Source organism: Bactrocera oleae, chromosome 2, assembly GCF_042242935.1.
Source record: "Bactrocera oleae isolate idBacOlea1 chromosome 2, idBacOlea1, whole genome shotgun sequence".
NCBI lineage: Eukaryota > Metazoa > Arthropoda > Insecta > Diptera > Tephritidae > Bactrocera > Bactrocera oleae.
Window position 1 is genome coordinate 22,543,832 of NC_091536.1, and position 144,179 is coordinate 22,688,010.

The 144,179-nt window shown below is 34.5% G+C and overlaps 11 protein-coding genes and 3 long non-coding RNA genes across 31 annotated transcripts; 5 read left to right on the forward strand and 9 right to left on the reverse strand.

The window, feature by feature from the left end:
* Nucleotides 1–287: 287 nt before the first annotated feature.
* Nucleotides 288–7,072, forward strand: fid (fire dancer). 2 transcript variants are annotated; one of them, XM_014239507.3, is made up of 5 exons: nt 288–326; nt 1,576–1,835; nt 1,901–2,508; nt 2,568–2,978; nt 3,037–7,072. In XM_014239507.3, the coding sequence occupies exons 2-5, from the start codon at nt 1,742–1,744 to the stop codon at nt 6,424–6,426; spliced, it is 4,503 nt and encodes a 1,500-aa protein (XP_014094982.3). In that variant the 5' UTR covers nt 288–326; nt 1,576–1,741; the 3' UTR covers nt 6,427–7,072. The 2 variants fall into 2 exon arrangements, with proteins under 2 accessions (XP_014094982.3, XP_069968017.1); XM_070111916.1 differs by lacking the exon at nt 288–326 and having other exon boundaries at nt 452–1,835.
* A 1,751-nt stretch (nt 7,073–8,823) lies between these two features.
* On the reverse strand, nt 8,824–16,423 carry dpr17 (defective proboscis extension response 17). 2 transcript variants are annotated; one of them, XM_036377616.2, is made up of 7 exons: nt 16,194–16,423; nt 15,037–15,395; nt 13,577–14,091; nt 12,879–13,116; nt 11,389–11,600; nt 11,219–11,324; nt 8,824–11,071 (listed from the first exon to the last, which is right to left on the reverse strand). In XM_036377616.2, exons 2-7 carry the CDS (start codon nt 15,287–15,289, stop codon nt 10,956–10,958), a joined length of 1,440 nt encoding a protein of 479 aa, XP_036233509.2. In that variant the 5' UTR covers nt 15,290–15,395; nt 16,194–16,423; the 3' UTR covers nt 8,824–10,955. The 2 variants fall into 2 exon arrangements, with proteins under 2 accessions (XP_036233509.2, XP_036233510.2); XM_036377617.2 differs by having other exon boundaries at nt 15,749–16,423.
* Nucleotides 16,424–18,819: 2,396 nt separating this feature from the next.
* On the reverse strand, nt 18,820–27,197 carry LOC106620866 (uncharacterized). Of its 2 annotated transcripts, XM_014239508.3 has the most exons (6): nt 26,795–27,197; nt 22,205–22,608; nt 22,053–22,138; nt 19,887–19,970; nt 19,192–19,442; nt 18,820–19,131 (listed from the first exon to the last, which is right to left on the reverse strand). In XM_014239508.3, the coding sequence occupies exons 2-6, from the start codon at nt 22,605–22,607 to the stop codon at nt 19,005–19,007; spliced, it is 951 nt and encodes a 316-aa protein (XP_014094983.3). In that variant the 5' UTR covers nt 22,608; nt 26,795–27,197; the 3' UTR covers nt 18,820–19,004. The 2 variants fall into 2 exon arrangements, with proteins under 2 accessions (XP_014094983.3, XP_014094984.3); XM_014239509.3 differs by lacking the exon at nt 19,887–19,970 and having other exon boundaries at nt 26,795–27,196.
* Nucleotides 27,198–29,675: 2,478 nt separating this feature from the next.
* On the reverse strand, nt 29,676–39,673 carry dpr15 (defective proboscis extension response 15). Of its 3 annotated transcripts, none has more exons than XM_036377523.2 (7): nt 39,585–39,673; nt 38,128–38,491; nt 36,041–37,479; nt 35,152–35,386; nt 33,582–34,234; nt 32,104–32,209; nt 29,676–30,735 (listed from the first exon to the last, which is right to left on the reverse strand). In XM_036377523.2, exons 2-7 carry the CDS (start codon nt 38,297–38,299, stop codon nt 30,623–30,625), a joined length of 2,718 nt encoding a protein of 905 aa, XP_036233416.2. In that variant the 5' UTR covers nt 38,300–38,491; nt 39,585–39,673; the 3' UTR covers nt 29,676–30,622. The 3 variants fall into 3 exon arrangements, with proteins under 3 accessions (XP_036233416.2, XP_069968039.1, XP_036233417.2); XM_070111938.1 differs by having other exon boundaries at nt 38,128–38,487; nt 39,585–39,665; XM_036377524.2 differs by lacking the exon at nt 39,585–39,673 and having other exon boundaries at nt 38,128–38,940.
* Nucleotides 39,674–61,340: 21,667 nt separating this feature from the next.
* On the forward strand, nt 61,341–63,296 carry LOC118683711 (uncharacterized). 2 transcript variants are annotated; one of them, XR_011397111.1, is made up of 3 exons: nt 61,341–61,416; nt 61,477–61,668; nt 62,709–63,296. XR_011397111.1 is itself a non-coding variant. In XM_070111950.1 (2 exons), the coding sequence occupies exons 1-2, from the start codon at nt 61,582–61,584 to the stop codon at nt 62,844–62,846; spliced, it is 225 nt and encodes a 74-aa protein (XP_069968051.1). In that variant the 5' UTR covers nt 61,435–61,581; the 3' UTR covers nt 62,847–63,296. The 2 variants fall into 2 exon arrangements, 1 of the variants encoding a protein (XP_069968051.1); XM_070111950.1 differs by lacking the exon at nt 61,341–61,416 and having other exon boundaries at nt 61,435–61,668.
* Nucleotides 63,297–63,320: 24 nt separating this feature from the next.
* On the reverse strand, nt 63,321–68,979 carry Cog1 (conserved oligomeric Golgi complex subunit 1). Of its 3 annotated transcripts, none has more exons than XM_014239916.3 (6): nt 68,770–68,978; nt 68,022–68,704; nt 66,890–67,956; nt 66,177–66,821; nt 64,186–65,654; nt 63,321–64,103 (listed from the first exon to the last, which is right to left on the reverse strand). In XM_014239916.3, the coding sequence occupies exons 1-5, from the start codon at nt 68,904–68,906 to the stop codon at nt 65,514–65,516; spliced, it is 2,673 nt and encodes an 890-aa protein (XP_014095391.3). In that variant the 5' UTR covers nt 68,907–68,978; the 3' UTR covers nt 63,321–64,103; nt 64,186–65,513. The 3 variants fall into 3 exon arrangements, with proteins under 3 accessions (XP_014095391.3, XP_069968041.1, XP_069968043.1); XM_070111940.1 differs by having other exon boundaries at nt 63,321–64,118; XM_070111942.1 differs by lacking the exons at nt 63,321–64,103; nt 64,186–65,654 and adding an exon at nt 66,027–66,099 and having other exon boundaries at nt 68,770–68,979.
* Nucleotides 68,980–69,538: 559 nt separating this feature from the next.
* On the forward strand, nt 69,539–71,635 carry Rsbp15 (Radial spoke binding protein 15). Of its 2 annotated transcripts, none has more exons than XM_036377668.2 (9): nt 69,539–69,830; nt 69,936–70,158; nt 70,231–70,541; nt 70,599–70,697; nt 70,759–70,830; nt 70,899–71,003; nt 71,061–71,099; nt 71,159–71,212; nt 71,274–71,635. In XM_036377668.2, the coding sequence occupies exons 2-9, from the start codon at nt 69,975–69,977 to the stop codon at nt 71,553–71,555; spliced, it is 1,146 nt and encodes a 381-aa protein (XP_036233561.1). In that variant the 5' UTR covers nt 69,539–69,830; nt 69,936–69,974; the 3' UTR covers nt 71,556–71,635. The 2 variants fall into 2 exon arrangements, with proteins under 2 accessions (XP_036233561.1, XP_014095392.1); XM_014239917.3 differs by having other exon boundaries at nt 69,540–69,863.
* Nucleotides 71,636–71,668: 33 nt separating this feature from the next.
* On the reverse strand, nt 71,669–73,341 carry LOC106621171 (chymotrypsin-2). 2 transcript variants are annotated; one of them, XR_011397112.1, is made up of 3 exons: nt 72,426–73,341; nt 72,060–72,366; nt 71,669–71,991 (listed from the first exon to the last, which is right to left on the reverse strand). XR_011397112.1 is itself a non-coding variant. In XM_014239911.3 (2 exons), exons 1-2 carry the CDS (start codon nt 73,092–73,094, stop codon nt 72,205–72,207), a joined length of 831 nt encoding a protein of 276 aa, XP_014095386.2. In that variant the 5' UTR covers nt 73,095–73,341; the 3' UTR covers nt 72,023–72,204. The 2 variants fall into 2 exon arrangements, 1 of the variants encoding a protein (XP_014095386.2); XM_014239911.3 differs by lacking the exon at nt 71,669–71,991 and having other exon boundaries at nt 72,023–72,366.
* Nucleotides 73,342–73,638: 297 nt separating this feature from the next.
* Nucleotides 73,639–74,987, reverse strand: LOC106621177 (chymotrypsin-2). Its single transcript, XM_014239918.3, has 3 exons — nt 74,719–74,987; nt 74,017–74,618; nt 73,639–73,941 (listed from the first exon to the last, which is right to left on the reverse strand). The coding sequence occupies exons 1-3, from the start codon at nt 74,810–74,812 to the stop codon at nt 73,786–73,788; spliced, it is 852 nt and encodes a 283-aa protein (XP_014095393.2). The 5' UTR covers nt 74,813–74,987; the 3' UTR covers nt 73,639–73,785.
* A 6,146-nt stretch (nt 74,988–81,133) lies between these two features.
* On the forward strand, nt 81,134–83,044 carry LOC118682011 (serine protease 55-like). Of its 2 annotated transcripts, XM_070111969.1 has the most exons (4): nt 81,134–81,258; nt 81,346–81,893; nt 81,947–82,142; nt 82,922–83,044. In XM_070111969.1, the coding sequence occupies exons 1-3, from the start codon at nt 81,174–81,176 to the stop codon at nt 82,124–82,126; spliced, it is 813 nt and encodes a 270-aa protein (XP_069968070.1). In that variant the 5' UTR covers nt 81,134–81,173; the 3' UTR covers nt 82,127–82,142; nt 82,922–83,044. The 2 variants fall into 2 exon arrangements, with proteins under 2 accessions (XP_069968070.1, XP_036224577.1); XM_036368684.2 differs by having other exon boundaries at nt 81,947–83,044.
* Nucleotides 83,045–83,176: 132 nt separating this feature from the next.
* On the forward strand, nt 83,177–86,602 carry LOC118682012 (chymotrypsin-1). Its single transcript, XM_036368685.2, has 2 exons — nt 83,177–83,901; nt 84,340–86,602. The coding sequence occupies exons 1-2, from the start codon at nt 83,200–83,202 to the stop codon at nt 84,502–84,504; spliced, it is 867 nt and encodes a 288-aa protein (XP_036224578.2). The 5' UTR covers nt 83,177–83,199; the 3' UTR covers nt 84,505–86,602.
* A 24,852-nt stretch (nt 86,603–111,454) lies between these two features.
* Nucleotides 111,455–113,133, reverse strand: LOC118683715 (uncharacterized). Of its 3 annotated transcripts, none has more exons than XR_011397114.1 (5): nt 112,960–113,133; nt 112,563–112,883; nt 112,412–112,503; nt 111,983–112,210; nt 111,455–111,920 (listed from the first exon to the last, which is right to left on the reverse strand). It is a non-coding gene; the product is annotated as an uncharacterized lncRNA (long non-coding RNA). The 3 variants fall into 3 exon arrangements; XR_004979580.2 differs by having other exon boundaries at nt 112,041–112,349; XR_004979581.2 differs by having other exon boundaries at nt 111,983–112,349.
* Nucleotides 113,134–113,159: 26 nt separating this feature from the next.
* On the reverse strand, nt 113,160–122,241 carry LOC106621178 (uncharacterized). Of its 4 annotated transcripts, XR_011397115.1 has the most exons (6): nt 122,147–122,241; nt 120,940–122,020; nt 120,771–120,858; nt 118,723–118,886; nt 113,564–113,644; nt 113,160–113,496 (listed from the first exon to the last, which is right to left on the reverse strand). It is a non-coding gene; the product is annotated as an uncharacterized lncRNA (long non-coding RNA). The 4 variants fall into 4 exon arrangements; XR_004979569.2 differs by having other exon boundaries at nt 120,940–122,241; XR_004979570.2 differs by lacking the exon at nt 113,564–113,644 and having other exon boundaries at nt 120,940–122,241.
* Nucleotides 122,242–122,932: 691 nt separating this feature from the next.
* LOC118683712 (uncharacterized) lies at nt 122,933–124,924 on the reverse strand. Of its 2 annotated transcripts, none has more exons than XR_004979574.2 (3): nt 123,689–124,924; nt 123,318–123,607; nt 122,933–123,257 (listed from the first exon to the last, which is right to left on the reverse strand). It is a non-coding gene; the product is annotated as an uncharacterized lncRNA (long non-coding RNA). The 2 variants fall into 2 exon arrangements; XR_004979573.2 differs by having other exon boundaries at nt 123,322–123,607; nt 123,689–124,922.
* Nucleotides 124,925–144,179: the final 19,255 nt, after the last annotated feature.

Genomic DNA, 144,179 nt, shown 5'->3' on the forward strand with positions numbered 1-144,179 from the left:
TTAATTGTTTAAATACGTTAATAAATTCAATAACTGGTCATAAGACAGTTCTTGTTAGCCAGTCACTGAACTATCCGTCAGCATATTGAGAAAGCTTCTTACCGGAAGGTTTTATCGCTTTCGTTGAGTTGTTTATGCGCGAAAAAGCTGAATTCATAATTAAAAAGCGAAAGTTTTCCTTCATATGCTTTAGAAAGATTATATTTCAATTTATCTGGCAACTCCTGTTCATATCAGCTCTTCTGTGCTTACTGTTGTTTGACTAACTTCGTCGAGTTCAGTTTTGAACGCTATTCCGAACAATTCAGATTCAATTACAAATTCGTGTAGGTACCATTATCTGTCGACGATTTTCGATGCATATAGTATATATCAAAAATACATTTAGAACTTAATAATAAAAAACCAAATTTGTTTAAATAATGTGAATTGAATATTTTGAAAGTAATAATTGGCGAAATAATAAATAAATAGTTTGCAAATATGTAGAGAGCTCAGTTGCTTAAAGCAACCTAATGACAATTGCATGCGTTTAGTTTAATTGTTTCATAATAAATATAAAATAACTGTAAAGTAGTGAACATTTAATTTACCGTCATGTTTTAATTAGTAACATGATCTGTCTTAATAACTGCATAAGACATATTAATTTAGTTTTAGAAAATTGTGAAAAATCATTGAAATTCAATTCGCGTTTTCAGAAGCTTTATTCCATTCTGCTCGTGAAATATTTTCGCTCCCTCTCCCGCAGCGAGTGCTGTGCGTGTCCTTATATGTATTAGTCACTCTCTGACATTGTATGTTTTTCGCGGTTCGTTAAGTTGTCATGCATACGTAAATAAAAACCCACAGTGAAGCATCAAACTAGACACAATTTGCTAGTGCACAACTAAAAATACATGTCTGAAATCTAACTAGAACAGCAAAATTATACTAATCAGTGAACGTGTTTCTAATGCGCTATATATAATACATACTAATTGTACATATGTAACATATGTATATGCAAACGAGTTGCAAGAACTGCAATATGCAAAATTGTAATGAATTAAAAATAGAAATAAAACAACAAACTTGGCTGGGGTGAAAGTTATGGAATTGGGTTATATACAATATGTATGGATTTATTACAAACACGCACAGCCATTAACTAACTATTAGGAAGACAGGAGAAGTAATAATGTAATAATGTACCAATATCTATAGACTAACAAACCTCTTTTGGCACACTTAATTCTTATAATATCAATGCAAATCCAAGATAATTGTTACCATGTGTTAATCTAAATATGCACGCCAAAATATCGACCAACTGTAGGTCAAAGAAATTAGCACAACGACCCCAATTATGTTGCATTTACCATTTATACAAGTGTTTATGAACAAAGCTTTCATTCATAAAAATTCAAAAAAGTACCTTTGGAAAGAGGCTTCCAACTGTTGTCAACTAATTGAGTGAGCGCCAACTGTTAAAAGCGCATGTCTGCTGTTGTTGTTTATATGAACTTAACGAAACTAACTTTTTATATGGTCACTAGTACGAAATTTGTTCCTTCTTTTTGATAAATATTATAGTAAAGTTGCACAGAAACAAGGCGGATTTGCCAGTCGCTAATTGCTTATGAAATAATAAAAGTTTGTATAGATACGTATATGAACATACAAATCGGTGTTTACGGCCAAACAATTAGGCGTCTTGCTACACAAAATGAGCTAAATAAAAGTACATAAAATTATCTAAATGTTAACCAGCTGTTTAGCCATTGCTTCAAGCACGAACACCTCGAAGTTAGCTGCAAATGATGTTTTCAACGGAATTAGCGCTAATCTAAATGGTAAGCATTATATTTTATGCTCTTGAAAAAATAGTATTATTAATGATATAATCATAAATTGGCAGATGAAAATTTGCACACTGAATTTGCAAATTCTTTGGAGGCAAACACAAATACATTTCAAAGAGAATCGATGACGAAGCAACTAGCTACCAGTTCCCCTACGACAAATGGTGAACGAAACGCCAGCAACATTGTTTTAGCCCCTTTAGCCCCACTAGCTAATAATGATGCATTACCACGGTGTAAAACCGATACGACTGGCATTGAGGCGGATATTTGTAATACAGCGAAAGTGTTGCAAACAAGTAATAGTAATTTTATAACTTTATTGCCAAAGTCAGAGGCTGCAAGCAGTTTGGTCTCAATCAATTCAACAATTGAAGCTTGCAATGAAGCTACTTCAAGGAAGACAGTGGATGATACCAATGGACGTTCAGCGGCGCTGGAACGTGCCTACGTTCATGACGTTTATGAGAATTGCGATGAACCATCCGGTCCTATTCGACCACGAATAGCACAATTTCTAAATAATTTAGATCCTGGTGCCGTGGTGTGTGATGTTGGCTGCGGTAATGGTCGTTACCTTGCTCATGGAAATCGCTCCATTTGTACAGTTGGAGTAGATCGTTGTTATCGATTGAGCAAGGTGGCACGTGAAAAAGGAGGAGAGGTTGGTATTGTTTTTGTGTAGTCAAGCAGTTTTGATATAAAATTAATAATTTTTTTAAGGTTATAATGTGCGATAATTTGGAGTTACCATTTAGAGATAATTCATTTGATGCAGTTCTTTCGTTGGCTGTTGTTCATCATTTTGCTACCACTGAGCGTCGCGTAAACGCTCTACGAGAGCTGGCACGTGTATTGCGTATTGGTGGTCGCGTCATTATAACGGTATGGGCACTTGAACAGAGACACCGTCGTTTTGAGTCGCAAGATGTTCTCATTCCATGGCAGCTGCCGAAAATACGTAATATGAGCTGTTCGGATGAAGAGGATGATGAAAGCTTCCTACCACCTTATCATGCTTACACAGAGGACTCAACAAACTCAAGTCGCTCAGCTGGTGATGGTGATAGCTCAAGTTTATCCTCATCCTCGCCTGGTGAATCCTGCTACAGTTTTGTGCGACGTGCTATTCAAGTAAGATTCATAGCATAGTCGGAGTACTTAAATGGAAACATATTTTGTTACTTTTCAGAAACTTGCTGCTGGTCGCAAGCATCCTTGGTTTTTGGACTCGTGGGCATCGAAAGAAACCAAAAATGACAGTAGTCTTGACTTCGAAGATGTAAAAGATTTGCCAATCGAACTACGACGACTTGAAGACTTTGAAGATTTTCACGATCCACCACTTTCTGCAGGATTGAAATCACGTAGCCTGGGTAGCATTCTTAATCCTCCTCCTCGCCAAATTGTGCGTTCGCGTTCCAGTGTCCCTAGTTTGGGCCGTACTCTCGTTCATTTGGACATGAGTTGCAAATCTGGAATACCTGTATCAACCTATTCAATGCAAAATAGTCAACATTTCCATACCAAGGATATCAATGTAGCACCAGTTATTGTCACCAAAACCAATGAATCTCCCACAAAATCTATGAATGCAGCAATTTTAAAAAATATAAATAGCAGTACTCCACTAGGTCGTCGCCCAAAGCTGATAAAACAAAAACAATCTTTTTGTGATGAAGAATATCAACTGCCAGAAAATTCTTTTCATATAAAAAGTACATATAATAATCATAGTGCCAGTAATAGTTTGTATTTACGTAGTCGCTGCTACTTCAACGGCAATAATATTAACGTTAACTCTCAAACTCTGGGAAAAATGCCTATTATTGATAATTTGCACCAACAATCTCCCCTTACCGCCCGCCAAATAATGCAAGCAAGTATCTTTTTACGCAAACAAAGTTCATTGAATGAAGAACTTATGGCCGTTAACCGATTGCGTGAAAAAGAGGGTGTACGGAAACGCATACAAAAACAGACGTCATTAAATGAAGCATTTCTCTGTCAATCAAGTACGCTTTCAAAAAAATTTCATATAATAAGAGAGAACTTCACAAAGAAAGTGAAGACTTCAACAGGTAGTTTTGAGCGGGTTACAAAAACTGGCTTAAACAAATTAGTGCAGAACTTTTCGTCTTATATAACACCAGGTACGATTAATTCCGATCTGTCGGATAAAGTGATCAATGAGAGTCAAGAAAACAGTACCGAACCGTTACAGTCAAACATTCCAAAATGCAATAAATATCATCATCATCATCATTATCAGTATGTTCAACACCAGCAGTCATTAAACCTGCAAAATTGCCAACGCCAATCACGTGCCTTCATAAACACGCACGAAACAGGTTCACAGGCATCACATTATCAAAAACAAGTGTCGGTCGGTAGTGGAATCAACAAATATGCTGGTCCAGTCACATACTGCAACAATGCTGAGTGTTCTAAATCGGGCTGTTATTGCAGCACATACCACTATGTGGGTTGTAATACCTTTTCCACTACTAACGATGGTAATGAAAATAGGGATGGGGAGTCACGTCGACATTCTAAAGAGTCCGGTTCAGATTCCTCTAAGGACAGCAGCCTACAATCGGATACAAGTATTGAGTCTGAAGATAGTTTTGCCTCAGTTATTTTCATACCGAAGCCAGAACAGCAACAGCAGCAACTTAACTATCATCAAAGCTCAAATTCGAGTTCAAGTAATTCATCGTCCAGCAACAGTGGAGGAGCATGTCGCATTTACGGTAGTTGTTGCCAACACAAAAATGACACGTGTAAAATGCAAAACAATGACAATACTTCGAACTGTTTAACATGTCTAAAGCATGTGCAACAGCCGCACCATCAAAGATTGTCCTCCGTACCCACATCACCTATGGTTTTGGCATGTCCCCCAACACCGGCGCACTCCCCTGCTACTATACAAGCTGTAATAACATCTCCGCCAAGAACAGTTGCAACTGTGACGGCAGCTATGGCAATGCTTACTTCACCTTTAGACAATAAAAATAATAGCTTAGATGAAAATTCAAAAGCGTTATCCAATATTAATGTGGAAAAAATTAAGGATCAATTCGATTTTGATGAGAATCTTATCAAACAGCACGAAAAGGATAATGCTCAACATCAGCAGGAAAATGAAGAAATCAAATGTAAAATAACGCGGCATATCGTAAAGAACTTACCTCCTATACCTAAGTTTCGTAAGCAATCCTTACAATCAATACGTCAAAGTTTTCCAATCGTACGACGGTCATCGGCAACATCTAGTTCATCTATTCCAAATATGCCAAAACTAATGTCTTTAGAACTTTTCAATCCGGCTACTGACGATTTAGACAGCGATTCAAGCGAGGCATCCACTCCAAACTCAATTGATAGTGTTATTAGTACCGGGAAAATTAATTCTACGACAATGAGCATAGAGCAAAGTGAAAATATAAGATTATCTCCCACTTTTGAACAAGATGGCAGCGATGGTTTACTTTTTGAGCGAACTGTTAAGACAAAAAAACAACAACAACATGATGAGCAACTGAAGATTAATAATGATATTCCACACAACATATTTTTAAATGAAGAAGACAGTTGTCTTATGCCTCTGAACAAAGGCAACATTAACCTAAGTACGAATTCACTACATAGGAAAGAACCAGACTTTGTTGGGTTTGCTGAACAGCTAAATATACAGTTGATGCGAAAACTTGAGGACAAAAACGATATTGATGAATGCGGAAGTTTAGAAATCACGAGCGAATCTGCTGATCCTTCAGATGCACCTACTCATGTATCTGCAGAATATTTAAATCGGAAGCGCAGCAATGAGCTGCGAGATTTGTCAGCAATCCGTGAGGAACTTCGAGAACGACGTTTAATGCTTGCAAACCTTTCTACGCAGCCAAGCTTACAACAATCGCCAACTTCTTCTACATCATCTTTATCGTCACAGACACGTAGCTTTACCATTCATGAGGAAAACGAAGAAGAAAGTGATGAACGAAGCTACTCTCTCCAACTCTATGAAAACTGTAAAATATCCAAAATTAATTATAAACGCAATCGCCCATATAATTTGAATCCAGAAACCGCTTATCTGTTGCAAGACGAAGGTGATGTCTTTGATGAAGAAGCAGAAAATGAACTTGGCCTCTTGTCAAAACAACATCATCCGATTGGTCAAGAAATGCTGTATCAACCCAAAGATGAGGTTCAAATATACCCTAAAGTCATAGAAAGAGCACCCGGGTGTGATACTTTAGGATTGGAAATGGCAGCTGAGAAGGAAGGCTACTTCGAAATTAAAGTCGAACATGAAAACAAAGAAACTGAAAAATCTCTCCAAAATCGACAATCAACGGAATCATGGGGCAATTCTAACAGTTCGGCCGGTTCGCTTGAGAGTCCATCTCAAGGTGGTTCGACAACACACCACCGTTATTATCATGTTTTTCGTGAGGGAGAGCTTGATGCATTAATTAATCACCATGTAGCTAGTCTGCATATAGTTTCCTCATATTATGAACGGTCTAGTTGGTGTGTAGTTGCTGAAAAAGTTCAAGTCTGGACAATATAAATAAAATCAAACAATTTCAAATAATATGAAAATAGAAAAGTATAGTAAACAACCCCGTACATGTGTAAAAGGAAATGCACACATTGTAGTTCTAATTGAGCATAAATTCTAATGTTTAATAGGCATATGTATCTCGAACATGCATACACATAAACTTCTGAGCTTACATCGAACGATATAGTCGCAACGAAAATATATATATTAAATAAGTAGGTACTCATAGCTCATCGCTTAACATATACCAATCATAACTATAGATGGTATATGTGCAAATACTGGTGCTTAAGTTAATATTGGTGTTAACGAACTCATAGATATTTTACGTTTAACTCAAATGCAGCTTTTGATTAATGCAACGATTAATAATTAAACTAGAGCAAATTCTTAACGAATATGAAATTGTAAATAAATGTTTCGTAACATCATTAGCTACTACTAGATAAAGAATATAGAATATGGAAAGACGCAGAAGTTACAACTTTTATGAAATCGTGTATATTTGTATATAAATTTGCCTGTTATACGATTCTTTTTAATTGAGATAGGTGTGATAATATTTCACAATAATTTGCAATACGCAGTTGATGTTTAATTTTGTTTACTTCGCTCTAGTTTTTTATTCTACGCATGGGAGACATTGAGAAGAGTGTTGCCAACTTTAAATTTAAAACGCACGATAGTTTATAAAATACCGTTTTTCTAACAGTTTAAATTTGTCTTTATCCAAAGTAAAATAAAAAAAAAAGATTATAATGTATTTAAATTAACTCAAACAAGACTTCGTTTCTCATAACGATTGAATAAGCTTTGTACACTTACAACTAAAGTACTTAAAAATAATATTTTGTTAAATATTTCTAATCTCTGATTTTACTCTGCATAATGTATAAATTGGCTCATCATTTTCAAAAAGCGTTTACCGTCGTTAAGAAAAAAATTGGTGTACCATCCGTTTTATGTTGCTACTAAGTATAAAAGTTTTGTTTACCTAACGATTGTTTGTAAGACCTAAAACTAATCGAGACACATATAGAGTTATATACATATGTACAAGTACATATATATAAATGATTAGAATGACGTAGCGATTTGAAATCCGGGTGAATATCTGTGCGTACGTCTGCCTGTATGTGCAAGCTATAACTTGAGTAAAAATTGAGATATCTTGATGAAGCTTGGTACGCGTATTCCTTGGCACGCAAGGGAGGTTGGTATTGCAGACGTATCACATCGGTCCACTGCCACGCTGTCACTCACAAAGTACAGTTAATAGACAACTTATAAAGTGCTATAATCAGTCGCAAACTAATTCCAAATTCCGCCGACCTTTGGTCGAATTCTTATATTTCAGTAGCTACTTGATCAATTTCGTGTTCATATTGTGCGATCTCACGTCTAAAACTAATAGCAATCGGACAATAACTTTTCAAGTCGCCTGATACCGAATATGTGCACAACAGTGCTTAAGGCACACTATTCACCGGAAATATCGGTCAAACTCTAAGATATGTTATTGACATACGGAGGGAACATATTCCCGAAATTAATGTGCCCTAGTCCCCATATACCCAATATAAAGATTTTCGAACTTACGGTTGACTTTATACCGTCTATATCGGTCAATATGTGAGTTATGGAATATATTATTGTGTATTTCCGAAAATTTGTGTAATTGTTCAACGAATTACCCCAGCTTCCACCTACTTCATATAACGATATTTCGTTATTCTAACAGAATTTTTGCCGCATAAATCGGTCGGTGTTTGAGTTAAATTCATAAACTTGCGTCGAAATATGTTCTCGAGTATACTTGAGTAATTTCAACAATTAATGCAATCATTTCCGATTTTCTAGCTAACTTTAAAGCTGATATATTGGTTTCCCATTCCATCTTACCTTAAACAATTTGGTGGTTCAAAATTTATGATATTTTAGTGAAATTAAGTGGTCATGTTTCCTTCAACTAAATTGGATTTAAGGCTGAGTACGCATAAATTTGGTCTAGATGGCAGTCTAAACGTCATATTGGCATACGTATACGAATGATGAATGTTTAACTTTCACGGAACATTTTTATTATTTACTTTAAGGTGTTGCCAATTCGGTTATAACCGAAATTAGCTCTTTCTTATTGTTTCTGTAAAGGAATGAAGGAAATTGGATATTAACAATTAAGATGGCGGTTTCGAAAAGTATTATATGTGATGCTCAAATCACTTATTTGGCAACTTTTATTTGTGACTCAATATGTTTGGTGTACTCATTAGAGCGACATACTTACATGGTTAAATTGTGTACGCTGATCTTAGAGATTAATATTTGAAACTCGTGATTTAGTTATTACTTGAAAATGTAAATCAGAATATTGTTGCGTACAGTGATATTTATTTAGAACCAATAACATATATCTTAATATTGTTTAGGATTATAATAATTAGTTTTTTAATATTTATATATTATATTAAGATATACGTATGACAATGGTTCAGATCATAAATACATTTATCGTATTGATTTAATAGAGAATAGTGTAAAAAATTAAGTAATAGTACAATGATAACTAAATTACAATACCACATTTTGATTAAAACCATGTACTCAAAAACTGAATATATATAATATTATCTAAAACTTTTCCGAATAAAATTCTTCTTAAATCAAGTGTTTGTTTTTTGTTTTTAAATATTTTACTTACTTAACTTATGTGATCTAGCGATTATTTCACCCTTAATTGAAAAACACTCGTATGGAGGCTGATATCATCCGTATTATACAGGTCGGTTGAAAAGAACACATGCAAAGTTACTAGTCATTCTGTCAAATAATTCCTTGTTTACAAGACATTTGAAGTTGACGTGTCAGGTTATTTTTTTAACGTGGAAACAATTTAATTTCGCGCAGTGATTAGACTCTTTGTTTTGAAAGATTAAAAAACAAAGGAGATTTTTGAACAATTGTTAGAAGTATATAAAAAGTCCTCAACTTCAAATCGCACCGTTGAATTTAGAGCTGGTGAATTAAAACGTGGTCGTACTAGCCTTGATTGAGTAAGTTCATAATAGTGCTAGTGAAGATCCAAGTTTGACTAAGCGTGAAACTGCTACTGTCATAGGCATCTCAGATGAACGAATACTTCATATTTTACATGAAGAATTACATATGAGAAAGCTGTTTGGTTTGTTAGTGTCGCATACGTTAACAATTTAACAAAAACTGAATTGAAAACAACTTTCTCAGCATCATTTGGAGCTTTTTAAGCAGAATAAGACCGATTCCTTGCATCGTTTTATAGTTATGCATGAGACTTGGATCTACCACCATGACCCTAAATTGAAATAAAGAACGTTTACAGTGAACTGAAGCTGGTTGTTCAGCTCCAAAGCAGGTGAAGTCACAACGATCAGCAAAGAAGGCTATGGTATCAGTATTTTGGGATGCAAAAAGAATTTTGTTGATTGATTATCTACAGAAAGGTAAAACAATCAACTCTGAATATTATTACAGCCATTTATTGTTGTAGCAATGACAAAATTTAACGTTTTAAAGTACGAATTGCTTGAGCATCCACCGTATGTCCAGATTTGGCTCCTAGCGTTTACTACCTCTTCAGAAACCTGAAGCAATTTCCTCGTGGAAAGCGTTTTTCGTCGAATGAAGAAGCTATTAGGGTCGTATAGGGATTGCATAAAATTATTGGAGGATCATTGGAATAAGTGTATTGAAGTTAAGGGAGATTATATTGAAAAAGATATATATTTCTTACCAAAAATAGTATGTTTTCATTTCGAGCGCAGAAAGTTTTCAACCAACCTGTACATAGCTTGGAGATGACCTACGATTGTTGCTAAAAGTTGTTTTTTCCCTTTTACTTGTGACAAACGTGCATGACAGGATACGTATGATAAAATGATAACTGTTTAAGTATTTGGCATGGCTTTTGTAAGTTAAAATTTTAGATTATTTCGTATAAAAGTTTAATATCTGAGCATAGATTATTAGAAATAAGAAAGAGTAAAACATAATTATATATTTATAATAATGTACATGTTTTAATTTATTTAATATATTTTAAATTATAGTTATTATAGTTTTAATTTTCAACGAATTTGCGGCTTTTATTAGCAGTTAATACAACCATATTTTTTTTTATAATATATTTCAATTTCTGTTTTCGACTTCGACTGTAGATGTAGTTTTTAGCTGTTGACTGCATGTAAAATACTACAAGTTATTCAACGCTTACTTAGTGCTTAAATATCTTAAATTTAATTAGTTGAGCTAATAACCTACTTATTGAAGTTTCACAACTTTGTTTCCCCGTCTTGCTTTTCACGAATTGAAATTTTACTTTAATACTGTCAACAATGTTTATAATACTTAGGTATTAATGATTGCTGTTGTAAATACATTTATTTACTTAACTTAATTATCATATTTTATTCTTTAAAAAATAAAGCTTCACATGGTAATGGGAATAAACGATGGGTAAGGAAATGCTCTTTCGTAACGTGTGGCGAATTACAATGCAGTCACGTTTTTCCCATGGCCTGCAGTAGCAGCAGAAAAGAGAAATGGCACGTGAAAATGGATTTACTAAGCCGATAGGAGCCTGCCGCTGACATTATTGCCGATGCAGAATACTCTCCTGCAAGGGATAAATTAATTAGAGAAACTTCGATGATATTAATAAAAAGTTGATGAACATACGTATGTATTTGTGAATTAAATGAACGCTAAATATTGCTATGTACAATGCTTTCAATACATAAGTTATGTAGTTCTCAACTCTTACCACTAAGCACGTGAAGGTCAACGGTTACGGCAGCACTATTCGATGGCTCACAAGTGTAGGTGTCCGAATCCTGCTTCCGAACGCATGGTATTATTAACGAGCCGATCTGTGATGTATAAGTCAATAAAAACATTGTAGGTATATTCGGAGCGAAAACATCATCTACTTACCGTATTACTACTGCTGTCAGCATTACCGAATATCGTACGATCGATTTCTGTGTACCAACCCTGTTCGTTGTCATTTGTGATTTGTGTTTTGCCGCGAAACCAGATAATGTATGTTGGTGGTTCAAGCGTATCACGAACAATGCAATGCAATGCCACTCTGCTGCCCGTCTTCACGAAACGATTCCGATCGCCGATAAGTTCAGTGTGCGGTACTAGTGGTATGAAACCAATAATTCAATTTATATATATGTACATATTAATTAATACAATACAATAAATATATTATAAAAATTTTGTTCATATAATTTGTGAGTAATGTCATTAATGTACATATTAATTAATACAATACAATAAATATATTATAAAAATTTTGTTCATATAATTTGTGAGTAATGTCATTAATCAATCGAGATAATCGTTTGTTACATCTAATCATGTCACGAAAGTGTTGTACCGACTCCGACAGTGTTTGTTATGCGTTATTCACGTCACTAACTGAACAGTGCTATTTCCTGTGAGAAATCAAGATAAATCCTGGGTTCCACATACAAGTAAATGTTGTCTAACGTGGGCTAGACTGCTATAAAACTGGTTTAAACAAAAACCCAGAAATATACCATTTGCTGTAGCAATGATTTGTACCAAACTAAAGGATAAAGTAAGCGATTGTGATTTTTGTTCGACTCAAACAAAAGGCATTATAACTAAGTCCAAACACACTATCCGGTATCCAAACTTGTCTTTGGTCAACAGACCCATCCTACATAGTGCCGAACTGCCAGTGTCAAAGCCTTCAAATCGATCAGTATCCAAATTATGAACCGTCAACTTCAAAAGTACAGCACTTATTGACACAAAGTGATTTAAACGATTTAGTACGTGATTTGAATCTGCCTGAAGTTTGGCGGTATAACGTATCATAGATTAAATGACTGGAATTAGCTTTCTTGGAAAATTACAAAGACTTAAAAAATGAACTTACAATGTCATATAAAGATTTGGGGTGTAATATGTCCTTAAAAATACATATGTTGCACTCTCATCTGGATTTCTTTCCGGCAAATTTGAGTGCTGTGAGTGACGAACAAGGCAAAAGGTTCCATCAGTACATTTCTTAAATGGTGAAGCGCTATCAAGGGAACTAGAGCGCAGGAATGCTAACAGATTATTGAGGGATACTTAAGAAGACCTTCCAGCAGCCAAACTTTCAAGGAAATCATAAGTATTATTTTCTATATTAAGAAATAATTTTCTCATCTTCATGTGACAAAAAAAGTTAAAATTTTATTAAGTAGTGTTATACTTTTGAATTAACTAAATAAATGGAACTTAGCCGCTTATATGTTGGCTGGATGAAAAACCGATAAAAGTGAATAACACACAAATATATTGTATCTGATACTTAGTTTAATTCTGATACTCCACCATCAAATACCATGAAGAAGGTTTACTTGGCTAGCGTAATTACAAACTCATCTATTTTGACTTACCCACCACTCCTAAATAGATTTTAGCGCTCATTTTCGGTTCGGTGGGCACTTGGCATTCATACCAGCCTTCATCGCTTTCCTGTACGTATTTGATTTGCAGCGACCAAGTGCTATCGCTCTGGCCTTGAAAAATAGATTGAAAGCGCTGGTCAGAAATGAAAGTTGCTTGGTCGACGGAGAGAATATGTCCATCGCGAAGGCGTAACCATGAAATTGGTTTATTCAAAATGCGCGGAATCTGTTGATGAATGAAAATTAATGTAACTTTTCAACATATTTTTAAAGAGAACTTATTAAAATTATCACTCTAAGTACCCCATGTTATTATGCAAAAACATAGGTTAAGGCCATTTTGCGACGTGAGGGTATTTAATACCATGACGAATATATATTTTGTTTTTTCGCAACTCCTTTCAAAATCCTTCAAGTGATTCTTTGGGGTTTTGCGCAAAGCGTGCATGGGGTGTCATTTTGTTTGCGGTATATTAGCTACTAATATTTACTATCTATTGTATATATACTTATCTATTTGTTCATATTGAAATGACTATTTAAAAAAAATTTTTTTTAGGCTTAGCCTATGTCGCACTTACAGATTACCCCCATTGTCCTGGAGTTTTGTTGATTCATTATTGTTCAAAACACCAAAAATTGTGAAAAAATAGGCAGCAAGTGTTTCATAACTGTTAACCACTTACGTTGCATGGCAAATAGGCGTGATTTCCCAATTGAACGGTAATGTTTTTTGTTGTCACAGAAAAGTTTGGGCGGCGTCTGTTTTGTTGGTAGGCGGCGATATAAAGTTGGTCGTCTGGGGTTTCCGAAGTCATGCTTGATGTTAGTGCTTTTAAAGAAGGTGTTGCCGATGAATACGCTGTGAATTCGTCTATAGCAAATGGCGATAGTGGTGGTATAAATGTAGGTAACGAAAAACCTTTCAAAAGGACGTCAGATGCTGATAAAGGCTGTTTTGTTGCTACAGTTGATGGCAATGAAATTGGAGTTGATTGCTTGGCTACAGATGGTGTTGAAGATGGTAGTTCATAAACAGATTTTGCTAAATCTTTAGTTATTGCCGCAGTTAATATTGACTGAGTTGTTGTTGTATTTTGTGGAAAAGCAGTTTTCGCAGTTGTGGACAATGAATCTAACACTGATATTTTAGTTTCTGTTAAAGGTTTCGCTGCATCCTGTGATTTAGCCATCGTTGAATCTGAGAAACCAATGAATACACGAAAGATTTAAATATTGTAATTAAATTCAGAATATTTTCAAAAAATAATGATTTTCAGTTGCTTTCGAATAGCGCTACTCAGAAAGTGTATCATTTAATATATGTACTACTACTATTTAATAATATGTAATAGCTTCACACCATTATCTGTTGCCAGACTTATAATAAAATTGTTCAGGTCTTATGTTATAGATATTAAGTAAAAATCAATGAAAAAACATCAGAAGCCAAATTAACGATTTTATGACTCTTTTTCTCTTTTTATGCACATAACCAAGTTCTGCTTTGAAGCTTTCATTGCTTGCGGAATATTAGGTAAAGTAAAAACTGCTTACGGGAATTAAAATTTGGCTCTATGGAAAGTGAGCTTCAATGTAATTTAGTTTTAAAAATATAAAAGTTTATTAAAAATTCGGTGAAGTAGTTTATTAGACGTGTAATTACTCGTAAGGTTGAGGCGTGGGCGTTTTTCAAACATTTTAAAATCCAAGCTTTGGCGGCCCACAGTGTTAAGTCTAGCTTAATACGCGATTAAGTTATAGTTTTTTTCATCGAATAAAATCTGCTCAGAGAACCAAAGAGCACATGTACAATACATCTCCGTTAGACGTTTTAGCCAGTTTCTTATCTCAGTTGTGTTGAGCACCTTGTTGGTATCCGATAAATGGTGGGACCTACACCTTTTACAAGGTCAGAGCAACTAATTTATTACACTCTTATCAACATGCTGTCTAGGTATGTAAAAGTGTTAATATATATATTGAATTCAACTTGTGGACCAATAAAAATAGAATAAAAGCAAACGTTTTTATATGAAACTATAAATAAACTGTATGCATGTATCAAGCAATAAAAAACCTTTAATAGTTGCTGGCAAACAATTAGCTAAAAATATGTAAACATTTTATGAATCTATTTACTTACTCGATTCCAATAGTGCGGAAAACAAAATGAATGCTAATAAATATTTCCATGTTACAAAAACTATTTTGCATGAATTCATATTCTTGTTAATCTGATGATGGTTAGTGAAATTGCAGTTACTATTAAAGTCATTGACCGCTTGTATATTGTCCGTGTTTTCGATGGCAGTGGACCCAATGTAGTAACTGAAATTCTTGCTGGTGCAAGGTAAGTTGTTGTCCTTCATATTTCTTGGTCTCTGCATTTTTTCCATGGTTAGAGTTGAGATTTTTGTAAACTTGTAGACCACAATTGCCAGTCCCCCTTTGTGTTCCCCTTGACATATATTCGCGCTGTGAATTTGTGATGTTTATTAACGGCTATGGTAAATAAAAATAAATAAATATATGTATAAAGTTAAATCCTGACTGTTCCTAATATTTGCTGTATTTTTTATTATACCAGTCGTTATTTTGTATTCAGTATTGTTGGTATTTACTATATTGTAATTTAAAATATCGAGCTGTCTACGAATATTGCGGTATTATTTCGAACATGAGACAGTTAGTTTAGACTACAATATTTTAAACTTGATAAAGAAATTAGCGTAGCAAAATAACAAAGCTTTTACGAAATCGTATTTTCGGCTCGATATAAGAATTATTAATTCCGACGTTTACAAATCTATCTATTCGTATAGTGAAAATATCTGGTTTTCTAAAATTTTACTTACGCGAAATGTGTCACTGAGTGTGCAAAAAACTACATGTTGCTGGTCGTATTCATAATTTATCATACCTCAAAAATTTAAAGAGAGCTTTCACAGTTCACAGGCGTACCTCTAATATTTTTTATAAAGAATGTTTTGCAAAGTTTGTCAAGTTAACAACTTTTTTTTTTATTTTTGTTTCAAATTAGCAGTTACTTTAATGTGCTCTTATAGGACTCCAAAAATGCTAACAAGCAAATTGTCACCATTTCTTTATATTTGAATGCTTGTATTTCCAATATACACATTAGCACCACTGGTGGGCTGCTGTGCACGTTATAAGAGGGTAATAAAGGTAATAAATAGCTTTTTGTTGGCAACATATGTTTGGGCGATTTGTATGTACGCTAATAGCAAGAAAACACATTTAAAGAGTACTAAGAGAATAAAAATCACAATTTTTGAACACCTTTTGCAGTTTTTCTGCCTCATCTTGCTTTAATCTCATCTCAACAACTGTCAATATTGGTATAGAGTTGTCATTTTTAAAACTTAATTCACAATTTTATTGTTTGTTATGCTAGGTTAAAGAGTCACTATTAAAACCGCATCAGATGTCTTCAACGCAGTGTAAGAGCATTTTCGCTAATACCGATTAAATGCAGTTGCTATTAGCGATGTAGAGATGCTGTGACGCCATTTTGCTCCATTTGACAGATATCTTAATTTCTTATATTTCACTGCGTTTCGTTTCTCATTCATGGTATTTCATCTTGACAAACACTTCTTTAGTGCGCATGTCCGTTTCAAATAGTTCTAATATTCGTCAACGTTTATTAATCCTTATTATTCCCTAAATTATAGATTTAAATATTCAGCACACTGCATGGGGCCTACCAGACAGCATTATGAGAATGCCCTTTGATCGGTATTTCAAGAAGCTAGAAATCGCAGTCGATCGACCTTATATCGTGTGAGATGGCGACATCTTGTTGAGATCTTAAGCTTCAGTGTGGAGAAATCAAGTTAAATTTAGGTGTTAAATATTAGCATTCATTTTTTTTTACACACAGTGAAAAAGAAATTGATTAGTCAAAACAAAACTATTCTGTTCAGAGTAGATATTCCTTTATGAATATGATCCGTTTCGTTAGAGCAAACAGCTGGTAAATGCGCCTGGCGAATTAACCCTGCTAAATATAATAAATACGACGACTGTGGCGTCGTTACGGTATTACAGTCAATACAAGTTTAAAATCTTTTTTAAAATTAGTTGTTTTGTAATTTTTTTTGATATGTGGTACATATTTTATATTAGCTGTACATCCTTGCGTTAACAATATATTAAAACAATTAAAATGATGTGGACGATGTTCATCTCTCTGTCCATAAACGGAGACACACCACAATCTTATGACTAGTCCAGGTACATCGCTTTGCAAATCAGCAGTTGGTCTAAATATTATATAATGTTTTCTTCATCATATATTACTAAAGAACATGTTTTTTTTAAATTACTTTATGTATTGAATCTGCTATTGTTTATAGCGTAACAATATGTAAAAAAATCTTAAACCTTTTTAAAACTAAACAAGCTGAAGGTTGTGGTTGGGCCTTTTTACTAATACGTTGCTCATTTTAAGGCTGTTGCCTTAAGCTGCTGGGAGTTTAAGCTCGTATTACTCTCTGCTGTCCTCTACTTACTTCTTTACCATAGGAATAGCAAGATCTTTGTGTATGTTTTTATTTCGAATGTACCATGATGAACCCGTTATCGCTCTAAGAATTTTAGACTGGAATGTGTGTATTATGTCAATGTTAGTTGCACAGGTTGTTGTTGTTGTAACGACAGAATTCTGCCGAGTTAACAGTCCTTGACGGGATAATTGATCCGCGTCCATTCCGGTTATATAGAACAGACTGTAGTGGGGACGGTTAGTAGTTAGTTGCACAGATCGTACTACACAGTTGTATACCATACATCCACATCTTTGGAACCATCATTCCTTATTGGAAATTTGGCTAGACCTCTACGAAAATAGCCTACTTTATTAGAATTCGGCACAACATCCTAATTTGCCCTGAAGTTATTTTATAACCAGCTATCAGCAATATTAGTTAATTTTAGTAAATTGTCATGTGTTCCCAAATTGTTTCAACAACATTATACCTACAACAGAACAGCCAGTAGGCAACGTCGGAGGTCGCATAAAGTATATATTTAGCCAGTATTCCATCTGTCTGTCTGTCCTTTTGTCTTAGTTTTTGAGATATCTTTTTATCAATTTTTGAACACGTCTTTTTTTCGAAATAGCCGATATCGGATCACTATAGCATATACATTGCTGTCATACAAACTGACCGATTAAAACCAAGCTCTTGTATAGACAACTTTTCTATTTGAAAAAATATCTTTACGAAATTCGGCGTAGATTATTTTCCAAGGTAACGCTCTTCGAAAAATTTATTCAGATTGAACCACTATAGCCCATATCTTTTTTTTTTTTTTTAACTAAGCTTCGGTTCTTTAAATCAAACAACGTAGCTAGATAGAACTAGCAAAACGTTTTCCGTCTGCAAAATATTGGTCGGTAAAAGTTTCAGATTTGATTCTATATGTAGTTGCTATAAAAAAGGCACTTGTGAAGGTTGTCATATCTTGCAGTATTTTCAAATCCCTACCCCTCAGTTCTTGAAACGTAATATATTGTAAAAAATGTATTTAGCTCAATATAATCCGCACTTCCGAAATTATAGCAAAATTATTGTTAGTTAAATAAATGGTCTCTCAATTGTTTGATCTCTTTTGTGGGAAGCATTTACTTACTAGGGTTGTATCTGAAACAATTTATACCTGACAATATTATATACCCACCGCACTCTCAAAACATACAAGTATACTCGAAATACCTGTATATACTTGTAGAACAGAAGAGAAGACCAGAAGAAGTTTGTAAGGCGCCATTGCTATAGAGAAAACTGTATAGAAAAATCTTTAGGCCATGTTATTAATACAAAGCTTAGACTGTAACGTTCAGTAATTCCAACGGTTTATATTTTAGTTTTGTGTAAGATTTTCTAGCCTAAATTAGAACATGCTTTGTTACTTTTCGCACATAAATAAATAAATAAATTACATGTATTTTAACCTAAACTTAATTAATAATCGATCGTGATGCTTGTATGCGACAAGTAAAATAGCTTGCATGGTTTATATAAGAATATATGTATTTTCTTTCACAATCACGGCGTTTTGCAGCACATTCACATATTCCAGGTTCTAAACTTCATTACACTCAAGAAACAGTTGATGACAATCATAGCCGGAGCGTCCTCTGCGTCCCGCATCGTATAAATGTTCGAATTTACCATCGCTGGTGCGATCCAGGAAGTAGCTAGTAGCATAACTGAAAATTAAATTACTTCGTTGATTACTTCCAACGTTTGCCAATCGCAGCAATACTTACGATCCCAGTTGGCAGAAGATGCTGGCGCCTCCAATTTCGCGAACACATTCTGAGTTTGCTTCACACATATAGCGTTGCATACATTTGTCGTCCGCATTGCGGTAAGTACGCACATAACTTTTCAAAAGTGAGAGACCGGCGACTGTGGCATCACTTACCGAGTCCCGTTTGCCCATCGAGCGAGCGGACAACGACCGATGAGAGAATGATGTCTTCAGTGCATCTAGCAGATTCATCACGATTTGAATGAACTGCGTGAGCCGTAGTGCAAAGGTAGACAGAGAAGCAATTATATAAACAGAGAATAAAGAAAAGACAAAGTTTTTTTGTTTTTATTATTAAACTACTCAAGAACATAGGTATAAATGAAGTTTTATAAATATTTATAAATGTGTGCGTGTGCTATATAGATGTGTAAGCTCGCCAAAGTGTGCATAGGTAACTAAGGTACTTAGGTAGATTATAATGGAGAAGTTATGTATTTTTAGTTGGTTTTTTGCATGTGAGTACTAACATGTGTTCGGTGTAATGTTTATATTGTTATTGTTGTAAAGTGTATATTGTAAACATTTCACTATCTTCTGTAGGTAAAAGCATTACGTTTGTCTACATACTATTTTTCCATTAATTATATTTTTAATAGTTTGTTTATTTTTTAATTTATAAATTACGAATTCATCAAAATGTTCTTTTACCTCTCCAGCTTGTTTCGCCATCGAATTCACTTGATCGGGATCTTTGGTACCAAGCACTGATGACAGCACAGCAGCTAAGATGTTCTGTTGCAAGCGAGAAACCACACAAAACCAATAATTCCATACACCATTCAGTTTGACATATTTTTCAATATTTTATGTATCGATTTGTATTATACAAGAACAACAAAAATAATGGTAAAACAAAAAGAATAGGATTTTGGATTAGAAATATTTATGAAAACAGATTCTAGTCAGTGGAAATAGAGAATTTATTGAAAACAGAGTAAAGTACGTACATGTACATATGCAATTATTTCGATTTTGTAGTTTTTCTGTAGCGAAATGGCACTAGTTATAATACTCTCGCAACATGTTGCTACAAAATATCTAAACTCAACACAGTTATAGTTATTTATATATCAATGATCAGGATAACGAACGAGTTGAATTCTGGCACTGTTTGTCAGTGCGTGCAAGCGATAACTTGGATAAAACTTAAGATATCTAGTTGAAACTTGGTACAAATGTTCCTTGGTATCTTGAATTCATTTGCAACATGTTTTTTATACACTTGCAGCATGTTGCTAAAAAGTATAATAGTTTTGTTCACCTTACGGTTAATTTAAGCGAAACCCTATATCTCAACCAAATTTGATACGTACTCGTATTATTGTTCTGAAATTTCTACATTACAGTAAAAAAAATTGTAAACTCCATCTGATTCTGTCACTTCCTAGTATACAAATAAAGAGCCAATCAATATGTCCGGATAAAATATTGCACGAATAGTGCCCCTGAGGTTTGCCAGCTTATGACCAAAAATGGTCCAAAAGTATTGAAGCCTCGAAATACTCAGATAGCATACTTTTCTGTTAATTATATGCAATAATGCCAAAAATAGTTAAAATCAGATCAATACAACCCCATCTCCCATATACCTAATATAAGATTTTCAAACTTTGGCTTTATATCGGTCAATATGTAAGATATCTTAGCAAAATTAACTCAAACTATAATATTGTATATACTATAGTTTAATGCCGAAAATATGTGATATGGTCCATGAATTATTCCAACAAATTTTATGACGAATATGTCGGTCAGTGTATGTGTTATGCATATTTATAAAATTGATTGAAAGTATGTTCTCGAGTGTACTTTAGTAATGTCAAAAGTTTGTGCAATCAGCAAACTGTACCCTATATAGTGATTTTTGACTTCCCAACTGACTTTAAACAGTTCAGGTTTGTCAAAATGTGTGATATTTTAGTGAAATTAAAGGGACAAGCTTTCTTAAAAATTATGTGGTTTAGCGCTGAACATAAATTGAATTGGTTTAGATCGTGTTTTAAACCTCACATCCCTAATGTAACAAATTCTGTTCCTTTGGTTGACGTTTGGCGCATCACGTCATTATAACATATTAAATTTAGCCTTATCGTTTGTGTTTATGCCTGATATGTCTTATTTGAGAATATTTTTAATATAATTTTCGCTGCCGGGAAGTAAAATATATTTACGTATATAAAACAAATTTAGTCTATGACCCATAATCTAAGTTAATAAGGATCAAATTTCATTGGTATACATTCACTATTTTCGCGTACACTGCATGTTGAATAGTTTCGAAGACACTCGGTGGTATTTCAAGGCTTTGAACCTAGCAAGTTGCGAGAGTATAAAAGGTTCGGTTATAACCGAAATTAGCACTTTCTTACTTGGTTTTGTTTATGTTTGCGTCTATTTCAAATATAGAACTATTGGTGTGTTTGTATGTACAGTTATATAGTACATATGTATTTTAAAATTTCTGTTAAAATCTTGAAGTTTCATACTGCACTAAATATCCACAAAAGATATTCTATATACATAGTAAATAAATCGTTTGGTAAAATTAAACATACACCTCAAAATATTTGCAGAAATAAAAAAAAGTGTATGCACAATTTCCACTTAAAAACATAAACTAACCATTGCCCCTGTTAAACTATATTCTTATATTATATATTACATTGTTGAGTGGTAAGCATGTAAAAGCAGTACTTTTTAGTTTTATCTAAGAAATTATTTACACTAAATAATAATATGCTAGGGGATTGTATAAAGTGCACTTCAAGTTTCTACTATGCAAAATGTGATATGATTTCAAAAATTGCTTCTTACCTGCATTGGTGAGCCGCCGTTATCAACCTTATCAATGCCGTCGCTTGGAGCACCACCACCCAACAGTGTGTTAATGATTTTTAGACCTTAAGGTTAAGAATTGAATGTAAGTATTAAATAAGCAATTTTTGCCTCTTTTTTTTTGCACTCACCCATCGATATTACATTGGCCCATGGTGAGCCTCCAAAACCGACAGAATTATCGATATCGTCAGATTTGGAGGGCACGTTCGCTGCTCCATTGAAGAACATCGTTAAAACAGTCGACAACATATTGGACCACGAAAATCCGGTAGGAGTCTCGCTTAATTGGTTCATCACATCGCCGTCATCTTCTACATCATCTAAAGCCACTTTTTTCGAAGCATTAGGTTTCACCGCATATTTGCGGCCCGTTGATTCCGCTGTTGGTTGATAAACAGGTGACTGGTGCACTTTCTGCAGACGTTGACGTTGGTAAACTTCATTTTGTGGATAAGCATAAGAGAGGAGCAGGCAGTTGGTAGAAACTATCAAAAGTAGCAAGTAAGAGTAAAGCTTGCGTTGGTTAAGCATGCTGTAGGGAGAAAAATAAAATGGATTACAATAAAAAAACACAGCAAATGCAGTTGAAAAGAAAACGGTCTATATTAACGCCCATTTTGTGTAAAGAAAGAAAAATACGGAAAGTATGTCACAAAAGTCTATTGTTTAATCTCAAAATGTCAACAAGTAGCTACAATGTGCATGATGAGGAGAATATTCTATGTCTACATGATATTCTTATATGCATTTTCGAATGCTGGGCAATACATATGTATGTATACTTGTATTTATGCGTTAACAATATTTTTACAGTTTTTGATATGCTTATTACGCGCCCATTGATATGCAACAGGTGTGCTGTAACTGTCATGCAATGCGACTTTTTCAACTTACATTTACTGAAATCGTTGGCGCAAAGCAAAAAGGAATTGAACATAAAAGAAAAGGCAAATTTGCAATCTTCAGACGAGCTCACTTCAATTTGACTACAAGTATTATCTTTAATGAAGCAATCATTCTCTCCAACGAGAAAACAACGCTACTTAATAGAAGAGCATACTATACTCATGAAATGCGAGATAATTAACTATAAGAAAGATCAAATAACGGCACAAACCAATCTCTTCGAATACATATGTACGCTGAAGTGCTGATTCTTGTTTGAGGCACGCTGATATCTCACGTTCGTTCATTAACAATTAACTGTGTTTACCGCTTTTCTCAACAGATGTTTTCAATTTATGCGGACCACTGAATATACCCAGCATACTCTCCCTGCCTGCCTGTTTATTTCACATAACTAGCTCAGTAAATATGTATACTCAGGTATGCATTTTCACTAAAGTTCATTTGTATGTGCATAACATACACTTGTAGCGAAGCTTCGGCTGCCAAGTAAGTCTTGCAGGTTGAAAAGAGAAATGCAACTAGCATTACTATTGTCTTCGCATAGCGGTACTTGTACACCTTGTTGTTGTTATTGCTGCTTCCGCTTGATTTTCTGGTTCTATTCTCCTGTTAGCACTACGATAATTGAAACGAGCCGTTTCTAGTGACACAAATCGCATGTTTTAGACTACCGCGGCTGTTCGCCATGCAAGCATAAGTTGACATGAGAAACGCGTCAGCACGTTCGTCGTACACCATAAGCAAATTAAGAAGAATTTGTGAATTATGAAAGTTGAATTTTTTATTGCCAGTGTCAATCAATAAATAACGAAGTTGATTAATCTATACTTTCTACGATGTACGTACATATACATATGTATTCTATATTACCATTGTGTCAGTAATGTGTAAATAATCAACCTCAAAACCGTGAAAAACATAATGGACACATAAGTATATATGTATGTATCATGTACCAACAAGTAACGGAAAATTTTTTCTTATATGCACATGAAATATGTCTGTATGTGTTCTTTTGGTTTGCAATTTTGAATCATTTGTATCCGATATAATTAATAATTAATGCTAATAAGTGGAGCCCCGGCAGAGAAAGTGAAATTGTCGCGATAAATAAATTTTTTTGATTTCCAAGATTTTCAAGTTAATTGTTAATTTAGTTAAGTTGTAGTACACACTTACATTTGTAGCATTAATTTTTTTGTGAAGATCAGGCGAAGATGAAAATAGAAGACACGTTTGCTTTTTCACTTTCATCAAGTCGATATATAAAATCAGAGAAAAAATATTGGAAGCCGCAATATGAACAGATAAAGGGAGAAAAGTGTAAGTAGAAAAGGCGGAGAAAAAAGTAAAAGTTTATTGACCGCAAATGTTGTGCATCACTTTCGTCGCTTTTTCAATTACTCGCCGGGCTAACATATAAAAAAGAGAAATCATTGGCTTATATGCAGTGGTTGTTGGTGGATTCAGGCAATAGTAAGTTGTTGGTTATTTCATTTGCATATACTCATAAGTAGGAGTAAGAAAGACTAGACTCCTCCCCCCCCCGAAGGATCACAAACATATTAATATTGATCCGAATCAAAAATGGAACTGTGTTAACTTTTTAAGACTTGCGTTGAATTTTTATTAGATTTGGGTTCAATTATTTTGATATTTTTAAAACGGCATTATGATGTATAAATAATTTTAATTTGATATAACGTTAAATATATTTCCTTAAAAGAAAATGTAAAACAATTTTGTTTTGTTTTGTTTTTGTCACCAACAATACACAAAGCGGTGTTATGTTATATGCGTTAAGCGTTCATAACGTACCATCTATTTTATATAATAATTAATGTGTGGACTGCATTTCATTTGCGTCTCACGTTTTAGTCAAATTGTGTACAACTATGCACTTTGATAGGTTTTAAAAATAAATGCGACGTAATTACGAAAACTAAATAATTTATTTTGGCTTTGAGTGATGCAATGCGGTTTATGCAGGTAACAACCATAGACAACTAGCCTTAAACTAAGCAATATTTTAATTTTTGTTTAATACATTAGAATATTTTTTTCACAAACCGTAACGGCACAGTGTAATAACTATATATGTATGTATGTGTAAGATAATGGCGCCAAAGTAACTGTATAAAATAGTTGCTAATTTTCTTCAGTAATTATTTTCACATATGAATATGTATCTACATACATAAGCACTTAGAAACTGTGCTACATTTTCTATAACCATTTGAGTATACGTTTATGGTTGATCTGTTTTTCTATATGTTGTAGAGGTAAAATAAAACAAAACAAAAATTCGATATAAATGCAAGGCTGGAATGTATGTACAATATCTACAGTATGTATACCTACTGGTACTGCGCTTTTAAGCATAACAAAAAAGCAGAGTGTGTCAAGTCAACAGTAAAACTTTCTCCACTCAAGCAAAAGCCGAATGCCAGCCAATCAACAAATGGAAACACAAAAACTACAACAATATAAAAACGGTATGTGCATATACATATTTACATATACATATACATATGTATGTATGTATGCAAGACTACACATGTAAACGTTTGTGCACCTGAATTCGCCTGGGTCAACTGCTTCGATATATAAAATATGTAATAATTATTACAATAAAGTCTTAGCATTTCATAAGCAAAACAAAACTATATTGGTTTATCTTTGAACTTGACTGCGATAATTGCACGTTATTGCACACAAATATAAACACATATGCCGTTGTATCTATTCAGATAAAATCATTTAAATGCTTTTTATTTTGTAAATTTATAATAAAAATTATAAGAAACTGAGGTGCTGCAGTGCATAATAGTCTATATAGCACAGCCGTACATATAAATTTAATTATATTACGGTTGTTATATTTTAGACAACTTCTTCGTTGCGGTTTCCCATAACAAACAGCTAACTTGTTCGTATCTATATTTTTTTTACAATTGTTGTTAGCAACAGCAAACATTATCTTTTATCTTTATCTTTTTGTATATTAACGATTTTATTCTTCAGGTTCTGTTATGACTGGCGTTTTGACCTACTTCACAAAGTACATATATTCGAGTGTGTGAACTCGAACATGCACGAAAACGTGAGCATACAATGTTTTGGTGTAAATTAGTCCTAATTCGCTAGAAAGTATTGTACATTCACATGTATGAAGTTAAGGCCGCCGTTCGCCATCCTATTTCGAACGAATAAGAAATTTGCATATCTTCTTTCACTCATACAGTTTCATTCATTGGTTAATGTACCTTATGGTTTGCTCAACTGAAATTTGTTAGCTTTATTATGTTTAGCAAGTAAAAAAACTTTCTAATTTTTACTTAAAATATTATATTGCAGTGCTTTTTTCGCTTACTAGTTTTTTTTAAAATTATTTCAACCCAATTAATTTAGCACATTTTTGCATGTTAATATGCATCGAAACATCTTAGAAAATTAAAAACTCCTATACTAAGAAAATAAAGGCGTTATCGATTAAAATCTCTTTTATTGTTTCCGTTAATAATAATTATTTAGCGCGAATTCATAATGCTGTGTTCTTTGTAAAAATATTATATCTGATTAAAATAATATGTACCACAGCTCTTTAAAAATGATAATGAACTAATAGCTGAAATGTACTAAGCGCTTAAAATGTATTCACGTTCGATATTCACTGGTTTTATGTTATATATTTATAATACATATATTTTAATTTTATATATTTAATTATATGTCCTCAAAAGGCAAGCCTACGCGCTAACATACAAATTTACTCAAGCCTTTCGCAGATCGCTATCATAAAAACTCACCTGATACCAGTTGCTGATTTTCTGCTTCGCAATTCGCTTGTATTCTACAGAACTGTGTAGTTAACTATTCCTCGTAACCGCGGACTCAATTCCTGCTGCCTCAATCACAACAATATTTGCTATTTAGATTTTTTTTTATTCAACTGCAACACTCTACGTTAACTTTTGTAATTTATATTTTCACCGCACTATTGTTAATTTTGTGATTTGTTAGGAAATTGCCGACACCTGCATACACAGTACGATTTTCTTTAACTATAAGAAAAGTATTCTTGTTCCAGTTTGCTAACTTTTCACAAACCACAGTTTGGTTTCGTGCTTTTAGTGCTTTCTATGGTAATTGTATTTTCGTGCTGTCGCTGTAAGCGATTTCTTTCGTCTGAAACAGCGATCGCCTTGAACTTGGGTTTATATAGTCTGACCCACATTCCAACGCTGTAGGAGCGATTAAACCAACTACCAGTTGAGAGTTGCCGAAGAAATTTAGAAGCAACAAGTTGCAGCAGTAGTTGTTGCCACTATTGCTGTTGAAGCTACACATGCTTACAGTGAAGGTTGCTGTTGCAGCGTATCAATGTTGAAGCTAGAGCTGTTTTAGCGCATGCGTGCATGGTTTTTAGAAATGTTAGTTTCGTTTTCAACGTCGCTGCTTTGTAACTGTACGACTTGTATGAGCGCTAATTAAAATTTGAGAGTGCTAAAGACCGCAAAAGAGTATACACAATCGTAATCTACCAACAATTACACACAAACGTAAAGTTAGCGGAAAATCATAATTAAAGAAAGCAACTCTTACATTGCTTCAATGGCTATTATCAAACTTGTATTTCAACAAACGCAATTAATATTAATTCACCTACTTATCCATATTCACCACACATTAATAATGATCATTTTTTATTAGATGACTGTAAATTATTAGTATAATTAGTTATTGTAAATTATTAGTAAAATTTTTTTATTAAAGTAAACCCTTGTTAAAGACTATTTTAATCCAATGAAGTAAATTATTAAAATAATTTAATATTCTACGTTAATTTTTGTAATACAATTTAAATGCAAGTTAACGTCATTGTGTTTAATACTATAATTCCTAATACTTTTTATGAAAGATTCATTTGGGTTTCTGGAATAAACAATGAATGCTTTCTTCCCAGCAGAGCATCCAGAGCAGAGAATGTTAATGAAAAGTGGTGAAATTACTTACATCGCTACTAAATCTCTTGTTTACATAAAAGTTGCCTAAAAGTAGGCAATGTGGGTTTAAAACGTTAACGTGCTGAAGAACGACAGTTAAAAATGGAAATGAATATAATAGATATAACGATTTTTGGCTTAAAATACTGCAATGTGGGGAATATATATTGATAATGTTTATACGTACGAGTAACCTGAAAACACCTCATACTCATGCTACTCTTATTTTGACAAATAGCGTAAGTGCTTAATGTTCGTCAACACCAGTTCTTGTCGCCACCTTATACATATGTTACGAAGTTGTCTTCCTATGTGGCCGACTTCAAACCTATTGAAAACCTATATATCAACTTGTTATGTAATATACCTTAGTATATCCGTAGCAAATGCCTGACGGTGTCAGAACTCGTGGTAAAGAGACCTTGTTTAATGCAACAGAAAAGCTTTTCTTCTCAAAATTCATCAATGTATTGTACATATGTAAAACTGCAAGTATGTATCATCTAAACAAAATAGAACATTTTTATAAAGCAACATCTGGTCGCAAACAACACCATATGCACTAAATGATGGCATTTAAATAATTTTTTTGTTTTAATGTTAATACATATTTATATACAAAGATATCTATAAATCACGCAAGAGGTAAAAACTGATGATCAGATTTTGGTAATTTTTAGAATAAAGATGGCATATCTTAAAACCACCATTTTCCAAAGTGTTATGCCGATATCTACATTAGTGCTTGATTCGTATTTTTTAAAGTGAATGAATCATATGTAATTTAAATTTGTTATATAAGAAAGTAGACGTGGTTGTAGCCCAATTTCGACCATTTTCTTACAGTATTTTGTGAGCGTGGCAGCGATCTGTTCCCGCCCGTCTACAATTGGCTGCCAAGGAACACGTGTATCAAGTTTCATTAAGATATATACATTTTTACTCAAGTTATCGCTTGCACGGACAGACGGAAAGTCATCCTGATCATTTGTATATGTGTATGTGACTCTATACCTATCTCCATAGGTGTTACAAACAACATTTAAGTCAACAAAACTATAATACTCTGTAGCAACATATTGCGAGAGTATAAAAATTCCTTATCACGGACTTAGAAAGTTCCTTAGGTTGAAACCACTCAATGAGTATAAAAAAAAACTGAAATTTTTGAATGTAAACAGGCTTAGAAATTTGCACAAATATTTGGTGCGGATTTCGAAATCTGATTTCAGCAAAACAGAAGTACAATTGGCGCTTCTTCAGTTCCAGTAATAGAATAAAATATAAAAAATATTGTTTTATGTTTATATCTGTTCTTATCATAAACTTAAATAACTTAATTTCGTCTGCACCGAATCTACTCGTCACAGCTGCATTTTTTATAGTAACGATCTTGTTGAATAAAAAAAGCTTTCCATACAAGAACTTGGTTTCGATCGATTAGTTTTTATGACAGCTATGTGCTACAGTGGTCTGAACTGAACAATATTATCGGAGATTGTAGCAATGCTTTGGAAAAATTGTCCTGCTAGTATTTGCTTCTTCTGCTCTCAGTACGCTCTTTATTTGAATTATTCATTGAGTGCAAAACATTTTATTGATGTTGAATGGAAAAAATCTGAAAAAAATTATTTCAACTAAGACGCAATTCTATTTGAGGAGCTGTACAAACATACATACAATATTTATAAACAAACTTCTCCCACGATTTATTTTGGGAATACGCTTTATTTTTATAGTTAACTTTAATTAAACAAATTTTAATGTTGCATGGGCATTTGTCCGTTTCAGTTTACCCTTTAGCTAACTTTTATTTATTGTTTTATGTTAAATAGATAAACATATTTGTGTTTTCGTTTTAACATCTGTGACTGTAGATAACAAATAGACCTAGTTTACTCTTAACCAACTCTAATTATGATCGTATACTTAGAAACGGAAATGTTTTTTCTTACTGCTTGACAAAACGAGTGAATGTACTATAAATATCACTATTTTAAGGATTTAATTGCTATCATGAACAACATAACTTTATATAATATGTTTTGTATTATAAATTAGCTTTAACATTATGAATTCTAATATAATATTATTTAAAACCTCAGTCTAAACTTATTTTATATGAAAATATTTTATTTACAATTTCAATGAGAATCGTATGACTTTATATATTTACAATCAGTCGAAATTATACAATATAAAATAGAAAAACCCAAATTATTATTTAGAAATCTGAAAGAGAACCAATAGCGATTAGTTAAAATCAATTTCCAAGTTGGAAGACATTTCAGTGCTGTTACTGATTTATATTAGATATGTTTATAAGATTTAATTATTTATTGAATTTTATTATTAATATTATTCATAGTCCTCAGAAGCGAAAAAGATGTTTTTGTATCCACATGTAATAAATAATAAATATACCCATTAAATATTAATTTAACTATGCGTTTACTATCACCGAAATACATATTTTATGTTACGATATTACTCTCCGTGAATATGCCATAAGTCGAGTATATATCTCTTATACTCTGTTTTCGTTATTGAACGCTGGTTAATAAAGTCCAAGCGTAGCCATCATTCTGCTCGATAAAAGAATTCGCTACAGCGTAAAAATGCAGTGAATTTTTAGTGCCAAAGCCAAAATATCAGAGCTAAGAGTGTTCCTCGCCACTTAGATTGATTGGTAATGCAAATCTTATCATTAACACCAGACGTTATCGCCGATGCCGAGTACTCGCCTGTAAGTAAGAGGTACACATATAGCGTTCGTTTTATTATTAAAATACAAGATGATTCTCAGTCATAATTAAAACTGAATTATATTGACTAATAACTCAACAATCGAGAGTATTGAAGCTGTAAACAAAGCACTCATACCAATATGACTTTAAATTTGAGAGTATATATGTGTGTGTGGTTTTCCATTATATACTTCTGGGCGGTATTGTCCACATACACATACATATACATTCGTACATTTATGAACGTTCGAAATTTAAGGTAGTATATAGGAATGGCTATGTATCTATTCGAACATATTAATACAATAAACAAAAGCGTTTACCGGGGCGTATGAGCAATGCCTAGCAAGTTATTAACAAAGTCAAAATTTATGCAGCTTTTTTTACGACGTCCGTATAATCGATCGTATATATGTATAAACATATTATATCAACTATCCATTTCACAAATTATCTAAAAAAAATTTCAAATGCATCTCGCACACATTCTTATGAAGTAACACCATTAATTCAATTTGAACAGAAACTATCAATGTCAGCGGGCAGTCGCTGCTAATGACACATTTTACTTGCTATGTAAATTAAATTATTTATAGAATGTGGTGAAACAGTTTTATTTAATCTTTCATCTCTTGTCAGAAAATGCATTATTAATTGGACATATGCGCATACATATCTTCACACATACATATATGTATAGTACAGTGCTTTTGATATGCTGTGTTGTTGTTGTTAACGGTGTTGATATTAACCACAGGAAATTTTTTGCCTCTTGCACAATAATACAAACATTTTTAGAATTAAGTATTTTAAGAATTATTTTTCACCTTCTAGTTAAATGAGCTGTAAAAGCATAATTTTTAGTTTTTAAACCATATTTATTATGCACTTTTCACTCTTATTAAGGATGTGTTTGAGTAAATTTGTAATTCAAATGACAGCATGGATTGGTGATGCTTTTAGCTGCATAGTATTAGTGGCATTTTTTTTAAAATGTTTTTTCTGCAGTGCCTATCAAACTGTTGATTATTTTGTCCCAGTGCCATTTAGTTTCAGTGGCACTGAAAAAAGTTGGAAACATACATACATATATACATACAAACACACATATGAAGCTAATAAAAGCATTATCAGTGTAGAGAATGGTAACTTAATTCGATTATAAATGTTGAAAGTAGTAGACATTTGATTTGAATTGCAATCTAATCCTTTTCAATGAAAATGTTATAGCTATCCGTTAAATGAGTCTAAGCGTTTAACTTGATTTCTATCTTAACTGTATATAAGCTAATATTCCATATGAGCACAGATTAACTACGAAATAGAAAAGTAAATCTATATATTTGTTAAATAGAGATGATATACCATTCAGCACGTGAAGGACAACTGTTTTCGGAGCACTGTTAGATGGGCTGCAGGTGTAATTGCCGGAGTCCTTTTTTCCCACGGATGGTATTATTAAAGATGCAGTCTGCAATTAAAATTGTAAGATAAACATTTTTCATCGTGTTGTCGGAAATGTTGATGATGTCAGTTGTGTGATCATTTGCTACAAATTCCCTTCTTATACTTTTATGTCAGTGCACAAGAGTATACATTTTAGCTTAGTTCGCCTTATTATTTTTTGTAATATCTTTAAATAATCGAGGTAGACATATTATTGTTACACCATATTCATTCAAGTTTTATTATATACTTTACTATGTATAAAGATATATCAAAATTGGCATTGTCCTAAAACTCTTCTTGATATGTTTAAGCTTAGCGTTTCAAGAAATGATATATACAGTACGTTTAACCACTTAACTAAATTACGTGCAAATTGGGTTATGACCGTGCCCACTATTCGTATCAAGGATGGCATGAAATTACTTAACGATATATAATTTTCTAATGAATAACGTCAAAAATTAAGTATGCAAGCTAACGATTTAGATCATACTAGGGCAGTTTCAAAAAGACCAATTAACCTATTTCACATTACAATAAATGACCCAAGCACGAGAAAACAAAAAAATTTACATACTTTTAATATGAGTGAAACAGTCAATTATAGATGAACAGAACTATTATAATCTTGCGTAGTATCGAAAGAGAAAGCAAACATTGTCACTTGGGTTCACATCGTTGAAAATCCGTTTTTGAAAAAACAATAACCAATGAAATGTAAAATATATTCATACGTAGATTGCCTTTGATATTTCGGGATTTGACAACCAGTACATTAAATTCTGAGTGGTCCACAACCATTTGTTTGCCAGTTGTCTTTCAAGAAATTAGGAAAGCCAACCGCCAAAGACGAATCACTCTACAGCACAACAATGCGAGCTCACACACGTCGACTGAAACAACTGCATTTTTGAGCACTCAAAACATCGATGTGATGAGTCATCCACCGTATAGTATTGACTTGGCACCGAGTGACTTATTTTTATTACCGTACGTAAAAGATAAACTAAGAGGTCAACGTTTTTCGACACCTGAAAAGGCAATTGCTGCGTTCAGAACGCATGTTTTAAACATACCTCAATTAGAGTGACAAAAGTGCTTCGGCAATTGGCTCAAACGCATGCAAAAGTGTACAGATCCTAATAAAGAATATTAAAAAAAAAATAAAGCGATTTTCAATGATTAAAACTCGTTTCTGTTCTCCAATCCCAAAATATAAAAGGCAACCTACGTAATTGTAAAATACACGTAATGCTAGCAGATGGTTCATTAGTCTGAATTGTAAAAGTAATTAGACCACAAGCAGTATTATTTTCTAAATAGGGGCACAAACTTGTTTCATCTTCTTTATATGTAAACTTTATTAAGCACATTATTAATTTAAATCAACTTACCGTTACTTCTCGTACTTTCACTGCTGCCAACATTGTTATCGTTGTTGTTATTGTTAAAGAAGTTGTCGGACAATGAGTCATCTTTACTTTGGTTGACACTTCGGCTGACACGGTATCCATTGGCGCCGCCACGGTGGGGAGGGGGGAGAAAGTAGAGTTACCAGTGCCAAAATCAAAGCTATTGTCGCTGTCCGCTAAATCTGTCGCGACGTCTGTACCTAATCGAGAAAATGGTAACGGGGTCGAAGGCGTTACTGTTGTCAATTCTACGTCTCTGACTGTCGTTTGGACTACCGGTGTGCTGTTTCCTTCATTTTCAAAGTTGGTAGCCAAGAGCAAGACTGGCGCTTTGGACGTTGCTGTTGAGTTTGCAGCAGCATTTATCGGCGGAGTAGTTGTTGTTGCACTATCAATCTGAGCCGTTGTTGTTGTTGTTGTATCCGCAGTCGTTGAGAAACCCTGTATAGGCAATACGTTGCGTTCGATTTCCGTGCGCCAACCCTTTCGGCTATGCAAAAAAATCTGCTTCTGATTATGGAACCAATTAATAAAAACTGGCGGGTCCAATGCCTGACTAATTATGCAACGCAGCTTTACTCGACTGCCAGCCTTGACGTGTTGTGTAGGCTCGCCAATCAATTCCGTTTTCGGTTCTGCACCAGCAAGCAAGTGACGGCGACAGTGTGCAACGGTCAGCACAATGAAAAGGAAGGGCGAAACACGCAGAATCATGTAGGTATAGGTAATATTAATGCGTAACCAAGCGTCAAACATCGGATGCATTAATTGTGATTTCAAGCGTGTTTCAATGTTTTTGAGTGTAAGTAAGCAATTTTTCGACATTTTTATGCGAAATTAATACGATGCGTTCGGAAATGTTTGCAGTAGATAAATATAAATTAAGCAGGAAATTAAGTTAATGGAAATTCGGTCAAATTGAATTAGCATATTATTAAGAATAGGCACATATACATAAATATTTACATAGGCATGTGAGTACAAGTATATGCTGATTGAATGCAACCATCACTGAATTATATACAATAAATATTACGTGCCATGTTTTGTCCGGCATAAACTATTAAATTCTTAACCGATTTTAATAAGATAATATAGGATAGTTTATGTCTCAATTATGTTAAAAGTGAAAACAATTCATAAATAATAAAATAAATATTTTTTTAAATCATAACTATGTGGTCTAAATTCATGTGTGATTCATTTAAATTATTACTTTTCTTATTATTACTTCAATGAAATGTAGGTATATATAAAAAAAAAACAATATATATATATATACTGATTGTTATTAATGAGCAAGGCGTTGTTTTTTTTTCTGGTACGCTCCATGTGGAACCGGTAAGGGCTCAAGTTCAACCCTTGGATGCTTATACTGGCAATAACTTTTGTGTATTTATTTGTAAATAATATTTTCACTGTATTGAATAGTTTGTTATAATAATATTTATGACCGGATCTTCTATTTATAAATTTAAATTTTTCTTTTAAAAGCTTTATCATAGATCTAAATAATTTGTTGTTGTTGTTGTTGTTGTTCAATATTACTTACCAACTACCCGCAATGTGACAATGGCACTCGACTTTGGCTCTGTAGATACTTGACATTCGTAGGTGCCTTCGTCTTTAAGTTGAACATATTTGATTTGTAGTGACCAACGATCAGGATTCGGTGCGAAAATTGGCTGGAATCTCTGGTCAGCAATGAAAGTCATCTGATCAACTGTTAAAATGTGTCCATCGCGTATTCGTAACCAGGATATCGGTTTTCTCAGGATCTGCTTCACCTGTTCAGCCAAATATAGTACAAATTTGCTGATGTTTTTTTTACAACTGATTTTCAACATGCTCATATGCAATATATGCGTAATAATTGACTCAATTATGAAATAAGTTTGGGTTTCACGGGATAAAAAAACACAAAAAAAAAATGTTACTGTCTTATTTCTTCTATAACATCTCTAGAATATTGTCTTAAATTCTCAAGTTGATCCCTGTATTAGTTTTGGAAGTACAGCTTTAAAAAGTTGCGCGCTCGAGATCAGCTATGAAGTCACTTAAAACTTTAAAGGCGCTTTCTCGAAACTGTGTTTTCAAAGTCATTTGTCAAGATTTCTTCGCGAACTACACAACCGATCTTAATGAAATTTTACACAGGTCTTTAGGTTATAATTTACACGGTCTGGCTGTGAACGATTTTTGTTTTTGTTCAATTACAATTATTTAAAACAGAAAACGTCGAGAAATTTTCACCAAAATCTGCGTTTTTTTTTTGTAAAAAAATCTGCTAAAAATACAATTCTCACTTTATTTGTTTTTTCTCCGTCCAATATCTGGTTAATGGTCTTAGTTCAAACACGTATTTTTTTCTTTTACTTTTTATGATTCAGTCAGCAGTTCTGCTGGCGTTTTGTGATCACAAACTTAAAAATCCTACTTACATTACATGGGAGAAAGGCATGTGTGCCTGCTTGACTGATCACTGTTTGGTGATCGTCGATTGATGGAGTGGGCTGTGGTGCTGTGGTTGGTGATGGTCGTTTCGTCGTTGGCTTCGTTGTTGTTGGTGATACCGTTGAAAACGAAAGCTCTTTTGTTGTGGTGTGTACAATTTCCGGTTCATCGAATGCTATTGTTACATCCATTGTTGTGTCCGAATAAGGTCTGGTTGTCAAAATCGTCGGTAGAATATTCGAACTTCGTAATGTATTATTTTTATTTTTTGCTGTTTGGTTCGAAAACACTACGATTTCTTCAAAGTCGGTGTCATTGCCGATCAAATAGTTTTCGGTTTGTGGCACAACTTTCATTGCTCCAACAGGTGCAATTGTTGTTAAATTTAATTGCTGTTGCTTCACTTGACGAGTGCTTTGTTGACGTATTTTCCTCACCGAATGTGTTTGCTGTTTCAGCGTCATATTGCTAGCAGTGTTTGATGCCTCTAGACTAACTAATTTGCTATTGTTATTATTTAAGTGGTAGTCATTGCTGTGTCTGCTTTTTCTCTGAGGCTTGTGACGCTGTTGTGTCTGTAGTATATGCTGATATATGCTACAAATATGTTTAATGTCATGCTCATCTACAATGCTGTTGTCGTCATCAACTTTTCGAACCAATGATTTTTTGTTGTAGTCGTAATTGTAATTACATTTTTTATTGTTAATATTGTAACCTCTGTAGAGATGTCGGATATCAGTCACGTTTTGATGATTATTATATGCGTATTCTTTATTTCTACTAGTAACTGGAAATAATTTGAGCTCTGTTTGCGTTGTAGATGGAGCTGACAGCGCTGGCGTAGCACCTGTCACTTTGGATGAAACTACGTTTAATTCAATTTTGGATACCAATGAATTTCTTATGGTCATTATTGTTTTTGATGTCAATTCTGTTGTTGATTCTGTGACCTTATCAATTGTTTCCGTAGAATTTGTCGACTTTGTTGTCGCATTAACTTTCGTTATTGATTGCTCTGAACTTCTATTGAATGCTTTGAGTTTTTTTGATGCCATAGTTAGTTGTGTTGTAGGCATAATAAAAAATTCGGCATCCTCAGAAGTTTTATGTAAGTTTCCTTCAACGCCTTGAAGACATAATTCATCTTTACGTTGCTGTTTCATTGCATTTGATGTCATTGATGCCTTTGTTTTAACTACTATATCCAAATTTAGTTGGCGCGTTGGTGTCGGCACTCTTGTCGACTCCTCCGAATGCAATGCAGAAATGTCTTTAGCTCTTCGATACGTTTTCAAAGGGTTTGTTGCTATGCTTACTTCCATATTAGCTGGCACGAGTGTTTTTGATACCAGCGGTATTGAAGCAGTTGCCACGGTCTTCTCAGCCCTCACTGTGGCTCTCTCGATAACATTCAACGTCGAACCTGTGACATGATAAATGTGATAACTAGCAAGTAACATATATAAATCACAGTATATTGTTTACATATAAGTGTTGTTCAATGTTATAATTCATGGCCAGTAATTAATTTTTTAGAACATAAGCTTTGTTCTTATTTTTTCTGCGGTCGAAATTGTTAAAGTGAAAAATTCACACAATCTGCCCAAGAATATTAAGCCATGCGAAACGCATACCTAACCTACTTACATATATGCCGATGCCCATAATTACGGAATGGATAAAGCTGTTGCAGCAAAGAACTACTAACAATGTTATTGAAATACGATGCTCATTGAGATTTAGGCACACTGCTATTGTATTTTCGCTCTTCTACAGAAAGCACGTGACTGTCTTGCTTTAATTGCAAGATCTCTCAAATCGCTGTGTGTGTCTGGACAGCGAGACTATTTAAAAATTAAATAGTAATCGTTGCCATTAGAGCGAGTAATAAAAATGACGTGACAGACTTTAATTTTAACAGCAATAACAGCATTTAAACATAATTCAGTTAGTTACAATTAATAATATATCTGTAAATTTGCCTTGGTTGTCTGGTTCTTGGCGTAAACGATACCAAAATTCCAGCATTACGAAAAATTATTTAATTTAATTCACATTTTTTCTTACTTACCTGGAATGAGTGCTAAAACGCCGAATAGAATCCACCAGTTGGAAGTATTCATACCTTTCAAAGCCATTAAATCTTTGTATTGGTTCGAAAGTATGAAGTAATTAATGTCTGCTGCTATATACTTGTACACATATGTACCATATATCAGCGCAAAAGAGTTGGTAACATTCATATAGTTTCTAGTCAAATTCAGACTGAATAAGGTCGATATGCAATATTTCGAATTTCATGATCCACCGCATCACAAATTAATTCAATCTCTGTTTGTGAATAAATCAGAATAACCGAATTTCGAAGTGTACACAGTAACTCGGAATATTTACTTTGTTTTACTGTTTGATTGTTCACTCGAAATTACGCCTACCTTGAAAAAGGCCAAAGGAAACAATTATGTATTTGTACATTTACACTATTGAGCTCGTTCATTGCGGATTTCGCGGATTTTGTGAGAATAACCAGTTATACAGTTTTACTTTAGTTAATAATTGAATTGTTAGAAATTTGAATTTCTTTAAATATATTCACTTTGACTGCAATTTTTGATATACCCTTATACTACTGGTGGGTTCAAGGAACTGCGACTGATTTGAGTTTTGTGAAACTTAGAGCAGTTCAATATGTCTGCCAAAATATATATGTTCGCCCTAATTTTCTCCTTGTAGTCTCAACTTTTGGCTTCAAAAATCACTTCTTGGTTAATTTAAAAAAAAAAAATAGTTTTTAAAAATAAATTTAAAAATTTGAATAAATAAACTGAAATTGGTATTTAAATAAGCATATGCATGTACATTTAAATCACAGAGCTATCCAGTTATTAAGCAAATAGTAGCCTCCAATGTTTCATTCAAAAGATTTTACTCTTATTAAACGATTTTAGAACGCACGATTAAGAATTTAACCTAACATATACCACTTTTTCTAGATTCTACCAAGCTGTTGTATGGTAATCTGTGTAAACTTTTCTTGTGTCATATACATTTTTTAAAGTATAATTTCAAAAAATTAAAATAACATTTTTACGTTGTTCCCTTCTGAATACTCTACGGTTATATATGTAAATATTGTGTAAACAAACATTTTTTAGTATATAAGTACATAAACATATGTTTCACATAGATTTTTTTTTCAATTATTTAATTTAATTTCATTTCATTTTGTTTTAAATTCTAAAACCAACACTTAATAACGCACCAAATGTTGATAAGCGTTTGTACGCAAATTTTATCGTTTCGATTACGCCACTTTGGCCAATTAAACCCTAATACACTAAACAATTAAATTAAGTTCACACTATTAAGTGTTGCTATATTGGCACTAATTGCTTTTTATATTTCCATTTCGCATGTACTCAGTTGGTCACAGTTACAATCAGTGTTTCGGACCAACGTGTCGTATGAGCAACTCAAAATTACGGACGGATTACTATGTTTGCATGTATTTAGAAGAGATTTACTAACACTTTTCACAGTTTACATATTTTTATATGGCAAGGACTGCTATTTACCGCGCGAAACGATGCATCTGCACGAGATGCTGCTCGTTAACTGATAATAGTATTCAACTGTAGCTTCCACTGGTGTCCGCATTTTATACTTTATTCGAACCTGTTAGCAATGAGGGAATATATGTTGAGTTTTAATTCGTTAACAGTGAGAGACAAAACCAAAATTACGCTAAGATAAGTTATACGGAACATTTGTCTCTAGTTATTTCATTCTGTGTATGATTTAACATATGAGTGATTGTCTTTCAACAAAGCTTATCTATAACGGTCGTATAAAAATTGTAAACAGCACTTTAACACAAACATAAGCTAAATTTGTATTGAAGACAAACTGTAATAAGTTAAAGAAAACCTCCAGTTTAGATAAGTATCACTATAAAGCAAAGTATACCGTGATATTCACACACACTCTCTCTCTCTCTCTCTTAACTTTCTCTCTGTTGCTGTTACATAACAGAAAGGATGCTTTAAACAAAGCTATAAACGACTAAAATTAGCAAGACAAAACATGTAAAAATTAAACACACACAAGTGTTATTTTCATCATAATCAACACGCAAACCGCAGATATCATAAATCGAGCACAAGCTATGTACATGCATACGTATGTTATTTATATATACATATGTATGTATTTACAGACAGTATAAGGACGAACAGCATTTTTTGAGAGCACGAAACTGTTAACAAATGCGACTTTCATATGAAAATCAATTCGTTTAAACATGTGTTGAGCACATGTATGTCCACTTAAATGCCGGTGTAATACATACATATTTATATTCATTCATATTAGCACATGATGTTTGTGAGAGAAGCAGAATGCATTATAATTACCCACTAAATATTTTCACCAAAATCGATTGAATTCGATTTATTTGTTATTATGTGTTATTCTGAAAAAGCAAAAGCTAACAAACTGGTAGGGAGCGACTTTCGATTGTTGATTTGAAACTCATACATTGGGTTAAGAGCTTGCATATAGAAAGTGTGATTCGTTAAATACATGCGAATTAAGAGAATTCATCGCTTTGTAACTACGAATATAGGTAAGTAGGTAGTTGTGGCTAAAAAAGTTCTAACCTGACCATATCGGACCTGCACAGACAAAACCACAATTGACAGGTGGCTTAACACTTGTATGTAGGTTAAGATAAGTCAAACAGCTGCCAAAAACATTTGCACCATTCCACTAAATACATTTACCGCATATGTATGTATGCACGTGTCGTTTCATTGTACTCTACTTCACAACAGCTTGAGTTAATATGTTCATTCTGGATTAACTGCTTAGGCGCAGGCAATATTACAATATTACGGAAAACTATAATAATCGGAATGGATATTAAAGTAAGTGCAAGGAATTTCTTATATATGTATATATATATATAGGTATATAATAACTTTGTGAATTTTCGTATGCTTATTTGTAATTTGGGCGTGGCATCAGACGGGTTAATGTAATAGGTCAAGCTTCGGCCATAAAAAAATATATAGCAATTGAATGACTGCCAATTAGCAAAAGTGCGAAGTGAAAAGGTAAAAACAAGACAATGACATGAGCCATTGAGTCTGGACATGTTCTAAAAAAAACGAGTATGTAAATATAAAGAATCATAACAGTCATAAAAAGTACCACGTTACGTCTGAGGGAAAAATGATGTGTGTTGAAATGTGAGCGGAAAAATTTGTTTAAAAATCCAGCTGGCAGCAATTGCTGATACAAAATGCGGCATAGGGTGTAGTTGGTCAACAAGTTAGCCGAGTATGTGCATATGCTTGAACAAGGCTATGTGCGATACACATAAAACGCACATAAAACATAAAAATTTAGTTAACTTTCTTTAATTGAAAATATCACAAGAATCTTTGGTTCGTAAATATCTTTTTTATTAAATAAAAATTTGATCAAAAATTTTCAAACTAATTTTGGAAGAACTTGGGTATGCCACGTGCACGCTACATATTTTAATTTTGTACAAGTCGGAATGTCTGATGAGAATGGCGAATAATTAATATGGCCCACTTGTTTTAGCTTAACGTAACACCCGTCATAACAGAAATTAAAAATGTTCGCGTTTGCCACTGAACGCACTGTTATAATTACTGCATGGTACAAATGTTGGATTCGCCTTGACAAAGTAGCAGCGTCGCGCGAACACTGTCAGGTTGACAGTTTTTAACTGAAGGCCAAAACTTAAATTACAACAACACAACTAAGGCCAGTAAACGCAAACATTTGTGGGCAATAATTGGCAACTTTCAACACCAAGTCGAGATATTAAATTAATTTAGATGGTGTTGCAATCCAGGGGTGCAAATATAATATGTATATAAGACCAAAGTTAGACTATGAAAAAAATCTTGTTTTTAATTTTTTTTTCTTCATTTTTTACACACAGATATTCAAAACGATCTTTTTGGAGAAATCGAAAGCAAATATATCCTACATTTTGCTCCATACACCACCACGGTCTTGCTCATTTGATTGAAACAGCACAGTGTCAAATCTGGTAATACGGTGGCTGTAGCTGACGTTTGTGGCCTAATTAGGCAAATTCGTGCAGAAGTGTGAATCAAATTTCAATTAGGATATGATTCACATGTTTTTTTAAGATATACTAGTAGGCATCTCAGCTATCGCGAGCACTTTGAATCGACGATCTGCCAAATGAGGTTGTGTACTTTTATCGCGTTTCGGCGATACAAGCAACCGTTAGGTGAACAAAACTATTCTACTCTGTAGCAACATGTTGCAAGAATATAGAAGATGCTGAGGCCAAGCAAACTTTTGGAATAATATAACAAAAATATCCTTTTCATGTTCGGTGCTGGTTATGATAGTTGAGACAATGCAGTGCTCATCAAAGTAATTTCATTGCTCCATATACAGCTATTGGTGTGTTCGTTTTATTAGTTTTTGTTTTTATATGATATTCTATGATTTGCCTGTCGCTAAAGAAATTGCATTTGAAGTAGGAGAAGCGCACTGCATTCACGGTAATTGTTGAGCCACGGCGACAGCGATGGTCGCGGTATGTCAAAAGTGACATCTTAAAAAATATGTTGGCCGAAACATGAAATGGAAAACAACAACAGAAGAAGAGAGCAAACTCAAACGCTACGCGCACCAAACAGATTTTAGAACAATAAAGGCAAAAGTAGGGTGGCATACAGTTAAGCTTTAAACACATAGACTGCACAATAGCGAAATTTTCTTGTCTGCAAATAGCGTCTTAAAGCTAGCTGCTGGAACATTTTGAAGGCGGCAGCGTCATGTCAAACAGCCGAGCAGTATTTCGCTGTTGCCATACTAAAACTTTTCACTACAATAAAATTTTAATATGTGTGTATTTTAATATATTTTAATATTTGACAGATGCTGGTTGTCGTCTGTCGCCTTCATTGTGTTTCATGCATTACTGTGGCATAAGCAGCTATAACAAGTATAAAAAGTAGGAAAACTTAAGTGCCCGTAAAATTTCCCCAAGGCCTAATGATAAAAGTTTGCACTCTGCTAACCGCCAACATGCTCTTGGTCATTGCTATGCCAACTGGGCATCCAGCTTACTCCTTGTAAATGCAATTTCCCTGATTAGTATTGTTAGCTTAACCCTTCGTTTTTCTTTCCACTACGTTATATAACATGGAGCATAATAATGTTACTGTAGTTATTCCAGCTGTTTTATTATGGTAATAAATGCATTCCACTAGTCAAGGTAGCTTAGGTAAAAGGCAAAAGTAATCAAAGTAAAATTAAAAATGAGGTTATTTGACTAATACTTCGCTTACTGAATGCCATATAAATTAAGCCTTGATTCGTCTGCAATTTGTGAGTAGTTTGTGGTGGCGGTATTGCAGTTTATTATATTTTTACTTCATCTTGCATGACATATGTAGCCACCTCCGTCCCTTGTCTTGAGTATGAACCAATTCGCTTGCTTTTAGTAATGGCATTAATGTTATTGTGGTAGTACTTCTTCTACTTCTTCAACTTCCAAAGTTGTCTGCTTCTTTGAATTTTCTGGTGGTTTTGTTTGCTCACAGAATTATTTGCATCGCAATTCTTGTATTGTCCTATTTAATTCTACAACATCTCTAGAATATTGTTTTAAATTTTCAAGTTGATACCTTGAAATACAAAAATTTCAATATTTATGCCGCTATAAGGTGATGTAATTATAATCACTTTCTCTTCATTTAATGACTATCAGAAAATCCTACTGGTAAACGCTCCTGTACAATGAAACTAACATATAGCAATATGGTGCGTGCGATGCATAACACGAAAAAACGCTGGTGGGAATTGAGCACAGCAATGGCGCGATGCCAGCACAGCAAATTGACTTACAAAGCTTAGAATGAAGCATAATTATGAGAAATTCTCATTACTATGAATTAATTACATGTTCACTTGTGCACGAAATTCCCATAAAAATTCTTTTTAATTGTGTTTCAAAATCCTACGAATGTCATTGGGTTCATTTGTATAATTTAAATGTATCATACATACATATACATACATTTATGTGTGTATATGTATACATACATGTATGTGTGTATATGTATATGTAATATCTAATGAAAGCTTAAGAGGAGCACTCCTTAAATTTAATAGTAACCAAAGAAATGGAAATAACTACGAATAAGAACACTTATATCTTCTTAGCACTTATGCTGTGTCCTTCAGAGCTTCTGAACAAGTGCATGGAATGCGACTTGACTTCCAATATGAGAAAAGAATTTAAATGACGCATTGGAACTTTTAGATTGTTTTTTTATTATAAGTATGTCGTAACTATGTACTCGTATGTAGAAATATGTGTTGGATTTTGTAGTTATTATGGCAGTTAGTTTGTTTGCTGGTTTGACAAAAACATAAATAAATGTTATGGCAAAACATATTCAAAACAAAAGTCAGAACAGTGTATAGAATTTTATTCATATCTTAATCACAGGAATCAGCAAATAATAGAAGTATACAAACCATTGACGTTCCACTATGTTCTGTGACTTTGTCGTCATTACGCGTCTATTGATATCGCGTTTGCAACCTTTTCCTTATTATACATTTCGAATATGCTTAGGCTTTAATAGGTTCCTCAACTATTTTCTGCGAGAAGAAGTGTGAATAAACTTTTTCAGCTGTGTCGCAACTTTTTCTTATTCATTTTTTTCCCAATCGCTATTCATAAGTTTTTAATGTCTACTCAAACAATTTTACATGCACATTTTATGCTCTATTCGCTTTTTCTTTTGTTGCGAGAGTTTGCCATCTTTCGTGCTTAAGAATGCAATACTGAAAATTTTTACGCAACAACATCTGCGTCACCTTACAATCAATGAAGATATTAAATGAGTTGGAAGTAAGTTTAAATAAAAAAGTAAATAAAAATTCTAAGAACATAGGGTAAAATATCACCAATACCATCGGCGCCACATGTTGTAAAAACTGCCAAAGAGATATTTCTCACCTAACGGTTATTTGTAACACTTTATACTAATAAATATCAAAAGGAGCAGAATGATGAGACGAATCTGGATGTCGTTTCGTACAAGCGATATCTTGAGTTAAAATTGAGATAACTTGATAAATTTTTGAGTATGCCGGTATAACTTTGGTCTAGAACCTAACTACTTTAGTGGCATTAAGTAAACATGTTGGGTCAGGAATGTGGTTGGTGCTAAATATTAATGATATGGGTTCTTATGCTCTCCTAACCTCCATATGCCCAATTTAACGATTTTAATGTTTCAATAACCCCTTTAAATTGCTAGAGTATGCAATCACTTACTTATTGTTGTAATTTTTTAAATTAATAAGAACGAGTAGACAATTCTTTTACACTGAAAATGTACGTAATAAAATTTGGTTAGTTTAATAATGGGCTAAAGGCTGCTAGCAATTCTATGCAGTGTTCAGAATCAGGAGACTACAAAAACATAGGTACTACGTTGTAACATTATAAGCTGGCTGTGGTAATTTTTTTGCTTATTCAAGCATTATAAACCGCTGACGACTGCAACTTGTTGCATGCAACACACGAAAAATTAAACCACGAAAACAATACCCTTCAACGATAGCGTCAAACGCTGTGATATATTGGGATTTATGTGAGAATGTCAGAGCAGGCACAACAGCAACGATGTTTTTCTCCTCCAATGCTTGTAAGCATTTATGTTCCAATTTGTATTCATGTTACTTGTGTGTAGTATGTACATACATACATGCCCATTGCAGCATGTGTCAAAAATGTTTCTATGAAATGTTCATTACGCATAGTTGCTTTTATATTTATATTTGTCCAAACCATTAAACTTGCTTTTCGAATGCTTTAAAAAATCACTTGTGTTATTATAGCACGAAAAATGGTATTATCTGCAGTTTATGCTATAATTAAAATTTGCTGAGGTCAGTAAAATGCTATACTTATAACAAAATTTATTATTGAATTTTTTTTTTTTCAAGTCAGAAAACAATTATCTGCTAATTATATTCTTGAAATTGGGGTTTTTATTTTTATTTTGTACAAAAATTGTTTTCTTTCACGAAATTTGGCGTAAACGTGTCCACTTATGTGCCAAATACACTGTATTTTTATACCCTGAAGAGGGTATATTAAGTTTGCCTTGAAGTTTGAAACGTCGGAGCCCATATAAAATATATACATAAATGATCAGCATGATGAGCTGAGTCTCTTAGTTTTCGAGATATGGATCTGAAATTTAGCATATAACCTTTTCTCACCAAGAAGCTGCTCATTTGTCGTATTGGCCGATATCGGACCACTATAGCATATAGCTGCCATACAAACTGAACAATCGGAATCAATTTCTTGTATGGAAAACTTTTTCATTTGACGAGGTATCTTCACGAAATTTGGTACGGACCATCATCTAAGATATTATTAGAATCTCCGAAGAAATTGTTCAGATCAGATCACTATAGCATATTGCTGTCATACAAGTAACAAAAATTATTCAGATCAGATCACTATAGCATATTGCTGTCATAAAAGCTGAATGATCGGAATTAAGTTCTTCTAAGCAACCTTTTGTATTTGTGAAGGGTATTATAGCTTCGGTTCAACCGAAGTTAACGTTCTTTCTTGTTTAATTTAAAATATGAAAAAGGAAACCTTATTTTAACTTAAAATCAAAAAAAAAAAAAACACGTAAGTTCCAAAAAAAAATCTCACATTAAAATTTCTGATGTTATAAATGCTATGCTAAATTTGCTCAGAAAATGCAAAAAGAAAACTCACTAAACGAATCAAAACTGCTGCTACTACGAAGTTAAAGGCAGATGAAAGAAGAAAGGCGCGTTGAATCGTTTTTCAGCTGTTTAGTTTAAGAATTTTTGGGGCGAAGAATTTTTATATTTTCACTGCTGCTATTTTTTAGCAAATGTTACAATTATCGGTTAATTATATCCTTGAATTAACGACTCATACTAAGCCGTTCTAAGGTGGTTTTTAACTGGCTGCAGTTTTGCCTGTATGTGTAAGTGTACATATTTATACTTGTATGTGAATACGCTGCTATAAATTGTGTGCAATTGAGTTTTTGTAAAGCACTTTCAAATGAAACATGAACCTTTCGGTATAGTATTTGCAAACCTAGAATAAAATTTTGTGAAAAATATGTTCAGTGTGAATAAGAGCAATAATTAGTGCCCGAAACAGATACCAATCGCAAAAAAGTGGCAAAAAACCACTAGCAGCCGTAAAATGCAACTGACAGATGGAAGGCCACCCTCTGTACACACGTTCTTAAATGCAAACTAGTTATGCATTTCATGCAATATATAAAAACTGGATATGCAACAGCCAGCTTTTGGGTAAAATATACTGGACATGGATTGTGCTAAGTCTATAAATACAGATATACAATTGAAGTTGTAAATTTTCACTTCTTTCCTGAGGTTGGCCCTCGCTTGTTAAAAAATCTTGCTACATAATGTGGTGAGATGTAGTACATACATATGTCACAATGAGTAGGAGAATATGAGAAACCACCAACTGCAACACAAAAGCTATGACAAACGAATGCAAAACCACAAAGAAAGCAGAAATGTACCGAAATATACGACTGTCTGATCCAGAGACACGAGATATAGAGGGGGTAAAGCTAGAGCGGTGCAAACAAACATTTCATGGAAATTTCTGCAACTGTAACATTTTTTGCTTTCGTCCAAAATAATATTATAATCAATATATTGGCGCTATACCTTTTTTACATATAAAATACTACACGAGTATATATCTAGACATAATACAAGAAACCTTGAAGAAAGATATCCCCGCTAGCAGTCGAAAAGATATGTCTTCTGTATGTAAGTCCAAGGTCTATGCCAAAGGTGATGGAATTTAACCCCTTTAATTTAAAATTCAAGCTAATTTTTTTTCAAATAAAAATATTTTATTCAAACTTTCTATTATTCCAAAGATACATATTTGATAAAGAATTTCTATAGTATCTAATGTTTAACTGTCTTCGACTTCCGTACTTGTTGTGATTAGTTTGTTGCTAGCTGGATTAAGAGACTTGAACAAAAACTCAAGCTTGGACAAGTTCTGAATGAAATAATATTACTGTTAAAAACTCCAAACGAATAAAGGAGAGTGATTCCATTACTTCCTCTTATAGGAATATCAATATAAAGATTTCTTACAAAATTACAAGATTATAAACCGAAGTCTGAAGAGTATGGAAGAGTGCTGCATCCAGAAAACTCAAGGATTATCTTGTGCTCTACTAGATTAGCGTCACCAATATATAGCCATGTTTACAGGTTTTCAATATTTAGCTTTGTGACACTTCATGTATGAGGTATCAAGTGTCACGTCACAAGCTTTGCCTGGTACTATGGTACTATGTATGTTCTAACCCAAAATTTAAGAATAAAGCAAAATATCTAAACGCTAAAACTTCTTGTGTCAGCGGCTGCCATAAATAATCGAAGAGATTGGTTTGAACATAGGGGACCATATTTTTCCCGGCAAAATCCGGGACGGTTTTTTTTAATCATCGATTTTTTCCATATTATAATTCCTTCATAGTCTCGACATATTATATAATAGGTGAGCGAGCAACACATTTTTATTTTCTATGCCCAGGACGTTCGGGATGCTTAACCAAACCAAACCGGGACGAATGGTCAGCTAAGTTTAAACTCATGCGCAATAAAGCTTGCAAATAAATCTGTCGAAAACCCAAAGTCTGGAGAATTTCTTAAAAAATGTTTAATTTTAAGGTTTTCACTTTTTCTATTTTTTAGCAGATGTGTCATATCTAATCATTCACGATTTTATGTTTATTCACAAACAAAGAAGCTATAAGTACACACATAACCTATTGAGTATACTTGTTATTTCCTTTTAATCTTTACATTATATTTATTTTATGTTTGTATTGTATTTGTTTCCACTTTGTACATTGAAAGAGCTAGCAATTTCTGTGAAAGCAATTGATTTTCTTGCCTTTGGCAGCTAGCGAATTTAAATCAAATCCCAGAGAAATAAAAATAAGAGTGCACAGTTTCCAATCGGTTTCTTAGTTTTATTACTCATCTTTTCTTCTCCTTTCAACTGGTATATTGATATATTTTTTGCTGACGTTTAAAACGTACACAAAATTTTAAATTCTTAGCAGTATTGTAGAAACCTATAAATATGGGATAAACTCGGGGAGGAACACTTTATTTAACCGATTCATTTGATGGATTATGTAGTATCTTTTCAGCAAAACGGAATCATAACATCTGACATTCTGAAATAGCAGCTACATTCATTCAACAAATAAAAAGGGGAAGAATCAAAGGGAGTCGTACAAATAGTGAATAGACGCCAACATTATTATGCAGCAATATAAAAATAATTATATCTTTAGCTAAAGGCAATAAGGAATAATGGCATCAGATCTACATTTTAAAGTGTGACATATGTATAATCCAAGTCCAGGTGCTACATTTCTTGGCACTTACTTGCAAAAATTGATAATCACATTTTAGTAGCAAATCTAAAATCACTTGCTTGACATAGCAACAAAGCAAGTACAAACTGAAATTACGACATCAACTGAAATAAAGGGAGAAACTGTATTTGCTGCAGACCTTGCGGGATAGCGCCAACACATCGAAATGCAAACAAGCAGGTGTTGCGTATACGCTATGACAATAGGTTTTGGACAAAGCCGTGCCAATAGCATGTTGTGCATGATTGTGTGTCCCTCTTATAAAGCTTATGTAAGGATATGTGTGTCTTGCTGTGCAGTAACAATAGTATTAACCGCAAATGTTTAAATTTCCGGATACTCAGTCGCCTACTGCGCAGGTTTTTGCTTTTAAAATTGAAGTCACAGCTTAAATACTTAAGAAGAAATACGTACAGTCAACGGAGCTGTGCATTATTAATTTAAATAATCGTTTGTTGTTAGTTTTTCTGATATAGTACTACAGTTACAAAATAGTAGTTAATCCATTGAAATAAACTTAACTAACGCGGATTTCTTATAATCATTTCTATAACAAAAATCGTAACAATGGATTGAAGCATAATTATTCAATATATCAATTTGATGAATTAGTAATAATAGTGTTAAAATGAAATTTAGGTGAGCAGTAGAGTAGTAGGTTTATAAATACAAAATTAATAATAGAATTAATAATATAAGTTGCATAGTTTCTATATATTCCCGGAAAAATAAGTAAAATTAGGCAACACAATGATTTCAGCACTTCCGCTGCTGTGTTTAATTACTTGTTTGTTTTGTCTTGGTATGTGAAAAGAACGCTAGTTCACACCTGAAAATATCGCTTTCCTCATCATTCTTAATGAAAATTCAGGAAAACAGCAGTTGCACCATCTGTTACAAATGTTTCGATTTAGCACGATTCTCTTAAAAATTATGTTTTTTTCACGGATTTCAATTTTTCTTTAGCTACGCCTTAGCTCTTCAGATTTTTCCTTGAAATAAAGTAAATAACAAAACCAAATAAATAAATTGATACTTATCAATTTTTGTAATGTTAAACAGGTATGCATATACCGCCCACATCCTCCCAGACAAGAGTCGAAACTCCCTGGCGCAGATACAGAAACAAACAAAAAATCATGTTGTCAATGGCTTTTTTCGAAGCTTATTTAAATATTTCAATTAGATTTCTTCTCACGTAATATTGATAAATTATTACCAAAATTTGTAATACGCTGCCAATGCTATACTCCATCTAAGCACAGCTGTGCGAAACCGAAATTTGCTGAGTGATAATAAAAATGGTGTAAGCACTTAAGAAATGGCTGCTAGGCGCGGTGGCACTGCGTGGAGGGTATTAAAATTGATTTTTTCGTTATATATTTCTGGTGTTCAAAATATTGCCAAAACCTATTCCAAAAATTGTATTAGAATCGGAAAAATTGGTACACACATGCATAACGCCATTCAGGTCGCTTCAGCTTATTCTATACTGCTCGCTTGATTTTACACCTTCTTTATGCTTGACGGTGAAATCGGTTCTTATTTTCCTCTAGCCGTTATATTCAATAAAATATTTTTTTTTAATTTGACAGCGGTTTATTTTGAAATACATATTATATATACATATGTATATATGCAACGACTTTTAGCAAACAACTAAACTGAATAATTACTACTTAGTTTATATACGCTGTAAGAGAAAAAAAACTAATTGCCGCGATGTAACAGCAAGTGCTCTAGTTATGACTAACAGTGGAAAAAGTGAGCAAAACGAATTATGCGCATGTCCTGCCGCTCATACTCCTTTCTTTGTACGCTTCGACACAAAAAAAAAACAGAAAAGAGAAACTGTTAAATACCATTGCACAGTTATCATTTCTCATGCAAAGGCAATACAATACGGTACGTGAGCGCATCGTATTTTTTGACTTTGCTCCCTAAGCAGACATTTAATTATTTTGCAAAAGCAATTTGTTTAGTTCAAGCATCTATTAGCACATTAATCAGTGTTAACGGTACATGTTTACGTGTGCGAGTTTTTATAATAAACAGATTATTTTCTAAGCAAATCTAGCCAAGTGAAAAATTAATGGCCAAACTATCTTAACTCAAGACATAACCAAATTAGTCAATTTGAAAATTTCAAGTCGATAAATTGATTTTCATTTTTAGAACTTATTGGACGAAGACCAGATATGTAACTTTTTTTTAAATTATTTTTATAAATAATAATAACGATTAAAAAGATCTTAAAAATATTTAAGCAAACATTCAGGCTAGGTAAGGAATCTTCGCTTATACAGTACCTACATATAAGTAGTATATATGTACGTAGCTACGCGTATGTAAGTATGATAACATAGCGGTGCTGAATGCAAACCTAAACACTGACACACGCAACTAAAATGAGCAACAATAGTTTCAAATCAATTCATTCTTATTGCTTTGCTGCTAAAGCTGTTCCAAGTGCCAGAGAAAACGGCGGTTCTGTGGTCAATGCATTAATTAACGCAATTAACCACACTTCAGAATTATGGATAGTTAATTACAATAAGATATTCGATTTTCTGACTCTTATACTATTCTCAGCTTTGGTTTAGCACTTTGTAGTATGAATACATAAATTCGCATCAACTTTCTCGATGTTCATGAGGGTGTATTAAAAGATGCCGGAGGAATTCGCATTTGCAGTATATCCGTTTTTATTACAAATATTGTAGCCCGAAAGTCGATTCAAGTTTTTTTCATGCTTTGGCATTCTAATTAAATACATTTATTTATGTAATTAAAAAATGTACGTACGAGTATAGTACATTTGTATGTGTAATGCCATTAATTGTAGTCTTATGTAGAGTTTCACACTTAAATTATCCAATCGCTTCTCTTCTATACTCTTATCAATTTGACACATTTTCATTAACCACTAACCATATTCGAACTGTTTTGCCGGAGCCACGGAATTATGGCATGGCATATTGGTGTGCAGCGTTTCATTTATGTGCCAGAGATAATGTGGTGAAACTCATGTACTCAAAAAGCTTGTGGCAAATATTGCGAGCATTTAAAATTTTGTTTTTACTTTGCTATTTCAAATTAGCCACAGTTATATAAACTGAAATTTACTTCTGTTATCTGTCAACGCAAGTTATTTTCGTTGTTGATCAGTGAGGAGATCATTGTATTGCACACAAATATGTTACTCAGTGGCACTTACAGCTACTACTAATTCGTAAAACAATAATAGTTTATGCTATAAGAATACGCATACTAAAATACTGAAAATTGTATTTTATATATACAGCTACATATACATACATATGTACATATATGCAGTTATATACTTGTATGTATTACATTTGTATAACTGGGAACGCCTCACAACAATTGGTACTGATTTTCATAAGAGATCATAAATTGTTACCACAACATACTTAATTTGCATAACCCAAGAGAAGTTTGCGGGCTAAATTTACATTAAATTGAATTTCCCAGTTGTGGTCACGCGCTAGAATCGCATGCTTTTTTAATCTCATATTGACATTTACAGTTTTGTTATCTTCTTTTTATGAAAGTCTTTAACCGACAGCTGGAGTATTATCGTTATCACAATTAATATTTGGATCCCTCTCTATGTAGAATTAAATAATTAACTCACGTAGAAAAAATAAAAAATTGGCAGGTTTTTCAACGTGTAAGTATGAAGCATTACATATGTATTGTATTTCAATCCTTTAAGCAAACTTTTAAAGTAACGTCATGCAAAGTGGAGTGTGCGCCATTTTGTGACTATAAATTTCCGCTTAACTTGATTGATGATTCCTTAACTTCTTTATGACATTTTTCATGCGTAAATGAATGCTGCAAAACATGCTTACAAGTATATATATATATATATCTACAACATACTAACAGTATAATTTGCATAGCATAAACTATAGCTATTTACATTCAGGAAAACATACTTAGTTGTGTGTAGAATTTATGCGCACGCATAGTTATTGATGCGTACTTGCATGACCTTTTTTAATAACACTGGTCTACAAACAAATGTTTATGCTCTAAGCAAGGAATTTAAAATGTAAAATATTATGACATTCTTTTACAAAAGCCAACGTAATTTTTTTTGCTGCTCAACTTTGCATTAAAAACTTAATACTACATAATCGCGGGATCCCTCGGACCTACAGAAATTCCTCCTCACAATTTTACTTCTCTGTTAAACGGTTGGAGATATGTAAACGGAGCCGTGTTGGCTATTTGTACGACATTTTGTTCAAATCATAAATGTCATAAAATTATCTACTTAATAAAACAAAACCAGCACACATTTTGATTAAATTTGAGTGTTTTTTTTTTCATTTTAACATCATGTTGTTCTTGTTGGTAAACCCTGTACAATAGTATTTTTTTATTATTATATAAAAGAAAAAATTATTTCTAAATTAAAAAAAAAATCATTTTGAAAACGTAATATTAAAAAAAAGAAGAACAGGAAAGGTTTCGAAGTATCAAAGCCTGCATTCTTATGGCATAATTTTTTTTTTGCAGACTAGTGTAGTCCAGTGTTACCGGTGGGACAGCAATAACCATAAATAAAACAATATTTTGAAGTCTAAACTACTAGGTATAAACCCTCCGATGCACAATATGATAAATATGCAAAGACGTAAATATGCTTAGGCACAAAAACAAAACAAACTCTTAGTATTGGCGAAATACCTTAAAGTATGTATCACACACAGTAGCAACATAGCTGCAAATAGTCAAAGTTCAATACCACCTTGAAAACCACAGTATTTTTTAACATATATTCAACGATAAATCTGATATTATAAGATTTATTTCCATATGATTATCTCAATTTATACAAATATTAGGTGTAGTAAAAAGAAATGCTTAATTTTAGCATGAAATTGAATGCTTTAATTATTACTTTTCGTATTCAACCTTATTCAAATGGTTCCAAACGGTTTATTGTGCAATGTTTAGGTACTGGACAATCGTAAACGATGTTTGGACTCGGCGATTTGCATTATTTGATCGATTTTTTTTGATAATTGGTCGTCCAGAGCGTGGTGCATCTTTGACATCGAAATTACCGGAACGTAATCGACGTAAACGAAATTGCGCATGATTGGCTGTTACAGTAACAAGACCATAAACGCTATTAACATTTTGAGCCGCCTGGGTTTTCGCCCTTATCGAAGAAAAACTGTAAAATATAGCGTATTTTCTCTTTGCTAGTGTCCATATTTGACGCGCGCGCTTAAACAAAACTGAATCAACCAATCACAAAACTGTCAGAAAAGTTTTTTTAGTACGAAATGTCATCTTTCTAACGCCATCCAGCCGAACCCGAGATACAGATAAATAACGCCATCTATTGGAAAAATTTCCTTTTACTACACCAATATTTTCATATCAACGTTACCAGTGTCCGTACTCACGTATGTGTGTCATATAAAACAGGAATTTTGTTCGCAGGTGAAGCTAAATAAAATATTACTCAAATAAGAGCGAAAAGTTTTTACATTTGTCAAGTAAGCATAGATTTGTTAAGGACAAAACTTCTGGTAAGTTTTACCAGTTGGAAAATGCATAATGCATTACTTTTATCAAATGCGTTTTATTAAGCACTTTATTAAAGCCTGATTAAGTTGCCCAAAGAATATTTTTCTGAATATTTGGTAGGTAATCACACCTTGCTGAAAACGAAAACGCAGCTTGAGCTAACGATTAATTAATTACCGTATGGTAAATAGCTAAACTATTTAAGATTGACGACTCTTCAGTAACATAAATATTCATTGCGGTGATCAATATTATTTATAGCACATCCTAATCTGGTTTTACATTCATGCTGGCTTGTCCTCTATTTATACTCAAAGTCTTAAAACCACAAAGGTTTATTTTAAGCAAGAAAACATTTACGCTAATGTGCGTGCTTTCTTTGAAAAAAATTTGCAGTGAGGCATTTCAAACGAGTGTCGATTAGAAACCCCTCCTTTAACTTTGAACCAATATACCTTTGATATATATGTATCTTACATTTATATGTGTGTATATAAGCGCATATATTTTTTGGAAAACACTCGCCCTTCTTTAACTTTAATACATTACGCCGACATATTTATATGCATGCACATACTTACATACATACATACATATGTATATAGCAGTGTGCATTTTAAGTTTCACACAAAGTGGAAAACTTTCAGGCTCCATGCATTTCACCACACTTGCTTTACGTTTTGTAGCATGCCGCTCCTTTCTTCTATAAAACTTGCTTAAGCGCATTATCATGTGATTAAACTACCTTGGACTCTTCGCTTTCTTTTTTTTAATTTTTTTTTTAGATTAAATTTTAAAAATGCGCATATACTATATGACAATTGCTTCTGTTCAAATGCTTTTAAGAGCCCTTCGTTTCGTAACTTTTACATTAGTTTCTTCTCTTACCACTTTCTCCTTAACGCTTATTGCATTCTGTTATTCTTTGCTTGATGACTTATTTTCCTTAGCATGCTTCATCATGTTTACTTTTCCTTAAAATGTCCACTCCTTCGTTCACACATGTCAGACGCCAAAATAATTTGCCATTTCGATTCACTAATGGACTTTAAAGTATGTTGTGTGAACAAACAAGAGCACATTATTTTGCTTATAAGTATGTATGCATGTACGCATTTTCATTTTACATACATTATGTGTATAGCTTTATAAGAGACCAAATGCATTCACAAAGCATGGCATGACAACTTATACAATCATATAAATATCGTTTTTCTTTGGGCATATGTATTTATATAACTTCCTATTTCTTGCTCGATAAACAAAATTTAAATGAAATATAGGGTGCTTGTCAATGGCATAACGGTTTTAGTTCATTTCGTTTTAAATACGTTGGAAAATTATAGAATTGAAAAGGATAATATCTTGGAGAATGACAAAAAGATGTCTTGAATGCGACAATAATAATATCTACAAATCTCAAACCTTCATCACTTCTGATTTCTGCAGTTTTTTTCCGCATGTTTTTTGCATCCACAACCGCTTATATTGTAGTGAATATGTTCCTTATGTTGAAATTGATGAATTTGATAGAGAAAGCGGAAGAAATATGTTTATAAATGATGAAACTGAAATCTCTGTATAGTTCAGATTATTATTAGTTCCTAATATTTATTTCCTTATTACATATTTACACGATGTAAAGCCCAATTGACAATTCTGCTCGAAACTCTTCTGGTGTGAACGTTCATACCCAGTTGCACGGTGTGTATGGGTTAGATTTCGCGCTAGTTCTTTTAATGGATTGAAGTCTCGCTAACTGTCACTTGCTGGAAACCTGATTGCTATATCAGAAAGAGATTTGGAAAGCTTTCACACAACAGAGAGTTAAAATATGCAGAAGCTGTGTCAGCAAATGGCTTGGTGAGAGTTAATTAGTGCTACGCCGTGGCAATTGTGTAGACTTTTGCATTCCTAATTGTAAGTTACGATCATTGCCTGTTTTTGCTTTACTCCAAATTACTTTATGGAAATTATGGAATTAAGGTGTAATTGTTTACTAAGTTTAGCTATAAAATGTAATCTGGTAGTAATAGGTATTTTAACTATTCACATTTTAATTAGTTAACTGAGTTAAGAATATAAAAATTCCTCAATCCAGGTGAAGAAAAAGGATAATCTGTCTATGGTGGCCAGTGAAGGCAGCTAAAACAACATGACCTGATTATATTAGATTTCTGAACTGAAAGGCCGCGTGACTTCGAACATGAATAAGCAAAGTTTCATTGCAAATCACTAGCATGCAGAACTACGTTAAAAATACATTAAATTTCTTTGGGAATACAAACGAAACAAAAGAAATATCAACAATTCGTGGCAACACATGTTCAGACGTGTTCACGCCGTCAGCAATGCTAATATTTTGTAAGCTACTTCATACTGCGAATATTAACTTTTTAAGAAAGCAAAGAGAGAAAAACGCGGAGTGAAAAAATACTAAGCGAATATTTTTATACTCTTGCAACATGTTGCTACAGAGTACCTATACAAGTTTTGTTTAACTAACGGTTGTTAATCCAGATAGATATAGGGTTATATATATAAGTATATATATATAAATGATCACGATGACGAGACGAGTTGAAATCCGGATGTCTGTCCGTCCGTGCGTCTGTCTGTGCATGGTGTAACTTGAGTAAAAATTAAGATATCTTGATGAAACTTGGTACACATGTTTCTTGGCAAAAAAAAGTAAGGGCGAATAGTACAGAAAAAGGGGCACCTGTACTTTGAAAATCTTGAAAAGAGAGCAAATATTTTCATATTGTGGCACCGCCCACTTTTAGCAATCACATATCTCGGGACCTGCTCGACCGATTTCACCAAATTCATAACATAACATTCCCATCAATTTTTTCACATTCCAGTATGCAAATAAAGCACTAATTAATATAACGGGATAAAACTTTGCACGAATAGTCCCTATAAAGTGTGCCACCATATGACCAAAAATTGTTCAAGTCGAACCAAAACTGGTCAGGCTCCTAGGTACCAAATATGTGGACACCACTGCCTATAGTTGAATTTTTACCGAAAATATCGGTCAATGTGTGAGATATATATTTATAAAATTGCTTGAAAATATGATCTCAAGTATACCTCAGCAATATTAAAATTAACTCAATTAGCCCATCCCTTTCTCTCTCCCCAATATAATCTGTATAATAATTTCCGATTTTGCACCTGACAAAATGTGTTATACTTAAAATTAAATAAACAATTTTTTTTAAAAATTGTGTAGGAATATGCATGAAAGTGGTCTAGACATTAGTTCAAACCTTACATCACTAAAATAATGAATTGCGATCCTCTGGTTGACATTTTCACATCAACTTATTATATTAAATTCAGCATCTTTAGTTGAGTTTATATAACTCATTTGAAGATGATTTTAATACAATTTTAGTTGACGTAAAGTAAAATATAGTAATAAAACTAACTGAATCTATGATCTATAATATAACTAAATAAAATACCAAATTTGATTGTAATCTATTTCGAATAATGAATGTTGAATTGTTTCGAAAAATATTTTTATATAAAAATTTCCTAACATCTGGAGTTATCTTGCCTGCTTTGATCCTTGCAAGTTGCGAGGGTATAAAATGTTGGCCCGAATTTAGAACTTCCTTACTTGTTCCGTATAAAGTAGTTGAGCTTGCAAACTTGAAGCAGCTGTTACCACCGTTGGAGGACCCTTTTAAGAGCCTTTCGCCAGCAATTAATGAATAATTTGTAGATAATTCATATATAAATATGGAAGAAGTAAAACAGCACTAAGCACATAATAAACAAATACTGCATTGCATTAAAATGTTCCTAGCAGTTTCTATTTTTCTACCACGCTCTACTATACTATGCGCATTAGCAACTGTAACAAGTATTCGTTGCAAATTAAATGTTAAAGTTTAAGTTAATTATATTTGTGCGTTATTAAATAACGGAGACTAAGAGAAGTAATGCGCGCTGAAAATTCATTAAAGTGCCTTATGATGAATTATACACTCTTGCAGCGATTTTCAGGTCACTAGCAGATACAAAGGTCGTAACTTAAAGGCAATGCTGCTTAGCTGTCATAGACAAGCGCAGCAAGTGGCGAAGTGTTGTCAGTCACTTAAACCACTTATTGGTAAACATTTTGTGGCGTGTTGTAACAACATCAACATCAAAGGTTATAACTATGTATAACCGGAACAATTGGAGTACTCTACAAATTAAATGAATGCTGGCTAATTTTGGAGTACTCTCTCCTCGTTGTAGTGTAATTTATATGATTGCATGTATTATTTACTTACACGCATGTCCAAGCTTTCGGCCGTTTATTCGTGTCCATGTAGAAAAATGTTTACCCACTGCTGGAGAGCGGCAACTGCTCTGCAGGCAATTAAGCAGAGGAAGTCGCTGAAATTCGTGGAAAAGTGTTTAAAGTGGCATTAAGAGATAAGCAGTCAATAAAAAACTGCGTCGCTTATAGCAATTTTCAGTTTTCAGAAATGGTGACTGTGGCGCGAAAAATAAAAGAAGTCGTAGTAAGATATAGTAATAATTCCACGTAATACAAATGTAACAGCTGAAGCCGCTGGCTCTGTCAGCTGTGCATTCTAGCTTTGGTTGCCGTTTAACACTTATATAAAGTTACACATATACCTGCCTTATAATGTTGCAGCATGAAAGTTTATATATTTATTATATGGTTATTTTACTCTTTTTTAGTATATGCTATATTCTTATTGCTTATCTACAATATTTTTTGGTTTTACAAACCAAACTCTAAATAATTAACTTTAAGCTATACGAAAATAAAATAATATATATTAAACTCACTACAATAATCTACTTATCAATGGTAAAATGGAAGCCCAAATTGAATTATATGTTTATTGTCTCCTCCAGCTTTTATGCACTCTTGAATGCGCTACTTAAGAATTTATTGGCTGTGACTTCAGAAATGAAAAGTTGATATGATGGAGTAATGTACCAATATGGCACTTCTTGCAACTTGACAGTGCAAGTGACTGCGTGGAATTGCAACACAGATAACATAATATAATAAAAAATCGAGTTTTAGTGATACCGGTACTGCATAAAATAGCGTTACGCGACTAGCTTGAATTAATTTTTGGTTAAAAATTAAAAAGAACTTATTTAAATGTTTCGAATAGTTTTTGTGCAATTTGTGGTAACTACCTTATATGTTTAAAGAATGCCGTTTAAATGCCTCTGATTCTAATAAAAAACAGGCCTCTTTGCACTACTTTGGGAATAAAATACATAGAACATAGCTGGCTGATATGCGTCGATCATAAAATGGTAAATTTGCTTTCCAGAAAATTGAGACAACTTAAGCGAAGAACAAGAAGAACGCTTTCATCAAGACATTCGCACTAAGGAAGAGCGATATCAGTGTGGTTTGAAGGCAAATATGATGGCTGATTACTACTGGAGCATTCAAAACAAGACTGATAAAAAAATACATATAAAAGAAAGTTTTTTTCATGTTAATAATATATTATTTTTGGCTAAAAATGCAATATATTCATATTTCGAAAGAGCTGCTGGAGAAAAACTGACTACGGATTTGGAATCAGCGTGGCAAACTCATACGAAATCGGGGAAATCGAAGAAACTTCATAAAACAAAACTACTGTTTCCCAGTGTTATATTACTATACTATATATTAGTATTAGTGTGAACATAGGTACCACTTTGCTTGCCGTACCGACTAGGCTTGCCTCTTTCGTTTTGAATCAAGGTGAGATAATGCTATGGTCAACGTACTTAATTGTATCGTTCTTGCTTTTATGCATTCATTCTGTGTCACTCATGAGCAGCCACAACAAACATTTCGTCACAACACAAGGCAAGGTCACATACAACAACGATTATCGTTTATTTCCTCATGTATGGCATATATGCACTTATTTTACTTTTGCTTTTTGGCATCGCTTTTTGTACCCGGGTGCAATATATTTCATAAGACGCTATGATTATGCTTATTTAACAGTTGTTCTATATGAATAAGTATAATAAATATATAACGGAAAATATTAAATTCGGCTCATATCTTTGACTTTATTTAATAATAATAGCTATTATATTTCAATCCCCTCAGAGAATGAGTTATGAAAACTAGGTTAGACTATGTGTCTAGCACATTTGGTTTCGCCAGACCTTAGCCTTTTCCTATGCATTTACTCTTTGGCAGGTTGCAGTTGTTTGTTTCTTCTACGTTATTCGTAGGGCACCTGCACTTGAAAATAGTTTTGAAAATTTTGCTAATTACATTTTTGCTTTAGTTTCGGGTTCGTTGGTGTGGCGTTGATACAACCGGATGATATATCTACCGCATGGCAATCTTTCTTAATTTTTAAACACGTTTTTGATAAAAAGAAGTAGTAGTCATGGGGAAAAATAAAGGAGGGAGTGGAGCAGGTAAAGGGGGTGGCGGCGGCGGTGGCGGTGATAACAGTGGCGGTGGTGGTGGAAATGTAAGCAAAATTTGTGTTATGCAAGCGAAATATTTATTGTAATTGTAAGTAGACCAATATATTGAACACAAAAAATATATATTATAAATATATAATGTATGAACTACATATGTATATGGTATACATAGATTTTTCGAAAGCTGTTTCATATATTTTTAAAACTAGACATACATTAAAAAATATTATATAGACATATATAGAGCAATACATATAAATTTTCATATTGTATTGTAATCTAATTAATACTCTAATGATTTATTGAACTTAGTTAAATTTTCAGACGCCGCACATAAAAGGGAAATTATTATTTGCTTTTTATACCCTGAGCATGGTATTATATATAAAGTTTGCCGCGAAGTTTTTAACACGCAGAAGGAATCTTCGGAGACTCTATAAAGTATATACTCGTATACTAATAATCAGCGAGACGTGCTGAGTAGAATTAGCCATATCCGTACTTCCGTCTGCGAACTAGTGTATCAGTTTTGAAGATATCGGCCTAACATTTTGCACACGTCCGAAGATAACGGACCACTATAGCATATAGCTGTCATACAAACTGCACAATCGGAATCAAGTGCTTGTATGAGCAACATTTTTATTTAATGAAGTATCTTTACGAAATTTGGCATGGATTATGATTTAAGGCAATAATGCAATGTCCAAAGAAATTGTTCAGATCGGCCTACTATAGCACATAGCTGCCATTCAAACTGATCGTTCAAGATAAAGATCTTTTTATACGCTTTTATGTTATAAAAAATGCTGCTGTCAAAAGTATTTTAGCTTCGGTGCTGCCGAAGTTTACGTTTTTTCATGTTCGTTTGTAATTTTGATAAACGCTGTATTCTCTCATTCACTTTCTTTGAAACTTTTGAGTCGAACGAATTACATACTTGGAACACACATTTTTGACGCATACAGATTTAGACAGAGGTTGATGATTAAGACGACTTAACTTAAAGAAATTTGTTTATCCATAAATATTTATTGATTGAGAAATTTGGCTTACCGTTTATTATTTTCCTCTTTATTTTCAGAAAAAAAGTGGTGGTGTTGGTGAAAAGAGCGGGAACAAAAATAACGGTGGTGCGGGTGCGGAAAAACCTGGTGGTAAAAAGGTGCAAGAGCAGAAGGTAGGCGGAAGTGGAGGAGGAAAAAAAGGAAACAAGAAGTAACAACGAACAATTAGGTGTTCACTTCCCAAACTATATATATTAAAAACTGTGTTGTATAAAAAAACAGTTTTGTCAATAAAATTAGTTAAAGTTTGCATTTAGCAAACAGACAAACAAAAAAGAGACATCCTACATGCCCACATGTACCTCAGACAAGCCCGTAGCCAGTATTTAGTTTCGGAACGGGCCCGCAAATTTGAAAATAATATCGATTAATATGGATGGTTGCATACTATGATACTACAAAAACATTAGTTCAATGTAAAGAGACGAGAATCGAACGATTTATACATTAAAGCACAATAGATCGTAAAAAGGAAAATCGCTAATTGACAGAAAGTAAACAATCAAAAGACCTTTCATGATAATACGACTGAACAGCAGCGGACTTATGCTCACTGCCGCGCTAGTCCAGGCCCGATACGCCGCCCTTTTTAATCAACAAAATTCTTTACATTTTAATTTAAAATATAATTTTTTTTTTTAAATATAATATTTATTATAATTATTGTTTAATAATATTACAAAGAAATATTTATTAAACTTTTACAATAAAATAATAATAAGCCTTTTTCTTGTTCGTGCAGTAATATCAACTATTTCATCGTTATCCATTTCTTGAACTTGAAGCTCAACAATAGACAGTAATGCCAAAGCATTTAGCCCAACTTGGCCCATACTTGCGCGTATACTTTTTTAAACCTTTTTTAAGGTGGACATAAATCTTTCGTCTGCATTTTGATAAACATCTCGAAGATTTTGAGAATGCAAATATTTGCGGAACGTACTTGTTCCCTTGTTGGCAGGAAATCTTTGAGTTGATCTTGTAAATGAATACATGCATTCCCTAATGTCTCTTCTAAATCATCAGGATACTTTTCGTCTAATTTATTGGTAAGATCTTTTTATTGTTTCGTTTTTATTTCAGATAAATTGTAAAAAAACATTAAAATTTTCGTAGAGATTTTGTTAAGAACTCTTATGTCCGGTCAATTGTCGCTGTACAAGTACAAAAAAAAAATTCTCCATTCGATTAACTTTTAGAACAAAACCTGGCTCAACCTTTATAAACATTTCTAGAATTTTTTAAATCCGTAACTTGTAACTTAATTTTGTGGTACACCGTTCATAGTTATAAAATCATGAGCTTCCTCGTGTTAATTCCAACGAAAGAGATCACTACTTGATGTAAAATATCAGTTCTTGACTATGTTTCCCTGGCATTCCCCCCGGATGGAGGAAAAGCTGACGGCCTTTCTACGATAACTTGTGCTGATTAATTAAATTTAAACAATATGTTCAATGAAAATATTATTTACAATTGCAACAAAATACTTACGGCAGTTGAACCTGATTCACAACTTATCATTACTGATAAATTTTGTTGAGTTTGTCATAAAATTTGGTATTTGTGGGATTTGTTTCAGTAAAATTAGGTTTTTTTTTTTGAAGATTCTTCTGCTTTTCAATTACGATATACTGCACCGGTATTTTTTTTCGATAGTAACTCACAGTTAATAGAAAAAACTTAATGCAGAGCCTCAACAAATTTTTAAAAAAAAGTAGATGATTCAAAATAAAAATAATTTTTTTTTTTTAATGGCACAAAACTCTATAGAAAACTTTGAGACTACTTCATTTTCACAATGGGCCCCCTATTGTCCTAGGTGCGTCGTTAGACAGCCACTCTACCTTCTCATTGAGAAAAGTGTGGTAAGCTCGATATACGCAAAATATGGCGCAAAGCTTCACACGGTTTTCTTGCAATAATACAAGTATTTTCCGGTCAAAATTTCTGTCAGTTTATATTAAGAATTATTTTTCACTTCTTAGTTTGAAATGCTGCCTTTTTTAAAATTTTTTAAACTATACTTATTATTTAGTCACACGTGGTGTTCTGATTTTCTTTAAAGCTTAAAGTTTGAGCAAATTTGTTATTCAAATGACAGCTAGTTGATGCTTTTAGCTGCATAGTTTGAGGGGCATTTTGTCTCTTGTTATTTTTCGGAGCCTTTCAAACTGTTAGCTCTTTTGTCACTGTGCCATTCAGTTTCAGTGCTACTAAAATAAACACAGTTACTAATATACAAACAAATTATATGTAGTAGGTTTTAATACTAAAGTTCAGGTGAAGCTAATAAAAGCGTTATAATAATTGTATTGTATTATAGTATTTTATAGTAAATTTTCTATAGGTTCCATAAAAACTTAGAACAATTTTTTAAAATAAAATTTTAGTATATTTTTCTGGCTCTAAAATTTTTAACGTTCTGAAAATTATAGCGTCCTCTAAATCACTGCGACTGAATATTTAACCTTCATCTAACCAGTATCCAGTTACATAATATAGTCTAAACTTTATTTCAACTGCCATTAAAAAATGCCAAATTCGTTGATATGTACACGTTTCGAGCAGTTTTTCTCATAACTCGGCGTGATATCGATTAATCAACAGATGTGTAAAATGAATAAATGAAATTATAGCTTAATTACACTCTAAAATTCAAGAGACGTTTACTTAAAATGAATACAAGATCTTATGCTAAGCTTGTTGATTTTTTTTATAATAAATTATAATTAAATTCATTCATAATGTTCTATTGTTTTAAAAAAGAAATGTGCTTGAAAGCGTAAGAGATGTCCGAGTTGCTATCACAGCTCTCTTAACTAACGAAACCAATCTTGTGACATTGCCCCAAAGAAAGAGGCAGCTCCTGATTTAGTTTTGGAATCGAACTTAACTTTCCCTCCTGCATTCGTCACAGTTGCTGTTGACGAACTCGCTTTATGTGCTGTTGCTGAAGCAGGCTGAAAGGGGAGATAATTCAAGAAGAACAAGACATAAGCATGAAGAAGTGGTCAAGTCAAATTTAGTACTTGCATAGTTTATATCGAACATTATAACGGATAAGGTTAAGGTATCAAGCATTTAAACTCGCAAAACTAATTCAAGCAAAATGAAACTCCAACAAATAAATATTGACATTAGTTCAGTGGCAAAATATGATATTATGCCAATTGGGTGCAAACGTAGCCAATCAGAACATTTAGGGATTTTGGTAGTAAATTTTTTTAATAAAATACAATCAGTATTTTCAATTTCGTTTATTCGCCTTATTGCATTAAATTTTTGCAATTGGAGATTTTAATTGCAGTAAACAAAGCTAACAACAAGTTAAATTAAGAAATATACTTATCGGTCCCAAAATAGATTTAGCTTACACGGTTTTAGCTACAAATCAAAGAAAATATTCTTGAAGAAAATTTCAACGTATAATATATACTGTAACTGCTTTAAATACGTTTAGTAAAATATAATATGCGATTTACCTTTTCATTGTTCACAATAGTGTTTTTACGCCCCGAATATTCGACGGATGCTGGAGTTACAATCGGTAGCAGCGGAAACCATGCAGATGATGAGCCAATTGAACTTAAACACAAAACATTGGGATCTTTCTCATGTATCAAAATCGCAGATGCTTTAGGTGCCATGTGTGCTGGGAAAGATGGGGTCAACACTCCAAACTGACAATGGAACCGAGCTATCGATCTTTTGACATTAGTTGTTATAGGTTCAGCAAATAATTCGAAATCAAATGGATCAATGAAGTTCTTGCATGTGCTTTGCAAAGCTGCGAATTGATCATGCAATTGTTTGTCATCTCTGGTAACGGCAAATATAGTTTGCAAAAATTTTAAATCGAAATACAGTTGTAATGCGATATTTTGGTTGCTTGTTATATTATCGGTTAGGATTCTTTGATACTGCTGCAGGATTTGTGACAACATATTTAGGTTGGAGTAATGAAGTACTTTCGTAGGTAAAGTTTGTGGTACATTCGAATTTAATGTGTGTACTAATGTAAAAAGATACGATTGCAGTGAAATACGTGGTTGGTTGGGAATGCGAAAGGTAGAATGTATGGTGGAATCTGACTCATCTTTTTGCTCAATTTCAACAGTTTCCCAGTTCTATAAACAATTAAAATGTAATTAAATAGCAGTATTCATGTCTAATCTTAAATTATTATCATACTTACAGCAAATTCTTCCAGAATGTTTTCATTTGTAATAGAACTTGGAAGCTTATTTTCGCAATTGCTCTCTTCTAAAATTCCTTTAACAATTTGTTGCCAAAAATTTAATGTTTCTTCTTCAATTAACATACACACTCTATTCCAATGTTCAATACTATTTGCGGTAACATTTCCCACCCACTGACGCCAATTTCCTCTTTGACAAAAGCACACTTTTAAATTGGGACAGAGTTCAAGGAGAGCTGCAAAGCAACGTGCTACAAATAAAAGTTCACTACGCTGCGTCGGAACTAAGTGAAGGCTTTTAACGCGACTTAGAAAATGTGTTAGTTGTGCTTCAGAAGTCTCTCTCAAAAAAACAATCAATGAAAGCTTATCTTCTGCACGTGTTGCTTGCTCTTCAAGAAGAACGTTCATTTCCGATATGATACTTTTCAGTTGTTCATCGAATTCAGCGCAGATTGTTATTATGTCGCTGTCGTATCCTTTTGTTTTCATTAGCAACTTTTTAATTTTATTATCATCACTTAAAGCTACTTCCAAACTTGATGGAAGATCAATAATATTTTCAGACCAAATATCGATTGCACTCGTGTTGATATCTGTTAATGATTGTTCCAATGATTCAAATGTTGTTTGCATTGCTTTTGCCCAATTATCGTGGATAATGTCGTGTATGCGCTGATTAATGAGTGGTATATATTTCTGTTCGAAAAAATCCAGTGTTTGCGTGAGTTTAAGCCTTTTGATGACTTGATCAAATTTGAAAGAATTTTTGTAGGAGTTAGCTTCTATTTTTATTTCTTTGATTGTACTCATTGCCGAAACGTAATCAAAAAGTTGCTTGAGTTGCGTAGCCGCAATGCGTCTGATATCAATGATCCATTGTTCAAGGGATTCGCGCACTTGTACATCATCAAGAGGCTGTGTTTCGATTGTAACACGGAAATTCGAAATGATCTCCGGCAGCAAATATGAATGAACTATATTAACTTGCTCAACTAATGTTATTATTGGCGATGCATTTACGTCGTTGTGCTCATGTAGCTTTTGCAGTAGTAAACCATTTTCTGGAAGTTAAGAAAATATTTTACATACATATACATGTATGTGGTACATAGCATAAGCAACAAACCTAAAAAGCATTTTTCTATAAGATCAATTGTGTTGTTTAATATGCGTAAGCTCGCTAATATTATATTTTGTACTCGTCCCCGCTCTTCAATAGACCGTTTTTTATCATTGCTTAAGCAATTTAAGAAAGTTTTGCACCGTAAATTTAGAAACGTTTTTAAAACACTATTCAATGAATTCTTTTCCAGTATCAACAAACTAAGCAAACAATCTGTAGCCACATTGACATTCAAATCTTCTTTCTCTAAGGTTGCCAGTACATGCATTTTTATCGTCATATTGAAGGGCTTTAAAATTTCCCATTGTTTTTTTGCAACAGGTAGATGTTGCATTAACATATTACTCGCATCTAACTGTAAGCCAGTACTGACATGTCTACTGAAAATAAACAATTCACTGGCGCTATAAAATCGGTCATTATCAATATGAGTCCAAATTAATTCAGGTAAAGTCGTCAAAAGTTTGATCTGTAGCATCGTACTAAAGTAGTTATTTAGTTGCTTATTAGCAATGCGATTGCGTAGTAAATCTTCTGGTTCGCTAATCTTAAATCCCAATAACTGCTGATCGTTAAGATTATGGCAATTCATGGTAATTGAGTCCACTTGCTCTATGAGTCTCTGTGATGTATCTTTCATAGCCACAATAGTATCTGCAGCCTGTAGTAAATCACGATATCGTTCGCTGTTGAAAATTTTTCAAATAAATATATTTTGTTTTTTATATTCGTAAAATTCGTAAAAACGTACCCGACCATTAAGCGTAGCTCCTCCCGTTTGTTTTCGACAACCGACTGGATTTTTTTATGAACGATATCGATTTCTGGAACACTGTGGTGCTCGAACAAAGTGTCTACGTCTACACTCAATAAATTGGCGGCATCCATTATGCCGGCAAAAACTTTACGAATATTTTCACAGAATATACTATTGAAAAATCTGAAATAAATATGAAAACAAAACTTTGACACGTCGGTAACAGCTGTTTGATTACAGCCACATCTAGCGACGGTTAGCAAAAATAGGGCGCCGTCACTTTGTAAGTGAGAGATTTAAGAGAGAAAAAAATATTGTATAAAAATTAATAGAATCTTTTCGTCAAATCAGTTTACTAAATTGTGAAATTTTCCAATATTTTCGCACAAAGTTTCTTTATAATTTGAGAGAGCAGTATAATTAATCGAAATAAATTAATAAATCATCTTACTAATGTATAACTAAATAAAATTTAATATTTAGATTTATTAAAACAGTTTTATACAGAACAGCGGTTTAGTTAGAATATTTGGAGTGGGCATTCACTAAAAACGTGCACATGAGTTATAAAATCTATTGCTACTGATATTTTAATTATTAAGAATCTGGCAACAATCCGAACTGCTTCATCAACGGCAAAACATTGCTATAACGTATTTATTTCATTAAATTTCTTCCGTCCTTCCGTCCTCTTGTCTGATTTTGTTTTGTCTATATTTTCTAACATGAAATATATCTTAATTAAACTAAACTGGTATATTATTTATAGTAGAAGTAGCAAAATTCGGTTCATACAGCACTGAACTATACATAATACCATGATTTTGATTTACCTTAATAAAAGTTTAAAATTACTCGGAAATAACGGTGGAGTTACCATTTACATTTTATTTGCAAGCACAATTATAAAAAAAAATACCATTTGTTTTGTCTGCCCCTTCAGTCTATCATGCAAATAGTTTTCAATTTCTGGGCATACAATTATTAGAAACTCTTGACAAATGAAAAACAACAAATCTGTCTAAAATGATTAAATTGATTAAATAAAAAAATTGGTATGAAATGGAAAATTGTCTTTTCACCAAAAAGTAAAAATATATGATGTTTTCCACATAAAATTGATAAACCGATAAGTACCCATTTTGTTTTAATTTTTGTAGAATTTTCACAAAGTAAAAAGGAATCAGCAAAAATACATAATGAATTATCTTATTCAACGGGGAAAAGTTCGTAATCAAATGATAAATGTACCCCAGGGACTCCCGGAACTCTTGTCGGATATCACACGGGAAGTATTGCGTTGTCAGCCAACAACGGAATGCCTATGCCAATTCATTATCGACTACTTGCATTCAGTAATTGTAACACGAGAAAAAGCCAGAGGTACTAAATAACTATTGTTTGTCTGATATTATATAGCAACAAAATAAAGAAAAATTTTTAATATGATTACAGTGGCCAAAGGCATTATCGATCGCGCATTAGCGGTGGTGGATGAAATCATTGCGGATATGTGCGTTTGCGATATCAGTAAGGAAAAGGCCCAAGAAATGGCAATGCATATGGAAGAATGCTTCCGACGCTTTCTGAGCAGAATGCGTTGTGAACAGCGAAAGGATATTGAAGTTGTGCGTTTCGAAGAGAGGGATATGCTCGATGCAATGATAGAGCGCTGCAAGTTCACTGAGCAGGAATTGAAAATCTCCAAACCAATGATCGAAGCTGCTTATCGACGCTTTGTGGATGCATACATGAAGGCACATGAGGTACGTGAAGACTAAAAACATCTTCTATTTTTAAATTGACATATTTTATTTATCAAGGACTTTGAAGGCACCGAAGAACTATATCAATATTTCAAAGAACGTGAGCATAAACGACAGGAAGAAGAGAAGGCAAAATTGGCTGCAACGAAAATTCAGGTTACAATACGCAGTGATGAAATGTCAAGTTGGAATATTTAATACTTTTTGTATATTTTAGGCAAATTTCAGGGGGTATAGAGTACGAAGAAATTTAGGCAAGCCACTGCCTAAAGAAGTTTCTCAAGAAGAGGTGGGAATAATAATACCAGATTGGAAATCTAATTTAAATCTGATCTTTATATCTTTATCTACTATTAGCTGGACGACGAAGACCTAGATTTAAGAACTCAAGCTGCGATTACTATTCAAAAAGCTTTTCGTCGTCACTTGTCTTCTTTGGAGTCTAATAAATCAATCGACAAGGTAATCAATGTAGTCCCAAAACGAAATTATAACTAAACGTTAAAGTTCTCTTTATAGGGCGGTGAGGTTTGTGAGCCCGGTTCTGAAATTAAAGTTGTATGTAACCTTTCATTTCTCCTTGTATATAGATATACTAAGATTATAGACTATTTCAGACTGCTGCCGATATACCGGGCGAAGATATTGCAGAACCTCCGGAGCATATAATAGTAAGAAATGTTACCATTAAAACTGACAGAATTTAGTTTTACGTCACAATAATATTGGTAGGGCGAGGATGTGCCTTTAGAAGCAACTCAACCTTCTCAGCCACTTGCCGAAGTCATCCCAGAAGTTACACAAGAACCTGAACCCGAAGCCGAACTAGAACATGAGCCTACTCGTGAGTCCGAGCCTGGGGCAGAACCGGAACCTACATTGGAGTTAGAACCAGAACCAATTTCACAGGAGCCCGAACATTCTGAAGCTGCTCCAGACAACGGCCCCGCAGTTGAGGAGCAGCCCGCAGCTGAAGTGGCTGCAAATGAAACTGAAGTTCCTGCAGAAGGCTGAAAACTTGAAGTTTTTTAATTTTTTGTTTAATAAAAAATTGGATTTTATAATAAATTTTGTTAGTAAATAATATAATATATTGTGGGCCTCAAAACTCATTATAAAAAAAAAAATCATTGCGTATAGTATTTTTGCTAGCCCAACTGCCTATTTAAGTTATGTGGAAAACATACAGCGACAAACATACATATGTTTTAAAGAAATTTACTGCTTTCCTTCGTCTCTATTTATGACATGCCGGTAGCAAAGTATATTCATATGCGATGTAATAAAAATCCGGTCGACTTATTTTATGAACCGTATTATTAAATTGTCCGCAAGCACATTACAACCCTCAAGTTTTGTCTGAGAGCGCGCCAAAGCTGCTGGGTGGAGAAGGCAGAATGAGCAGTTTTTAAATCGCATGCCCTTGAAATGGTATGGCCATGACTTTTTGCTGAAAAGTGGAAAAAATGTCATACTTTCAATGGATTCATAATTTAAGTTTATTACAAGGATAACTACATTGGGGCGTAGTAATTCATACTGAAAATTTCTGGTTAAAGATAGAAATATGTAAGTATGGTAAACGTGCCGACATATGAAATAAAAGCGCAAATACTTTTTTATAATATGTACATATGTATTTATGCCTAAGACTAAAGCCTAGTTAAAGCATACGCGCCTGTATCCAGTCATCAAATATGGATACTCTAGTGTACACATCCGGAATGACAGTGAAGACTCCGCAAACAAACAGCCCGTAAGAGACAACACCGACTTGATGCAAACCGGAACTTGTTCTCATCACTAGTGGTCCACCAGAGTCACCCTATAAAAATAGTTATATAATATATATTTCTTTTAAAAAATACAATTAAAGCCACTCACTGAACAAGCACCCGTAAGTATAGCGCCGCGTGCGCAAATTTCCGTTGCTGTGAGATCGTCCATTCCACTATTTGTGCATTCCTCGTTGGTAATGGTGTGGTAGGTCACCGTTTGCAATATGGTTGGGTAATTTATATTGTCCAACTCCGGTGGCAGAAAAGGTAAGGGAATGGGCAACCGTAGACCCCAACCAGTCAAGGTGACAGGTATGCCTCCGCCCACATAATCAGTTCCACGCACCTCAATAGCTGCCATTCGAATGCCATCCAACTTCAGTGATTCCACAAGTGTCATAATAGCTATATCACTGGTAACGAGCTCCTCGTAGTTATCGTGAATATCATAGGATGAAACTTGTACACGTACACCTTCTGAGTCATTAAGATCGCGCACCCCAGCCAGCACCGTCATTAATTTCACATCGAAATCTTTGCAACAATGAGCGGCTGTTAGAATGCGATTAGGTGTTATTATTGAACCACCGCAGAAGTGTTGGTACTTCTTTTTTCTTGTAAAATACTGTAGCGATACCTGATAGGGAACATATTCGCCAGGAGACACATCGTGACCACCAACAATTCGCGACGAATCCGTGCTGGTGCACGTCACAGCTAAAAACAGAAACAGAACTAGAAAATGTGTAACTTTAAATCCTTTAAACAATTCCATAATTTATTAACTGTAGTTATTTTAGATTATACTGTTATGCCATTAACATTTCGTATTTTAATAAATTTGTATTAAACCGTCACTGATCTATTTATAGTTGCACGATATTCAACATATTCACAAACACATAGTGAATACGCACTGCAATTAGTCACGTCACGTATAATCAGGCCTACCAGTAGTCGTCGCGACCTCCAACAAACACCAGTGCCATTAGCATAGCTATCTGTTAGGTGAGAGAATTAGAGCTGCACTTGAAATGCATGACGCTTGATGACTTCGACAAGCGACGGTATATATGTACGAGTACATGCATATATTAGACGAGCAAGAAATTTAGTTGAAAATATAAGTTAATACATAATTAAACACATTTGCAAAAATGTGCGTGTGTGTTTATTTGCATAGGTAGATACACCCTGTAGTGAAAACAGCAGCCATTGCAAGATTACAAACCTTACAGATTTGCAGCTATACATAACCAACAACATTGTGCGTGATAAATGAAAGAGTTTGTAAATTTTTTTTTTTTAATTTGCCACCATTTTACTGTGCAATTAAAGACGAGACCAATTTAAGCCTTATAATTGTCGTTTACATTAATTAAATTCTTATTACAATGTCATATCAAACGCTGCTCTCGCAAATTACGCAATACTTGTACATACATAGGTATATGGGTGATTTTTTCTTAAGCTAAGCGCGCTTTGATCCAGTCGTCGAAGATGGATACGCGTGTGTAAACATCGGGACTATTGGAGGCACATAATGCAGTGCCATAGGAAACGACTCCAACCTGTTTCAAGCTTCCACCATTATCCATAACCAGGGGACCACCTGAATCACCCTGAAAATTTGATTTACACGCATTTAGCAATTAAGAATTATCACTGCTCAAATTCAGTATTAAACTTATTCATACATTACATGCTCCTTTGCCGAAGCGCTCCAATGCGCAGATCTCCGTATCGGTTAACTGTGTCATAACTTTTTTGCATTGTTCGTTGCTGATTGTTTTATAGGACATTCGTTGCAGCAATGTCGGGTAAACCGCCAATGGACCTTGGCCCACATGCCACATAGCACCCCAGCCAGAGAGGGTTACAGCCTGACCACCATCGATTTTGTCACTACCACTCACATCCACTTGTTTCACTTTGGCGCCATCCAACACAAATGCTGGCTCGATTTTTAAGATGGCTATATCACTGGTAACCAATTCTTCATAGTTCTCATGGATTTCGTAGGACAAGACCTGTGAACGAATTCCAGTGCTGTCATTAAGATCACGTATACCTGCCACAACTGAGATTCGCTTTGCATCCTGACCATTGACACAATGGGCTGCGGTTAGTATGCGATTGGCAGCAATTATGGATCCGCCACAAAAGTGTCTATCTTTGCCACTTCGTGTCCTATACTGCATGGATACCTGATAAGGAATGTACTCGCCTTCGGGTACTGCGGCACCGCCAACTACACGCTCTTGTGAATCGAAATCATGTGTTGCGAAGTAATCATCAACTTTATGGTTAATGATTGAAAAAATTGTGTTTATACATTCATATATGTATGCATTACACTGTGCTCACAAACCCTTTAAAAAGTATTGTATTGTACTTACGATCTATAATGGTTCTATTGGAGCGCCTTGGACTAGTGAAGCCAGTTCCCAGTAAGCAGTATATAAATAAAATGGTTATTATCTCTGTTCTCATTTCTCTGTGGTTTTTAGAATGCTAGTTCCGATGTAGTGTCACTTGTCAAATTCATATAACGTTTATATACTGAAATTTCCAAGGCACCTAGTAGGTAACCTTTGTTAATTTTTAATCGCGAGCAGTAGGCGGTAACGAATTTACATAAGTTTTAATTTGTATATGTGAAATAGGAAAATAAAAGAATTTTATGAGTTCATTTTGTTAAAGGTTTGGCATATTTCAGGGCTTTTAGCGTTATTAATATCACCGATATCTGTTTTTTAAAAGTTAAAGTTGGTTGTGTGACTGCTAAACGACAGAATCTTATTAACGGCTAACAGCTATTTTTTTAGAGAGTATGGACTCTTTTTGATATTAACTGTCAAAAATTTCAATACAAGCGAGTGAAAATACATAAATTTTCCAACAGATCCAAGCAACCTGGTGTAAATCATATATATAGCCTACATTCGTTAATAACTGTCTAGTTTGCCTATTTCTAAATTATACACATAATCTGCATTGAGGACATGCCACAGTGTTATTTTGAATTTTCCCTGTAACTAAGTTAGACCAATAGTGCTTACTAGTAAAAAAGTCTAAACTGAGCTTGTAGTGAGTGCAGCATTTTCAATCATCTTAAGGGTATTTACTATATGTATTTAAGTAATAAACCAAAGCTAGGACATAATAAATTAATTAACATTGTTTTATTTAACCATTTCGAGCTTTGAAGATCGCAGTTGACTTAATTTACACTATACATACATATATGTATGTATGGCACATATAAATTATATAAATGCATAGGTAAGTAAAAGATGTGAAAGGTTAAAGAAATCTACGTACATATACTTGTGTTATAAACAAATACTAACATTTGAGATGACACTCCGCGGCGGCAACAACAAAAGGCATGGCCTTTGCGATTGGATATGGAGATTCCAACAGCGTTAAAAAACAGGCAACTGTTGCAATCATACTGAACGTGTTGGAGCAGAGTTATAGTTAAGTGTTGTGGCCTTTAAACTGCGACGGACCACATGTTGTGTGCGATATCAAGCTGGGTGCTGGCCAACAGCGCCTTTCAATAACAAACAGTAAGAACTTCTTCCACATTGTACATTATGTATTCAATGGGTTTTTGCACCCGCACATCGCACATAAATACTGCCATATCATCATATACGTGTATGTTAAGTATACGATTTTATCACACAACAATTCACAACTTTGCCTTTCGAAACTTTTTCAGTTTTCCAATATTTGGTGGAAAATTATTTACAAAATAATTGTAAACAATTTATTAAATTGAGTTTGTACACTTCATATAGTGACCGGATGTTACATTACAGTACACTACACATTACGTTTTGAAACGGTTTATTTAAATTTCTGAATTAAGTTTTGTACTAAATTTATAGAAATTATTCATTTTGGAATAAATGCCATGACAATCTGCTGCATGATAAAGCCAAAAACTCTAAACTGTATTTGACAAACATTATAAATTACAAATTGTAATAACCAAGATAAATTTGATATATGTATTCAAAAACGGAGGGGCTATATTCGGTTGTAACCGCGAATTTGATGCTCTCATTCAACATTCATCATGCGACGACACCTGTGTGAGTTACGACCATATTTGGCATCTTATTAACTCATACTATAGGTCACCGACTCACTTAGTTTCATTACTACTACCATGAACTTATTTTAATTAACACAAATGAGATTTACATATAAGTATGTAATAAAATCAACCAAACGTTCTAAATTTAATATGTTGAGTATATAAGGAAAAAGTCAACCAGAGGATTGGAAACTATTAACTTAGTTTTATGAGGTTAAGACCGAAGACCATAGTCAGCTTTATTATGCTTTAAAATATACAGGTTGGTTGAAAAGTTGGTTGATCTCACCAAGAAAGAGCACTACTAGCTCAATTTTTTTTTTCTCTAGTTGGTACATCTGTCATGAGAAAACATGCAAAGTTACAAGTCATTCTGTCAATCAATTCTTTGTTTACAAACCATTTAAAGTTGACGTGTCAGAGTATTTTTTTAATATGGAAAAAATTTAATATCGCGTAGTGATTGGATTTTTTGTTTTGAAAGGTTTAAAAGCAACAGAAATTTATGAACAATTTTTTGAAGTGTATCAGGAGTCCTCACCTTCCAAACGCACCGTCGAATTTTGGGCTGGTGAATTTAAATGTGGTCGTATTAGGTTTGACGACGACCGCAAACACACCAGAAATCATTGAGCAAGCTCATAATATTTTTAGTTAAGATGCAAGTTGGACTAAGCGTGAAATTGCTACTGCCATAGGCATTTCAGAGGAACGAGTACTTCATATTTTAAATGCAGAATTACATAGGAGAAAGCTGTTTGGTTTGTTAGTGCCGCATACGTTAACAATTCGACAAAAAATTGAAATAAAGAACGTTTACAGTGGAGTGAAGCTGGTTGTTCAGCTCCAAAGCAGATGAAGTCACAACGATCAGCAAAGAAGGTTATGTCATCAGTTTTTTTGGGATGCAAAAGGAATTTTGCTGTTCGATTTGAAGCAGAAAAGTAAAACAATTAACTCTGAAAACTATTGCAGCCATTTAGATTAGCTGGATGAAAAAATTCGTGAGAAAAGATCTGGTTTACAGCACAAAAAATAATTTTTCATTAAGACAATGCACCTGCTCACAAAGCTGTTGTAACAATGACTAAATACAACGATTTAAAGTACGAATTGCTTGAGCATCCACCGTATTTCCCAGATTTAGCTCCCAGCGACTATTTTGTCTTCAGAAACCTGAAACAATTCCTTTGTGGAAAGCGTTTTTCGTCGAATGAAAAAGCTATTAAAACCATAGATGGGTATTTTGCCAAGCTTCCGGAAAGTACAATATCATAGGTATGGCATAAAATTATTGGAGGATCATTGAAAAAAGCATATTGAAGTTAAGGCAGATTATATTGAATAAAAAAATATATTTCTTAACAAAAACTGTATTTTTTCATTTCGAGCGCCAATACTTTTCAACCAACCTGTATTATCTTTATTGCAGTAAAATATCACACATTATGACAACATAAATGGTACAAAGTGAGGTGTAAAGTCGTAAATCATTATTTCGGGTATACTAAATCTAGAGGAAGGTCTGGACTGATTGCATCGACTTTTGTCAACACTCAAAAACATATTTTCACGGAATTTTATGAAGATAATTCATATACTGATTATTATATTTATGTTGTGCACGGGATGATGATGTGATTCGTGCACCCATTTTAAACATTTTCGTCATTTTTTCGTTCAGTTAATTTTTTCAAGATACACCATAAAGGCTTGGGATAGTATTGATCCTATTTTATTCAATTATGATATCATCGCATAGTATTTCTGTTAAATTTCATTAAGATAACTCACATGTTGACCGATTAAACGATATAAAGTCAACCATAAGTTGGAAATTCGTATATGAGTTATCCGAATTTCAATAATATACTCGTATGTACGTATTTTACAGTTTCAGTTAGTAACTGATATTTCCGTAAAAATTTAGCTATAGTCAGAATTCGCTTGATTTTATGTGGCATTTAAAATGAAATTATTATATAATATATGTAAGGATGTTCGCCACACATTGTGAGGACATATTGTACATATGTATGTATATTCAATGGGAGTTTAATTCTGCAAATTGATCAATTTCGTGTGGTATTTCAATTGCAAAAATTCTGAGGAATAACACCTACTCGTATCTCCTATCATGAAAATTTTCGTTGCCCTATCAACTCACGCGCCCAATACTCCAATAGTATGTTTTTTTGCAAATGCATTCACACAGATCGCTGCAATGTCGGTGGCAATGGTTTTGGACATGGATTCGGTCTGTTCTCTGTTGGCCAATTCAGCAACATGACAGTTTTTATCTGTGAAAAAATTTAAATATTGTAATTTCAGACTTGAAGTGAGCCGAACAAACAGTTTGCTGCCAAGCCAAGCGAAGCCAGGAGTGTCGATTATATAAATCACCAACTAACTTAGTTCGCAGCCATTTGCGTAGATGACTGATTCATTCATTTTTGTTTTGCCACCAAAGGATACCACCGAAGTCAACAGATAGGTTCAGCATACTTTACTCAGTGATCAATTGTGAGGAGGAGGAGGAATTGGGAGAATGTTATTGAATACTAAATGTCCTCTTCTGCCTCTTCTACCTCGCACTGCACTGCTTTTCGCGATGGCTCTTTCGTGAAATCTTGCGTGGGCTTGATGAGTGCCCCTGCTGCATACAACATTAGCTACACTTGTTAATGAATCATTCTTATTGTGTTTCTTCTAGAGAATTGCGATTGCTACTCAAATTGAATAATCCAATTATTGCTACTGTTTTATAGTGAGCTTTAGGAACGTTTGCGTTGAGTTTGCGTGTATTTAATCGAATTAATTATGCACACCTTTGTTGGTTTTTAAGCTTTACTACCACCTTTTCTTAAGTTCGTTTGCCCATACTGAGAATGGGTCTTGATCTCTGCACTGTTGTGTTAATTGTTAGTATGGCCTGCCCACCCGTCCAGTTGATTATACTCTTATTGACGGGTCGGATGTTGCATCCCGCTGTCGGCGTATGCCAAGACATGATATCACTGGAGCAGGCGCAGACAGAGATAAGGAAAGGCTCAATGGCTTTATTTAGAATGAATTTGTATTGCAAAAGTTTTCGTTTTGTTTGTTTACTCATTCGTTCGCTACGCGCCACAGGTCAGTGTCATGATTCTTAATGATTTCCCACTTAATTGGACCACACGTATTCGTATGTATTAACAACAGTGATTTAATGAAATTCAACTAATTTGCATATGCATCAAAAATTGTTGCTGATGATACACATACAAACGAAATGCTGCTGCAGAGCAAGTCCTATGTGTAAACCAGCTTTCTGTGAAGACATTACACAAATCTGTCTACACGATCGTAAATAAGCTAAATTGACTCATGTCGGAAATACTTCACACCTACTACTCACCTCTGCTCATTGCTCTGCACAAATTACATGTAGAGCCGTTGCAAAGTGTATGTGGATGTACTGAAACAAAGTAAGAGCGGGATGAAAATTATTTGCTATTATTTTTTATAATTGATACTAAAGAAGGTTAGTAAAATCGGTCAATACACCTACTAGATATCTTAATGAAATTAGGCAACTCTGTTTTTGAACACAAGACGGTTTGATGCCAAAATTGCTTTAAACGGTAAGTTAATTGGGTGTTAAGTATAATTTCAATCACTATTTCACGCATTAAAATGTTAAATCTCGTCAATGTTACTTCAGGGTAGTCATTATACGCTGAACAGGGTATATTAAGTTGCCACGAAGTTTGTAACACCTAGAAGGAAGAAGAAACTGAACAATCGGAATCAAGTGCTTGTAAGGAACCTTTGTGAAGGGTATTTTAGCTTCGTTTAACGTTTTTTCTTGTTTAACATGAATATTTCTCATGTTTCCAAAAAATAATACATAATATCAAACGCTGACCAAAGGATGCATATGTGTGCATATATATATATAAGTATATATACATAGCTCGCGTCTTTATTAAATGTCCACTGTGTATTTTATACTTTAACTATAAACCTTTAAGGCGTTTAATCATAAGTTGACATATCCGTTAATCCTAGATATGTAACTGGGCCGTATATATGTATGTATGTATTATACACTAAATTCATGCATATAAAAAATTATTAACCGTAGCTACAAAGAGGCACACACACATTCACAGCGTTGATTTCTCTTGTACGTTCCGGCTTACCGCTTTTGTGTTTATATTCTTCGAACTGCATAGCTTTGTGCATGCACATACATACTTACATATGTACCACACAGATGTGGCGTGAACTTGTTGGTAGGCTTTCAGCAACTCATTTGTTTGCTCAAGTCTTTATGTTGTCAACAAACAGCTAATCCTTCGCACAATGCTTGAGGTTGCCCGTCGCTTTGTGGTGTTACGGTGCTTGCTTGCTAATACAAAGTGGTAAAAGTTAATGAATGCCAGCAGAGACTTTGTTAAAACTTAAAATCAGCCTTTTAAAGGATATAATTTAATCTTAGTATAGGTTATGCGATATATTAAAAAAGAAAATAACCCCCCTTTAACAAAGTCAGGCTATTCGTTGATAATCAGTGCAGTACACGTTGTTTGATATTGCTGGCAACAATTAGTTGGCAGTACCCTGTAAGCTGATGCAATGTGGTTGTATAATTCTGTAAAATTGCGATTATCATAAATGTTTTGACTTGAATCGTTTTAGCTAGGCTTATTGCTAATCAGTATGAGTTTAAAGGTCTAAAAATAGGGTACACAAAAGGGAATGCAGCCTTTAGTTATATTCGCCATAGGCACACTGCCAATGTTGCTAGTAGCACTAATCAGTGAAAATCGTAATTTCCTTAAAGGTACAACATATACACCATAAGCATAGATACATATATATAATATTTATAAAATATAGAAATTCTGCTGATCATTTTTGCAAATAATAGCGGTCAACCAGCTGAGGGAAGCCAACGGGACTATGAACGGATATCTGCCGTTTGCAGTTCCTTTTCATGTCTCCATACAAGTTAAACTCGGTAGGCGGTACCATCATCTATGTGGCGGCAGCATCATTCACGAGCAAGTCATCTTGACCGCAGCGCACTGCTTCTTTCAAAGACATCCAACGAAACATCTAAGAGTGATGGCCGGTGTACAAAAGTTCACATTGGAAGCGGCACAACGTTACCACGTGGCACAAGTCATTGAGCACAAGGCTTTTGTACCGCTACAAGGTTATGATATCGCTCTGGTTATTCTAACTTTGCCGTTGCCTATTGATGGTGTGCATTTTGATACGGTGGATTATCGAACCGGCGGTAATGTGGAAGACAGCCTGGAAACATATCTAATTAGTTGGGGCCAAACAACGGGATTTATGGAAATTGTTGCATTCAAAACAATCCAATCTCATGAGTGTCGTTGGTTTGGCTTTACTTATATAACACGCACTGATTTTTGCGCTTACAGCGCCACGGGACGTGGTGCTTGCGATGTATGTACGAATTCGAAATATTGAGCATTATATTAAGTTATTTCATAATTTAGGGGGATTCTGGTGGTGCACTACTTACCGCAAATCTTACCAAACAAATTGGAATTTTATCGTATGGAAAAACTTTTTGTAAGAGAAATCATATCTATGTCTATACAAGTTTGTTTCGCTTGTTTAACTGGATAGACGAACAAATTGTAAATTTGGCAGGCGCACAGAATTTTCGAGTATGATGTACTGAAAATAAATGTAAGCGCAACACTTGTAACGCATTAACATGTTGCACAATATTTATTGGCAACAGCAGCATTATCAACTAGCTATTTATATAATTGTAAGAGAAAATTGTCATGTTGCAATTTGTTTTGTGACAGCAGAAGCGCCTACCTGTTGTCATCAATTAAGTAACAAGCACACGCGACCTATAAATAATGTGAAAACAAAATCTATGGATTAACAAGAGTCTCCGCACTCACGCTGTGTACACATACAGCTTTTATCATATTAAGGGCAAACAGTGGAAAATGAAGAGTCAAAAGACGGCTTTACGAGTCATTCGAAAATCGCATTGCCTATAGGGTTGTGTGGCGAAAATGGCTTAAGCAGTTCACATTATGCTTTATTAATTATCGAATGCATTTTTCTAAACCCAATTGAACTATGCATTATATATGCTCTTATTTATTTATTTTAAACAAATGCATAAATTTTAATTTGTCAGAACATTTAAGAAGATTCTTCAAAATAGGCATATTTCTTAACTTGCTTCCACAGTAGTTCGAAACTATCTTAGAACTTAGCTGCTTTAAAGCAGCTCCATGACCAATTGCGCGCACTGTATGACATCGAATTTACGTCAGCCATAATTTATGTCCTACTGCGTCGCATGCTCGTGTACGACTGTATTAAGGTTTATGGTAACTTGGTAACTTACTTACTTGTAAACAAATGAGACATTGAAATAAATGAGTCTGTGTAGGCTCTGTTTTCTGGGCAAATACTACATTTTGCCAATTTCCACCAAACAGGTACCTGATAAACTAATTGGAGAATGAACGCATGGCCAGCACTGAAGACAAGTTGCAAATAAATCCACACTGTTTAACTCGATAAAAGAGTAAATTAAATAAATAAAAGCCAATTGTGTCACATACCATGGTTTTTTATTTATATGAGATTGTGAGACGACATAATCGTTAAGAAAATAATAATGATATTTCAATTTTCCTTAAGTTTATAAATAGCTACTAGTATGCCCCAATTTGCTTATTCGCTTTCGCACATTGCATACTTACTCACTTGCAGCATGCTTAAATTAACGGTGTACAATATATTAATCTTCATTGCCTTGGGCAATGCTTCTTTTATAGAAAAATCCAATTTTACAATACTAACTTCGGAAGAAATTGCTAACTGTGAGTTGGAAAACTCCGCCAATGAGCTGGACACTGACTCTGTAAATCGTATAAATGGCGGCCGGCCTGTAGAACTAATCGTACCGTACCAGGTATCGTTGCAGGTACTACGACGTGGTCGGTATCACCACTTTTGTAGCGGTTCCATTATCAGCCCTCAGCACGTTCTTACCGCCGCTCATTGCGTCACGAAGATGAATCCGAATGAGATTAGTGTAGTTGCCGGTACATTGACATGGCGCTATGGTGGCGATCGCCATGGCGTTGCAGCTATGCGCTCCCACCCGGGTTTCTCATCGAGTTCATTAATTATTAACGACATTGCAGTGTTAAAGGTAACTCCGTCATTCAATTTGGCCAGAACGTCAATAAGCATAATTTCGCTGGGTAGCCGAGCACGTGTCGGTGAGAATGTGGCAGTGCGTTTGACAGGCTGGGGCTCCCTTACGCCTACGGGATCGAGCGGCTTGCCAGAACGATTGCAAATGTTAGATTATCAAACTATATCGAACAAGGAATGTGCGCAAAGTGGATTTCGCATAACAGCCAATGAGTTGTGTGCCCTTGGCGAAAGAGGTCACGGCGCTTGTGTGGTAAGTAGCTCTCGAAATAATAGTATTGTGGTTTTTCTCAAAAATTAATATTTTAAAGGTGTACTTGTGGTAAATTTGTTATTTTGTCGATATGTTACAAGAAACAATTCATCAAGCTTGTTCGTGGAAATAATATTATAGAAGAGTAAACAACATTTATAATTTTTTTCAAAAATATAAAATATTTCCTAAATATATGTATGTACATATATCGTGCGTCCGTCGGCGTGCAGTGACAAACCTCTGAACCATTATAAGCGGCTCTTCCGGCCCTGACGCTATTCACTGCTACTTCCCATAAAATATTTTGTTCAGATCCATGCAACTATGTAGTTGCCGAACTATAAACACATAATTTCAATTTTCTAAATACTTTTCTTTTCTAATAATATATAATATATTTTACTTGCGTTCGTTCTCATATCCTCATGTTTTCAGGGTGACTCCGGTGGTCCACTCACAATATCAAACGGTACACCACAACTGGTCGGGATTGTTTCGTATGGCACCGCAACTTGCGCCCAGGGTCGGCCTGATGTTTACACAAGAGTCTCAAGCTTTCTGCCATACATTAATAGAGTAATAAGCAGTGAAATACCGTGAAGTTGTAAAACATGCTATTGTGAAAATTAAAGCTTGAAATTAGTGTTCAAACACCAGATACAAGTTACAAATTTAACTAATGGAACTTTAAAAGGAAGAAACACGCGAAACTAAATGAACAAATACATAAATAAATAAACTATGATACAATAGCGACAATGACAATGACGTTGTTAACAAACAGACAAAACTCTGAAAATTCATTCATGACGAACGGGGCGTAAGATGGTCCACCTTTGTTTTAGTCCTAGCACAAAACAACTCTCTTCTTTGACGCCGGCTACGAATGGATATTGCTTGCCATGCCTCATTATCACATATTATGGCGCTGAAGACAGTGCGACCTGCCAGATGCGAACGGCCATTTGGCCATAAGCCAGCCAGAAATGCCGTTGGTTGATTTTAAATATCACTTGAATAACCATAAATGTCCGAAGTTTACTCAATGGCTAATTAAAAAATCTTATTCGATATTCATCACGGACACCTCTTCACAAATTCCACACTACATATTGTACATCATTTGTTTGTTTTTTGCTCTTTTTTAACATTCACAAACATCAAACTTGAAAATTCCATATGTGCATATGGAAGGGCCTGTGCTGAACGATTGGCAAAGCAGTTGCGCTAATTTATTGCTTCAGCTAACGGCAACATTTAGCGCGAGTCACTTGCTCGCTGACATCAAGGCAAAGGAATAAGAACTGATGGCGCAACCGAACCTAATGCAAATGAAAACAATTTGACTCTGATTTGTCGCAGTTTCTATTTATGTACGTGCGCCCCACCGACCTCGAGTCCAAAAGCTTAAGACTATGCCTAATTGGACAAATAATGCAAGTGTTGCATACAAACAGGCACATGGATGTGCTAAAAGTCAGTGGCTGTTGGCTTTTAAGCTATAGTAAGAAATCTTGCCTTTGTTGCACGCGACTGAAATATTTAAGTAAAGTTTAATTTTTCGCACAGCAAAACTGAGCTGCACTTGCAAACAGGCACACATTTAAAATGATTTGAGAAGAAAATATACGCTTTGCTGAGCCGACCGAGCTGCGCCCAGCGACATTTACATATGCATGTGTATACCTACATATATATGTTTATGTAAACATACACATACATACAAATTTTTGTTGAGATCTATTGGGTTTGTTCGCATCGCTGATTTGGCCTTTATTCTATCTTTTGGCGTGAACCCTAACAAAATCATGTGGCTTTGCTAAACCAGCAGTCATATTTTTTATGCGATAGTAGACAAACGTACTTAGCTACTTGGACGTAACTGCTCAGAGTTTCTCTCTCGGCGTTGACTGGAATAGCAGTCAACGCGGTTTACTCATGGCTGCGCGCACATAAATTCATTTAAATCAATCAATTCAATTTGTTTGTCAATAAAATTTAAATGAGTATTTCATTTAAGCAAATTAAAATCGACCCAGTTGAATGTCGAGTTGAGTTTTTGCGCTTGAAGTTCTGAAGCTTAAAGAGCGTCACCCGATGTACCGAAGACTGCAATCATGCTTGCGTACGCTATGCTACCATATGTAAACAACAAATAAAAAGCGTTGCTGACACATCAAGCGTCTACTATGGAGTTTCAAGCTAAATGTTTTCTTACAAGTATAAGTCATTTCTGCGCAGAAATTAAAAAATTTCTGAATTTATTATATTATGTTTTTTTTAGTAATGAATATGCAGAGTGTGGGTACAATCTGTTTGAGTAATCGCCATGTAGTAAATAGACAAACTTCAATGTTGGGAATTTTACTTTTTACAATTATGCAAGATTGTAATACTTTTTTGTAAACCCATGTTGAACAAGTCGTATCAATCATGCGTACAAAAACTTTTTGAGCAATGGTCAGCTGATAAATACATAGACTGAAAGCCGTATAACACCCAAGTATAAACACGCAACGAAAATTATCGTTGTGTAGTGGCATCAAAAACACATAGAGAATTGTTTATTGTTGATAATTTTAAGTGCGTTTCAAGCTGGAATATTGTCAACGAAAATAATAAATAATAAAATAAGAAGTTGTGGCACACACACATATACATATGCACTTGTACGTGCATGCATAGATTTTTAAAAGAACATACACGTACGTACTTATGTACTTCTTGATAATTGATTTGGCCATAGGAGTGGTATAGACACAGAGCTTGGCCGGCATAGTATGCGATAGCAGTTCGAGGAATATTGTTGGGCCATTGAAATAGCAGCTTAGTGTTTTGCTGCCGTCGCTTTTTGTTTTTAAATTGTGTCCATCATAGTTACCAACGCAAACCATGTTGTTGTTCGTGTAACATTGCGTGCAACTGTATATGGCCAGCGATAAGCAGATAAGCAACATTAGCGAGCAATTTTCAATTAACACGAAAACCTGTGAATCGATAGATATACGTAGGTAGCCCCAAGACATTACAGCGGCAGCACTGTTTTGGCTTGGCCGCCAGCGTCAGTTCGCCAGAACAGGTCTCCAATTGGCGTTTACTGGTGTCAGGCAGCCACCATCGAGGTGGCGCTTCGAGCGCCTCTCTAAACAAATTGTGCATCTAATGCTTTCGACGCGCCGCCACGCATCACTGCCAATATGTCCACAGCGGAGTTGTGCATTAGGCTCTCCATCCTCTAGAGGTAAGGCAGACAATAAGTGCCGCATTGGCAGCTGAAGCAGAGCGTTTAGAATGCACTCAAAGCTAATATTAATAATGAACACACACACACACACACACACACACACACACGGTGACACATGCAAGAGCAGCGAAAAAATATCGACAACTTCGAGCTGGCAACGTTCGACCATTTATCATTTTAACGTTTTTGCGCGTAGTGGCCATAAAATTCGGCGCGATCGCCACAAACATCGTTGCTTCAAATAAAATGCTTTTATGCAATACGCAATACTCTTTGTAATTTTCATACACTCATAACAACTTGTTCAGAGTATAATGGGGTTTTTCACTTAATGGTTGTTTGTAACAACTGAAACGAGATGAGATAGATATAGCGCTATATATACAATAGAAAAGGCAAAATGAACTTCGGTAAAAATTTGGTTATTTTTAGAAAACTTGGTATAGGTATATATATCTAACTCAGCCGTCAATTAGGCCAAATGCATTGGTATTCATAATACTAAACGATATCAACAAAAATTAGTTTTATACTATATTTTTTTAAGTTAGAGAGTAATAACCATATAGACCACTCATGCTGATTATTGCCTGTTAACGAATACTACAATATTTATTTTAAATGCAATATTTTTTCAAATATTCGGTTGCGCTCGCATTTACAGCTTCCTTCCTTCTTTTATATGAGTTTGCTGTCAGTGTCTTTCGGTTGAATACATGTTGGTAAAACATAGCTGGTAATGGCGACAGTCGCTTGGCAGCATTTCGATAGTCTATGGCAAGCGATTTCCTTAGCTTGCTGTTGTACTTTTCTCTATAATGTCATTGTCGTCATCAAAGCTTGGGTTTGTGTGCGCATTGACGTTGGTAACCTTTCGCACAGTCTGACACCTTTAAGCCGCTGCCACCACACAATTGCCACTTTACGGTGGGCCAATGATTTGTGGCCACCCATGCCTTCGTAAGTACTCTAAACATGTGATATATGGAGACACGCGGTGCTGTAAGGACTATTCGAGTAAAGTCGCGTTATCTTATGTTTTCGGTGGAAAGTTATTTGGTTTAACGGAAATTTTGCAGCATATTTAATACACGCTTTGATAAAAGTAGGTAACGCTGTATAAGTGGAAATATAATATGCATATATATATATATAACATATATATATTTATGCCTTAGCGCGAATTGGTAAAGTATGAAATCAGTAAATGGGCTCGCGTCTCAATAAGGAATCACAAATCTTCAAATTAAAAATAAACTGGCCGTAGCATTGTACCAGAGAATGTTAATGAATGGTGAAGTCGCAAATGTTAGCTGTACTGAAATTTACATTATTATGAGGCGGTATTAAGTTTTTCGAAGTTAGTCTCCAAAACCGAAATATTTGCGTTCCAATTTCGAAATTGAGCTTATTGAAAACATATTTATTACTCATAGTGTATAAAGGGGTTTCATACAGCTAGAATTTTCAAAAAATCGATTTTTTTTTAAATGTATTTTCTTAATATACATATATTCAAGAATATACACAGAAAATTTCATATCGTTCCGGTGAATATTTTCGAAGTTACACGCAAGTTTGAAAAGGTGTTTCAGAGTTTTTTATCCCATGTAAAGTGCACTCCAAATTTTAAACGCGTTTTTCTCAGAATAGTGTTTTCAAAGTCGGTGACCAACATTACTAGAAAACGGCTAAACCGATTAGACTCAAATTTTAACACCAGCTTCTAAAATATATTTTTTAGTAATTAATCTATGATCTTTTCTCTCCGATAAATATTTTTTTCTTCTTAAACAATTTAAAGCCGAAATTTCGGTGTAAATCGATTTTTTTTTATCAGAAACAGTTTTTTTGTCAAACAAATTTTGTTTTGCTTATTGCTTTGATTAATTACTAGATTTAACATTATGCTGTATGGCTTTTTAATTTCAGACGATCCAGTTCAGCGATATAGTGGTCACCGTAAAACGTCTTTTTTGAGAAGAGCTCCCGCAGATCAGCTGTAGCTCTCTTCCAAATAAATATTTTTACTAATACTAAGTCTTAATATATAGCTAAAAGATACCATAATATGTGTATAAATTTTTGCATCAGTATATGTAAAAGTTTTCTCTGAAAAACTTCTGGAAAATTTACTTTTTTTCGGACTTCTAATTGTATATAACCCCTAAATTCCTAAAACAGAGTATAAATATGGGCACCATACCGTTTTCCGCTTACTTCAATGGTGTATACAATTTTTCGGTCGGGTCGGGTGTTAAAGTCGGAACTTCGAAATAAATAAAAATTGCATATCTCAAATCGACCTTGAACCACTGGATTTATGAATTTTTATTGATATTATTAATATTGTATAATTTCCATTATTATTCATTTGAGATGCGCCAATTGCTGTCTGTAAATATTTTATTGATAAAAAGCAAAAATAATCAAGAATAATTAACCAGAAACAAAGCGCAATTGCATTATAACGGCGCTGACTGTGTGTACGTATGATACGTTTATAAATGCAAGCAACAATGCAAGCTGCAAGCAGCGCAAAAATTCAAGAAAAATTCGACTTCAAGAAACTACTAGTATTCAACTGCATAGTATATGTATGTACATATACATATCTGCTAAATTATTATACTCGACCAATATTTTCAATGACGCGTGAGTTCAAAATGTCAAAGCATATGGTACATAGCCCATGTGTCGACATATGTATGTGCATATGTATGTATAAGAAGGCTTAGCTCAGTCCCCAAGTGCTGTGTCGGTGCACACGTGTGTATGTGCGTTGGCACAAGACGCGAAAGCACAAATGTCAATAGCAAAATGTGCGCATGCGCTTTGATGACGGCCAATGCAATTTTGGGGCAACAGCTAGCGGACGTGGATGCTACTGGCTTTCTTAGTGCCAGTGTTATTTCGCGGAGGTGCGGTATGGTCCTACGCAACGCTGACCTGGTGCAGTTTAGTACTGATACTACTGCAAAACGCGTAGATTTTATTTTATGATTTGTTGTCTTAGTTAAAGCTACAGCTCATTGGCAAGTCAGAAAATCACGCATTCGCCTCACGTTCCTCAACTATGAACTCCGGCAAAGATAATACCACTTTCCCAAATATCTTTGGTGTTCGCTTCTTTTTCGCATTGGTAACTGCTTACCAGCAGACAGTTATTGCTAGCAGTTGTTTCTCTTTTTGTGTTTTTACGAGCAGTGCAGTGTTTTTCATTTTCGAGGCCAATTTGGTAAATTTGTAAAGATATGCAATATGTGTGTATGCTGTTGAAAACGGTTTGGTTGCAGGTGCAAAAATTGCCACAATTGGAAATGCAATTCTGCGGAGTTTTCCACGGTTCATCCTTTGAGTTTTGTGTAGCTGAACTAATTTTTTGAGCCAATTTGAACACCTGTATGCAATGATGGCTGATTGAAGTACAATGTATTTATATATTATATTATATATTAGTCAAATTAAAATGTATGATATGCAAATTTTACATTTTCAACCGATTGCAAAAATGATGATGCAATGCTTAAAACGTTTTTTAACCATATTTATTCGTTTCAGTGCCGCTGGCAAACAATGTACTTAGGATGAAAAGCATATTATATATTTTGTTTTATAATAAAAATTTTGTTTTATAATTGTATGATGTTTTTGTGTAAATTTTCGGCAAAACTTAAGAAAATATATTTATAATTACAATCTGTGTTTTATTTTCATTAATTTTTATCTTTACGTATTTGCTAAAAAATAGAAAAAAGTGTTGCGTACGTAAACTTTGTTGTTGCAGTGTTCTATAATATCAAATTGAGAACGCATCGTTTTGCAATATTGTTTAACGCTGCATACCATTACTGTATAAAACTGCAGTCAAACTGTAACTATACTTTGCAGTAGCACGTTTTCGAGGGCAGTCTATCACTTTCAACGCTATTCAATTTTTCCTTGCAGTTACTTCAGTTTGTTAACCCTTATGTTAGTAACCGGGCACCCGTAAAAAATTCAATATTTCATTTTAAGCTCTCAAACCGTCGTTTTTTATTTTAAAAGAAAGCTATTTGTCAGTTAATTTTTTTAATTTTTTTTTTTATTCTACGTTTTTATTTTTATTTTTTTCTTTGAATTGTCACTGACTATTAATATTTGAAGAAACAACTTTTTTAGAAAAAATTTTTTTTTATACAATAAACAAAATAATAATAATACTCAGATCGGTTGCTAAAAGACGTCGTTAAAGTTGGTTACTAACATAAGGGTTAAGTAAATCTTGCGACTGCTTTTTTTTGCAAGAAATTTAATTTTTTATATAACGCCTTATACAGCTTCGGCGTACATGTACATATTGTATTTTGAGCGCGTGCTCTTAATTTTATTTTCACATACATAAATCTTGCGCATATTGCGATAACCAACCAACAAAAACAAAAATTATGTACACTCATTAATTTCCTATTAAAAATCTAAACATTTCAATTATTTACATACGTCTTGTTATTTTCAATTTGCATATTTGCTAAGTTACACCCACACACACACACACCCACACACATATATCTACAAAAACAACAGTTAATTTTGAAGGTTGTAGACTTCGTACGCAGCTGTGTCTGCACGTTAAGGCGTTCGCGTTGTTATTTCTTAAACACTCTTTGAATTTAAACACGCTTACTTCTAACACAAGATATGATACGAGCACATCCATAAGTATGTAAATATGCGAATTTATTTATTTTCTAATCGCTACCATCTGTAGCACTGCAAATATGCCGTGTACACAGGAAACTTGTATAATGCTGTGGCCGCCTCGTCGCATCGATCGACCAAAAGCGCATTCATTCCAACACATGTAATGAATTTAAATTGTATCCGGGCGTCAAACCGCCCCCATCGCTTGTGTGGAGTGGCGTATGGCAATATCATATTTGACTTTCATTATGCTGTTAAGCGTATGTCAACTCAGCGCGTGTATTGCCGAAACAATAAAACGACTTAATGGTTAATAATTTCGCTTCGCGCTGCTGGCTTTCTTACGAAATCGTTGTATCAGTGGAATCCTTTACTCGCTAGCTCCTTCTGCTGTGCTTAAGGTATCATTTTTCGTGAATTAAACACGCCCGTTATACATACTAATAAACGTTTAACTGTACATACATATGCATAGGTGTTGTCTACCAAACTTTGTACACACATATCCTTAAATATTTATATATGTAATGTGTATATGCCAGCCCATCTTTCCAACACTTTAGGCCGCTCCATACCGTCTTTGCAGCTGCTGCGCATAAACTTCCTTTAACGCTCTTGTTGTTGTGACGTATGCGCACATATGCATGTACTTGCATAGGTGTTTTGGGGGTGTGAGCAACGTGTCGAATAAACAATAAAACTGGCACACTATTACATATCCTTGCTGTCATATTTCCATTAAAGCCATGCCATTTAACTCCTAACAAGAATATTTGCATAGGAATAAGCATGTTCGCTTGTCTGCGTTCTACTTCGAGTTGGCTACATTTATTACTCATATTCTTAACTTCCGGCTTTTATCCTTTTGTCGTGCTCCACAGCGCACGCATTTATGGTGTCGTACACTTCACACCGCTCAACACATACATATATATGTTTAAGTATATAGCCTTCGGGGTAATTGTTGCGATATCTATGACGCTACTTGTGTGCGCTTTAGCGCTTGTATTAAACCAGCAACTCGCATTGAAAGAAGCGTTAATGAAAGCATGTAGCGGATGCTCAGTGGAGAGCGCGGTTATTTATGATATGTCGTACTTTTTCTAAGCGTCTATATCGAAATGTGCAGAAATAAACCTACAATAATTTTTGAACAGCTTCTTTAAATGCGCCTGTGATGATAGGTGCTGGCTTATATCGATGTGTGCGTGTAATCGATATTTTTTAAAACAACTCAATTTTTACACAAGTTAACTGTTATAGTTAGACATTCGCAAATTAAAGATTGCAAAAACACTCGGACAGCCAGTCGTGACTTAATTAATCGCCTCTAAATATGAGTACTTAGCTCTTCATCTTCATCTTTCGCTTTGGTTTATGCCCGTTATCAGTTGTGAAATTATAAATTCAGTAAAACAGAAATAAATTTGACATAAGTACATGTGTAATCATTGCCTCCCTGTTAGGGTGTGTATTCTAACTGCGCACAGTTCATCAGTGGCCACTGTAACAACGCTATCTCTCACAGCTGACCACGCGAGGAGTCACGCGAGATGTGCTCGAACTTTAGTTTCAACTGTTGTTGTTGCAGTTGCAGTTTGCGGGTCAATTGTTTTGTGCAAAGTGCATCGCGTTGTAGTCAAGCTAGAAAAATCGCCAATCACCCAAACATACAAGCAACTCGAGTAGGCATGGCGACTACATTCTTGACTTGTTTGCCACATTCCTTCCTTTTTAAGAAACAAACTGTTGTTGGTTGTGTGCTTCAAATGGAATACCTTCAGCAGCATTTATAAGAGCAGTGCGCGAAGTAAAGCACCAGCTTTTGGTTAATTGGTGTGGTATTTTGTGTGGGCGCAGTTATAGATTAATTGAAATCATAAGCTTTCGCAATGTTATATCGACGCGGATTTCATAACCATTTGCCTTACTATTCTACTTCACAACTCTTCTCATGGATTCTTTTGGGGTTTTAAATACGCACACTGTGCTGCTGGAGGTATTACAATTTTGTTCATATTAATAAAAGTACATAAATTATGTTAGCTGACCAACGTATCAACCATTTTTAGCTAACCTCCCCGTAATTTCAATTCATTGAACAAAACCATTAGTTGTACAAAATGCATAACGCCATTGCAACAGTATGGACTCATCCTAAATTATTAGGCGTTAATCAAGAAGCAGAAGCCTAGTTAAGTAAAACTAACCGGTCTACCGATTCTTCTATAGCATAACTATACAGGATGTAATCAATATGTATTTTCCACTTGCACCGCTAACGTTAAGCGAGTTAAAGATTGTCGACGAATTGCATGAGCGAAATGTTGTTCGCGCTCCTGGGAGGGGAGTCGAGTGCACTGGTGGACTCACAATATTTAAAGTTTTGCCAACATTATTCGTAGATGCAGGACAATAACTAATTGTGGAAGTTTATGACGGTTATTAGCATTTTTAACTGTATTCGATTCGCTCACATACATACATTCACAAATAAATGTGTTCGTGAGTGATGTAAAAATCTACGCAGCACGCTTGGAGGGAAACACGAAAATTCAATATCGAATCGATTTGAAACGATTTCAATAGCTACATATAAAAGCCATGATGCATTAGCAACAGTCTGATTAGAGAATTTTCCGCTAAAGAGAATCGAATTTACCAAGTTGGCTGGTATAATTGCAAAAGTAGAGAGTAATACTCTGTAAATTACAGGCTTCGACCGCAAATGCTAAGTATTTTCCATTAGAAGCTGCACTTTACAAAATATATGAGCAACTTCCACTGTTAAGGTGTACGTTCCAAGTGAGCATGTTTACTTGAATTGACTGCTGTTCTTGTATAACCACATTCTTTTGTATCTAACTACTACATTGCTGACCCACTGCTAGCTAACTAAATTCAAACCCAAACGCCAAAGAAACAATTAGCATTGAGAAGAATAAGTCTCAGCTAAATGGTAGAACATTTAATTTGCCTTCCCACACATTACCCCTCTATTATAAAATTTTAGTAATATTATATGGTATATATATGCATGCATAAAAACATACATACACATGTACATATGTATGTATGTACGAGAATACATTGCGTTGCTGAAGCGTTATAATTAATGATGTACTTGCAAATATTGGCAAATTAATGCACACAGTCAGCCTTTATTTATACTCAACTGTAGTTGGAATGTTGTTATTGTTGCATTGCCGCAAATGTCATCTTTTTAAATTTGCTTCTTTCCTACATCTCTTCTCTCGTATATGTCAGCAGCCAACTGCTTACAGTTAGCACTGTTCGCTGCTGCTGCGCTAACCCTCGCCGACGGCAATAGAAGTCGTCTGGTGCTTGGAGTGCTAATGATTTGCAGTGAGCAAACCTTCTTTCATAGTTTGTTTGCTACTATTATTATATATATACATATGTACATATGTATCATGCTTTGGAAAATATTTTCCCACTCAGCAAATATTTGCGCTTCCATTCATTTTGAGCGTATTTTAATTGATGTCAAGCGGCAGCAAGCAACCCACCAGCAAACGGCAGTAGTAATTAAAAACACCTTTTAACTGAATTCAACATGAAGGGAGAGCAAGCAATAAGAAAATTTGTCAGTTGTGTTGTCAATGAATTCATTTTGTTCATTTATCAAAAAATTTTCTACACATTGTCCATTGATGTCCGCTAATGTTCTTTGATTTCTGCTTAGTTGATTTTCATGTTTTAGTTACCATAGCTAAGACACAACGATTTTCTTAGCCCTGTCAATCCATTTGCAAATCATTGGGGTTTAGGTTGTCGTTTCATCAGCTGTTCAAGTTTATTTCATTAATGTAGCTCATGTAATTTGTGATACCAGAAAGAAACTCAAAATCCTTTATACGCTTTCAGAGCAGTCGCATATGGCGTTTTAGATCATAAAAACTTATTTTAATGTTTGTTTCATGAATAGCATCACTCAAAATTTTCAAATTGCTTATAGTCTAACGGTTTTTGTAACACTTTCAAGTCATGAAGATTGGTAGCAATGCCATGTGTCTATATCTACAATTCATCGTCCATCCGACCGTTCGAACGATAACTGCAATAAGCATTGAGACACAGCATGGTTAATCTGAAATAACCCCGCTCACCTCTCATATACATAACTTAGCAGTAAAGTAATGCTAACACTTTTTTTTTGGCTAATATATCTTTATTTATTGAATCTGCTTGCTCAAAGCCTAACAATAAGTATTAACATTTTAAATCTAATTAAAACATAATAATTTAAATAATTTTTATTATTATTGAGTAAAGAAGGTGTGACTATTAACGAACTTTTGCTTGCATTCCAAATATACATACCTTTCCCACTCCTTCCGATGTTGCTTTGGACAATCACCCATGCCAAATTGCTTGCCGATCGTTCAGTTTGTATGACAGCTATACGCTACATTGGTCCGATATCGGCAAACGAGCAACGTCTTGGGGAGAAACGGACGTGTGCAAAGTTTCAGATCGATATCTCAAACACTGAGGGATTAGTTCGCGTATATACAGACGGACAGACCGTGTTTTCTTCTAGGTGTTAAAAACTTCTTGGCAAATTAAATATATGCTACGCGGGGTATTATAATTGAACAGAAAGGTTTAGCAATGAAATAAAAAATACTATTTCAGGGACGAAATTTTGTTGGTGATAAAAAAACTTTAGAATAGACATTGTTTTATTGTGCTTAATCCTTTCTTACATATTTATGCTACCTTTATAAATTCTTCAGAACCATTGGTGATTTCAATAGAAAAATTATTTTAAATGATTTCATATTTATCTATTTTATGTTTTTTTGGCGAATCGCCTAAATTGTTAAAAGCTTATCAAAGAAGAAGGGTTGGAAAAATGAACTAAATAAGTACCTCAACCGTGCTTTCTAATCCTGCAATTTCATATACAAGTATGACCGTGTAATATAAGGTTTTCTATCTTTTTTTTATCCAGTGTTCATATCGCCACTTTGTGGGTACTAAAATGCCTAAATAAGAGCGATCCACATAGCTTCGATTGTTAAGGCGGTATTCTAGTCTAGGGACATTATTTTTAAAGTGTAGTAAAAACAGGCAATCAATATTTTTACTCTCGATTTTTTTTATCAGTTATCTATTAATGTTACAAGAGTACAAAAAAAAATTAGAAAAAAAGTTAAATATTTGAAAAACTGGCCGATACCGATGAAGTTGTGGGTCTAAAAAATTTGGCACATGAGCATACCCATGATTTCAACCCTCCCAGTCATCTGAAATGAAAAACAAAAAATATTATCAATCTGCAATGATGTCGCAATTGTATGAACTAGCGATAAGTAATAAAAAGAATTTTGGACAAAATGGCGACTGTTTGAAAAAAAAACGATTTTCTTTACCATTTTATTTATTTTCTCGTATTTTTAAAATTTTGGGGATGAGGCTAGTTCATACTCGAGAGAGGGCTATAAAGAAGTTGACTGAAAATTTCAAGTAAATCGATGGAGTAGAACTCGAGAAATCGTGGGTATCGTATTGAAAAGGTCTGGTCTGAAAAAAACGCATTTGAAGTTTCGCGTAAAGTCTTTTGTTCGATTAGACCCAGCCGAACCAGTTTGGAGGCGGGGCCAGTCAAATGTCTATATTTCCGAAAATAATTTAAATTTTCAAAAATCTTCACGTTGTTTTTGACATTCTACACTAGAATACCCCCTTAAGCATCAAGACGAATTTATCGGGCGAGATTGTCGCAGTTGGCTTTTATATGAAAGCAACAAATGTCGTGAATATTTAAGTTATTTTGTTTTAAAACCAAGTATGAGTCATTAAAAGTAGTTATTTTATTTTACTATTAATGTATACACAATTATTAGTTACTTATTATATTATTATAAATATTTGAAATGAACTGTATTGTGAAAAAGAACCATAAATACATACATATAATATTAGATTAATACGAGGATCCGTTTATAGGGCATTTGCTTTTTGAAAATGGTAGATCTTTAATTAGACAGTATAATGATTGAAAATTGTTCACCGTGTATTCTGTTAAACTACAGCGATGAGCTCGTTTATCAACAGAATTCTGTTAATATAAGCACTGGATCAGTGAATGTTAATGAATACACAATTTTTTTTGTATACTATATTTATATTATGTTATTATAATGATATTTTATATCTATTTTCATATTATTTCCTGGATTATTAACATTTTCTTCTCATAAGTCAATTGCTTTCCTTCTAATTATTTCAATTTTTGTTTATACGCTTGCGAAAGAGCATCTGTGCATATATTTTGCTTTGTTCCCTCATAGAGTGGTGTAGTTCGTTTGGTTCCTTCATAAGGTGGTGAAATTTCATTTTCGAACTTGGGCGTTTTCGAAATTCCCTCATAATAATTTACATTTTAGTACAGCTAACATTTGCTGTTCTCTTTTTATTAACATTCTCTGCCTTCTCTCTTCATTAACATTCTCTGCTGATATTTTCTCATTCAGAATTTTATGTCTACCGCTAATAAGAATTATTTTTAACGAAACTCAATGAACCCTCACTATTTTTCCACTCAAGTGAAGCACTCACGCTCGCGTACAAAGCGCATAACTGCTCAAGAAGTGACTCCGCCCCTTCTTCTTTGCGTTTGGTGCTCTGCGCAGAATGACTGATCTCTCACTCAAATCAGTGATTTCAATAGCTACGTGCACCAATTTAGTAATGCTGCATTCTCCGCTGTTGTGTCCCCACATATTTGATGGCAAAAAGGGTAGCAGTTTAGAATTGACTTTGGAGCAAAAGTGATGGCACTAATGTGAATGATGAGCCCCTTAAATTTTCCCTTTAGTCGTTAGTTTTAAAGCGAAATTACCCGCATTAATACGATTAAAATTATGTACATACATACATACATACGTACATATATGAAAATGAAAATTTTCAAGTTTCTTATAAATTTTTGCTCTATACAGTTATTAAGTGAAATATTTTAAATCATATGCTAGTTAGTAGACTTTGTTCAAGAAGGCTGTAGTTTTAAAATTGTGTTTGTATCAAAAAAAGCTGTGACTGAATTTCGTTGTTATATATGTACATACATATACATATGTTCATGTTGTTATGTTTACACTCTTTATGACCCACAACCATTTATTATCTAATTTTTATATAAATGGCGACTAGATTTCCGAATCAGTTTCACCCTCTACCAACTGTGTCACTTAAGAAGCATAATTCGGGATCAAAATATATTTATTGTAGTGATATTTCTTTATGATGTCATGTTCAATATTTCTTCTTCAAAATATACCAACATTTATTTGCATCAATTGGAAGTTAATTGCAGTGTTAATTCCCTTTAGGCAATCAATACGATAGAGTCGTGTCTGCCATGCTTTGCGAATGCGTTGATCGACGTATCTGCCTTCAAATCGGGTCTCGTAAAACATATTTGAGATGCTTTTTGTTGTTATTCTCCATTAACCCTATGACTTGAAAGTCCTGTTTAAATACCGCAGCATCTCAACAAACTGCACACAACCCTACCATTCAACCCCTGCCCTCGACCCTATTACAACTTTGCTTTGATCTCTCAAAACTGTTATATCTTCAGAAGTAGTTGCAGTTTTTAGCAGAAAAAGAAAAGGAATTTTTGGTACTTTGACCCTTTTCATTTATTTAATTATTTGTGCTTTAGGTTTGATCATGATCTTGTTTTCAACCGTTTGCTTTGACAACTTTAAAAGAGTTGAGAAGTATTTCCACCTTTGCCCTGATTTGTGTTAGGTGTCAACATTATACGGTGGCTACTCTAATGGTTTTGAGAAGTTTTACTCGTTTTGTTTAATGTGTGTTTTGTTGCGAGAGATGAGAAATGAGAGAAAGGTGGTTCAAAAGTTGATGTTGCGTGGTCCACTTTGAAGCTCCCGTTAGATTCTGTACAAATTTATAACGCGATTTAATGAACTTTAACGTTTTGATTGACATTTGACCGTTAAAAGTACTGGTTTTTAGTGCGCAGGCATAAACATACCTACATCCATATAAATTCGTCATAAATTTTTAATTAATCAAGCAAGATTGTGTTGTGATTTGGAGGAATGGAAGAGTCTACAAATACAATAATTATTTTAATATACATATGTGTATATATACATATGTATGCATAGTATATATATACACACACAATACTTAGTACATATACATACGTACTCGTATGTACATACATACATACACATGTATATTACACATGCATAATAAATTTGAGGCGCCAATTTTGATTTTTCTGCCATTACATTGTAAATATGTTGCATCAATAAACAAAAATTGTTTATACCTCCGAGACCTCCCTGCCACTTCAAACAATACAAATTTGTAGTAAATTTTTTACTCGATACTTCAAAACATTCGCATTCAGAACAAGCAAAACTTGCAAAAAAAAGGTAAGTAATTTAAGGGGTCAAAGTTGACGAAACACTCAGCTAGAATATACATATGTACATTATATGTACTTATATACATACTTATATATGCGAGGTGACAGTGTGCAAAAATAACAAGAGTGAAAAGTTGAAAAATTGAGAAAATTCGTCGGCACAATTTTAATCATGAAAGAATGCAAAGGCAGCAGCAAAAATGTGCTAAACATCATCAAGAGAATAGGTACCTTCATGTAGGGATATGCAATTTGACATAAAAATTATTTATTATGTATTTATAACACCGATTTGCCAATGCAACTACTCTTAAGCCGCGCCAGCCTTTTCCAATTGAACTTGAAGTGTGTAAATATGCAAAAAGAAAATTATATACCATATATGTATGTATGTATGTATGTAGCAGAGCAGCTGAATATGAGGGTTGTATGTGCGCTTTCTTCAGAAACTTCACCTAATTTTATTGAAGCCTGGTCATCGCTCTGTATTTTGTTTCTTTTTTTTTCATTCCGCTTAGTTTTCAGCAACACATTCCCAATATTCACGCATTTATTATATAATCATTCTCGCTGATATTTTGTAACGACATTTTTGCCGATGTTGGCATGGTCGGTCCTTATGTAACTTTTTTTGTTTTTAAAACAATGACAATGCAAAAATGCAATTATATGTATATGTAGTGTGTGCGCATTTTGCTTACTGAGTTCAAAATAGTCGTGAATTATGTTGTTGTCATGTTTTTTGAAATGATTTTTGGTGGTAAAAGTTGTAAAATTAATCGTGACCATTTTCTAGTTCGCTTGTTAATTGTAAAAATTATCTGTTGCTGTGACTAATTCGATTTTTATGACTTGTTCTGTATTTTGCTATTAAATTTGCTAAAATTAACGGTTTTGCGCACAAACAGCTTAGGTAGCCCAATGTACATTGCACTATGTCTGCATATATATGTATGTATGTATACATAATATACTTTATATATATATGTACATAGTATCATGTTTGTATATATGCAGATAATTATGTATTCAGTGGCTATAAAGTAATTGTTCATCTTCCATTAAGGCGTTAGGGGTAGTCAGAGGCACGAAAAACTGAGAACTTTCAATAAAGTAAGTAAAAAAAATGCTTCGATCAGGCCTGAGTTTACTATGTATCCTAGAAGCTGTATAAATTTCATTAAAATCTACTGAGCGATTTTCGAGTTATTGTTGTCACCATTTCGAAAACCATGGTTTTGAGAAAAACGCATTTAAAGTTTCTTTCAGCTGCCGCTAGCTACCTGCTCCCGAGCGCTCTTTGTTATTTATCGAATAACTCAAAAAGTAATTATCGGATCAACTTAAAATTTTCAGAGAATATTTTCAAGATATTACACTTAACGAAAATGCAAACAAAAAAAATTAATTTTTTGAAAATTCTGACTACCCCTAACCCCTTAAACATATCCGGAAGTTCTTACTATACAAGGTATATACCCAATATACTTGTATGGTAAATGATCACAGTGACCAGCTAAGTGGTTTTAGCGTTGTCGGTCTGTCTGTCCGTGCCGTATGCGCGAACTAGGTGCTCAGCTATATCGATCTGAAATTTTGCGCACGTCATTACTTTTCTAAGAAGTTCAATAGTATCACTAATGAAATACATATAAACCATCGTTAAAGCAATCGCTCCTTGAAACGTCGAGTGACCGTTATAAATAAGATAACGCATTAACCGTGTAACAAAATTACTTTTGTGTATATCACACACTAATAAAAATCGTTTTGGTCCACATATAAAAAGTCAAGGAAGTGCCGAACACATGCTAAAGTGTCGCCTTATGACGGACCAAGCAAATGACGACGAAGTGATTTGAACAGAATTTAACAGACTGTGGTAATGAAGAAATTATGACATACTCCCTCTCACCAATCGCTTTGTTGCACGAATCACATTTTGATACGCGTCATAAAAATGGGAACAGAGGAAAAAATGCCAAGACATTGCTTGAATACATCGATACATCGAAGCACACAGCACACAAGAGAAACTTGGTCAGAATCAGCAGACAACTCTGCGACTCAGCGTTAATTACACAAGTTTTGATGTTGCAAGTTGTATTCATGCCTGCCAATATGATGAGTTGCATGCAACAAATGGAGATGAAATCCGACTTTGCACTAAAATTGATTAAGGAAAATAGGACATCTGCTACTGGTGTGTACACAGCGGTGTCGATGGTAAGGGAAAACGTATTTCATTGTACTAATATCAAGATACTTACATACATACGTACATGTTCACAAACAGTTCATACATAAATTTATACATACAGACAGACGGGCACACAATATGCATTGCCTATTTAAGTAGTCACGCATCATAACAATCATTTTGCGATTGCATTTTGATTATTTGAGGCAAATTTTCATATGAATCTTATGAGTTAATCTTGAAAAACCACATAAAGCCGAGCAGCACACCTGGACAGTCCACGGTTTCTTGGCGGGTTTCACGAATAGAAGAGGCACCCTTTTTGTTGTGTACAAATGTGGCGTTGTGAAAAAATGACTGGTATTGACCTTTGATGACCCCGATATACTTTTTTCCTACGTTTGGAATGTTTTCTTAAAATTTTTCTCTTCTATTATTTTGCATATGTCCATGTCGTATATAACTGTATATATATGTACATATGTGTATTCTAACACGTCAAAAGAAATTAGAGCAGTAAGCTGGTCCAAGTATTTGAAATATTTCTAGTTTGTCATATGCAAAAAGAAATCTTGATTTTCATGGATATAAAATTAATTAAAAAAATTATGTTTGTCGCGCAAGGGGAAAAAATAGTAAGTATATAAATACACGAATATAAAAAATGTGTGTATACATATGTAAATATGTATTTGTACGCTTACATATTAGTTTGCTGTAGTACAGCATTAAGTTCCACAGAAAAAATACTACTTTACTAATCGAACTTCCTGACCGAAAGCGAACTGGTGCGAAAACCATTAACTTTATACCAGTTACAACACAATTTGTTAATATTTAATTGTATTTAATTCAAGAAATTATAAAAGTGATGACTACTACTCTTTTTTATATTTGGTGTCCTGTATTATATCAATTTTAAATATTTATATTTTTATTTGGAAGTGAAAGAACAAAAAAAGTTTTAACGTTTTCTTTTAAATTTATCTTCTTCTGTGATATATTTTAAACCAAAACGTATTGTTTTGTTCTATAATGATATAGATATTGTTTTCTTTTCTTACTTTCTGCAATAAGAATACCCGAAATGTAAAGTATGTATTCAATTAAAATCGGCAATTCTGAGCTGATGGCAAAAATGATGTTTTTGAAATGTTAACAAAGACGAGTGACCACTGTGTTGCTCCTCTGAACGTAAATAAATTAATAATAATTTTCCTTTCGAAAGCTATTGTAGCATTTCCAGTGTGCGTCTTCAGTTAACTATTAGTAAAATCATGAAATACATAAATATGTTTGTGAGTATACGTGGGCATACAACAAAATCTGCGCAGCGTTTGGGATCTAAGCAAACCCGTCGTCAACTCATGTCGCGTTACATTTTGATTGACATGTTTCTTTTTATTATTTATAGCAATTTTAATTCAATCAAATTTCTTTGTTCCTTAGCAGAAACATTTATGATTATTTGACGAATTTTTCAGAAAAATATCCCTAAGATTAACTTACCTCTGCGACAGGGTTGCAAGCGGCGGATGCTGACAGCAACAGTTTTTTCAATTTTGTTTTTAACCATTTTGGAGGGAATAAAAAATTGCTGTTGGACAGCTTTGATGAGGCAATAATATACACACATACATACATATGTTGTGATACAATAAGATTTTCTTCATTGACATTTGACCAGTTATAATGTTAGTAGATTAAAAGGGGTGAGCAGATAGGATGCTGACAAACAACAATTAACATTGGAGGTCGCTGATCTGTTGAAGGGTTGCTACAACATCACAGTAAACTTTCGGTTACAAAAATAAGTGTTTTGCGTGAAATTTTGTAGGGCATATTAGTAGGCTTATTTCATTTGAGGTCTCTTAATATTAAAGATCATGATGATATCCCATCTATTTGCTTTATTTCATGTAAAAACTGCAAATGTGTTAAATGTTATATTTAGTTCTAACAATTCGCACCCTAGAAAATTCGTTATGTAGCCAAAACTCATTGTAATCGTTGTCAATGTAATTGGAGGCCTTTAATAACCACAAAATGAGCATAAAATTGCTTTCGGAAGTTCAGATGTTAAAGAAACTAAGTAACACATACATATATATAACAAATAATGTCCACAAAAGCTATTGTCAGCAAACGAAAGAAACATGCGACCATTGTTTTCGTAAATTTACAAAATTACACCAAAAAGTAGATGGCTACCAGATTGACACCTTAATTGCAATATCTTAAAAGGGCGCATCGGAATAGTTTTCAATAACCGTCGCAAAAGTTCTAAGGAGTGGAAGCAAAAAGGCAACACCAACACCTCGCAGGTGACAAACGGAGAGGAATTCAAACGCTGGCGGCTGGCCGTAACAGGAAGGATATACGCCCATTAACACACCCACAGCGCACGACATGACCACCAGAAGCCGCACAAACATAACCAACAACAATGCATGCCAAGGAATAATGTCTACAAGACACAAAAAGGTTAAAATGTCCATAAATATGGTCAGTACAAGTTGGCTGGCTAACAAAACTATCAATGGAGTGCAAGCGCAGAAGGGTAGCAGGGATATTATGTCCTTTCAACAGCACACAAATCACTTTATTGAAATCATTGCTATTAAGGCGGCGAAGCAGACAAACTAAATATGTATTGTTTATGTACATATGCATGGCATATGATAACTAATATACAACACATAATGGCATCAACAATAACAATACAATTAACGCATTACATACTTAGTAGGTGGTGCTGATGGCAATTCGAAGCAAATGTGCCTAGGCATGTGCGGTCATTATGGTATTACAAAAATCTGCTGGCGCTTACAAACAATATGACCAGTGGCAGACGACAATGTGCGCGTAGGTCGAAACTGTCGTTGCACACCTTCAGTATTTTGGTAAGTATCATCCGATAAGGATGTAGTGGTTTGGATATTGATACGTTACTTGCTGACCACGTTAAACGACGAAAAGTAAGGGACAAAACTGACTTTAAGTATGAAGCGAGCAGTATGCTGAATAGGAAATGCAGGTGTGTGATGTTTTTGTGGCTAACTGTGAACGCTCATCTGTAGTTTAATGCCCAATCAATGATATCTTTTTATAAATTTACAATGGTGAAATTGAATAAGTTATGAAAACTCAAATATAGTCGTGCTTAAATTCTAACTCTAACATTTTGCCATTCTATAATGTCTGATGTGCTAACATAACTAAATCTAAATGTTCACAGATTTCGTTACACATTAAAATATCGCAAATGATTTTCTTATACACATATATTTTATAATGTATTGTATATATGTACGTGTGTACATATGTACATACCATACATATACTTGTCCATTGAGCCGTTTTAATTTAAACTCTCCACTTTTGATACTCAACGATATAACCAAACCCGACACAGCATTTCATAATTTCAATAGCGTATATTAATTTTCCGTTATTCGATATTTTCTCTGAAGTAATTGATAAAATCTACTACGCCCATTGACCAAATGTTAACTCAATTCATTACTTTGCCAAAGCCCTTTGTGCTATCTACGATCAAAGGCACGCGACTGTGCTGAGAAGTAGCTTTTTCCAGCCGCAAACCCTTGCAGCATCCTTTGCAAACGTAATGAGTAACAATGTTCAGTATTCAAATATATTTTTTATGTAATACTTGTATATATTTTTTGGTGAATGAAATTTGACTTTGTCTACATTATTAGCTGCAACTTTTTGACATTGCAATAACGCACGGTTACCGTTCTACCATTGACACGCGTGTATGTGCGGATCTTCTCGCTTGGCTTTGATAGATGGTAATCTGAGCTCACTTGCATTCTATCTCCGAGCACGAACTGTCAACATTGAGATATGCAAAAGATACGCATCTTGCCACAAGAACAATACAAACGAATGTGCTACATTAACCACACCCCTTTCGAAAAACTCGTTGGAATTATATGACCCGTTGAGGATGTTACAAAATTGCTCGTTTGAAATCTGTAATGTTGCTTCAGTAAATGAAATGAATTCGCCACAAATTCGCTAAATAATTATGCTTATTATTGGCAAGGTGACAACTCACCGCAATACTATTCATATAAATGTGTGTATGTTACTTAAAAGTAAGTATATACTTACAAGGATAGAGCGAAAAAAAAGTAAAACTTGTAGATTATAAAAAAAAAAAAAAATTTTTGGAAAAAAATAATTTTTTTTTACAACTCGAGCCGGCTCCCTCGCTTTTAGAGTAAATTTCGAGTTAAAACTTTTTTGTCCAAAAAAATTTTTTGTTCGTTTAAACTCTTCACATGTATATAAAAATTACCGAAAAATAAATACGCTTAAGGAAAGCATGTTGCCATTTAAGACTGTTTTTTAAAACTCCAATAATGACCACACAATTTTTTTTAAGTTGACAACTTTTAATTGGCCAGAAAGAGGACTCTCCACAGCTTCTAGAACACTTATGCAAAAATTTTTTACGAAATAAAAATTTTAACTCGAAATTTACTTTAAAAGTGAGTAAGCCTCTAGATGTTAAAATTATTTTTTTTTTCAAAAATATTCTTTTTTTATAACCTACAAATTTTACTCTCAGTCTAAGCACAAAAAAAAATTTCCCTCCACCCTAATACTTAAATACTTTTAGATTTCTAACCCAGTTAATCGGTCAACAAATGCTTAATTGTCTCGAAAGGGCTAATTGGAGAATCATGTGCCCGGAAACTTAGAAATCTATTAACTAACGCGGGGTTGTTGAACATCCATAACTATAACATCCATAACATAACATTTCTTATTCGGTTTTAATTTTGTACACAGATAAGGCAAAAATTGTTTTAAGATCTTTTAAAGCTAACTGATCTGAACTAAAACAACTAACACTCGCGCCAAATGGCTGAACAAATTGCAAAAGTTGCTGAAAAATTGAATTCAACTCATTTTCAGTTAGTACTAACCTTCAAAAGACAAATGTTAAAATTTCATGACATTCTATTCATTAGTTTGAGAGTTATTGTGATAAGAGTGACTGCTTTTGTTAAAAACAATGGATGATAAATAATTTCGTGTTTTAATTTTACACTGCTTCTTGATGTGAAAAAATACCTTTCAAGCAAAGCAATGGCTTGAAAAGTGTTATGAGGACTCAGCACCAACAGAAACACCAATTAAACGTTGGTTTGCCGACTACAAACGTGTTCGTAGAGACACCAATGATGAGGCTGTAACAGCAGAAAACATAAAAAAAATTCACAAAATCATTCTGAATGATCGGAAAGTGAAGTTGCGTGATATAGCTGAAGACAAATTGTTCTACAAAAGTGGTATTGAAATGTTAGAGCGGCGCTGGAATGATTGTGTTGCCCTTGATGGAGTTTACAAAACACCGTGTTTTCTTGGTTAGATCCGGTCATTTTCAGACGACGTATTATATTACATTTGCTAAAAGAAGTTAGCGTATTCGTTACTGGTATTCGACGTTGAAGTAAAATAGGGGAACGTGAATCAGTATAATCGTTTCAATTAGGTGCGGGTGTGTGATTAAGATATATTACTTTAGATATCAATTTATATATATTGTGTATATATACCTATACATATAATTTTCAATTGCTACAATATTTAATGGAACTTTGCGGACTCCAAAAGATCTTTATCTACCTATATCGTCTTCAGGAAAAATTTTCTTCGTTCTTCAAAAAACTGTCGCTCACGTGAAACCGATAATGCAACAACACAAGGCGAACTTCGAACTATTTACTTTGTAAGATTAAGCATTCAGAAATTTTAGATGTACATAGTTCTGTCAATGCAAAGTTATCCATTCACAAACGAGTAAATACGTACACACGTGCATCGAAATACATAAATATGTATGTAGGTACTCAACACCCGGAAGACGATCCCGAGTATTCACTGTCAAATAATAGTATCGAAATATCTCTAACCTCTCCTCAGAGCTGTAGCTACATACAGCTATAGAAACATATTTCTTCGCACAAAAAACTTGTAAATGCCTGAAAATTTCTGTGAGCTTAGGTGAGGTCAGAGGTTATATATAAAAAAATTTTCTCAAAACTTTACACATAAGAATTTAAATATCCGGTTTTTCATAAAAAAAATCCTTTTTCGTTCAGTGTTGCCTGGGAACTTTTCGGACACCTTGACCTCTGACCCTGGCCAATAGGCGGCAGCGTTAATGTGTGCTTTTCTACCCCAAAATGTACGATGGCGCACACATATACGCATAGCCACATTTACCCGGCATTACGTACAAAGTATGTGTGCAATAAGTGACCTCATCATCCACCGTCAATACAGGGCTTGGGCTTGTAAGTTGAAGAAATACGCTACGCGCTTAGTATATTCCTAGTTCTTGCTTTTTCAATTTTTCCGCGGGTAAATATAAAACTTGATTTGCTAAAGTTCTGAGGCCATTACACAATCTTCCAAAAAATCATTAAACATTGGTTGGAAATTTATATATGTACATATGTATGTATATATAGATAGACTTATATGAATATTCACAAAAATAGTAATATACATATGTATGTATGTATCATAACTACCATCAGTGACTACATCGCCGTGTTTTTTGGTAGTTCACTCGTTGTTTTACATAGACATTGCCACATATTTATTCGAATGATGTATTTATGCGTACACATACATATGCACATACTGATGCGCATACTGTACTCGAAAATTTATGAATGAATTACCACGCGACTTGTGAGGTCAGATCAGGCAAACACCCAACGAAAGCACTTATCAGCACCCAGCAATAGAGCAATAAGAAAGGAAGAAACCGCGTTGGCTAAAGAATGCATTGATCTGTGCAGCTCGTACACGCCTACAGAGCAGCTTAACTTAACTCAACTTTTTCGTATTTTTTATATCTGTTGTCACAATATTTTCAAAGTGTACGAGGATATATATACGTAGTCTGTATAAAAGCACTCGTGTGACCGAGAACATTAATTGTCAATTCATTAGTAGTTAAATTATGGCGGCTACTTCTTATGACTAATTGCCGCTTAGTACGAGATGTTTAAATAACATCATTATACCCTGAAGAGGGTATATTAAGTTTGCCACGAAGTTTGTAAAACCCAGAAGGAAACGTCAGAGACTTTATAAAATGTATACATAAGTGACCAGCATGTTGCGCTGAGTTGATTTAGCCATGTCTGTCTGTCTGTCCATGTGTCTGTCAGTATATATGCGCGAACTAGTCCCTCAGTTTTTAAGCTATCGATCTGAACTTTTGCACCCGTCCTTTTCTCACTAAGAAGCTGCTGATTTGTCGGATAGGCCCATAGCGCACCATTATAGCATATAGCTGCCATACAAAATGAACAATCGGAATCAAGTACTTGTATGGGAAACTCTTTTATTAGACAAGGTATCTTCACGAAATTTTGCCATAGCTTATTATTTAAGGCAATAATGCAATCTACGTAGAAATTGTATAGATCGGATGACTATAGCATAAAGCTGCCATATTAATTGAACTTTCAGTATAAAGTGCTTGCATGGAAAACCTTTTCATTTGACGAGGTGTCTTCACGAAATTAGATTATAATCAAGTTCTTGTTAGGAACCTTTGTATATGTGAAGGGTATTATAGCTTCGGTGCAAGCGAAGTTAACATTTTCTTGTTTCTTTTTGATTTTAGCATTGTGCGAAGCATCTTCAATGATTGGTTTATATGTATGTATGTATGTATATACATAAATACGTTAATTTTTCTAAATATATGGAATTATAACCAAACACTGAATGAGCGGCGTATCTTTCAACTGTTTGACGTCTGCGTCTTTCAACTCAACAACTCTATTGGGTGGTCTACTGACATTGCGCTGACTTAAGAGGTGGTGGAAAGTGCGTGTATTGATGGAATAAGTCGTGAACGGTGATTACCCTCTTCGCGGGGGGTGTATTCGACAAGTGCTGATCTTTGTGTGCTGCAGTAGGAAATAAAGTAATTTTTTAATATGGCAAATACCAACTGTGGTTCTCTTAATCGCTTAGCACTTCTACTTTGACTATAGATCTTTCATTTGTTGCTTTATTTCCGAACAAATGATTGCGTTTGTGGCTATGTTAATTAAAGAATTGACTTTCGTTTGATTAAGGATTAATTAATAAAATAACAAGTATGAATAATTATGCCAAACTGTTGTGATTAGTGACTGATTGATGGTTATAGGTGATGGAAAGGCGAGTGAAATGATTAAAGTATGAATTGTTAATTACTAATACTTGTAGTAATCAGATGAGATTATAGATTTGACCTAGGCATATTTGAATAGCGTGTAAACAACTGAAGTGTTTACAAGTAGGCATAAGTTACGATAACACAATTTATTTTGCTATAACTTAAATATAATGTGTAAGAAACAAACTGCTTTTACACTCTAGAAAAGGTGGATATTTTTTTAATTCGTTGAAATCACTCGTAAATCATTCACATCCTCATTAAATAGTCGACAACCGGAAAATCAGTACCTAAACAACCAGCACAACTAATAAAATCGACAAAAAACATGCGTGTTTACAGTTTTGCCAATGGGAAGCCAATACCTTATACATATACTAAAATCACAAATTAGTATTTCAAGTGTGAGAAAATTTTACAGCATTACACATTTGTGAATATGTAGTCGCAACGGCAGTTGACTAAAAATACGTTAGCCCTAGCAACAACAGCGAAGCCTAAAAAACACAGAACGAGACACATCTGGACAAAAATTATTCTGACTTGGGATCAATATATTTATATCTACATAAGTACGTGCGTGTGTGTACACTCCACATATGTATGTAAATTGATTTTACCGTTCAAGCATAAAACGCAACAAATTCTTTAAGGATTTTTCCTGCCACATCGTGTATATTATTTTGTATTTTTCGATTTTTATGCCTGATTTTGGTGAGAATACTCATAGTTCTGACGAAAGAAATGATAAGAAGGCATATGTAAGTGATTTCTAAAACATTTATTAAAATTATTATCTTTTTGCGGGGAAGTCGATGAGACCTACTATTCACATTTTCAACATAAACGCTACTCATTTTAATAGTTCATTGGCTGGTCAAAGTTCATTACACTCAATTTATTTTAGTAGTTTCAGATTCACAATGATAAAAATACTCATATTACGAAAATCTAACAAAACTCTTGTCTTGGGTATGTTTATCATTTTTGGTTACGATGCTTCAAAAGTATGCACACCATTCTGTAGTTTCGAAATCGTAGACTCAAACGTAAAAAATTGTACTCATAATCCACCATCTACTGGCACACGCCTTAACGCCAAACTCAAGATATTGGTCGCATCGATATGTTTATGGCTGCAGAACTTGTTTCCAACTGAAGTTACATACCAATAAAGCGTAATATAAGTATCGGCTTTTTGTATATTCAAATAAAATTGTTCGGTTATCTGTAAAAAAAAAAACTCTAAATTACGTACTAATCTCGGCGCGTTTTTCAAATTCAAATCACTTGAGAGCCGTTAAGTCTCATAGTATATTATTACTGATAAGACTCTCAAAGGTTTTACCCATTTTGGAGCATACTTCATGATACACACTGTGCTGCTATGCTGCTGTGTAAGTTGATTGTCATAAACACATTAATTCCCATGTAAACAGTGTACAACAGTTTAGAAAAGCAGGCAGCGGGGTGCCTCAATCACATGGAACTCTACTGCGCACAAAAACCTTAGTTACTCTAGAAACAGAAAAAACCAAAACACTTTCAGGAAATTTTCGTTTGCTTAGTTGTTTCAACAAAGCTATACTTCATATGTAACTACAACCATTTGTACCTCGCTGCACGCAATACCTGCACCGAAATATCAATTACACACCTTATAGTAATAATTTTCATATTTAGTTATAAATTGTTATTAAATATTATTGCACAACATACTTTTGCACGCGGTGTAGCGGAAGCAACGACTCGACCGTAATTTTCACTCTTCATTTGTTCAATTAAATGCGTACTCCTTGCTACTGTTGCGACTGAAATATAAGTACATAACATAAGTTCCATTTCACCCTTTTTCTTCGATATCAATTACCACAGTTCGATTTTATTTGTTGATATCGAATTTCGTGCATGCAAGTACTCAGGCGTTGCGGTTTACCTCTTCACAGGTAGAAATAAATCAATCCTTTCGTGTTGGCAAATTAAACTGTGAAGTTATCGGGTAAGTGACACCTAAATATTTATTCGTTCGGCAAATGAACATACTTGTGAAATAAACGAAATTGCCGGAATTGGTGGAGGATATATGGTACATACCATTTGAAATTGTGTGTGTACTTAAGTGGTTGCTTTGACAGTTTCGATTTCATTGCGAATGCCAGATTTATCCGTAATTGATATATTCAGCAAAAAGCTATAAACATACCGAAGTAGAGCAATGCATGCTTATGCTGGCAACCGTCACCGACGCTTCGACCTTCCGTACTTACCATGCGTATTAAACAAAATTTGTCAAAAGTTATGCCCGTAGTGGCAACGTAAAATTCAGCTGTGCTCGTTTGTTTGCATGTCATCAATGTTGCCATTGCTCAATTTGTATGCGTGATTTTGCACACATTTAGTTTTTTAGTTATAATTTTTCATAATGTAAAAGCTCAACACTAAAATCCAACTATTAAAAATAGTCTACTTATTTATAAATAAATGTATTCGACTGTGATTTTTAATTAGTTGACAAATATTTCAAATATATACAAGTTTATTTTTTAATTATTACAAATATATATCGAGACCCTGCCTTGCAAGAGAGCAATCAGCTGACTTGTTTATACGAGAAAAATCCAATTTTCGTGAATATCCTACCATACGGTCAGCAGAAACGGACGCTAGAAGCGGTGATGAGTGTTCATTTTCATTGCGCTCTCATAAGATAGGTCGTATCAGCTGCTTCGGTCTACGGTTTTGTGTCTGCGACTGTTTCCAGAATAAGGTATGTAATCCTACCATATAATGTGATAATGCATACCCTTAGAAATTGAAAACCTTTATTAAATTTCTATCCATCACACTAGTAGCAAAGTTATCAGTATCTACTTATTTCTTGTTAAATATATAATTCGCCGGAAATCAGTAAACTCGTAACATTCGCTGTATCGGGATACAACAATAGCTAACCTATACGTTAGAAATAATTATATATTATAGAACATATATAATTTTATTTGGTAATTTAGGGCTATCAGAAGATACTAAATAAAATATTTTTTTACTGGCCGCTATATGCTTCATAATGTCAAACGAAATTACGACTTCAACCTGTTTTGGAAAATAGTTGCCACATTACTTATGTACATACGTAAATTCTAACTCCTTTCTCATAACGTGAGAACAGATAAGTATGTAGTAATAAATAATATCTCGTTGTGATCTGGAGTGTTTATAACTTACTATAAATACATAATTTTATAGCAGGTACTATGGTCATTTGCCTCTCACAATGGCCTCCTTCTAGGTTTTCATTAAATCTCTGTTTAAAGTAAACCCTGAGGATTTCAAGCTGAATACCTCTCATTGGGAGAAGAGAATGTCCGTAATATGTTAAAAAAAATAAAGCAACTGGTTTTACTGTTCTTTAGCGAATCGTGAGAGTTGTAGTCATTGCAACCATTCACCTTTAATTCGCCTCTATGAATATGCATATCAAATATTGTAATGTTTTAGTTGAGTTTTATTTAATCTACTATAAGTGGATGTATTGCATTTATATTATTTATTTATTTATGCAACCAAAACACTAATCGCTTATCTCAGTTGATGAAAGAGCGTTGCTGTCCATACATGTATTTTGATGCAGGCTCACCTGCTCTCATTTGGGTTCTTATTCAGTCTGCCGGTGCCACGTTGCTACCTTGATAAGATAAGTGCTAATATTTACTGATTTTAAAATGCACCTTCTAAGTCAGACAGACCAGACGGACAAATGACAAAGTTACCATTACAAATTTTATGAATGAAGTCATTATTTAAACATTTGGCGGTTAGAGGAAGTGCGAGTATGCGTAACGCAGTAAAAAAGCAAACAAAAATAACATCTAAATAAAAGAGCGACTAAATATTTAACTTTCCCTTAGGATAAAGCTATTTGGAGGCACACAAGATTTTTTATATGAGTATAAAGCAAGAAAATTCTAAAATTTAAAGCACACACATATAGCATCACTTCAGGCAATTTCCTGAACGGCTACAATATTGTGCTTTATAATAAACTATATAACTTCACGGTCTGCTAAACTCCTTTGCGCAACATGGACCTTGAATTGTTTATCATAATATTAATTAAGACATCGGCGATGTGGGTGAACACTGGAGTGAGGAGTTATTATCGCGGAGTTATTATTATGGCTATGGCTGCTTCTGTTCAAACCCTGTCTGACCTCAGAATATACTAGTCGGCTTTGAACGCATTACCTTATAAAAGCAGTGCCTTAGCCTCCTAACTAAGATAACTTTGGGATGATTAAAGGTATTTATCTTTCGGAGTTAGGAGTGGAGATCCACTCATACCACCAATAATTTCAGAAACTAGAATGGAAAGTATTCCGTTAAGGAAAGTCACGAGAGAGAAAGGCACAAATCGCAGCAGGAAGAATGACGCCATATAGTATAGCTTCGAGACGTTCACGCCTCTAACATATATTGGAAGGTATCTCCCTTCCGCTTTTTTGCTCTTCATTCAATGCTTTATAAAAAGTGTTACAGTGATCGGATTTAGTTAAAATATGCGCCGTTTTGTTCGATGATCTGTTTCCATCTAGACGGCAACTTTATAATACCTTCCTCGTAGAAGCCCCCTTCCTTATTTGCGAATAATTCGGACAGCCACTTTTCACAAGCCTCTTTTGAGTTCAACTTCACACCACCAAGGGCATTCGCCATGGACAGGAACAGGTGGTAATCACTTGGCGATACGTCCGGGCTATATGGTGGATGAGATAAAACCTCCCATCCGAGCTCCCGTAGCTTCTGACGAGTCATCAACGAAGTGTGTGGTCTGGCGTTGTCCTGGTGGAACACTACACCCTTCCTGTTGGCCAATTCTGGACGCTTCTGGTCGATCGCCTGCTTCAAGCGGTCCAGTTGTTCGCAGTAGATGGTAGAATTAAGCGTGTGGCCATATGGGAGCAGCTCATAGTGGATGATTCCCTTCCAATCCCACCAAACACACAGAAAAACCTTCCTGGCCGTCAATCCCGGCTTGGCCACTGTTTGGGACGATTCACTGGCCTTCGACCACGACCGTTTTCGCTTAATATTGTCGTATGTGATCCATTTTTCGTCGCCAGTCACCATCCGCTTCAAGAATGGGACGAGTTCGTTCCGTTTCAGCAGCATATCGCAGGCGTTGATTCGGTCCAGAAGGTTTTTTGGTGTCAAATTATGCGGCACCCAAACATCAAACTTTTTTTTGTATCCAGCCTTCTGCAGATGGTTCAAAATGGTTTGGTGACTAACTCCCATCTCCTGGGCGATGTCACGAGATGCCATATGCCGGTCTAACTCGATGTATTCCATGATTTGATCGGTATTTGTCGTCACAGGTCTTCCGCCGGCTGGCTTATCCATGAAGTCGTTTTCACCGGCTCTGAATCGTCGAAACCATTCCTCCGCGGTTCGAAGTGATAGAGTACCTTCCCCCAAAACACCATTAATCTCACGGAACGTTTCTCTAGCGGATTTGCCTTTAACGAAGGAAAACTTTAAAATAGCGCGAATTTCGGCGTTAGTGAACTCCATGTTTACACGTATATAACTGTTGAACGCAATATCCAAACTAATCATGCATAGCATTGTTTTGTAGGTTATGTCAAGACCTTTCAAATTATGTATAGTATTGCCAGATACGAGCTCTGTAGCGCTTTGTACATAGCCGCGAAATTCAAAAGACAAAAAAGCGGAAGGGAGATACCTTCCAACCTTATATATACGTACATTTATACAAAGACTTTAGCGAAGAGGGATATATGATACACTGCTCAGAATTACGTTGATAATATAAAGAAATTTAATGGTAGCCAATGCAAGTGATTGGATTCAAATTGTACTATATTTCCACAGAGTACTCCTTAGGTAATATTTTATATTATCCAAAAGGAAACGAGACACAATGTATTTTGCATATAAAAGTGATGAGCGTGATGAGCCGAGTCTAACCGATCAAAATCAAGTTCTTGTCTGGAAACTTTTTTATTTATGAAGGGTATTATCGCTTCAGAGCAATCGAAGATAACTTGTTTTCTTGTTTAGTTTGAAGTTAAAACGCATAAAAACACTTGTTATATAAGTATAAAGACACCAATGTAATTATTTAAAATTTTTTGTTTCGTGCGATATGCTATATGCAAAATAATATACTTAGATATATACGAAAAAATATCAATTGAGGGGATATTCTAGTCTAGTGGCATGAATTTCAGGTAATTTTTGAAGTGTCGCAAAAACAGCCATTGAATATGTGTAGTAACCATTTTTCTATTAGTTACTTATTAACATTATAAGTTGTAAGGAAAACATCAAAAAATTAAAAAAAGTTAAAAATTTCAAAAATTCAAAACTTCGCCGGAGATTAAGCATGTAACCATACCCACGATTTCAATCCACCTAGCAAACTGTAGCCAAAACAAAAAATTATTAACATTGTAATTTGGAGATATGGCTAGCTCCAGACAAGTGTATAAAGAACACTCTCTAAAAATTTCAAGTAAATCGGTCCAGCAGAACCTGAGAAGGCGTGGGTATCGTTTTAAAAAAGATAGTATCGGGAAAAACGTATTTAAAGATTCAGTTCCGGCTGAACCAGTTTGGATGCCGGGTTAGGAAAACACCTGCACCTCCGAAAATAATTTGAATTTAAAAAAATCCTCTTGTAGACATATTTTTGAATAGTTAAACATTGAAAATATAAAAAAAATCGATTTTTTCTGGTAGACTAGAATAAACACTTAAGGACAAATAGTACGCAAATACACATATAAGTTTGCACAAATGTATGTATGTATGTACGCCATTTTGTCAAAAAACGAAATTTTGACAAGTCTTCGACCATTGTATTTTTTTTGTATCTTTTGTTACAAGAACTTTTTTTTTCGTTTTTGGAGGACCTTCTGGCGATCGGCTATGGGATTAAGGAAATTCAAAAGTTTTCGCAATGAATCGCCGATTATTGAAGAACATTATATTGCATAAAATGCCTCTTCAGAAAAATTCAAAAACTCGTTTTCCTGTAAGTGGATACAGCGTCTTATTTCACAAAGAAGCGTTTCTTCTTGCAGTAACACCATACAGTTATATATGTATGTATAGAATATGTATTATTTTAGTTGCAATATGGTATTACAGCTAATGTTGTCTCCGCTAGTGTTTTCATATATTTCCATGTATTTTGTCGTATAAATACTCATTTACGCAGGTGATTAAAATAAATAAATGATTTCTCCTAGTCAAGCCGGATGTTCACTGTACAAACTTCAACAAAGTATTGCTTTGTCTTAGGTGATCTAGTTTTCTCATTTTCCCAAGGATATTAAAATACGCGTTAGTCGCAGCTACAAAACACAATTGATCAATTTGTTTCACAATATTGTCAGCTTCGCTTCATTCGTTTATCATTGCTTCCTCTAAATCAACGCTCATAGTCTGCACTATGTAGGTAATTTGAACACCGCGTGATACTCACGAGTCCTTGAGGGAAAACGTCGCCGTAAAATGTAAATTTGAAACAATTTCTCGTGGTTTAGAAATTTTCCCACAACCAGCAGCCTCATGTGCGGGTGTTTCCAATAGATTGTGCTTATATAAACAGTTTTTTTTTGTAATTTAGAACATTTTTGTATATTTTTAGAGTAGCAAACCATTTTGTATGTTGGGGGAAAATTAGACGGTTTACGCGTAATTAGTATTCACTGGCGTATGCGCATATGTATGTATGTATATATGTAACTAGAATACGTAAAGGAAATGGGAATTTGTTGGTAGAGGTAACAGCACTTAATGTGATTGAGAAGAATGAATTGTGAAGGATGTGAATGAATCTTATGATTTATGCTCAAAATAAATTCATGAAAAGCGAATGAAATATCCAACGATTTCGAAGGCAATATTTAAGCGTACTTCCGAAATTCAGTTCAAATTGTCCGAAGTCATGTAATAAATACGGTATTGAATTACAAACAAAGTTATACAAAAATATCACTTACGAGCTGTAGGATGTACCTCGCCTTCACCTTTTGCTTTTTTTGTGTGTTTCATTAAGCAAAATCCCAGCACATGCTGCGGTTTTCCTGGGAACTTTTCCCCCAACCTGTCAGGCGGACTAATTGCAAGCAGAAAACCATAAAAATCACGTCACAACAGTGAATGTCTAAAAAAAAAATGCATAGTACTTGAAGTAAAAGCAACAAAAATACTGAATTATAGGCGAAAACGGTAAAAGAGAAACAAAAGTAAATCGTGACCAACGACAAGTGCCTGCCGAGGCTCACTCGACCAGTGAGATCATGCCGCACTGAATGTTTGATGCGCCTTATGCGCAGGCGCACCAATGCATGCACAAGTGTAGAATTACCGAAAGGCATCCAATAAGGAGCCGAAATGAGATATTTAATTGCGCTGGTGAATAGGTATGCTTTTGGAATGTTCCCATTGTTGGCGTTGTAGGTGTAATTTGTAAGGATACACAACAAACCGAGTTCATTCATACTTCACTCACTTCAAGTGCCTACATCTGGTTAGTGACGTGGCAGACAGCAGGTCTGTGGTATTTTGCCATGTGTCCGGTTGTGGTTTCAGCAGTGCATGCCCTCGAAACTGTCTAGAAACACTTACTTACCTTTTTTGTTTTAATAAATTGACACATTGTAAGCAAGTACTGCCACTTTGAAGCTTGAAAGAGTTATATTTGTAAATAAGAAGCGTTATGTACGCTCAGCATACATTTGTATAGGCATAGGTGATACAATGACATCTCTGTTGAAATATTGTTAATTGAATGTGCCCACTGTGCTAAAGCATTCGCTCAACGCAAACAGTTCTGATGCTTTACAAGAAGCCTTTAATTCTAGTTTTGATCCAGACTGCCGTGAAACGCCGAAAGCCTTCAGTGAAAATGCATTGCAGTATGATTGGCTACAAATTAGTTATTACATGTGAAAGTTAATACACTTGTTTTAACTGCATTCTTATTTCACCCCCTAACTCCAATATTCTTGTACATATGTTACAGGCACAAACGTACATATTTATGTATGAAAGTAAGTTCCCCTTAGTTCCCCTTAAAGTATTTCGTGCACTGTCGATCGACTTCTGTATTTGTATTTTATAGCGCAAGTAGACGTGTTGCAGGTGGTTAATTTCATTTCATTTTCAAACGCTTATTACGAGGTCCTTTGACTGAGTGTGCTGCCATGCGTGACACTAAAAACAGAGATTTCTGAAAGTTCGCCTGTAGTAGCGACTAATATTTTTTATGGTTTCCGGATCAAAGAGCATATCCTGCACAATATGACAGGATGCAGTTTGTGGTACTCGTATTGCTACTGAACGCGGGAGAATTTTGATCTGTGACAGATGCTTATGGGAAAATGTTTCATATACATTTTTTTTTTGTTTCCTTGAGGCCTTTAATTGCGTTTAGTTTGTAGCGACTAAAGTCAAAGCACTGTTCTTTCTCTAATATTCGAAGTCGAATTGTAGTCAGCTAATGCAAGTACGAAGTTAGAACGTTTAGTTCAAGCAATGACCAAAAATACAATTGGCATCGATTGGAAAGAAATAACTGTAAAGTTACTCTAACAAATAGAACTGTCTTTTCAAAGCGATTGCCAATACAAATAACCTTAAAATGTATGCAGGCAAAACAAACGGGACAGTCGTAAATAGTTTTGTGGCTAAATAAACCCTTCCCCTAATCACCCTAAATGGCAATAACTATTTCAACCAAAAGCGTTTATATATGCCGTTAAACGATGTCCTTTCACTGATAAGTCCTAAAACAATATAATTTACACTGTCAAAGTGTAACCAACACATTACAGTACTAAGCCACGGAAATCCGGCCGGTTTGCTGACCCGCCCAACTCTTTGCTTCAACCCCTCCAATATCATGTGGTGGAATGGCGTTGCATTTCGCAAAGGAAAACTTTCGACATTTGTCAACATTACGACGGTGAACCCTTTCTGTGAGAAAAGAACTTTTGCAAGGCAATGTAGGTGTATTTACGAAAGCAATATTTGCACATATACTTACATGCTGCTTAACACGTAACACCACATATCAGACATATCCTAGCGAGGTCTGCCGTTTGCAGTGTGAGCGCTTGATAAGCCAATGTGAACTATTGCAAAGTAGATAAGCAGTTGCAAAAACCAAAGAAAGAATGAAAGGACACATGAGCTGAAGAATGTATTAGCAATACTTAGAGATAAAAGAAGAATCCGCAAACACGCGCGGTTTTAATATCCTTTTGATTCTTTTTATGGTCAAACCAGCGCATGGCGAATGTGAACTCTATGGCGTTAGCATAAAAAAGGAAACAGTTAGGTAATCGTGTAAGCTTTATAGTTCACTTTGGCAGCAGTCGTTCTTATATAGAAATGTCCTGTCGCCTGTTTCAAATTCTTTTGCATACAAATCGTCAGCGATATCCCGTGGCGAAAGGACTTCTTTCAACGCTTCTTACGTCCTCACATTACGCCATTATTTAGCTTTTGTTCCAGCACTCAACAGGACATTGTGCATTCGCGCAGATATGAATTACCTTTATGTAAATAATACCGCAGTCGACGCATATGCGACACACGCAGCAACCCTTTTTCAAGCGGCGGTGCACATTTTATTACCTACACGGTGCAGATGAGTTAGTGTCCTCTTGCTGTGCGCTATTCAGCTGTTGGCTATGATGTCTATGATCATCAGCATTCGGTGTGAAACCTGTGTCTGTGGCGAAGAAAGGCACACACACACACACACACACACAACCAAATCCTCTCCAACTGAGTGAAGCAGCGCCCAACTGGTAGTACAAGCGTATTAATATGCTTTGGCTTTATGAGCTGCTCCCTGGTCATTGCTTTGTTATGCTATTTATCATAATTTTTCAATTCAAAGTTGTCTTTATACAGCATCAACCATCATACACCATCATACGCGTATACAAACAAATTCTTTACGCAGATTGATCTTACGCTGATGCTTCGAAAGTGCGAGCATTTCCCCTGATGTTCAGCCCTTGTTGCCATTCTAATGTCCAGTTTGTTTGTTGATTTGTTTGCACAATTTTGCATTTGCCATCGATGCATCTTCGGAGCTGCCAAGGAATTGTTTACACTTTCATTTCTTCTTTCCGAGATGTTTGCGGAATGGAAAATGTGCGTTATCATGGGAAGCGGAGTGCAAAGCGGACAAGCTCGTTTGCGCTGATAATTAATGATAATTTTGACACTTTCTTCTTGACATTTGCACAGCTGTCCCAAGACTTTTGAACGAAATATCATAAACTATTCAGTTTAATAAAACTCGTTAGAAAGTGCGCAAGAGGTCAATTGGTTTTATGAAAAAGTCAACGATGTGCACAAGTTATGGTATATGAACTTCAAACATTACCACACATAATTATTTCTCACCTTAAATTTAGATTACTTTCAAAATAAGTAAATTGATTCTAATGCAGTAAATATCAGCGAAAAAAGATTTGGTTCTAACGGAACAGAAGTTTTGTTTTTTTTTTCCAAAATTAAAAGAATAAGAGACGTCTGTCAAAATTTACAACAAACATTTCGAATCCAAAAAAGTAATCTTTAAAGACAAGAAGCAAAGGAACAGTCTAAAAGTAATATTAAAGGAAAATTTAATTTGCGTTTATTATGGTGGAGCGAAAAAAATTTTTTTTTTTGTTTAGCCTGAGGGTCATATTTGTAGATTATGAAAATTTTCCAAAAAAAAACACTTTTGAAGTAAAGTTTCGAGTTAAAATTTTTGATAAGTGTTCTAGAAGCTGTTAAGAGTCCTCTTTCTGGCCAATTATCAACTTAAACAAATTTTTTGTGGTCATTATTGGAGTTTAAAAAAAGTCTTAAACGGCAACATGCTTTCCTTCAGCGTTAAAATAAATTTTGAGTAAAAAACCGTCAAATTGGCTAATTTGTATATAAATGTTAAGAGTTTAACCAAAAAAAATTTTAACTCGAAATTTACTTTAAAAGTGAGTGTGCCGCTGCTAATTGTTAAAAAAAAATTGTTTTTTATTCTAAAAATTTTCTTTTTTTATAATCTACAAACTTTACACTCAGGCTAAGCAAAAAAAAAATTTTTTTCGCTCAACCCTAGTGTTTATGCAAAATCTAATATTACACTAAGTGCTTATACTTACGAATTAAAGTCATATTGTAAATCCGAAGTTCAAACATTGATTTAAATGCACTACACTACTATTTAATATTGAGATAAAATCACATTGGAGCCATAAAATCTAGCAATAAACAGATTGTTACCGAAATATTGTATATAATAGTTTAGATTGTGGTAAGCTGCTTGAAATATATCAAATCCTTATTCCACGTATGTTAACGAAGAAATATCATTCCAGGCTTGGAGCTTTAGGTCAGCGGTAAATGTAATTATGGTCAGTCAACTTTTTTCGCATACAGGATTTATGAGCCATCTGTGTAAGCGTTCTCATTAGATGTATGCTTTCGCTCACACGATGCCATAACCAGTTCAAGAAGTATTACGTACCTAAAATAAAAAATAATAATTAAGCATGCAAAAGTGTCCATTAACGCCAAGACATATTACCAACTTATATACAATACATTTATGCAGCCGTCATCAATGAACATTATTGTGCGCCGCATGATTAAGTGAGCGCTTCCTAGTCTCAAAGCAGTAAGCATAGTATTTTCCATTCGCGTGTATTTCATTGACGGCAAACGTCAAGAAACATTATCCTTCTAATAACTCAAAACACACGCTTTGACGAAATGTAAGCTGGCAAACACGGCGATCGCCAGTGGTCAGTTTGACAGCTATCCCTAGCTACCACCATGGAGGACGAAATTTGAGATTCCCTTCAGGTATAACGCGGACTTGTAAAAAATCACAAACTTTTTTTTTTAGTTTTATTTCTTACAAGTGACGAACATATTTCCGTTGAGAGATATACTCACCTTGAAAGCTAACAACCCCCAATTACGGCAACCCTTTTAGAATGCTGTCCCATGACTTTGCGGCCAGTTGTTGGCTTGATTTGCTTTGCCGCGCTTAAGGCCGATCTGTCTTGCGGGTTGTCCTATTCTTGTAAAAATCCCTTTGTCCAGGCACTTTGCATAATCAATAATCCTTGACGCAGCATTTATTGTGCAACTGACCAACGATTTTAGCATGTTTTGCGAAGATAAATTATGGTTTGTAGTCAAATGAAAGAAGGCAATCCACAACAATAGCAGCAACAAAAAGGTTTTCATAATTATGTGTATGCATATTTTAGTCTCGTAATAGAAAAAACGAGACGATTCCCTTGCCGAAGTGACATCTGCTCGGCCTCATAATCTAAGTGGTGTATGAGATGAAGAATTGGCCGATTGCTCTTCCACGGAATGCTCATCGTTCGTCTACTTCGGTAAAGGTATATATAATAAATGTGGCATTCCACATACATATGCTTTTATGCGTGTTTAGAAGACTTAACTTTATAGTGGCAACGGTGAAAATCAAAATATGCTCCATTGATAAGCTAAAATCAAACGCTTTTTCGTAATCTATTTCATTTTTCGCAACGAACAACCGCGCTTTCTACAAGATACGTACATATTGCGTTAGGAAAATGCGAAAAACCATGCGCCACATTATTTTTGACTTAAAATTTTGGTTTTTCGACACACCATCAGTACAATTCATGAGAATTTTTGCGCTTATGTATATATGTATGTATTAAAAAAATATTACGACCAACTCACTTGCTTCGTTAAATTCGTTTAGGAAGTGCTCTTGAGAATGTGTAAGCACACATTTTCGACGAATATACAAATCACTGCAGTAAAAAACGGTCTAAAATAAATTCAGCACAATCTTAGAGATAAGCGATATTTGTAGAATAGATTCAACGAATATAGCGCGATAAGCTACAGTTTAAAATGTGAGGTCAGCTGACCTCTTTCTGATATTTTTCTAATCTTTGAGTGTAATAAATAAATTATATGCTTTAGATTCTTCGTTTATTTTCGTGTGCACAACAATTATTCGTGAAAACTACTTCCAGCCCACTTCAACACGCAAATAAAGCTATAGAAATTAAATAAGCACTTATGTTTAGCATTTAAATTTAAACTAAATTGGTTCCGCGATTTCGTAAACTATATATATGTAGGTATATAAATTGTTATATACATATGCATATATTGTACATAAAAATCAATACGCAGAGGTAACTATAGTTTTTTTTGCAATTCAACTCAATAAATTTGATATATTATTAAAATGTTCAAATATATATATGTGATAATGGAATATACATATATACTTGTATGTATACACATATATGCCTAAGCGGTAAATCACAATGCTGCTTCTAATTGCGACACTTTGTTCGCCCCGTTGCTTTATAATTCCCAGTTTTTGACCTGAATTTACACATTCTACAATTAGTGTTGAAAATGTGAAAAATATGATGCAAATGCGATTTTGTTGTAAAATCTTCATGGAATACACTGTTGTAATCACTTATATACTTTATTATTAATTTGCTTTTAGCGATAACTCTCACAATATTGTTTACACGGTTAGTGCCATTTTGCACAGATAAGCCACATACATACATACTTGTATAATCGCTGCCATTTTTAAACAAACAACAAATAAATAATTCATTTATTTATATAAACAACTTGTGGCCAATTAATAAATAAGTGTGAAACACAATGAATTTGTGTTGGTGCCAATCAGCGTCAGCAGCTTGGTCAACCGGAGCAGCTTTCTAATTTAAAGTGATCTGCAAGTGAACTTTTGTCCTTTCGCTGAACTCAGCTCCACACACCGCCCGGTGGACAGCCAAAGCGGATTGCTGGCCCGCAACGCTGATCTGCAGTGACATTAATTTTTAGGGTGAATTGCTGGCAATTAGAGGTGCATGATCTCCCACTAACGATTACAACAAGCATGGTTGCTAGAATATACAATACAAACACACATACATACATACATATGCATGTGTCTATGCAATAATTTTAGTGTCCATAGTAAACGAAAAATTCTTGTTGATGTTCTGTGAGTATGCAATTGTTATTGTAGTAATTTATAATCGCCCGCATGATTAGCAGAGAAGCAGCTAGTCATGTGACTGAAGCATGATCGTGAAAAGATAGGAAGTAAATGCTTGTTTGTTAAAAAATCGCAGTTATTGTTTCAACTTCTATTAAGCATAGACAAAGTTGCATTACATAAGCATTAGTAATTAGGGATTTATAAAGTAATTATTGGTTTTCTATTTAAGAGAGCTATTATTATCGCTTTATAAAAGATTTTATACAGCACTATATGACTCTTGTACTTCTGTCAAAAGCAGATGTCTAGCCTCGGTTGCGTATGACCCAAAAAGATTTCACTCAACTGCTGCCGCACATCTACAGATATAAATGCAAAATATTAGTGGCTTTGTATTGTACGAATTTTTAATAACTACTAAAGCTCATTTGCTTAAATTGCAACAAAAAGATGCGGCCAACACAAGCATCGCTGTATATATTTGCATTGATAGCAGTGTGCAAGCAACAAGGATAGGTAGGATTTTATAAGCAAAAACAAATTCTCAATGACCACTTAACAGCACACATATATCGCGGCGAACGCGGTAGGAGCGAAAGCATCAAGCATCCACACTCGTAAAGTGCACTGATGGGTCTCAAGTGCTTAAGTATTATCCTTTTTATAGTCACTTCCGCTGCAACGTTATTGTTCTTATTATTGCCGAGCGACTTCGTCTTACATTTTATATTTACCAGTATTTTGTTTTTTTATCAGATTCCCCTATTTTGTAGCATATTTTCATGCCATGAATTATGCGAAATTTTCATTATTTGTTGTGCTTCTGAAAAAGCTAAACGAGAGTTCGACGACATTTCGTTTCGTTTTGTTGCATTTATGATAGAAACTTGAAATAAAAAGGATATCATCATCATTATCCTTAGCTCAGCTACACTTGAGTGAGACCATAAAGGCGTTCAAATGCGATTTAGCTTGTGGCAATAGGCGGGCGAGGTATGTGGGCAGCTGCTGTTGGAAGTTGAAGGGTCGGTTGTGGCAGATTAAATAAAAATATAAAACCAAGTTGCAAGTGATTTTTAGCGTTTATAGCATATATTCTACATATGTTTGTCAAACTGAGCAAAATAGAAGGCAGCAAGGACCAAAGAGATGGTCACGAAGGGAAGCGGACTGAAAAGAATTTATTCCATACTGATGAGCTTAAGCGGCAGTGGATATTTGTAATGATAATTCTCTGATGACAATGAAGCATTCAACATATTTTGTTTCGTCTTTGTGTCCGTTTCTTGTTAAATTGGATTTTATGCAAAAACACTTGGTCCATACCTCAATTCCCATACATACACATGTATGTATTAAATACATGGGTATGATGAGGCTAACAAGTTGGTCATTTTCCCATGCTACAGCAGAACTAGATATGTATGTGTATATATTTGTTGTATCCATTTTCCAAACAAGAAAAGCAAATTAATTTTAACATCAAGTTCGACAGACGAACACATTGACCGCCTGATGCATAAATATTGTTTCTTATTATGCTTCAACCATCGGAAGTACATAAATTTCACAAAAGTATTCCAATAAAATCATTGTAGTCAGTAGTAGGCTAGTACAGAAGCAAATAAAGGAAATACTTTTAAATAATCCGAAATCTTGTCGTATGGTATCGTGTGTAGTCACATAGAACAGTTGTCGGCAGAATGATCTTCAATGTCGGTAGGATAATAAGTCGCCACGACCGCAGTTGAAGGACATTGAAAATTGTGCTCAACAATCTGGCGTGCGTAGGATTGTCGGCTTTGATGGCGCTCCGTTCAAGCTGTGCACACTCATTAAACGGTATTTTTGTGACCATTTATGGCCACTTAACGGGCACCCAAGAACCACAAAAACCACAGCAACCTACACAGCAATAGCGCAATATCAACAGCAGCCCAAGTGGCAGATGAAGTAGCCAATGTGTTTTGTCTCGCATGAGTTTCTTACAGATATGGATCTTGCAGAAACACGTCGTCGATGGCGCTTCTTGCTTTCTTCAAGCATCCGCAGCACAATTCATTGCCTTTGTTGTGGTGATCCTGCTGTGTGTCTTGCGGACGCAACAACAACCTTTTGATTTTGTTTGTCTTCGTGCCTACGCAGCCGTCACTGTCGTTTCGAATCATTTGCGGTTGGCTTGGTTGTGCATCAAGCACCATTAAAACAAGAAAAAACGTTAACTTCGGTTGCACCGAAGCTATAATACCCTTCACAAATACAAAGGCTCCGTACCAGAACTTCATTCCGATTGTACAATTTGTAGGGCAATTATATGGTATAGTTATCTGATCTGCACAATTTTTTCGGAGATTGCCTTATTGACTTAAATAATAATTCATGCCAAATTTCGTGAATATAACTCGTCAAATCAAAGAGTTTTCTATGCAAGCACTTTATGCCGATTGTTCAGTTTGTACGGCAGCTATATGTTGTATTGGTTCGATATCGGCCGTTCTGACAAATGAGCAGCTTCTTAGTGCGAAAAAGACGGGTGCAAAATTTTAGGTCGATAGCTTAAAAACTGTGGGATTAGTTTGTATATATACAAACAGACGGACATGACTGAATCAACTCAGCTCATCATGCTGATCACTTTTGTATATATTTTATAAGGTCTCCGACGTTTCCTTCTGGGTGTTACAAACTTCGTGGCAAACCTAATATACCCTGTTCAGGGTATATAGAGTGCTACTAAAACAACAAAAACTAAGCAAAGCAAAATTTGTACTCTTCTTCGTAAGTATCGTCCTGCCTGTTGAAGTGCTTGGCCTCGCACTGATTATGAACAAAAGCCGCTTTTGTTGTGCGCTATGTTGCAGCAGTTGTTGCAACTGTTTGTTGCATATCCATTTTGCACATCTTATGGCGCGCAATTGCGTTACTGTGGCGTCCATTGTTCATGTGAGTGGGTTCTAATGTGATTCTAATGTGCTTCTCAGCCAAGTGAGGCGCAATGAAGTGGGTACACAGAATACCTATCCTGATGCAAAGCAAGCAAAGGTGTGCGTCGGATGAGCGTGGGATTTTTCTCAGCCAATCTTTACGCATATGCACATGTGAATTATGGTACGCTTATATTTATGGCGTGTTGTTCATTGAACGCGAATTATTTATGTGTTCACCACCAAGAAAGCAGCCCTCACAACAGTTGTGCCAAGAATCTAGTAAGTTAAGTATTACCGGCTAGCTCCAGAATTGCGTCTCTCAGTAACTATAATATCGGTAATTGTATTATATAATGCTTAATAATAGACTTGATTGAAATCGGTATATACGGTATGAAACTAACCGGAAGTTTGAAATTCTTATATTAGGTATATAGGGACTGGGGATAGTATTGATCTGATTTTATCCATTTTTGACAAAAGCGAATTCGGTTATTATAAAAATATTCTCTCCGAATTTCAATACTATACGTCAAAAGTTTTATTACATTTTTAACGTTTTCAATAGCACTAGAGCTAGAGGCAACTGGTTAAATCGCAAAATCATCGCATTCGCTACTATCTGAAGATTCATCATCACTATTGAGTTCATATGCCGATCAACTTATATTTATAATCAAATATCACCATTCAATTTAGCCGCACTAAATGTAACGGCTTTCTGGAATATGCATATATGTAGTCTCCACTGATTTTGTGATCATTCTATGCGCCTTCTTTAATGGGCAATACGATGATCAATTAAAAGAGCATCAAGTAGCAATTGTCAAATAGCAAGGCACACGCTTTGATCTCAGCCAAAGCACCCAAGAAAACTATATACATAGGTAAAGTAGAGAAGTACAAATAAATTGTGTCAAAGCATTTGATACCTAAATAAATAAACAAAGAAACGAGATGCCGACGTCACAGGAGAATGTGGGGGCGTTTAAAAGATGATCTTCTGGGCACAAATGTGCTGCATAGTATTAATGTTGTTGCAAATCACACAATTTATACCATACATAAGTTGTCATTGCTTGTTGCATTGATAATGTTACATTAGTACACCATAATTTATTGAACGCGGACGCACACAAGCAGAGCGATCACATGGTAAGTGTAGGTGGCAGATCAACACAGAAGCCACCCATCATCCGAACTGTTGTCGTTAATCGCTTGCCATAAATAATAGCGACCGGGCATGTACTTTTGTCGCTTGAAGAGCAACACAAAACTTTCAGATCAATAGAATTTAAGATTGCCTTAATTTTTGAGGTAAGTTAGCGACATCAAAGTAACTTAAGAATGTGCGTGAGGTCAATTTAAATGTGCATCTTTAAATCCCGAAATGTTTATATATAGAATTTAAATTGTAAAATTAAAACTGTATAATTTTTTATTGAAATCTGCGCAATCGAAAGTTAAGAGCGGTAATGTTGGTTTTATTTCCAATTTTTGACACATTCCAAACACGTGACAGTAACTGCAAAACATGATTTTTTTTTTTATATAAATTAAGCAAGTTTTTTCAAAGCTGCACGAATGCTCTACTGCTCATATGCCGCGTTAAAGTCAAATTCGATTAGCAGCATCCCATTTTGGAACAATGACGCTGGCATACAATGCCAGGATAATACAGGCGGAGAAAATGAGATCAACCCTTCTTGTGTAAACATTATGATCGGCCGGAGTTAAGATGATCAACTGCTTGCTGTCAGCTAGGCCACACAAAAGTACATGACCTCAACAATTTAACAAACCAATGATTGCCCTAATTCGGAATGTCGAAGAAACGGGAAACTCGATCAAACCCCCAACGCGTTGAACATTCGTTTCAACTGAACACAGATCACAGCCAAAGATCAAGCATAGCAACGAGATCACTACAGTGGTAAATGGACCAGAAGAAACTGTAAGAAAGGGTGCAAAATCAAATAGTGGAAGAGTTAAAGTCTGCAATAAAAAATGAAGGAATCGCAAACATGACAAATACGGTAAGCGAAAGGGATGCAAAAGGGCCACGGCACAATACACTTTCTATAGGTAAACAATACGGAGAGGGGAGAAGTTGGCAACAAAGCGCATAAAATAAAGTAGAGCAATGAGTGTTTCTGAATGGGACTTCAGTTTCCACGCATGATCGGCTTAAGTGATGCACTGAAAGGATTATTATCACGATTATCGAGTTTTATAAAAACACACAACACACGTGTACGAATACATACATACATATGTATATAGAAGAAGGAGTATCAGTGTGCTTGTGTTCGGCCTCATGCTGCGTGTGCGCAACAACTTTTCTTTTTCTGGCAGTACCGGTCCTTTCGAAACAGTTTGGAATACATACATATATAGTTGCATACATATTTAACTTATTTGTTATTGTGTTATTGTTGTTTGAATACTCATCACGCCACATTACCATTGTTGCGTCGCACCATAGCATCTGTATACAGCTTTTGTGGTTACTGTTCCATTGCTGCTAACAAAACGGGCGATTAGCATTCATTGACGGCAATCCGCTTCAAATGATTTACTCAATCAAAATCTGGATTTTCAACGTTAAATAAATGATTTAACTGTCTTGTTTTTTTTTATGAAAGGAATATTGTCAGTTCGCTTCTTCGCTAACGCGATGAGGGTGTGTAACTGTTTTTCATCACTGAGTAGCAACAACAATAGCGCACATTATATAATATGTTGTCACTGTCGACGTTTTTCCCATATTTAATGCTCTTAAGTTGACACTTGTCGTCACAATGTTACACCGAGCGCCACTACTATTTAAATGGGTTTCTAAGTAATTAAATACGAGCATTGTGTGTAGAAAGCTATTGTTGTGCAAGTGTGCACACGTTTTGTGGCATTGAAGTGGCATTTTAGGCGCGTTAAAGTGTAAATTTTTCACAAATATCGTTTATTGTTAATAACACCAAAGTGTTAAGGCGTATTTAGCAGCTGTGAAATGTGTTGCTACGACTAAAGGCAAAGGCTTCTCTCCTTATACTACATTAAATAATGTCATCATTGACAACCATGACAACTAGTTTTTCACGTTGGTGGTTTTCCTAGCTTATGCTGCTTCTACCAAATATGAAATCAGCATCATTATACATTGCAAAGCCCTATTCAGCTCTGATAAACTGCAGCAAAACACAGCTACTTTCCATATAACCGAACCATCAACTTAACGTTCGTGCTTCGCTCCCTCAACTGTTTGGTTACACATAACAAGCATTTCCTATAACTCACTGAACATTTAAATACAATACAATCAATATCGAAACTGTGAGCTTACTGGCATACTTCAGCAGTTATGACTTCACAACGGATAACGCAGAGGCACAGCATTATCCCAAAATCTTGTTAAAACATTGGAGATATTTTAACAAAATTACTAAAATCAGTTGAAGTAACTTTAACTTGTTACGAATAGTCAGACATCAACAATATATGAATGCATTAATACTTGAATTTTCGGATCGACCGGCTCTTGACTCTCATTATTAATCATTGGAATAGGCAAACGGTGTAAATAAAAAAGTTTCGGCTAGGTAGCCTTCAAAGTGTTCGGCCGTACATTTGTTACGAGTAGTTAAAGGCATGAAAGAAAGAAAAGGCTTATGGTGAATCTATTTTAGTGAAAACCTAAGTCTACGACTGGTACAAAGCCTTTTTTGATTTTGACCGATAATTTGGGCATGAGACGCGTCAATGCTCGGCTTGTTCCACAGAGCTGAATTTTTTGCAAAAAGGCCATAGTTGTGAACGATTTTAAGACCAAAAACTCGTTCAATACCATCGATCAATCACCATATTCAACGGATTTGGAGCCATGCGACCTTATTTTGTTTCCAAAACTCAAGTTACCACTCCGTGGAATCCGTTTCGACTCGATTTATGCCGTAAATGAAAATTCGCAGAGGGAACTGAAGGCGATCCCGGACTCGGATATACAAGGCATGTTTCGATGATTGGAAAAAAAGCTGGCATATTCGTATCGCTTCAGAAGGAGCATATTTTGAAGTCGACACAATAAATATTGATGAAGATTAAAAAGGCTTCGTTTTATTTACAATTTCTGGTAACTTTCTGGTCTTAATCTATGAGTATTTATATGTTATATGTTGTAGCGTATCGTAATCAATATAAAACATAATTTATATTGTATATTTATATTTAAATAAATTATGGAATTTGGTAGCCACTTACGTATACTGAAAAAACCATTCAGTTCTGAGTTTCACTGTAGGTTATGACTTTTTAATTGTTTCCCATGATAACAATAACTACATAATGTTATATAACGTCAACGAATTCACTGGCACAAACATTAAGCGCTAAACAGGACTACAATTGCGTGCAAATAACAATTATCCTGCCACTACCGCCTAAACCTAAAACTCTACCTGTGAGCTACAGTTGTGGTTGTTGCGCGGATTGTTGCGCCTCGCCGCGCGCAAACAAAGAAATCAGGAAGTAAGGAAGTCGAGATCCGGCGTTTGGGCGACGCAAACATAAATAAGAGAGGTCGAGTAGAGTTCCGCTGTATCCGCGACATGGAAATTCCCAGGCAAGGTGCGTACCAAGGTGCTGCATTTGATTGCGTTTAAAACTCTGCTTATATGCATGTACATCTGGGAGTACCTTTGCGCGTAAGTGGTTCATGCACACAAACTATTGCTCTTTTTTTGCGCCATCCGAACATTGCAGTCCCTCGGTCACTTTGTGCCGGTGCAATATCCTTTCACGGTTTCTGATTGAGTGACTGCGTCAAGTGGTTGCATGCCAATCAAGTGGCATGAAGCGTTACAGGACAGCAGTCGACAGCGCTAAACGGCAACTGTGAAGAGTCTTTTAATGTTCACTATTCTCTCTGTTTTGTCGGCTTTGCCGTGTTTGACGAAAATATGACTTTGTGATTTTTGCTCTTTGTATTTTTTTTTTGGCTGTTTTGTCTCTCGTCACCCTCCCCCGCTTATCTTGATTACTGTTTACCACCGGAAAATGTTGTTTTAGTTGCAGGAAATATGATTTTTCAATTTAAGACCAGCGCTTTGATTGTTATGCAACCACCGAAGAAAAAACGTTTGTGGTTTCAGCATTTGCTGGTTATGTACTCGCATGGAGAATATATGAATGTACGTTTGCTACTTTAACAGGGATCGGATTTTTAAATGTTGTAACTGCAGAATGCAGCTGTCTAAGCAGGTGAAAGTGAGTATTGAAATATATTGAAAATTATTTTAATTTCAAATATTAAAGGCATATAGGGTGTAAAATGAACAATATTACTATAAGCTTGCCAATTTTATTTGTTATTCTGGAAGAGATGGCCGGTATGGAAATATTTATTTTTATACCCTGAACAGGGTATATTAAGTTTGCCACGAAGTGTGCAACACTCGGAAGGAAACGATGGATACACGAACTAGTCTCTCAATTTTTGAGATACCGATCCTAAATTTAGCATATAACCTTTTCTATCTAAGATGCTGCTCATATGTCGGAATGGTCGATATCGGACCACTATAGCATATAACTGCCATACAAACTGAGCGATCGGAATCAAGTGCTTGTATAGAAAACTCTTTCATTTGACGAGGTATATTCACGAAATTTTACACAGATTATTATTTAAGGCAATAATGTAATCTCCGAAGAAATTGTTCAGATCGAATCACTATAGCATATTGCTGTCATACAAGCTGAATGATCGAAATGAAGTTCTTCTAAGGAACCTTTTGTATTTGTGAAGGCTATTATAGCTTCGGTGCAACCGAAGTTAACGTTTTTTCCTGTTTAGAAATAAAGCAAAATTAAACGTTTAAATAAGCTTTTTTCGAATGTGACCTTACCACAAACACTTATGTAACATAGTTGCATATACTTGTATCTTTACTTCTGTGTGCATATATAATTTCAAAGGTGTTCGGTTAGATATGTAAATTTATAAAAAATCGTTGTTATGTACTATTTGAATAATTTCTAGTTAATTTTGCACGCTTGACCCCAGCTAAAGCAGCAATGTGAGCAGTTGAATAAAGCTCTTGATAACTGCCATTTTCTGTAGAAGGGGTTTGAAACGACCACTCCTCAAAATTACATAAACGCTTCGTGGAAAGAGCGCATATACCATAAAACACGGACCCTTAGTGTCTCTCTCTATTCATGACTCTGGGTATATGTATACTACATACTTATGTATAACGGTTTAAAGTTTTATGTATACATTAATACATGCATACATTTATATTGCTTATGTAATTATATATGTACATTAAGTATATAACTGACGTACGCGTCAGTTTAGCCAAGGCGCGCCAATCTAATTTAAATATAAAAAACATTAAAATTCAACGAAAAAGAAAATCACATTTACTTTTCGCATGTCCTGCTGGTTTATCCTTTTCTTTGCAACTGACCGTTCTTCAAACATGCTTCGCAAGCAAATACATATATGTAGATGTATTGGAATCTGGTGAGAAGAAGTTCCCAAACGTACGGTGATGACCTCTGATCTCTCTGTACGCTGAGCGACCGGTTAGAGAATATACTTACGAACACATGCGCATGAGCACTTTCCCAAAGTACATGTCCAAGGGGATTATGTGCGTGACTGACCAATGGACATTTGAACTGACCACTGTCAGCCTTATTACCCTTCTACAGCATTTTCCACCCTTGATTTGGCGCTAGACTTTCTATTATATATTGCTTCCTGCTGCACTCCTTTGCTGTTCACATATTTCCCCAGAGTCCAGTTCGCGAATGCCATCTTCAAGACATATCGTAGCTGCCGTCTTAATAATTAATTTTGTGTGATTTATGAAAATAATCTGTTTACGCATTTATTGTGTGCGTGTGTGTACGTTTCCGATTTTCATTCAAATAGCCGAAGAAACGGCCGAGTAGCTGTTATACATGGTAGCTCTGCGCGTATTGCGCACAAAATCCTGTTGTAATTTGAAGCGATACCGTTTACCTAATTTAAAATACTTTTCGTCTCTTAATGAACGAGCGTAGTTATTATTATATTATACTATGTATCACGACGGACAATAACCGACAATAGACAACAATGCAACTATCAATCACAGGCAAAAAATGGATTGAGGTTTACTGAGGGCAGCGTATTGTCAAAAACGGCATTGTGTTGTCTTTGCACTGCTGCAAATTTGCTTCAACATCTTTCTTGGTTACTAACTCCCAAATAACTAAGTAGCTCAGTATATGTATAACTCTGTATACATACATATATATATATATATCTTTATTAGTAAGAAATAATCACAAGTATTACTTAGTATTTCGTTTTCTTATTAGCACTGGCTAATCCAGTACATTAAACAGAAACACAATTCCGGCAACTGGATAAGCCGGCCTAGAAAACAACCGAACAACTACGCGTGTAAGGGTTAATGTGCCGCTAAGAGTAGGATATATGATGTTTTAGAATGCTTCCCTTCACGCTATATTATTTTTCAGCAACGTACTCTTATTGTTGCTATATTCATATTAATTTAATTTATGCATATCGAGTTGCTGAAACAACAGCACTTCGACAGAGATTTATTTGCTTCATCAGTCAACTTGATGAGATAATTATGGAAATTTTTTTAAGCAGAAAAAACAACAACAATCGAAATAATCGCCAGCGAAAGCCAAATGTGTAAATTGTAACTTAAGAAATGTAAATTTATTGTATTGTGAGTGAGAACTTGCAGCAGGCTAAGCGCAGGATGCGTCCACGAAAGAACATCATGTTCAGGACACACTGACTTGTAGCCGATTAATTTAATTGTCACTTTTCGTCCCGTATTTGACAGAACACTGCCAACAAGCTTCTGGTGTTACAATGTTCGCATACAACGTTTACATACATAGCTATCTTGCTTGCTTTGCCAGCTTCGATGTCAAAAGGTGAAGTTTCATACCAAAATATTATCTGTAAAATTATGTTAATTAAATTGAATGCTAAACCACAGTTGTTTGCCATTTGAAAAGGGGTTATATTCTCAGTGTTTGCTTCGCGGTTGACGAGTGTACATAATTTATCTTCATTTAAATACTTGTAATGTGAGACAATTGAGGCAGGCGGTTAGCTTAGGCTCAAATCGGTTCAAAAGAACTAAAGCGTTTTAGCTATAATATCAAAGATAGAAAATTAATATAAAATGGTATTGTATAAAATTGATTGAAAACCAGCTGAAGAATACAATGACAAAGACAATTCCAAATTCTATGCATGCTTGCAGTAAAGATTTCATACCAAATATGTATAATTTAATTAATAATTATATTTGCGTCTTTTAGTGGATAATCATAATATCTATGCTATAACTGCTGTTTGCAGATATCATTTCCAACGCGGTCTTTTTCTTTACCCTAATATATGCACATACTTTCTTTAACGACAATAATTTAATTATTCACAAGACAACTCCTCATTTCATGTATGTTATGGAATCCGGAAGTAGTTATGGCGTGATAATAAAAACTCTTTCAACACACAAGACCAACAATTAACTATGTGTGTTTGCTCCGACAGAGGTCTTAACATTTCACGTTGCATCCACAACAACAACAAATGTATAAGCGCAGTAACAAGTGTTTGCGACAAAGGTTACTACAAGCGGCGAAGATGAAACAATCTCGAAATATAGTATGACACAAGTGGTAGAATAGATATCATCAGGTACTATAGCACTTATCCGTATTAATGCAAAGAATGTGACTTGAAAGCGCAAAAAAAAAAATAGGTGACGGAATCAGATGCGCAAATGATAACCGGCGTGAAGGTAAAACGTAGCAGCAAACACATAAGTAAAACGCAGCAGGCTAGGTCGAGGCGAAAGAGAAGATCAGCCAAAACCGTTGAAAGTCCAAACCTTGTCAGCTAACCTTGCGCAAGGAGCGAGAATGCATTGCAGGACGTATCTATGGTCAGTACTCACTATTCACTTTTCAATGCGCTTGTAACTGAGATTAAATTGACATGAAACATTTCGTTTTTTGCCGATGTTCATTTGGCAATAGTGATTTTGGAAATTTAGTATATAACATTTTTTTTAGCTATTCGGAGAATATATTGCAACTAGTTTGTACATACTTTGTATAAAATATCTTAACAATTTAGGTCTTTTTATACCCTGAACAGTGTATATTAAGTTTGCCACGAAGTTTGTAACACCCAAAAGGAAAAGTCGGAGACTTTATAAAATTTATACATAAATGATCGGCATGATGAGCTGAGTTAATTTTACCATGTCCATCTGTCCGTCCATCTGTCTATATATATACGAACTAGTCTCTCAGTTTTTAAACTATCAAACTGAAATTGCGCACCTGTCCTTTCCTCACCAAGAAAATGCTCATTTGTCGGAACGGCCGATATCGGACCACTATTACATATAGCTGCCATATAAACTGAACAATCGGTATAAAATGCTTGTATGGAAAGCTCTTTCATTTGACAAGCCATCTTCACGAAATTAGGCATGAGTTATTTTCTCAGGCAACAATATAATCTTCGAAGAAATTTTTCAGATCAGATCGCTATAGCATATTGCTGCCATACAAGCTGAATGATCGGAATCAAGTTCTTGTAAGGAACATTTGTAATTGTGAAGGGTATTATAGCAACCGAAGTAAACGATTTTTTTTGTTTTGTTTTTGTATCTATTGTAGCTGTTCACATATTCTATTCACTTTACGACATTTTTAAGTACTTCTCATCTCTAAAAAGGGATCAAAAGGCGGCCAGCAAGTATTTATTGCCTTGTTGGTATATCAAAAGTTTAATGACCAACTTTGGGTGTTCTTAACTTCATCTAGTAAATTGGTAGGTTGTATACCGGATGTATGGCTTAATTATGATTCACAACTGTTCATAACGAGCACGCGCAAACCACATTAAATAATGAATCGTCGACGGAATTGTTAAATTTTAATTGTAGTATATTTATTGCACGTAGATGTATGTATTTCACTAGAATTTATCCTTACTTACAGTTACTTACTTACAACTTGCTTATCTTAATCCAATTTGGTCCGAGAGAAATAAAGCTAGAAGCATTACAAATACCACACGAAGCAAATAGTGTCAATGACGGTACAAAGTTTAAACCACTTGTTAGTTAATACCATTTTGTCAAAGTCTTATAATTTGATATCATTGTTTTAAGATATTTTCTTGCTTTTACAATAGTTTTATGCACATGTCGAAGCGAATATGCTAAATCTTATATAAAAAGGAAAATTTAGGATCTTTGCTTCGACAAAGCTATGCGCAAGTTTCACTGACAGTCGTAGTATTGAATGGGTGCTTAGTGGCTAAATACATCTAGTACATACCAAGTTACACGATACTTGTATATAAAAAAAAAATGAAGAACTCACCATAAGAATTCTATACAGAATCGATTTCTGCTGTTTTAAGCCTGGTGGTTTAAGGCCTTCTCAACTCACCAAGGATGGCGGTGTTCATTTTTTAATTTCGTTGGCATTTCACTGCAAAATAACAATGTTAGACCCTAGGTTGTTTCGTCAAAGAGATGATGTCCATGGTATCACTATTACTACTACGTTTTTATGTATTTTCTCTCACTTCACTCTTCACTTCATTATTTCATTTCCTTTGCAAATATTTTGCATATGTCACCGGGAGTTCGCAAACAGCAAAGTTTTTGAGCGCGGGCGGTGGCATGGAGATGCCTGCTTCACTGCTCGCATGGCGGATGCGGACGCGTACGCTCATGTCATGAAATCATCACGCGCATATGCACACATACATAGGTATGTTTTTATATTGCATAGCGTACATCTGTGCAGATACTCTTGCATAATCAGGTTTTATCAAAAGGACTCACAAAGGATGACTTTGTTGAAAAACAAATTGAAAAAGAAAAAGATAAAAACAATAATAAAAATATGTACATTTACATTATGTATACATATACATACATATATACAACAGTAGCAAAAGAGGCAGCAACCAACCTGGATGCTTTTGTTGAAATTTCAATTTAATTTCACGATACTTTCATACGTTACAAACAGCCTCTAGTACATACATACATACATATGTACACATCAACATTTTTGACGCGCGTCTGACATTTGTTGGCGTTCTTGTAGTATTTCACTGCGTTGTTATTTTATGTTGCACCTCAGATGATGGAACGTCCCAAAGAGCGCATCTAGTACATACATACATATGTACATACGTTAGTATTTGTGCCTTAAAGGAGCTGCTATGACATATACTTCCTAGACACCGTTGTCTCTTTGTCGTTGTGGTGGAAAAAAATTGAACTGTCAAAATTTTTGACATTTCGATTGTTGCGTGACAGATCACTTTACGCACACTTCGTACGCATAGTTATGAACCTATTGACGAAAATGCGTAAGTCTTTACAGATGGAATTTAAGTAGATTACAGTATTATCATAGAATGTAGCCTATATTATATTTGTTATATATGTTGGATTCAATTTCCGATAAAAGTAAATTTTGAAAAGTTTGAAAATTTTCTCTAAATCCAAGGAATATACTATGTGTGATATGTCTTTAATGTTTAATGGAAATAATGGATCATATACCAGTCTATATTTGCTTCATAAGCATTTTTATATTGCATACCTACATACATATGTACTTCTTGCTAAGCATACCTCTACATAGAAGCACTGCTCCACATACCTATGCTACGTACACGCAACATATAAATGTGGCTGAATACATTTTGCAAGTGCGAACCGAACTCACATTTTCTTGAAATATTACTGTTGCAATTTCTATTAAAATCGGAAAATTTAAATGCAGTAACACGAAATTATAATTTCATGGGAACCAAAATGCAAAATTCAAAATTAAGTCAATAACGTTGTTGCTTTGATGTTATTGTTTCGCTTTCTCAACTTAAAATGCTCGATGAACTAGTTGCAACAATTGTCACAGTGCCGTGTCTAATTAAAATCGTTCGCATCACCTTCAGCAGTTACACCCAAATATTTCGGCAACCCCTCCCAAATCGAACACCCCAAATCGGTGACAACAATAGAAAATTCAAATTTATATTTACAGAATATTGTAATTTATTGAAATGCAAACGAAACATACGCTAAAATGCAAATAGAGTGAAACGCGCCCGACCAGTCAGCGTATTGAGGCAAAGAGATTCAAAGTAGATTTTTGTAGCATAATCTTCGATTGTTTTGTGGGTAAATGTGCAATATTTTCTGAGCAAATGTTCGCACATTTTCTCAAACTGCATCTAATGCTGCCTACTCTGCTTTGCAAAAGGGGCAGAAAGGGAGCAACTCAGGTAAAAAGTAAACGACAAACGGCTGTTCGCCAAGAAAATAAGCCACGCATGCATGGACCCACACAGCTGGACATTGCGGACTTCTGGTAGGTAAACGAAGTGAGTAGGACTGGGTTAAAGATATATGCATAAATATGTATGTGTTTTCTATACGTTAACGAAGTATATTTGGAGCGTAAAGTAGGGTGAAGTTTGGTAGATTAGGGCGCTTTTGTCGAATTTTCGATTAGTACTTTGCATTGTCCAATTCTATTTACACAAAATTGTTTAAAAACCGTTTTTCGTTAAAAAAAAATATTTTCACTAATATATATTGTAATATTGTAACTGTAGGGATGATTTGTTTACCAATTTTTTAAGTGTGTATCCTCCAAAAGACTTCGGTAAAAAATCATTGATTTTGATTAGCTAATTCGCACATTGTCACAATAAGGCGTTCTTTGTGTGGGCTTCCACAGATTTGGCGACATTGTTTATTGCTGACCTCAATTAATTTTTCCCTAAGGGAATACAAATTTTGTACTTTTATAGAATTAAAAAAGTATATGTTTTATCTGCAAAAAAACTGAGTAAGAAGTATAGCGGTACAAAATTTTTATTCAAGATAGTTGTAAATGTTTGGTTGTGTTCTTCCATTTGTCATTTTCAATATAGCTAGTTCTCATTTCTCGTTCAACGCACATAACAATACAAAACAATCATAAAACCATGTTGTTTAGAGTGTACGAAAGATATATGATATAGTTATCCGATTTTTTTTATTTTCACTGTCATAATTAGGTATGTATTAGAAAACAGTTCTGCAAAATTACGTGCTCTTAGCTTTTTTATTAAAGGCAGGCAACCGGAAAATAAAATAACTGAATAATCGTTTGTATGGGACATATGTGATATAGTTGTCCGACATGGCCGATTCCGACAAATGATCAATAGAATCTCAAAATGCATATATGTATGTTATTAAATTTCATTCAGATATCTCAAAAACTGACAAAGAAATTTTTATAATACCGAAAAATTAAATTTCAACTAAAAAATCGCTGGTTCAAAACCGGTTTTAGACCCATATTCTCTAAGGCAAAGTTGCTCAGTATGATTCGTAGAACATTTACCTCATACGCGATTTTTAAATTTTTTTGGCTCCCTGCAAACCAACCCGCTTTAATGTGGATATATATAATTATATATATGTACAAAAATGCCATAAAAAAATGTTTATTTATGGCGGCAGATAAAATTAAGACAAACGATTGGAAGGTGGAGCTAATGAAATTCCAATGCACCAGACCCTTGAGCTCCTCCCAGTTAGATAAGTGCACGAACAAATAATAATGCTCGCTGCGAAAATACATACATATCACACACATTAAAGTTATATGAATATATCGGAATTGAACTTTGCACTATATATTGCCTTTAAAGTATGCCATCTCGCGTCTCAAAATTGTCAAAATCGAGCTAAAACTGTTCAGGCCCCTGCATACCGAATATGTGGACCTTAGTGCGTATGGCTGATTTTTTGGCGCAAATATCAATCTATTTTTGAGATATATCTATGGAAATTCAGGGATAATGCTTTTTTGATAATGATAAGTGTCAAAATGGGTAAACGCTTCAGTCCATCCAGTTGACTTTATATCACATATATCGGCCAATATGTGAGTTATTTTAATGAAAATGAGAGCACGTGTTTTTCTATTAACAACGTATCTTTGTGCCTAAAATGGATAAAATCGGTCGATAACTTACTATAGCTACCAAATAAAAGATTTTCAAATTTTTCGTTAACTTTTTACCGTATATATCAAACAACATGTAACATATCTAAGCAAAATTAACTGAGCGTATAATATTGGCTATAATTTAGTTTAATGCCGAAAATATGTGAATTTATTCTATAATTTACCACAACTCCCTGGTCAAAATGTGTGATATTTGAAAGAAATTAAGTTGACAAGTTTTTTTAAAAGTTTTAAAATTATATTAATGGTTTAGCGCTGAATATAAAGGAAATTAGTCTTGGTCTAAACCTCATATCCCTAATATAATGAATTTCGATCCTTTGGTTGACGTTTTTCACAGCAACTTCGGTATATATATATATAATTTATCTCTCATTTGAGTATGATTTTAGTATACTTTTCGCTAACGGGAAGTAAAATATAGTAATAAAGCTAAGTAAATGTATGACCTATAATATAACTTAATAATATAACAATTTTGATTTGACGATTGCGTCGAATAATGCAGTTGAATTCTTTCGCAACATTTTTTAATATAAATGTTTGCCAACAACTTATAGTATTTGGCCGGCTTTGATGCTTGCCGATTTGCAAGGGTATAAAATATTCGATTACACCCGAACTTTGCCTGTCCTTACTTTTTGCTTTTAATTTTAAGGATGGCGTTCTCCGAGAACCGTACTAGAAACACACCTATGTACATATGTAACTAGAGATATACATAAAACATATTAAGACCTATAAAAGCCTTGTGCACCTACAATACTTAAGTAAATTTCTCTACTCTGTACATACACACAAACAGAATTTGGAATATGTATGTATTACATACACTCACACAATAAAGTTGACAATGGCAAATCAAAAGTTGACAAGTCCCAGCAACACGACAAACAGGCGGGCGACTGAGATTGCTTCCACAGGCATGGCGGTTCTACAACACGAAATGATAAAGTGCATATATTAAGCGATAATTATGACAATAGTACGTGATGATTGCGGGATATTGCATTGCAACAAATTAAAAACAAGCAACGCATAGAAATCCTGCATTAATCACGATGCAAATGGGCTTCGTCTCAAATAAGTTGTTATTGGGTGAACGAATTATGTATGTGTGTAACTATATGCAGTCATCAGTAAGTATGAAGGTGACGCCGGCATTACAGCGACAGCAACAACATCTGCATTTATGAGCGAAAACAACATGCAACATATGCTTGGATATATACGAGTATATGGGAGGCGTCGGGCCCACAACTACACCCAGTACTCACGTGCAAGCATCACAACGTTGCGGATGCAACGGTGGCCAAAGTGGCTCATGTCAGATTATAGCAATAATTAGTTGTTAGTAGGG

Coding starts and splice junctions, on each gene's coding strand:
- LOC118682012 (XM_036368685.2), top strand. CDS start 83,200: ATGCTTAAATTAACGGTGTACAATATATTAATCTTCATTGCCTTGGGC. Junction 83,902..84,339: donor GAGGTCACGGCGCTTGTGTG/GTAAGTAGCTCT, acceptor TCATGTTTTCAG/GGTGACTCCGGTGGTCCACT.
- dpr17 (XM_036377616.2), bottom strand. CDS start 15,289: ATGGAAAAAATGCAGAGACCAAGAAATATGAAGGACAACAACTTACCT. Junction 13,117..13,576: donor ACGCCTATTTGCCATGCAAC/GTAAGTGGTTAA, acceptor ATTCATCAACAG/ATTCCGCGCATTTTGAATAA. Junction 11,072..11,218: donor TGACCTTCACGTGCTTAGTG/GTAAGAGTTGAG, acceptor TATCCCTTGCAG/GAGAGTATTCTGCATCGGCA.
- LOC106621171 (XM_014239911.3), bottom strand. CDS start 73,094: ATGGAATTGTTTAAAGGATTTAAAGTTACACATTTTCTAGTTCTGTTT. Junction 72,367..72,425: donor TACTTACGGGTGCTTGTTCA/GTGAGTGGCTTT, acceptor CTATTTTTATAG/GGTGACTCTGGTGGACCACT.
- Cog1 (XM_014239916.3), bottom strand. CDS start 68,906: ATGGATGCCGCCAATTTATTGAGTGTAGACGTAGACACTTTGTTCGAG. Junction 67,957..68,021: donor TATAGAAAAATGCTTTTTAG/GTTTGTTGCTTA, acceptor CTTAACTTCCAG/AAAATGGTTTACTACTGCAA. Junction 65,655..66,176: donor CTATTGTGAACAATGAAAAG/GTAAATCGCATA, acceptor CTCCCCTTTCAG/CCTGCTTCAGCAACAGCACA.
- LOC118683711 (XM_070111950.1), top strand. CDS start 61,582: ATGGGGAAAAATAAAGGAGGGAGTGGAGCAGGTAAAGGGGGTGGCGGC. Junction 61,669..62,708: donor GTGGCGGTGGTGGTGGAAAT/GTAAGCAAAATT, acceptor CTTTATTTTCAG/AAAAAAAGTGGTGGTGTTGG.
- LOC106621177 (XM_014239918.3), bottom strand. CDS start 74,812: ATGAGAACAGAGATAATAACCATTTTATTTATATACTGCTTACTGGGA. Junction 74,619..74,718: donor CAATAGAACCATTATAGATC/GTAAGTACAATA, acceptor TTAACCATAAAG/TTGATGATTACTTCGCAACA. Junction 73,942..74,016: donor TCGGCAAAGGAGCATGTAAT/GTATGAATAAGT, acceptor TCAAATTTTCAG/GGTGATTCAGGTGGTCCCCT.
- LOC118682011 (XM_036368684.2), top strand. CDS start 81,174: ATGCAGCCTTTAGTTATATTCGCCATAGGCACACTGCCAATGTTGCTA. Junction 81,259..81,345: donor AAATCGTAATTTCCTTAAAG/GTACAACATATA, acceptor TGCAAATAATAG/CGGTCAACCAGCTGAGGGAA. Junction 81,894..81,946: donor CGGGACGTGGTGCTTGCGAT/GTATGTACGAAT, acceptor TTCATAATTTAG/GGGGATTCTGGTGGTGCACT.
- Rsbp15 (XM_036377668.2), top strand. CDS start 69,975: ATGAATTATCTTATTCAACGGGGAAAAGTTCGTAATCAAATGATAAAT. Junction 70,159..70,230: donor AACACGAGAAAAAGCCAGAG/GTACTAAATAAC, acceptor ATATGATTACAG/TGGCCAAAGGCATTATCGAT. Junction 71,004..71,060: donor CTAATAAATCAATCGACAAG/GTAATCAATGTA, acceptor TTCTCTTTATAG/GGCGGTGAGGTTTGTGAGCC.
- fid (XM_014239507.3), top strand. CDS start 1,742: ATGTTAACCAGCTGTTTAGCCATTGCTTCAAGCACGAACACCTCGAAG. Junction 2,509..2,567: donor CACGTGAAAAAGGAGGAGAG/GTTGGTATTGTT, acceptor AATTTTTTTAAG/GTTATAATGTGCGATAATTT. Junction 2,979..3,036: donor TTGTGCGACGTGCTATTCAA/GTAAGATTCATA, acceptor GTTACTTTTCAG/AAACTTGCTGCTGGTCGCAA.
- LOC106620866 (XM_014239508.3), bottom strand. CDS start 22,607: ATGCTTAACCAACGCAAGCTTTACTCTTACTTGCTACTTTTGATAGTT. Junction 19,971..22,052: donor ACGGCGGCTCACCAATGCAG/GTAAGAAGCAAT, acceptor CGCTTGCAACAG/AACATCTTAGCTGCTGTGCT. Junction 19,132..19,191: donor ATCTTCTGCCAACTGGGATC/GTAAGTATTGCT, acceptor TTTAATTTTCAG/TTATGCTACTAGCTACTTCC.
- dpr15 (XM_036377523.2), bottom strand. CDS start 38,299: ATGAATGTTACCAACTCTTTTGCGCTGATATATGGTACATATGTGTAC. Junction 35,387..36,040: donor ATGCCTTTCTCCCATGTAAT/GTAAGTAGGATT, acceptor TTGGCTGAACAG/GTGAAGCAGATCCTGAGAAA. Junction 32,210..33,581: donor TGAAAGTACGAGAAGTAACG/GTAAGTTGATTT, acceptor TTTTAATTGCAG/ACTGCATCTTTAATAATACC.